Raw genomic sequence first — 140149 nt, forward strand, 5'->3', positions numbered from 1 at the left:
CCCTCAAAGTAGGAATAGAAAATATGCCGTAATCATTATACTAATGAAATTACATTTTAACTCAGGAGCAGAACATACAGAGGCCATTAAGGATTTGTTTGTTCTTTGTTCAGAGGTTAGAAATTTGAACATGCTTGAACAAGTTTCTGTCCTTTAGGCTATATTAAATTTACTCATTTTTCAATTACGCATCTAAAAAGTGTAAGATAAATTTTATACACATATAAACGAAAACGTGTAAGAACCCAGGATTAGGTATTGTCAGTTGCCATATAGAAGCTAGTTCAAAAACAGTGAGGAAAATTAATGTATTTTTTCACCTCTCTTAAACTCAAATAAGACCCTAATTGAGGGTCTGAGTAGGCTACAAAACAGCCTAGAGGACTTAGGAAAATTCTCATTTCCTCTAGTACAATCGGATATTTGAGAGATAAAATGTTTCTTCCTAAGGTTGAACATGCAGTAATTGCTTCCGGTAGAGAGACCATTTTTAATTTGTACCGATTTGCATTACTGAAAGGCAAAGGTAAAAACTTGTCATTTTTCAATATTATGTGGTTAGAGACTACAAGTCTACTGATGGCAGAATTTTTATAAAATATAGATGAGTGAGTTAGTAAGAAATATCTTCCATCAATGATAACATTCTGGGATGCTACAATGGTTTTTTGCCTACTCGGTATTATATCTCTAAGAAAGATATAGGTTGCTTTGAATATAAAATGAAGGTTTACTGAATAGAATCAAAGACACTGAGGACCTCAGCAAACTGGTCTGTCTTCCTCACCTTAGAGTGAAAATAGGCCCAGAAAGACTGACCTGCCCAATGACACAAGTCAAGTTGCCATCTCCTAACACTGTGCCTCCCAAAGTCTGTGTGAAAACGGAAAGAGACTGATGTGTACAGTCTATTATTAATGGCACTTCTGGGACTGACAAAACCAATAGACTCTTCTTTTTCTCCCCGAACCTCTAATACTCATCCCAGAGTGATTAGAACAGAGGTAAACAAGATTATGTCTGAAAATTGGTTTTCTAGGGCGAAGAGAAAGGAAAGAATAATACTTGGTTAAATTATATGTTATGATTGCTAACCACTTGTTATAAAAATCATATCAGTTTGACAAGTGAATGTTAAACCAACTTAATTTTTTTAGGAGAAATAAAAGTTAAAAACTAAAATGAAAAATGTTTTTGAAAAAAGATCAGCCAAATGATGGTGTCTTTTTTGTTATGAACTGGGTTTTTTGTTATCAACTGTGGCTTTAATATAGCCAAGTAATAAACATTTTGCCATTTAACTCCAGATTTCTCAGTAGCATTACTTTAAAGGAAATGTTACAGCTCTTGTATTATTTGATTTGGTATTTAATAACAGTTATAAGTACAATGGCAAACATTGAAAGAGAGAACCCTTAGAAAAGAAAGACAATTTAAAATCAGGTTTTGTTAAAGGGTGTTATAAGTGCAACTTTATCCATAAGCATTCCTTTTAAGGCATTTTCACTGTTGTCCAAATATCTCAACTTGTACATCAAGGTTTATATTATAAAATGGGCTCCGTCTGTATTATTCATTCAAGGCTTAAAGAAAAAAACATATCTCAGGACTAAGAGTAGCAGGAAAAAAAAACACAAAACTTCACTTTTCTCATAAAAAGTAACTTAAAGTACAAAAGTTATTTAGCATACATTATTACTCCTCATTGTAATTCCAGATTTGGTACAATATCTTTTTCACTTCCTGACATAAACTGTTAAGACAGTACAGGCTGTAATAATATTTATTTGTGAGGTGGCTGCAATTCTGTAATACACACAGTGATTTTTAAATAGGCTCTTACCATGCCTTGCATGAAAGGTGCTACATACAAACCTGTTTCGTGAACTCTTTGGTAACCACCAGTTCAAAAACTTGGACCGAACATTTCCACACTGCCAGATCTCAAGCACTTTATTGGAGCTCTGGGCCGAACCTATTACCCTGTATATAAATTCTTTAGTTTCCAAGGGGGATTAGAGCCGTATAATTAAAATCATGTCAGGCGCCAGTCAGGAAAGTGGCCCCAGTTATTGTACTTTCTAGTTGGCTACATGGTTTCGTTTGGCAGAAGTAGTTTATCTAAAGGAAAAGCATGACTTCCTACTAAGTTTGCTTCTGATGCTATCTTTTGGAAATGGTAAAACACTCATGTGGTCATTTAGTCCTTTTTTGAAACGGTATGAGAAAGGTGACGAATGTGATTTGAGAATATGCCTACTTTTTGCAGTCTCAGGTGTTCTTGGTCGTCTTGCTGCATTTTCTGAGTCAGCCCTTTACAGGCGACCCTTAAGCATTTTCTAACTGAAGCAATAATGTGTTGCTTCAGTCAGCAGGGTCTCTGTTTTAGGATATTAGTGTCCTGGAGAGATCAAGCTGTGGTGTCACACACCCTCACTGGACTACCTCCTACTCATTAAATTTCAACTTGAAGCAAATGTCCTGGGATGTGTCCTAGTTGTGCAAATTAGATGCTAGTTAATATAAATCTAAGTTACACACTTACTGTATTTAGCTAAAACATAATTTCTATATTTACTCTCAATTTATCCACCTAAAAATGAATTTACAGTTTTTACATGCAGACGTCTCTAGACTGCCACAGTGCCCATTATCAGTCTGATACTTGAATCTAGGAAATCTTGATGGAGACATGTTTCACAGTCTAGAGAATAGGTTTTAAATATGTCTGTTGTGCAATATTTGTATCTTAGTAAGAATCCTTTGTATTTATATTTACATAGCACCTTTCATCCAAGAATTTAAAAGTGATTTAACTTTACAGCATTATTTGGTGGCAAAACCTAAATTCCATTTCAGTTTCAACTATACATGCCATATTTCTTTTCACTAATGGTCTTTCTGAAAGTAGACTATCTTCTGAAAGTAGAACACAACACTGTTACTGGCCTACCAAAAAGAGAGGGGGAAAAAAGAGAAGGGCATGAGGAAGGAGGGGGAGAGGGAGACACATTTTTCATGGCTACTAGGTTAGTGATGAAACACACAATTCATAAACCACACACTATGGAATTTTTCCAAAAAGATTTTTAGAGCTGGTAGTGAGAGCCTAAGAAGTACATTGTTAAAATTAAAAAGTCAGTATCTTTCTCATTTCAGACCTTTAAGATTATTCATACATTTATGTTAAATAATGAATTTGCATTAACATATATCAATGCAATTTTTGATTGCATAAGAAAATAAAACTGTGATAGAAAATTGGAACTACAAAAAAATTGATGTTTCCCTGGGTTAACTAAATTTACTTTTTTGTGCTTCTTTCAAATGTAAAACAAATGCATACAAATATTTCAGAAGTACTGATAACAGTTACCAACTTTAATGTAGTCTTATAAAGGACAAAACCAAAAATTCTTATTAATAAGTGATAACCTTAATAATAAATGAGTTCCTGGCAAAATGCGGATCGTAGTAAATTATTTACATTATTTTTGCCATAAGAAAACTTCTTAAGCAACAGTCAGCTCTCAAGTTAAAAAAAACGTACATACATAACCCAACACTAAAGAAGGGAAATGAGTTCAAACACAATAGCTTTATCTTGGGAATGTCTTTTTCTAGAAAACCACCTTACTAAAAAAAAGTTTCAGAAAAACACGTTCTAATTACCTTGGATCCATGTGTGAATGAATTACTTAGTGTTCCTTAGCAGGGAATATGGAAATATTAATATCACTGTAAATTGTTTTATAACTCCTATCATGGATTTTTCAGTTATTTCATAAACTGAGTTTCTTTTGCAGTGCATCAAAATAGTCGGCTTAAAAATAAGAGAGTACCAACACATGCAGTCTGCTAACCAAATAAGGCTCTGACATGCCTAAACAATGTTCTCTGTATCTTGATATATAGTACATTCCACAGCATACTACAGCATTTAATTTAGGTTTACACAACTAAATATAAATGGCTAGACTTAGGCTAATACTTAGCAGAAGCATTAAGCAAACATGGATAAATTCATAAACAAATGATGAAAGAAGTATATTCTTGGAGTACTTCTTGAACCCTTAAAACACTTGGTCCTTAGCGAGAGAACATGCTTTATTCAGTAGATTTTAAAAGTACAATGTACATAATAAGTCACAAAAACCTCCTAAAAATTTTGGCAGTTGACTCCAGTAGTACTCCTTGATTCAAGGAAGGAATGAAGGTTTGTATTTCTTTCCTGCTCTAGTCACGAAGGATTGTTAAGTCTCCTTAAAGATTTTAAAAAATGATTCCTATAGTTGGGTGTCTTGTTACTTCAGAAATAAAGGCTTCATACTGAGAAACTGAAGGACACTTTTCTCTCTGTATTTAGTTGGAAAGTAGAAAGAAAGAAAATATAAGAAAAGTTTGAAGATAAGAGATATAACATACAGAGCAACCACTAAAAGAACAGCATGCACTAGGTACTTTTACAGGGAGAAGAGTGACAGAGAGTCAGAGAATTTGTCTAAGCAGCTCTTCGTAAAAAAGACATTTAATTTCTTCTCCTCAATTACCAAGAACACTGCACAGAAGTTACATTCCTACCAGAAAGATTTTAAACTGAAGAAATAATTTCTAAAACATTATTCATTAGTAAAATCAAATTTAAATTGAGGGGAAAAAATATTTTTAAAGATTGTTTTCCTGCACTAAAGGGCTTCCCGGGTAGCTCCAATGGTAAAGAATCTGCCTGCAATGCAGGAGACCCGGGTTTGATCCTATGTTGGGACGATCCCCTGGAGAAGGGCATGGCAACCCACTCCAGTATTCTTGCCTGGAAGATTCCACGGACAGAGGAGCCTGGTGGGCTACAGTCCATGGGGTCGCAAAGAGTCGGACACAACTGAGCGTGCACTGATGGCCAAACACTGAGGAATCATGTAATTTTGATTTACTTACTAATCAGACACACAGAAAATCATGAATTAAGCAAGCAATATTTACATCTGTTAATGCAATGTGCACTTGTTCTTATACTTAATGCAGTTAGTTTGTACAAATGAGATTAATCTCATTTACATTTTAAGCAAGAAACTCACCACTTGGCCCACATGTCATGTAGTGGGGTTATAGAATTAGGAGCTTTGTTGTTCCCTAGACCTGCTTTTTGAATTTCTGTTTTCTTGTACTTTGTCCACATCTGCAGGAGAAAAGCATTTCATGTTATTTAATGAAAAGCTAAACATACAATTCATGAAGATAAGAAACTAAAGAGCTCTCACTGCCTAAGGCAAGGAGAAGGAATCTAATTCTGGAAGTGTTATTAATCTGATAGACATCTCTACTTAAAGACTGATTTACATGTTTTAAAAGCTATAATAATAATGCCCTCTTGATGTCTGATAGGTTTATGATGTTTGTTTACTAAATGGTCACATATAGTTTTAAAGTAAAATATAATCTTGCACGCAGCAGCAGAAACATCCACAATGAAATATTTTATTGTTTACTAAGAAAACCAGGCCTTGAGGCTTACTTTGTAGGAAAATATATCTACTTACACTGTTAGAGTTAAAACTACTTTGGTCAAAGGGGACCCAAAGCCTAACATGAATTTACAATACCACAAAATAATAAGGATATCACTTATAGAAACCTAAGCCAGGAATATGAAAGCTATTCAGTTTCATCTAAAATTAGGGTACTAATACAGGCATACCTCGGAGATAATGGCAGGTTTGGTTCCAGACCACTATAATAAAGTGAATTTTGCAATAAAGTGAGTCACATGAATTTTTAGTTTCCCAATGCATGTAAATAACAATGTACGTATCTTAATTAAAAAAAAACTTTATTGCTAAAAAGAGCTATCCATTATCTGAGCCTGTAGCAAGTCATAATTTTTTTTTTGCAATTGTAACATCAAAGATCACGGATCATCGATCACCGTAACAAATATAACAATAATGAGAAAGTTAGAAATATTCTGAGAACTCCCAAAATGTGACAGAGACATGAAGTGAGCAAATGCTGTTGGAATAATGGCACTGATAGGCTTGTCTGACAGAATTGCCACAAACCTTCAGTTTGTTGGGGAAAAACCCCACAGTATCTGTGAAGTACAAGAAAGCACAATAAAACGAGGTATGCCTGTAATCCTCTGTGAAATTGGAGAATATTTATGGAGATGTCTCAAAAAAAGTACAGTTATTCAACTGAGTCAGAGCTGCTTCACTTTGATCAGAAGATAATTTTTTTTTTAAATTGGGGCATCTTGTAAGATTTCATTTATAGAAGGTATTATGTTGATTTTTTTAAGAGTTTGGGAAATACTAGCTCTACACGATTTCTAAGGCTCTTATCACTACTAAAAATGTGATTTCAAGTGCTATCAAGAAACACTGGTAAAATAGTGTTTTAAGGGAATTTTATGACCTTACACCTGGTGACAGTTTCTGGAGGAAATATCACCTATATTCTCTGACAGTCCCAGACACATGGACGTGGTATGTATCTCTCTGTCTTACATGCACAATGTGTATGTTCTTTTGGAAAACATGCTGTATATGTTACTACAGTCATCTGGGTTAGAAATGCTTCTTTCCTGTAAGTCTAACATTGTAAAATAATCACAGTGTTTACCATATAGTAGCATATGATTTCTCAATGTATTTTAATAATCTTAAACTTTTTAAAAAGTCTTATTATCAGGTTATGAAGAAAGAAAAGGGACACCAAAAACATTTGAAATATTAGGACTAATTGTGAAATAAGTGACAAATGGATTGATGTTTTCATGTAGATAAAATATATTAAATGGTACTAAAAATAAGAAAATTTCTGATTGTTTATTTGATGAGCTGCACTGGAAGCATTTTTTTTTTTTTAATAAAAGGCGAAAGATTTATTCGACCTGAAGTGAAACCAACGCATTGGAAGCATTTTTAGTAAGAGCTGGCTGTGAGAAAAGAAGTATGGCCAAAGATATAAACAGAAGGGGCCTAGGCCTGAAATGACCTTGTGTAAGTACAAGAGAATAGGGTAATTTACAAAGGATACAAATTTCCTTCTTTTCGTTTCCTTTAAAAAAAATTTTTGCCCATGCTGTGTGACTTGCAGGATCTTAATTCTGTGACCAGGGATCGGACACAGGCCCTCAGCAGCGAAACTGCAGAGTCCTAACCGCTGGGCTGCCAGCGAATTCCCAGGTCACATTTCATTAAGCAAAGATTCTTTAGAAACTTTGTTTTCTCTGGCCCAATGAATAACAATTTACTATAACAACACGTGAAAAGAATAATTTCCTCCTTGTTTATCAAGTTACATTTCAAATCATTTTTTCTAGATGCCAGGCTGCATTACTGTCAGTGATATTTAGGCTGAATCAAGAGAGCAAAAACATTTCAGAGATAGAGCTAAGGTATACTTCTCCAGAAGTGAGTGAGTCAGGGTTATGGGTTTCTTGGGGCTTTCTTTTTTGCTGTTTTATTCTGGAAGTTAGAAACTCAATTTTGGCTGATTCTGTTTTAAAATGCTATGACCACAGGAAGATAATTTTAAAGTTTATGACATGAATCAGAGTTAGCAAATATTTTCTCTATCTTTTATGATTATTTTTTAGCTAAGAAGTTACAATTATTCTTAGTTTTAAAATTTGTTCTACTAGAAACATGTCTGTTTGTTTATATGGTTATAAACACTAATTTTACATTTTATTTTAGCACAATGTACTCATTTTAGAAAATTCTGTTTTTTAGGACATATGTAACTTAGCAAGAAATTATAGAATTATTTAAGTAACAATCTTCACCACTCAGTAAACTTGCTACCCTTTTAAAAGAGAAGTAAAAATGCAAATCTCCCACACACTGAGTATGATTTGCTTTATTTCTCTTTGATTCTACATTTAAAAAAACCCTGAAAAAACTACTGTGTTAACTGATTCCAAGTAAAAAAGTCATCCTGAAAGATAGTACTTGAACTCTTCTGTTCATCAAATGAAGAAAAGTGCAGGGAAGAAATAGAATATAAATGCTCCTAATCACTGTATAAGTCACATTTAAATTCAATGGTGTTTTTTTTTAATTACACTAAATTTATGAGTATTAACATTTTAAATCTGAACAATTTTATAAATATGGGCAATAGTTAATATTTGCTATGTAAAGTGTTGACTTTTTAACTATTTCTTTGAAAATAAAACAGCAGGGCAGAAGGCAAAATTAAATGGCAAAAGAAAATGACATCTTTTTAACACATTTTCCTTACTAATACTGTACATGTGCAATATGAATTGCATGTTTTGGGAAAAAAAGGAAAGGACAAGAGGGAGGGAGAGAGGGAAAGGAGAGCAAAAGGGACAATGAGCATTCTTTTTTGGAATCAACAAATATGACTTGGAAATGCCTTCTTAGTAACTATAGCATGCAACCATTTTAACATGCTTCCAGGTATCAAAGTAACAATCTCTTATTGGGTGACAAGAAATGTGAAAGAGGAGCATGTATTGTTAAGGTTCTTGAAGTCATGCAGAAAATGTACAATGTAATTAATAGTTCATGCAGGCTTTGCTGTGGTTACATAATCATATTTATATACATGCCACAATGTAACTTGAACACTATGCCACAACTTAAAAATAAAAATATAAACCTAGTCAAATGATTCTTTTCAACAGCAGCTCTTCAAATCAGATTAGAGAAGCATAGTGTGTATCAAATGACATCAGTATTATATTGTGCAGTTTTGATCATACACAACCATATTCATACCAAACCGTTTGATTATCCTCAGAAACCAACAATGCAGCTTCTGTGTCATCAGGATAGAGGCATGCAGGAGTGGTAAGATTATTACTGTCTACAGAGGATTGTGGATTAATGCTACTGTGGCTCTGATGATCAGAAAACTGCTCATTATCTTTCTGAGCAGTTTTTTCCAAAGAAGCAGAAGCCTGGTCAGTTACTCTGGTGACTGGTCTGGGAGGTAACCCACTTATGTTACTAACTAATTCTGTATTCAGGGATAAAAATGGCTGAGCTGGATGAGCCACAGTAAAGGATTCTATGCTATCTGTAGCTGATTTTCCAAATGCATCATTAGACATATTAACCATGGCAAAAGTCTGATTTAGAAGATGTGACCTTTCAGTTCTTGAGTTTCTGGCCTGGGTATGTGGAGACTGGGGCTTGTCTGTAGCTAAATAATTTTGTGCTTGAGAACCTAGAGCAGATGTCGGACTGTGAAGTGTATGAGAGGACCACTGGTGTAAACAGTACTCACTAGATGGTGCAGTGACGCTGCTATCAGCAGTAGCTGGTGGTGAATCAACTGACATAGGTAGTCTACTGTCCTTGGTCAAAAAGTCATGGATGCTTGTCCTTCGAGTAGTTCCTTCGGCAGTAGAGATAACACTGCTTGCACGAGGTAAAGTGGCATAGGGATTACTATCTTTTGATTGTCGTGACAGAGAAGTTTCTTTTATTAATTTTATCTTTCCTTGAGCGCCTCGTGTAGGCTTTCCTGAAGAACTCATGAAACAGGTATCTTCAGCCTTTTGAGGACCAGGTCTCACAAACTCTTCAGGCTTAGTTGTCCGTCTATCATGGAAGTCTCCTGGAGTTTTTCCACTTACTGACCTGGCCAGACCACAGCTAACTGGTTTGTTTTTTCCCAAAAAGTCAGAAGAGACAGACAAACTTTTCATTACTTCATCTAAAAGATTCTCTTGACTTGAGGGCTTTAGCTGTTAAAAAAAAAAAAAATCAAAGCAGATTAGTGAATACAGCCATATTTTTGCTTTCCTGATATGGTAGATTATAAAAAATTGCTAATGTCTCTAAACACTCCTTAACTTTAAAAAAAAGGCTCTAAAGTTCAACCATAGAAATTTAACTTCTAGTGTCCATCTAAATTAAGGTCACCATAGATAAAACCAACCTGCATTGAGGTAAGCTTGTTGCTTTCTTCCAAAAACTGTTGTAGAGTAACAACTTCACTTCCAGGGGAACCAGTTTTGATTTTGTGATGTGCCCGATTCTCTAGTGTTCTGTGCTGGAGCACCGGACTTGATCTGGTCTGTCTTTTCAAGTACTGGATTGGACTGCTACCACTGCTGGACCACGCCTCATGCTCATGAAGCAGGCTAAATTCTCCACTGCTGTGGCTTTGTGGCCTGCTCTGGATATTAACTGCCCCTGCTTTAGGAGTAAATGGTGTGTTAAAAGTTCAATAATAGACACAAGATTAACACTATGTAAGTACTGATAATTTATTGACTGGATTCTTATGAATAGCCAAAATGACGTTCAAAGCTTTATTCATAAATACTTAGTAAATAAACCATGTTAATCTTTCATCAGTCTAATAACTATCTACCATAGCATGCTTCCTTATTTGTCACGATGACAAATATTGTAAGCTCCACAAGGGCAAACACTTGCCTTCACCACCAGACCCAGAACCTAAACATATACATTTGATGAGTAAATGAATAAACAAAGAAATAATACATTTTTAAAAATTCAGGTTAAAAAACTGTAAAACACCTTATAATTTTTAAAAAAACATTTGTTGATTTAGTCATGAAGTCATGTCTGACTCTTGTGACCCCATGGACTGTAGCCCACCAGGTTCCTCTCTCCATGGGGTTTCCCAGGCAAGAATTCTGAAGTGGGCTGCCATTTCCTTCTCTAGGGGATCTTCCTGACACTTAGATCTGCTGCATTGGCAGGCAGTTTCTTTACCACTGAGCCACTAGGGAAGCCCAAAATATGATTATATGAATTTTAAATTGAGAATGTTAAAACCAAACACTAATAATTCTAATTCTTTGACTTTCTATGAAGTCTGTGTTCCTTATTTGAAGGCTTCTCTGTTCATCCTAAACGAATAACCTTAAAGAGTGTGATAACCTAGAGGGGTGGAAGGTGGAAGGGAGATTCAAGAGGGAGGGAACATATGTCTATCTATGGTTGATTCATGCTGATGTATGGCAGAAACCAACACAACACTGTAAAGCAACTGTCCTCCAATTAACAATAAAAAATAAGTAAAAAATAATCTTAAGAAATTAAAAAAAAATTTAAATAGCAAGCATCTAAGGAAAGTCAAACAGAGACATGATATAATTAACTTAGAAAATTCCAGTAAAAATCAAGTATGTAGTATCTCATTCTTTATTTAATGTCTGAAAAATCTGATTCTCCCTGCTTTCCTCTCTTTTAAAAGAATCAGCTGAGACTGAACAATGATAAAGAATGCAAACTACTAGTTCTGGAAAAAAGCTCCCCACAGTTTATGCTATTCCTTAAGACTGCTTATTCATTTTGATCAATTGCAAACTGTGTAGAAGCATCAAGATGGAAAATGCAACTTTCCATGGTTTCGTAATCACAGAGGGTAAAGTGGGTCATGAAAGATTTTGGCTTAAACTATGTAACATTTTGTAGGAAAAGAATTTTCTTAAAATTTCAAATCAGAAAAGGCTTCTTCACAGTTCAGGTAATATTTTTCTAAAGGATATAAGAACATGATTATAAACATGAAAAAATAATCGCTCAAAATCAGATTTTCAGATCACTGCAACAAATATTAAAATTATAACTGAGACAAAATTATTATATAATACAGAAAAGCAATAGAACAAATGCACTCATTATAATTTAACAATTCTGTTCTGTAGAAAATAACTACTTTAACAAACTGTTATAATTTATTAAATAATTCCAGAATTTGAATAGGCAGTATACCTTTAAGAAAAAAGGTATCAGTTGATACTTCCAGACATTCACATAAAATTTCAGCTTGGAATGCACATTAATAAACTGAGGAAAAAGGTATCTTGAACTAATTTTTTCTATATATGAGATATATGCATCCATTTGGCATTTGTTACACTCATACAAACACAACTGTCTTCTCAAATTAAAAAAATATATTCCTCCTTATTTCGTGGATAAACAAAGCTAAACGTATTTCTAAAACACTTTCTGTGAGTTCAGTGTACACGTATCATGAGAAAATTAAGGCCAACCATTTTCATGACAAAGACAAAATGTAAGAAAATAAGAACTTATAGATACTTTTGAAATAGAAAGATAACAAGCAAAAGATTTTACCTGTGAAGATGAAAAATGGAAACTAAAATAACTGCTCCTGTTTTTACATTTGTACACATTGAAATACATTTGTATTACAATGTGAAAAGCATAAAATATTCCAAGGAACTATGTTCCAAACACAGATGATTTGGATTTCATTTTCCCCCAGAAACTAATCAATTTCCCACTTGGAAATGGATGGAGCATATTAGTAAATTTACCTACAGCATACCTTTGACTTCATGGAGTGAAGCATTATTATTGCTATTGCTAGTGGATGTTCTGCCACTATCAAGGCTGGCTGGTCTCGAAGCTAAATGAAAAAATCAGGAGACAGTGATAAAACTTGCAGCTGAAGACACTGAACTTTACATTCTGATTACAGAATGCTTTGAGGAAGCAATCATGCATACTTTCACAGACTGAGCATGCCCACAGAGAGTTGAGTCTTATAGATTAGCAAGCAAAGGCATTTCCAGACAGTTCAGTTAAACAATTGAGAACAGGACACTTCTGAGACAACAGCTGAGATTCAAACAAAAGAAGATAAAGTGAATAATACATTTGGAAATGGATCTCTAGACGGATACCAGGACTGTTGTAGTTGAACAGAATGATATGTCCCCAAAGGAAAAAAAAAAAAAAGCTAGTGATTAGGTCACAAAAGATCAGACAAGGAACCCTGCACATTGCAGAGATGCCACGAACAGGAGGAATATGAGCACCTGCGGAGTTAATGTCTTGTATTCCTATCCATACAAGGGAAATAACTACACTGTTAACACGGCCCCACCCTGCTTCCTAAAATCCTGCTCACATATGAAATTTCTTTAACGTATTTCTTTACATATTAAATTCATTCCTTTTCCATTTTTTTTTTGTTAATAATTTAGTTTGGTAAGAGACGACTTTCCAGTCAGAAACTAAAAACTGAAATGCTCAACACTGCAGAAAATGTGGTTTCTTAGAGTTTGTCCTTTACCTGAGTTAAGTATTTTTAAAACCAAATATGAAATGTATCTCTAATAACTTTATGCCAAAATAGCAACAAAATTACCTTTATGCATTGTGCAGACATACTTTATATATGACCCTGACTAAAGCAGAGACTATTTAGATGAAGTAATAACCTTATAAAAGGGAAAAGGGAGTATTAGGTTTGAAGAAATGGCAGAAGTAGCTATGAGATGCAGGTTAGAGAAAACATGCTTGCTGGCAATGCCACATTCATGAGGTCAATGCAAGAGTCTTAGCATTCTCATTCTGTATGTAATATGTACTTGCTAAATAAAGTTCATATCTTACCATGAACTCTTGATCCCGTACTAGAATCATCACTAATACCTTGTGGACTTACGTCTTCAAAGGATGTAGTATCTACGTAAAATAGTAGAATGGATATAAAATTTTTTTAACAAAAAAAATTGTAACATTTATGCAGAATATGGAAATTCTTTTTTAATCATGTACAGTACATCTTGATTTAACATATTTCATATACTCAGTCAGAAACTGGAATAAGAGTAAGAAACAGAATAACTCTGATGTGAGTTGACTTGCTTAAGGAAAATACCAGAAGCACTGAAACAACCTCCCTGTGACCTGCAAAGCAAAGCAAGAGCCTGGGTTGTTCTATGTGGTTCTCTGATGTTGTAGTGTTTCTAGGTTTTTTGTTTGTTTTTCTAAAGCTTCTAACATTCTCTCCTTTTCTGTCTTTTACTTGGTTTACTTTTCCATTTCTTGTTAGTTCATTAGCTGTTTATTACGAAAGACCTAGGAAAGATGTAGTTATCTGTATGATGTTTTAAATTTTTGAAATGACTTGAAAATTCTTAGATTAAGTCCGGATTGTTTTGATAGTTACTTCAGGTTGCTGCTGTCAAAAAAAGTAAACATTAAAAAGTCAAATAAAAATTCTTGTTGTCAACAGTTACACCACAGTGCAAATAGCAGACGGCCTATACCTTTATTATTAACCAACTGCTTGGATCTGAAGCCTGTAGAAGAGTTGACAGTTGAAAAGTTGATGGCTGTAGTAGAGAAGGCCATAGCTCCCAATTCTTTTCTCCTTTTACCCGTTGAAATATCATCAGGAACCTCCAAATTCTCAGTACTACCTGTCCACTGTCCTCCTGCTAGGACCATGGACTGCACCAGGTCATTCATGGCTGGGATGCAAATGAAAGCAAATGAATCAGCATGGTTAATGTACTTGCTCTTATTTCTATTTTGTATTGATTATTGTCTATGGATTAATGCTAGGGAAATAAAAAACTAACCACAAGGTCATTTGAATTATGACATGCATTTAGCTGTATGAAATGAGGAGGCCAAAGCTTGATAAACTTCAGTAAATAATTTTATCACCCTCCACCCCCTTTAAAGGTAGGAAAAGGAATTTTACTCTGTACAACTGCCTTTTGAGCAGTGATGTGCAATATAATTAGAAGCCTTCAAAATGTGGTTTTGTGGTGACAAAAATGGAATGAATAAAGGTAAGATGGAGAGCAGTTCTTTATAGCAACACTATTGAAAATGATAAAGAGTCCTTGGTCAGAGCAGGTTACTGAAGAAATTATTCATTTTATGAATCAAATAAGTATACCACTCAATAAAAACCTGAAAGAGAGGATATCCAGTGACAGACATTTAATGTGATTAATTACCCATTCCACTTAAAAAAAATAGAAACCAGAGTATCAGTATATAAAGAATGACAAACATTTTCAAGGATTACAGGCCATTTTATTTATTTATTTAATCCTAGTTCATTAAGAAAATAAATACCTAATGCTAAAGGTTTTGTTGTATTTTCTTTAAGCAAATTTCTTTGGGAAGAAATCTTTATGGCATATAAAATTAAAGTTTTTTTTTCTGCCAACTTTTAGAAAGCACTGGAAATTTATAAGTATATTACATGTATGACTAAACATATGCATGTATATGTATAAATGAACATACATATAATGCAGATTCAGTGCCAGTTTTGAAAAAAAAAAAATTCTTCCAGCTCCATGGGTTACAGGAAGACTGCACTTTGCAAAATAAGAAAATTGGCACAGTCCAGAGAATGGTTAGTGAAAATTAGTAATGGAAGCCAGTGTAGTCATTTGAAAGAAGCTGAACTGTCATAAAGTCTTACACATGGAACGACGGTAGCAGGCCTTCATTTTGTCTTTATCCTTCGGTCTGTTCCTCAAAAAGGGCAGTCTTTTCAGTGCAACCACTTTAATGTCAGAGCATGAGAAAAAACAGAAACAGAAAAATGAAAGAAAAAAGGGAGAAGAACAGATGGGAGTTAAATGTTGAAATTAAGGACAGAAATGAATGTCTGAGTTTCAGCTATGTAAGCTACACTAAAGCTATTATTCTCGTGCTGCTGAGTGATTATGAAATATGAAATATGTACTTTGATACTTTAAAATACTTGGGAAAGCACTGAAGACAATGATGAAAAACATATACTTAGAAAACCTGGACTGACTAAAGTCCTATAAATATAGGAAATGATAAGAACTACTTACTGAAGGAACAATTTTCTAGTTAAGTTGTAAAGATAGATAGACCTATATTACTAGGGCCACTCTTGGTGGACCAGGGAATGTAGGTGATGAAAATGTAGGAGGCTTTTCACTCCTCTGTTTTAACTGTTTTTTGCCATGCCAAGTGGCATGTGGGGTCTTCATCCCCAACCAAGGACCACACCTGTGCCGCCTACAGTGGAAGCACATGGAGTCTGAACCACTGGACCACCAGGAAGTCCCCATTTTCTTTAACTTTTTAAATTATAAGGTTTTATTTTGCAAAAAAAATAATTTAGGAAAATGTAGATCCTGTATTTTGATAAAATACTTCAACAAAAACTAAGGTGTTCCAGGATGTTTACAATAACCTAAAGAAACTTTTAAAACTTTCATTATTTCTTTAAATGTTAAAAAGGAAAATAGGAAACTACTTCTTGGTTTAAACTGAATTCTGATGCATTATTTAGAAGCACCACAGAAATATATATTCTTCTAAGACAAGTCTTTCAAAAGATGGCATGAGCAATTATGTTAATTTCATTTTGCAAAAGGTTGGCTGGAAGAAAAACCAGAAGTATTTTAATAGTAGCTTTTAAGCTCTGATAGCCTAAAAAATAAGGATGCATCCTAAAAAGCAAGAAAAAATGATAGAAAATTATGTTTTTATAACATTTTTAGATATTTTGAAGGGCTTTGGGAGTCAGTTTATTTAAAAAAATCATAGCATGACACAGGGAAGTTATCAATATACGAATGAAAATTAGGATTATAACTACAGTAGCAGTCATTAACATAAAAATTTAAATGTTCACTAGAGTAACATTCTTAAGCTATACTTTAATAAGATTTTAATGGAAAATATTATTATACCTCTTTGGAGCTGCAATTTAAGAGGCAGGGAAAAAACTCACATTGAGATTTAAAAGTGTATTGCATACAGCCTTAATAACTATGCTCTTTCTTACGGTTTGCTCTTATCTTATAAATAATAAAAAGCTCTTTTGACAAACTGACAAGTATCACTCATTAAGGAGAATGCAAAGACATACAGCTTTTTAACTTACTTATTTGATTGCTATTAAGAATAGTCATGACTCATTTAAACTTTTTGTTTCTAGCTCGGAAAACACAGCTGTTTTCAATGATTAAAAAGAAATGAACTGAAAGCAATGTAAAAATGGACACTTAGCTAAAACAAAGCTGAATGGTTGCAGCATGCACGTCTTGTTTAGATACTTTCTTTTTCTGTTTTCAACTGTTTTCCATAGACTGCTTTACTGACAGACACTCTTCCAAAATGAAAAGGATAAAAGGAGTTTTATATTTGCCAGTGGTGGAAAATGATCATTCTTATGGCAATTAGTTTGTAGACATACAATGTTCGCTTCCCAAACTATATGAAATTATGGGAACATTACAATGGTAGGGTTTTCTGCTTATTTTTAAAATTCTAAAACTGAATAACTGCTGGAAAGAAGAGTATTACTTCCTTCTGATTTTTACTCTGGATGTTTCTAGCATAGAGTATGAAGGAATGATAGATTGATAATTTAAAACAAGATGACCTTAAAAAAAACTGTTGTACCTTTCTTGTGTATATTCTCCTACTTGAATTATCTCCCTTTAATTAAAAAAATTATATATACCCATAACCATTTCTCATTAAATCAGATGCCAGATATTTTATATCCAAAGGTAGATAAAATTGAATCATCTGGCACCTTTTTAAGGAAAACTTGATAATCTCTCTAAAATACTTGGAGGTTTCATGTAGGTTTGGCTAACAAGATTAATCTTATGAGAACAGATAGAACTAAACCACTTTCTTATAACACAAACATATTTGTATGTGTGTATGTATGAATATGGTACTCATGTACGTGTATGATTTTTAGTTGCTTACTTGTGGATTCTAGTTCTTAGGGTGCTATAGTTGCATTCTTAAATACAGCCTATAATGAATGTCTAATCTCTTACACTCTAAAACACTGTCTTTTCAGAGATAATTCCCCTGAGGACAAAACCATGTCTATACAGTTTTTTGAGTGTTTTGAGAGCTGCCCATACAGTGTCTATCCCTGGGAGAAATAGTGGCTGCTTTTGCTTGCTATTTACTTCTAAAGAATAATATTGAAATGTATATATTAATACATACAAATGTATACATATATATAGTATCTATCTTGTACATATGTCTTATGTATAAACATACACATATATATATGCTTTTAAATTTAGTGATTCTGGTGAGGGTGTGAGTGGATTCAAAATATCCTGTTTACATATAAGAACATTGCTAGCAGTCAAATTCTCCTTTATCTTCAAAGGGCCTACCACTGGATTCTTTTCTTTCTCTTAAAATACTCTTCCTTAGGCTTTTACTTTGCTCTTAATGTTTAGCTAAGCACACTAGTAATGAAATCAAGAGAGTAGTAATTGCGGAGGTCACGTTATGATATTACACTTCAACATTTGTAATTTAAAAAATTAAATCACAAGTTTATACAAAAACTTGTATCTCCAAATCCGTTTTATTTTAACTGAATCTTTACCAACCAATCCCTCAATAACTTTTATAACCTTCAATTATTTCTAAATCATTGAAAAACATTCTCTTCCAATTCATAGCTATTTTTCTTTGCTTCCTCCCCCTCAATGTAACTTTTTTCCAATTTGATACCATCAAAGTATGATTAAAACCTCATTCTAAAAAGCCTTATTACTCTATTCAGTTACAAATAATTATGAAAATGAAATCTTATAAATATTTCTCAGTTGCTCCTCATAATCACCCTGTGAAGTAAGATGCAAAAGTAAAAGTCTTGCCCACATTAACAGAACTAGCAAGTGGCAGAGGTATTCCGGCTCTCATTTCACTGTTCTTTCTATACTATTTTACCTTCCTGGTCAAATGATGGTATCTTTTTTGTATTTCTCTAAATATACAATAAAGAAAATCACGTGGCTATGCAGTACTGCAGTATGCAATGAATTTTAAAAACATATTAAGTTAAAAAGAAATGCATTCATCAGATATTATCCCAAAGGACTGTGGAAGATATTTAAAAGAAATCTTTAGTAAGGAATCTAAATCAATTCTAGAGATCACAAATGTTTAAAGAGTTTAAGCACTCACTGCTGCTTTTCTTGGTCCCCAAAGTTTGGCCATCTTCTAAAGAGTTTGAACCTACTGAAGAACTATCTTGACTATCTTGATGGGGGAGTTGAAGAAATCCTTCACTGGAGTCTGAGCGGGTTGGTGTTAAAGTTAGTGATTTCTGTCGTTCCCGATTAACATCTTTCTTAGACTTTATCAGTTTTCTCATTTTCAGAGTAATCCAGTTGCCTCTCCTAATAAAGTAATTTTTAAAAGTCTTATCAGTTTAAAATTCAGCATACAAATTCCTCTCAAAATCAGAATGTTTTTTTTCCCGCAAAATAAAAATGAAAAAAAAAAAAACAAACAAACAACCAACTGGATAATAGTACCTTCTAGGTGGAGAAGGGTCATAAAATTTGTATTGATCCATAATTTTCTCTTCTAATTTCTCCTTTTGTCGTCTTAATTCATTTAACTTATCACTATAAAAATAAAGTTACATTTAGGATATCATATTTTGTACAGTTATGCATATTATTTGGATTCTATAACCTAACTTCTCCCCAAAACACAAAGAAATACAGATACCATAGTTGACAACTAAGAATTTAATAGGCAGTAACAACAGAACTGTTTGCAAGTTTTTCATTGTCTTTTAATTTACAACTTACTTAAATAAAAGGATACAGGACTTAGAATCTCAATTTTCAACAGGATTTATTTGTCTGAAGGAAATAATCGTCTATATTACAATATTATCATGACAAAAGAATTTTCTCAACATCTTTCTACAGTTATTAAACAACATTATATGCATAAATGGGCTTCTCTGGTGGCTCAGAGGTTAAAGTGTCTGCCCAGAATCTGGGAGAACCGGGTTTGATCCCTGGGTTGGGAGGATCCCCTGGAGAAGGAAATGGCAACCCACTCCAGTACTCTTGCCTGGAGAATCACATGGAGGGAGGAGCCTGGTAGGGTACAGTCCATGGGGTCGCAAAGAGTTGGACATGACTGAGCGACTTCACTTTCCTTTCACTTTCATATGCATAAATACACTAGCTTCACCACAATTTACTAATAATCAAGGTCTGTCGATTCTTTCACATCTCTCTGTACTTGATCTTAACTACCACTGCTTGTGAATTATTTTTCACTAGGTTATTGCAACAACCTTAAAACTTACTCCTTGTCTCTAATTCTTAGAGCCTCCAATCTATACTCTAATGTCATCAGTGATTTAAACAAACAGCACAAATCTGATCATATTACTGCCCTGCTCAAATTTTTCAGCCAGTTCTCTGTACAGCAAAGAAAAACCTTTGTAAAGTGGCTCCTGAGTGTTTAGCCACTTCTCTGCTACACTTCCTTCCACAATTTTGCTCCAGTATGAGCAATAAATTTTTAGACCATATTTCACAATCATAATACAGTTTCATTACACCTCTTTGTCTCTGCATTTGCTGCTCTCTTGGCCTGTTATGCCTCCTCAGGCAAAATCCTACTGAATCTTTAAGTCTCAGCTCAATCATCTTTAGAAAGTCCAGCCTCTCTTGCAAGCTAAGGTACTTCTGCCCCTCTATTTGCTATATTTCTATGGCTTCCTATAACATACCTTCATTATAAAAATTATTTTTACTTTGTTTTATATTAATAGATCATTAAGAGCTGGATCTATATGTTTTCATTTTAGTATTTCTGGTTATTAGCATACTGCCCAGAGCATAACCATTAAAAAAATACTGAAATAATAATGTTGAAAATTAGGAAAAATTAGCATTGCATTTTCTCTGCCACCGGAGTAATATTTCAGAGTGAAAAATTATTTGGTACCTACATGTACTGTCTTTGTTCAACATGGAAAAGATCCTTGCTTTCCATATTCTGCTCCAATAGTGTTCTGTTCTGTAGCATTAATGTCTGAATTTGATCTAGTAGATGTCGATTTTCTTCTTCTAAATTTCCTTTAAGTTGGCTTAGCAACTGTTTTAAACACAAACATTTATTTTTTAAAATATCAACATTTACATTTGACACAAATCCCCCAAAGCATCTGAAAAATATAAAGTACTTCACAAAGTTTTAAGTCTTCTGCCAGTGAACAATCAGATGGTTGTCCTTTGCTTAGAATTAGTGATTATTTTAGTAATAATGACATTAGTGATTATTTTAGTAATAATGACATCTAAACTACTGGGTTATGTGCTAGACATTTATGTTTTCTTAATTCTCAGAAACACTGGGTTTAACATATAGTAAGCTATCTACTTCCAAAACCACTGCTGTCTTTACAACCATTTTGACTTAGAGTTCAAAGCTAGATACATATCTCTGGCCTTCTGTTTAAATAGCTATAAAATGCTAAACAAATTAGTAATTCTCTAAATCTTAACGATTCCACCCATCTATAAATTGAAGATAACAACTTTCATCCCCCAAGACTGTTGCAAGGATTAAATAATATATGTGAAATAGCTGGTGTCATGCCTGTGACACATAGTAGGTACTTTATATACCTCATTCTTCCTCTAAACATTGTTGACAAGAAACCTCAAAAGTTTGTGTATAATTTTTATGGCTTGAACCAAGGGAGTCAGGTGATACTGTAAATGGGTGGTCATATTACTGATTATTACTGGCAGTTAGGCTGCCAACATAATTGAGCTGCTTCTCTGTAGTCAGCAGAAACCAGAAATATGCCTCAGTTAGGCCAGAGGTTCCAGCAGAAGTCAGAAAGCCCAAAGCAGTGACTGTCAAAATTTAATATCACTTGTAGAATATATTTTTAAAATAAAGATTTTTGGGTTCTAGCATTAGAATTCAGCAAGTTTGGGTTTTTTTTTTAGAGTTCTGTATTTTTTTTTTTAAGCCAACAACAACCCCTTCCCCCCGACCCCCCAAAAAGACAAAACCTGAAAACTCTCAGAAGGTAGAAATAAGCAAATAGTATAATACTATGAATATGCGTAGATAGCCATCTAGATCTAACAACTGTCAATACTGTGCTCTATGTTTTATTTATCTGTATGTTGTTAAATTGAAACATAACACATATGGTATGGTAGATTCACTGCAAAATTGAATGCAGTTTTCCTCCCTGTACCCTCTTGTGCTGTGACTTCTTACTTTTCCTATCAAGAAGTGAAATCTATTAATACTTCTCTTCTTGACCCGGGAATCCCTTTGGCTAAGGGAAGGAAGCAGAAGTGATGGTGTGATAGTTCCAAGCCCAGACCTCAAGAGGCTTATGTGTTTCCTCTCAGGCTCCTGGAATCCTCTTGAAGGATGAGAGACCACATGGCACAGAAAAGTTACACCAGCTGGGGCCACCTTAGACCAGCTAGCTCGCAGGGTGCATGCTGGCTAATTGCAGATACACGAGCAAGCCCTACTAAGGTCTACTGATCTTGGCCCACACATCAACGCAGACCAGCACATCTGCTCAGCTGACCCAGAGACTCAAGAGCAAAAGTAAATGTTTAGTCTCTTACCAATGAGGTTCTATGTTTCTTACACAGCATTACTGTATCAGCAGACAACTCATAAAACATATACAGAAAAAAGAACAAATTTTAAGTGTACATACAGCTCAGTGAATTACCATAAAGTGAACTCATGAGTGAACCAGTACTCAGATCAAGAAACAGCACATCAATTGTATTCCAGAAACATCTGTTGCGTGCTCTTCCAATTACCACACTTCCCATAGAGAAGTCTCCAACACTATGGATTCATTTTTCCATTCCCTTCAAATCACATTATTATATGACTTAATCCCTAGCCAAGGGTGGATTGATTGTTGGGACAATCAGGGCCCTTTCTGATTTCTCTTGAATGGTCTTTGAGACCACCAGTGACATGCAGGATCTTACAAAACAAATTATGGCTACTTGTCTCATTCTCTGGATCTCCCATGTTAAATTTCTGAGTAGTTTGTTCATCTGTGATTTGCCCCATCCAGTGTTTCAGGCTACCTGAGTTAGCCTTTGACAACCCTCCAGTAGCAAAGCTGCTGGTTTCAAGGCATGCCTCTTGACTGAACTCCCAGTTATGGAGAAAGGGGAGGAGGAGACTCAGAATGGGAGAAGTCACTTAATAAACTATAATTCCTACCAAAAGCTAAGTAGTTTTTCTTTAATTCTTCTCAATTTTTTTTATGTCTCTGCTTGAGTTCCAGAGTCCTAAAAGTGGTTGTTTTTGTATTTTTTCCCAATTCTGTTGTTTCCGGGAAAGTGGATTTGTCATGTTCCTTTCTTTGTTCTGGCCATGTTGTGCAGCATGCAGGATCTCAGTCCCTGTCCGTCATGTTCTTCTGTAAGTCTGGACTTCCCTGGTGGCTTAGATGGTAAAGCGTCTGCCTACAATGTGGGAGACCTGGGTTTGATCCCTGGGTTGGGAAGATCCCTGAAGAAGGAAATGGCACCCCACTCCAGTACTCTTGCCTGGAAAATCCCATGGACGGAGGAGCCTGGTAGGCTACACTCCATGGGGTCGCAAAGAGTCGGATACGACTGAGCGACTTCACTTCACTTTCTGTAAGTCTATTACCTCTATTATATTTTATTTAGATTTTATAAATTACAAGCAGAATGAAGGTTCCATAATTTCTGAACTTTGCTGTATAATTAAATATATATGATATCAAACTAATTTTTTTCCTTCCATTAGTTTGTGATTTCAGACAAAAAACTTTTAAGTATTACTTTCTGCTACAGTCTATTCCTTTTTTTTTCAGTCTATTCCTAATTCTATTTAAGGGTTTTGCTTAAGTGCTGATTTTCTAAGTTTCAAGAAATTCAGATGTTAAGCTATACTCAAACTTTAACGATTTAAAGACCAATCATTTAAATGTAAGAATTATAATATTTAAGGCTTTCAGTATTCTTTTTCTATTTCAAAACTTCTATCACATTATCAACTCATCATGGGAAGAAGCACAGAATCATGTTAAGAGCACAACTGTATACATAAGGCAGATGTCACTTCTGTTCTAAACTTTCCAATAGCTCCCCCTGTTTTACTCAGAAAAGTATTTTACAATGGCCTGCAAGGCAATACGGGCTTCCCCTGTGGTGCAGTGGTGGTGAACAATCTGCCTGCCAATGCAGGAAAACAAGAGACGTGGGTATGATCCCTGGGTCAGGAATATCCCTTGGAGTAGGAGATGGCAACCCACCCCAGTATTCTTGCATGGAAAATTTCATGGGCAGAGAAGCCTGGTAGGCTACAGCCCAGGGGGTTGCAAAGAGTTGGACAAAACTGAGAACAACACATACATAAGGCAATATATCTGGCCCAGGAATATCTCCAAGCTCATCTCCTACCACTCTTCTCGTTTGCTCATTCCACTCCAGCCACACTAGCTTCCTTGAGTGTTCCTCAAACACACCAGGATTCCTCTGGTCTAGATTAACTGTGTGGGCTGACTGCCTGGAAGGTTCCTTCCTCAGTGTCCATGTAACAACACACTAATCTCCTTCAAATCTTTGTTCTTTGATGCCTAGTTAAAATTTCAATTTGTATTCCTCATCTACTCTGGCAGTCCTTATCCTCTTTTACCTCTCTCCATTTTTACTTGTACGTAACTTTTATCTTGTAACATACTATATGTGTTGCAGACTAATTTTCAAAGTGGTTACAGCAGTATTTCCAGTCCATGTGCTCTTCCAGAATCCTGCCATTCACCACCAAGAGGCTCAGTCTCTCTTTCCCTTGAACCTGGATGGGACTCTGCCTCAATGACTAGAATGCAGGGGAAATGATGCTTCATGACTTCTGGGGCTTGATCATTAACACAGAGATGCCTTCTGTCTGGTTCTCACCATGGTGTCGGAAAGCCCAAACCAGTCCATGCGGAGAGATCACAAGAAGAGGAGACTGACGCTTTCAGCTGATGGCCAGCATCAACCACCAAACATGCAATTAGCCTTTCAAATCTTTCAGCTGGGGGACCACATTTAAGTGGAGGAGACAAACTGGCCCCACTGTCCCTGTCCAAATGCTGACCCACTAGCTATGAGAGCACTCATATATACCACTGTATTTTATACCACTGTATTTTGGGGTAAACTGTTACACAGCCATATGTAACAAAACACTGAAACACTATATATTTTAACTACGTATTATATTTATTGTCTACTTCCTTCCACCAGAATATTAATTCCACAAAGGAAGAGATTTTTCCCTTTTTGGTTTACTAATACATGCCAAGTGGTCAGTAAACATTTTTTCATTAAACAAGGGTTAATTTGTCCAAGTATCTGAACATATAAGTTTAAACTAATAGTAAAAATTGTTGAAATTAAAGAAGGAAGAAGGAGGCTTTTCTGAATTATTTGTGAATTTAAATCATCCTTGACCAATTTTTTTAGAAATACCTCATTAAACATTAAACATACTGCTATTGTCATTATGATGGTTTACCTTTTTAGGCTAGTCTTAATGCCTAAAGGAAGGAAACGGGAATTAAATTTGTTAAGCTCACCTCACACTGGTTATTTAGCTTGGTGGATGTGATGTCCAATTGTTGGTATTGTTCCTTTAACTTTGAAAATTCCGCTTCTAATCTTGTTTGTTCCAGTTTCGAATTATTTAGAAGACTTTTCAAGTTTTTATGGTCAGTTTGTAAAACTTCAGTCTCTTTTAAAAGCTGATTATATGTATGATTCAACCTATAATTGGAAATCATGATAGAAAGAGATTCTCTTCATAGCTTTCATTGTAATTTACACAATGTGAAACTGCTGTAAATCACATTTAGACATACTTAAAGAATAGAAAAGATTCTCTTGCCAGTGACTAAACTCATCTAGAATCAGTTCCAAGTCTGTAAAAACTAAACTTAAAAAATTTTAAGCATTAATCAGAAAATATTTAGCTTAAAGGACAAAGAAGAAAATAACCAATCCAGTATTAATTAACCTAGAGAATTCAAAGATTCTATAATTCAACATGAAAAATAAAGAAAAATCAGATCAAACGAATAATCAATCCATTTTGAGACATGGTAACCTATCAATCTGTTGCCAGATAACTAAGATATACATACTAAAATCAAAATTCTAGTAATTGAGATTTCTGCAAATTATTCATATTTATGCAGTCCTCAATTACTAATGACAAATTTTGGATTTTTTAAAAAAATCAAACTATAGCCTTATCTATCCTTTCTACTATTACATCTTTAGAACAAGGTCCACTGACCTCTAAGAGAGAGATCAGCATATTCTTTCTGTGAAGGACCACAGGGTAATAAATACCTTAGGCTTTATGGGTTGCATGCTATCTATAGCGTGCTCTTCTTTTTAGTTCCCCATCACATTTTAAGGTGTTAAAAACTGTTTTTTGTTTGGGAGCTATACAAAGCAGGCTGCAGGCTAGATATGGCCTGCTAAGTTAGCTGTAGTTTACCAACCTTGATCTTACGGCATTAAGATCTGGAACTCATACAAGGTAGAGTAAGCCAAACAAACTTTTGCTCAGCAAGATATTTGCTCACAACTATCTAATAATTTATTTCAACTCATTTCCTAAAGGATTTGAGTCCATTTATAATAATTATAAATAACAAAATAATACATTAAAAAAATAAGACTTGGTAAAAAAGTAAAATGGCAACAGCAGAAACATTCAATAAACGTTCCATTAGCAGGCTGAATCCATATATGAATGCATCCCATGTGTAAACAACTGTGTAAACTTCACAGAGACATACAGATAACTACTTAATGCTTTAAGGAGAGGGAGATATAAAAAGAATATACAATGTCCTCAATATCATCCCAAAGGCAGATACTAAAATCAGCTCTTTAAGAGTTTTTTTTACACTGTCCCTCAAAGCTGAGAACATTAACACTGAAATGCAATTCAGAAAACATAATTCCAAAGATGCCAAGATAACCTAGTATATGTAAGAAGCTTTCTTGACTTGGCATTACCTAAGATTAAAACTTAGGTGATTTAGAGAAATGAATAAACTATTGTTCTTTAGATTAAGTCTCCACAAATATCTTTTATTTGTGAAAGAGTTCTTCCAGGTTTTACTTGATGCATTTTCTTTCCTGAGAACACAGGCATGAGTGCACAAAAGCTGGGTAAGAAACCAAAGTACTGAGAGACAGAAAATACTCTACTTAAGACCACTCTTCCCATCCAAGACTGCAGACTGGGTGAACTGCAATCAAATTCATCAAGCTCAATTTCTTCTTATCAATTAGGTTGAGTTCGTTCTCTGGAGACTCATCATTTACGTATACAATTAGATTCTGGAAGGTCTACTCAAGTTCACAAACTGCCCCAGTTTGAATTCCAACAAGAAAAAAGGTTAGGTTCAAGATGGGATTTCCAGAGTAAATGCATTCCCCAATGTTCTACGTGTAATAATAACTGTGTCCTTATACCCTATAACTTGTCACAATTTGGTCTTCCATTGTTTATACTATACAAATACATGCTCCTTGATTTTAGCTTGGTGTTAAGATTATTAAAGTTCAAATCCATCAGTATAGAATTTCTATCTGTAACAACTAAATTGAAAACTACTGAGTATGAAAATGGCTCGAGAAGCTTAGGGATTTTTTTTTAATAAAAGAAACGAAATAGATGTTTAATTCTAAAAATACACTACATTAAATTCATAACAATGATAATACCCATTTGAATTTTGTGTGCTTTTAGCACTTCACTAGGGCAATGTAAATACAGTAAACAAATGTTCAGATTGTTTAAATTTTTCAAAGGCTTCTAAAAATTTTTTGAAAATGTACCCTTATGAAGTAGGCTGATCACCAGTTGACAAGTTTTGATTTTGCCAAATTAAAAATTAACTGCCCCATGGTAACATGAGCCCATTAATATGTAAGACAATTAAAAATAAGACTACAAAACCAGTCAGCTAGAAAATGACAAGGTCACTCACTTGTAGCAACTCTGAAAGACAAGAATTGTGATACCAGGCTAGCAGAAAGAAAGATAAAAAATCAAGTCTCACTACATTCTTCCTCAATAAAGTATACAAATGCAATCAACATACAGAAATTTTGTTATATATTGTGGCTTAAAAACTTAAGTAGTTGAATAAAGCAAGAGAGAAACAATCAGAGAAAGCTCAAGACCCACATTCTTGTCTGAATCACTTACAACTAGCTAAATGATGCTGTTGGGTAATTTACACATTACCCTGGGGTCTTTTTTAAAAATTCTAAGTTATGGGTAGTACTGCAAAGGGGTAATATACCCATTGGATATAATGAACAAATACAAAATTATATATATACATATTTATTACCTATCATTTTCACCACAAAGCTTCTTGAATTCTGCAGCTACAGTCTCATGGTTTTTGTTTTTAAGCAGCATTTTTTCTTGTTCTGCTTTCAATGTTTTTTCCAAATCTTCCAACTGTCCTTTCTGTTTTAGTAACTGATTGTAACTGGAAAAAAAATGTTATGCATTTGGTTTATAATATTTCCTTAGGAAAAAAAATTTAAGAAATAATGGAAATGAGTTTATTTTATAAATCTCACATAAAGCATGTAAGTTTATATACATTTCCTATATAAATTATTTCAGACATGTTTAACATTTGAAATTTATTACATTATTCAATTAAAATTGTTTTCTTAAATTGATTTTAAGGCAACAATACAAGAAAAGATGATAAATTACCGATCTTCAAGGTCTTTATGTTCCACCTCAAGATTTTTGTGGGCAGACTTTAGAGTTCCATGTTTAGCAATGAGAGTCTCATATTCTGAAGCCTGCCGTTCATGTAGAAGTTCCAGCTTTTCATGATCTTTGACCAGAGAATCATAGAGAGATTTCAGATCTTCTCGCTCTTTGATTACAGATTCATTTTCATTTTCTAAGGAAGACTGCTGGATTAAGAGTTGTGCATTCTGGTTCATAAGTGAGGTACTTTGGGAATTAAGCGTGGAATTTTCAACCTACAAGAATGCCAGACATCAGAAAAATAGTTTATTTATAATTCTTTTAAAATAAAAGAATGTTAACTTTAGGAAGCACTTAATAAATCACAGCACATATATTCATATTATACTAAGAAAATTTGGATTTTAGATCCCAAAAAGGCAGGCTACCACTTAATTTTGATTTTTGGTAGGTGTTACATATTTTTTGAGTTGAATTATTTTAAATGAAGGTCATTAGCAACAATTCCATAAGAGTAAAAAATTTTAAATGCCAGTTTATCAGTTTATAGAAGTTGACAGTTGATAGAGCTGAAAAACTACTTGTGAAACTCGACTGGTAATTTTCTCAAGTCTAAATTAAACCAGGGCTTTCCAGGTGGCTCAGTGGTAAAGTATCCACCTGCCAATGTAAGAGATGCAGGAGACATGGGTTCAATCCTTGGGTTCAGAAGATCCCTTGGAAAAGGAAATGGCAACCCACTGCAGTATTCTTGCTTGGTTAAATCCCATGGACAGAGGCGCCTGGTAGGCTATAGTCCATGGGGGTCACAAAAGAGTCACGCACAACTTAACAACTGAACAACTAAATCAAATCAGTATATTCTTTTTCATTTGGAAAGAGTTATAGAAAGAACTTTTAGATTCAGAGGGGGAACAATTCCACTTTTTAAGAGGTTTCAGAGAGTTGTACTTTCCCCCACCTGACTGCTCTATTTGAAAAGACACTGGTAGTATTAGTTGCAAGATGGATCCTTTGAATTAAGGGTAAGTTTAAAGACAAAATTTTCATGCTGTTATTTTCCAATAACCTAACTGATATGTTGCAGTAATACTTTAAAACAAGGGTTTCTACCTGATTAATTATAATTAACTTGTTGAAATGGGTGAAAGGCCATAAAGTCAATGTAAATGAAATTTTTATTTAATGAATAAATTTATTACTTAATTTAGACACTGACATTTTAAAAATGCTGATATCCAAAAATTTGGCATAGTACTATATAAAAATACTTTATCTTCAACTAATTGTTAAATTAAATTCACTCACTAAGAAACAATGTTACTTATGTCTATTCATCCTTATTTTAAAGCATAATTCAAGAGTTTTGTTGCATATCCCCACAATGTTACATTACAACCTGAAGCTTGGCGTTCTGTGTTTGAAGAGTGGTATTCTGCTCCTGTAATGATACTGTCTGCCTCTGAAGTGCAAGAATCTGAGCCTGCAAATTATTGTTTTGTGTTTCAAGTTGTTTCAGTTGAGTTTTCAATGCTTGCTTCTCTGCTTGCAGTGTAGCATTCTGAATACAGAAAATACATATTAAAAATAAAAGCAGCATCAAACATATTTCTGTTTAACAGATACTAGAATGTTATACAAGTGTTCATTACCATGATAATCCAAAAAATCTCAACAACCTTAAAAGAGAAAAAGACAAAACATTTCCCCTGTAACCCAAATTGTAAAAAGATACTTAATCTAGGAAAGAAAGCAATACTAAAACCTTAATACTATTGTGTCTGTGTTCTGCCTGTTTTATGATGTCCAAAGAACAACATATTCCATTATAAGTATATTTATTAACACAGAAAACTAGAATGGGATTGTCGGTTCTGTGATTTTTATGCTACTCAAAAGTGCCCAGAGCAAACAGGGCTGTGTCTAGCCAAGAGACAGTGAACCTTTTTCTAACTCCCCAGAGGCAAATACCCATACACACATACACAAATATGTAGTGGTCCCTGGGGTAGCAGCAAAATTAAGTGTTTTACAAACATAATTATTTAGAAGAGAGGTAGGAACAATCTTAACCATCTGTTTAAAAAATTTAGTACATAATAGACCTAACAGATGTTACATATATTTCTCCAGTGTTTTATTTTCATGGTAGAACACACTTACTACAACTATTTTAGCTATATGACTTCTGGAATGAATCCAAATAAAACATACTATTTTCAATTTTCCTAATATATAGGATCATATTTCAATTTTATAATTAAATGGTTGAATTAACATGCAAATCATTATATTTAAAATGTGATGTTTGTTATAAATATTTTATTTTCAGGATTATTTCTAAATAAAAACTCATTTAAAAATTAGCATCAAAAAGTATAAACAAAGAATCCTCTGGAAAATCAAAATATAACTTTAATATACAAGGCCAGAATTTATATATAATTGCAACATGCAAAAAAGATTACAACTGATTTACAACAGATCATCTTTCTCATTATTTTATATTATTGGACAATGACAACATTCACTTTATAGGCTTTCAAGTCATATATACTACATGTCATACATAAAAGTTAAATCATGATTTAATTGATATTATACTATGAAATCAAAGGTGAGAAAGAAAAATGCTTTAAAATGAATGTTGACATTGTACTTCTCTTTTGTTCATCTGATCACAAAGGGTAAAAAAAGTTTACACTAGAAAAATAATATGGAATCTGTTCAGTCGTTAAGTTGCTCAGTGGTGTTCAACTCTTTGCGACCCCATGAATCACAGCACGCCAGGCCTCCCTGTCCATCACCAACTCCCGGAGTTCACTCAAACTCATGTCCATCGAGTCGGTGATGCCATCCAGCCATCTCATCCTCTGTCGTCTCCTTCTTCTCCTGCCCCCAATCCCTCCCAGCATCAGGGTCTTTTTCCAATGAGTCAACTCTTCGCATGAGGTGGCCAAAGTACTGGAGTTTCAGCTTTAGCATCAGTCCTTCCAAAGAACACCCAGGACTGATTTCCTTCAGAATGGACTGGTTGGATCTCCTTGCAGTCCAAGGGACTCTCAAGAGTCTTTTCCAACACGACAGTTCAAAAGCATCAATTCTTCGGCACTCAGCTTTCTTCACAGTCCAACTCTCACATCCATACATGACCACTGGAAAAACCATAGCCTTGACTAGACGGAACTTTGTTGGCAAAGTAATGTCTCTGCTTTTCAATATGCTATCTAGGTTGGTCATAACTTTTCTTCCAAGGAGTAAGCGTCTTTTAATTTCATGGCTGCAGTTACCATCTGCAGTGATTTTGGAGCCCCCCAAAATAAAGTCTGATACTGTTTCCACTGTTTCCCCATCTATTTCCCATGAAGTGATGGGACCAGATGCCATGATCTTTCTTTTCTGAATGTTGAGCTTTAAGCCAACTTTTTCACTCTCCTCTTTCACTTTCATCAAGAGGCTTTTTAGTTCCCCTTCACTTTCTGCCGTAAGGGTGGTGTCATCTGCATATATGAGGTTATTGATATTTCTCCTGGAAATCTTGATTCCAGCTTTTGCTTCTTCCAGCCCAGCGTTTCTCATGATGTACTCTGCATAGAAGTTAAATAAGCAGGGTGACAAGATACAGCAGGGTGACGTACTCCTTTTTCTATTTGGAACCAGTCTGTTGTTCCATGCCCAGTTTTAACTGTTGCTTCCTGACCTGCATACAGATTTCTCAAGAGGCAGGTCAGGTGGTCTGGTATTCCCATCTCTTGAAGAACTTGCCTCAGATTCTTGTGATCCACACAGTCAAAGGCTTTGGCATAGTCAATAAAGCAGAAACAGATGTTTTTCTGGAACTCTCTTTTTCCATGATCCAGCAGATGCTGGCAATTTGATCTCTGGTTCCTCTGCCTTTTCTAAAACCAGCTTGAACATCAGGAAGTTCATGGTTTACGTACTGCTAAAGCCTGGCTTGGAGAATTTTGAGCATTACTTTACTAGTATGTGATATGAGTGCAATTGTGCAGTAGTTTGAGCATTCTTTGGCATTGCCTTTCTTTGGGATTGGAATGAAAACTGACCTTTTCCAGTCCTGTGGCCACTGCTGAGTTTTCCAAATTGCTGGCGTATTGAGTGTAGCACTTTCTTATATACCATTCTGATATAACAAAAAGGTGCACCATTTTCCACTTATATATGTGAGATATATAAGTATATTCACTTATACTGTTATAGTTCAGCTCTTCAGAAACCAAAATGTAAAAGCTCTAACGAGTCTGGGTATCCTTAATAAGAAAAACTCCTACAGTCTATAATGTACAGTCTATAATAGAAGAGATAACTGAGAGTAGATAGGGTATATAAGAACAAGAAAAGGCTTACAATGGAAAAGGATGCAGTTAACAAACATACGTACTAGCAAATCAGCAAAAATTATCAGTCTAATATAGGGTAGCCATCTTTACAAACCCATTATCTAAATGAGTACAATATGTCAACCAGGTAATTTCTCTCCAGTGGAAGTTTATAGATGAAGTAAGTGGGAAAAGAGATTCATCTTATAGAATATAACACACCAAGTTTTCTGAAATGTAATTTTTAATCTAAGTGATTGATATATAAATATATATGACTGAATAATGAAACATGAATTTTCATATGTAGCTGATAAATACATAAAAAGGATATAAAATAGCTCACTAATAATTTAAAACACACAAATTAAAATATTTTCTATCACTTAAATAGAAATTACAAGGTTGGTAATACCCAATGTCAATCTGGAATAACAGATACTCTATTAGTGGAACTGAAAATTCACTTTTTTGAAAAGCTTTTACAACAGTATCAATTAAAATTAACTACACACACAGAAATATCTCTCTATATATGCTCTTTGACCTGTCAGTTCTACTGTCAGCAATTTACTACCCTAGGAACTTCCCTGGCAGTCCACTGTTTAAGACTCTGCCAGCCCAATGTAGGGGGTGCAGGTTCGATTCCTGGTTGGGGAACAAAGACCTCACATGCTGTGGATCCAAAAAAGTTAGGGCTTTCAAGGTGGTGGTAGTGGTAAAGAACCCGCCTGCCAATGCAAGAGATATATTAAGAGACTCGGGTTTGATCCCTTGGTCCGGAAAATCCTCTGAAAGAGGGAATGGCAAGACCCTCCAGTTTAGAGAAGGCAATGGCGACCCATTCCAGTACTCTTGCCTGGAAAGTCCCATGGATGGAGCAGCCTGGTAGGCTGCAGTCCATGGGGTCGCTGAGGGTTGGACACAACTGAGCCACTTCACTTTCACTTTTCACTTTCATAAAGCACTGGAGAAGGAAATGGCAACCCACTCCAGTGTTCTTGCCTGGAGAATCCCAGGGACGGGGGAGCCTGATGGGCTGCCGTCTATGGGGTCGCACAGAGTTGGACACGACTGAAGCGACTTAGCAGCAGCAGCCAGTATTCTTGCCTGGAGAATCCAACAGACAGAGGTGCCTGGAGGGCTGTTGTCCATAGGGTCGCAGAACATGTTAGGGCTTCCCAGGTGGCGCTAGTGGTAAGGAACCTGCCCGCCAATGTAGGAGGCTTAAGAGATGCGAATTCAATCCCTGGATCAGCAAGGGATTCCCCTGGAGGAGGAAATGACAACCCACTCCAGTATTTGGCTGGATTCGGTCCATAGGGTTGCAAAGAGTTGGACACAATAGAAGAGAATCAGGATGCAGAAACGTTATAACATGGATTTTCACGGAAGCAAAATCTGAAAAATAACTTAAATGTCCACTGATATGGAATTTATTTAAATAAATTATGGTAATATATACACAATGGAACAGTATCTGTTCATTAAATAAAATTATATAGCTCCATATATGCTAAAATAGATCTAAGATAAAATAATTGAAAAATGGAAATAAGGTCTCAAAAATGTAAATCTGTAAAAGAAATAAAACTTCTATAAACAGATAACTCACAAACATTTTTCTGGAAATATAAAACAGTTATCAGTGATTATTTTTGGATGAAAAAGTAGAAATCAGTAGTGTAAGAGATTAACTTCTGTCTTCCTGGCTTAGTTTTCAATAAACAAATTAGAAAACAATAAAACCAAAGTTGGCTTAAAGCTCAACATTCAGAAAACTAAAATCATGGCATCCGTCCCATCACTTCATGGCCAATAGATGGGGAAACAGTGGCTGACTTTATTTATTTTTCCAAAATCACTGCAGATGGTGACTATAGCCATGAAATTAAAAGACGCTTACTCCTTGGAAGGAAAGTTATGACCAACCTAGACAGCATATTAAAAAGCAGAGACATTACTTTGTCCACAAAGATCCATCTCATCAAGGCTACGGTTTTTCCAGTAGTCATGTATGGATGTGAGAGTTGGACTATAAAGAAAGCTGAGCGCAGAAGAATTGATGTTGTTGAACTGTGGTGTTGGAGAAGACTCTTGAGAATCCCTTGGACTGGAAGGAGATCCAACCAGTCCATCCTAAAGGAGACGAGTCCTGAGTGTTCATTGGTAGGACTGATGTTAAAGCTGAAACTTCGATACGTCAGCCACCTGATGCGAACAGCTGACTCATTGGAAAAGACCCTGATGCTGGGAAACATTGAAGGCAGGAGGAGGAGATGACAGAGGATGAGATGGTTGGATGGCATCACTGATTCCATGGAGATGAGTTTGAGTAAACTCTGGGAGTTGGTGTTGGACAGGGAGGCCTGGCTTGCTGTGGTCCACGGGGTCGTGAAGAGCAACTGAACTGAACTGAACTGGACCACAACTCTTTTACTTGTTAGCACATTAAGTTTCTTTAGGCTCACTCATCTTTGAAGAATAAATGGTTGCTGAATTATTTTCTACAGTAAATATTTAATAAATAAATAGTGCATACTTAGTGCATATTTGGTGCATATTTATTAAGAATCTGCTATATACCAAGCACTGTTTTACACAGAGAGGGCACAGTGATGTAAAAGAAAGACAAGCTACCTGTGTTCAGGGAGCTTTTTATAGTCAAATAGTAAATCAGTGAATACTAAGAATTAATTGGTAAAAAGTTCCATGAAGAAACTAAGCAAGGCAGTGGTGTGAGAGTAAATGGTTTTAGGTTGGGGACGACTGCTTCAGTGGAGAAGGGGTCAGGGAAAACCCCCTATAGATGACATGTGATGTGAGACCTGAATGTTGACAGAAGCCTGTCACGTGTTCCAGCTAGGGCAAGCAAACAGAAAGGCCCTGAAAGAGGAATAAACAGAAAACGCCAATATGACTAGAATTAATTTGCTTATTAAGTGCTGGTCACTGTTCTGTTTTCCACATATTAACAGATACTAATATTATCCTCAGATTAATAAACAAGGTAGGCAGAAGACTTAATATGGTATAAGGCTAGAGATACAGGCAGGGAAATGTCAAATAGGATCTTATGGATATAGTAAAAAGTATGAAGTGAAAGTTAAAGTGTTAATTCATTTGTGTCTGACTTCGCGATCCCATGGACTGTATGTAGCCCACCAGGCTCCTCTGTCCTTGGAGTTGGTAGTCATTCCCTTTCCCAGGGGATCTTCCCGACCCAGGGATTGAATCTGGGTCTCCAGCACTGCAGACCTATTCTTTACCTCTGAGTCACCAGGGCTTTCATTATTAATAAAATGGGAAAACACTGAAGATTTTAAGCAGGAAAATGACATGACCTGGATTATGTTTTAAAAATAACTCTAGGGTTTCCTTGGTGGTCCAGTGGTTAAGAATCCACCTTGCTGTAATGTAGGGGACACTGATTTGGTCCCTGGTTTGGGAAGCTCCCACATGCCACGGGGCAACTAAGCCCAAGAGCTGCAACTACTAAGCCCACGTGCAGCAACTACTGAAGCCTGCAAGCCCTAGAGCCCATGCTCCACAACAAGAGATGCCACTGCAGTGAGAAGCCCACACACCGCATCTAGAGAGCAGCTCCCACTCTCTGCAACTAGAGAAGCCCATGAGCAGCAACAAAGATCCAGTGCAGCCAAAAATAAATAAATAAAAAACATCACAAATTATTTTAAAAAAACATTATTTTAAAACATTATTTTAAAAAATTATTTTAAAAAAACATTGAGAATGGGTCAGTTTGGGCAAAAAGTGAAAGGGGCAGGCCAGTTAGGATGATACTCTTTTTTAACAGGCCAGATGAGGGGTAAGGGTAACTTAGACTAGAGTGTTAGCACCAGAGAGAGAGAAATAGATGAGTTTGCATTCTATTTACATGACAAGCGTTAACAAAGCTTGCTGATGGGCTTACATGACGATGATGAAGAAAAAAATATTTAATTGTTCTTAATACTATATTTAATACTATAAAACAAACTGATCAAGAAAGTATAAAATGAACAAAACTACAAAACCAGATTAGATAAACTTTGTTATATACTTAGTGATCCTTTACTTCTAAAAAACTTTATTCCTTCTAAAATACTTACATTTCTTTCAACTTCAATTAATCTGTCTTTAACTTTCAGAAGCTCTCTAGTTGTTTCTTGACTTTCTCGCTCCCACTTGTTGTCTTCACCAGCAGCTGGAGGAGAGCTCTGAACCATTCTTTCCTCATCCTGTCTCTGTTTGAGAGCCTCATAATTCTTTTTCACCTAAAATATTATTTTAAAATATCTTTTAAAATTGAAGTATAGTTGATTTATAATATTGTTTTCATTTATTTAAAAAGGGAGAAAACATACCACCAAGGTTATATTTATTATAATTAAACTCCACAATGGTCTGGTGAATGTGAGAGACAGTTTATTTAAAAATATAATAATATATACAATTACCATTATTATCATGATCACAATTTATGCATTGTAAAGTGCAAATGTTTTCCTCTAGAAATATTAATATACCCTGCTTAAGTGTCATGTTGCTATTATTTTGTAATTTCAGATCCTGTTGCTTATGATGAAAATATCACTGAAGAATAGATGAATACAGACTCGTTGCTAAGTACTAATAATTGTTTTTAGAGCTATTTATAATTGGTTTAGAGATTTCAGAGATCTCCATGTCAAGAACAAAAACTTGACACATGTATTAATTCCCGTTAAAAAGAATAACTGAAGCTGAGGAAGTATCTATCTATGTATGGTCTTTTTAAAAGGATTCTGTTGCCTAGAATGACCTGTTAATAAATAAATGATTTCTTTATACAGATACTGATGCACATAAAATTACTATTATTCATTTTATAAAGAGTGAGCAATCCAAGGATATTATCTTATCCAGGGTTCTGGTATGATTATAACCAAATCCTACTTTAACAGAGCAAAGTCAAAACTAACAAATTGGTCATCATCCAAAATTAATGATTAACTAAACTGCTCTCTTCAATTTAAATTATTGTTATACTGAATTACTAGTTTTTCCTAGGAAATGATTATCATAAATTTCTAACTTAAACCCAAACTTTCTATTAAGACAAGGATACAGATGTTTAAAATAATTCAATGTCTAATGCAACCTCAAGAAAGCTTTATGGCTCAAACTTTGCTGCTACTTACTGAGTTAGACAATAATGATGTGAGATTATAGAAAATAAGATGCCAAGATAAGAGTGTCACTTAAATTTTGGCAAATGATCAAACAGATATTCTGAGATCCTGATTGTCCACTTAAAAAAAAAATACTTCTGACACCCTAATAATATAGATGGATAACATAATTTCCAGTCTATTTTACATTAATTTCTCACAGGCTCTTTTTTCAAGGCTTGTAACAGTTATGGACATATGTCATTATTAAGAAGGGGACATGAGAATAAAACTCAGAGCCTCTCATTTTCAGTCCACTGTTCTGTAAGTTTTCAAAAATGGTCCTTTACCTTAAATATCATTAATCAGAATCGTTAATTTATGTTCATATTGAAAATGACATTTTCCATCAGGGTTTTTCAGAGACAGTGTATAGGTGGGTGTTGCCTTATCTAATTTATTAATTTAAATAAATTAAATGCCTTTTAATTGGGATGTACAGACCATTCACATTTAATGTGATGACTGACATGGTTTGGTTTAAAATTGCTATCTTGCTATTTATTTTCCATTTGTCCAACCTGTAGTTTGTTCTTTTTTCTTTTTCTGCCTTTATTTGGCTTTTTTGATTCTATGTAATCTCCTTTGCTGCCATTTAGTTATACTTCTTTGTCATACTATTTTAGTGGTTACTTTATACTTATTACTCATATTTAGCTTTCACAGTCTATGTTAACTATGAAAAAACTAGAACAGTATAATTAATCAATCATATATTAAAAACTAGAACAGTTCAATAATAATAATCTGGAAATCTTCCACTTCCAAATGGCTGAAAGTGGAAGACAATCTCTAACTTTTAGACTTGAAACACATCATATACCAACCCATACTCAAACCCATTTATTTCCTGGCTTAGTAGCTTCATGAAATTGACTTTATTAGCAATACAGTGATACTGCATAAAGGGCAAAAATTCAGAAAAAGAAAGATGATTAATGAAATGTGGTAACAAGTTTTACTTTATATTTTTTTGGACAACACTTTATGCTGACTAAACAAAGTTCTAAAATTCCTTCTGTAACAAAAAACGTTCTGTGTTAATGTCTGAGACAAACACCAGCAATGATGGTATGGGCAAATGAGGAACCAATCCTTTTCCTCTCCTGTATAAGAAATTAATCTTTGGGTAACTTTCTCTGGAAACCTGATAAAACTACAATGTTACATGCTACCAGTCAAGAAAAATGACTTCTGATTGGTAAATTGTATTTGTACTACAAGAACTATAAATACCTAATAAGAAGCTACATCTTTGGACTTCTCTGAGTATAGGAACTCTTAAATCGTGAGACTGTGAAGATCTTAAATCCATGCGTTTGGAGATGTTGCAAGGGATGATGACTGGTATTAAGCATGATGTCCCAAGCCAGAGAAGCTTTCACACCCAATGTGAATCTTGTCTTCTTGCATCTGAACTATCATCTAGTGAGAAGACAACTCTCAGACAAATATGTGAAGAGGGACACCAGATTGTGCCCTACTATTAGCTTACACTTCCTATAGTGCTCTGAATTGAACAGTTCTAAATGTGGCCTATAATAAGCTTGTCAGCCTGAATGTTTGGTTGACTGTAAAACCACTCCAGGTATGACTACAGAGCTAATAAAAGGGAGTAAAAGGCAGATCATGATTCTACCATTCTACCAAACACTAACCCTATAGAATGGTCAAGTCCCTTCAATTTCGATTCATTCACATAGGGAAAACAGACAGCAGCCCCTACCTCACATGTTTCACTGAATAATTCCAAATAACACAATTAAAAAATTCAGAAAAGACCTCAAATTTTTTAGATCAAGGGCTCTCTTATACCACACATACTGCTTCCCTCTACTTGCTATCCTCACACCCATATTTTTTTTTAATCAAACTTTTACCTGGATTCTCAATAGGAAAAGAGTGACAGTGAAGTGTCAAAATCACATTGAGAGCTTTTCCCAATGTAATAAATCTGCCTCTTCCCAATTCCACTCTCACAATTCTAATATGTGTCTTCATACATATTGAGGGACATTCATACACAAAATAAGATTGAATAAGTTATAGCATATAGACAAAATAGTTTGTTATAAACTACATAACAAAGATCTGTTTAAGAATAATCTCAAGTTTAAGAAAAAGAAATAGACAAAACAGTAATAAAATTTCATGGTTCATTTTCTACTTTATATTTTCTTTCTTTTTTTTTTTTTAGTGAATTTATTGCTTAAGAGAATGGTACAGAATGGATGTTTACAGCTATAGTATCTTCACAGACCAAGGTAAAAAGGCAAAGAAAATATTCAACAGATGCATAATTTTTATATCAGATCTTGCTTTACACTTTGTGGGTTTGAGTCTACCTATTTTATATTATCAATTATAATAAGTAACAATTGGAAAAAATCAAGTTAAAATGTAAATGGAGTCCATGAAAAAGTCTTGGATAAAAGAAAAAATACAACTGAAATATAAATTAATAAATTATATGAAAACAATAGAATTGATAGGATTCTAAAAAATGAACAGAGGGGTGTTTATACCTCTATGTTTTTGTTATTAAAAATCAAAGATTAAAATTAGTGAGTTAAATTCTCAGCTCAGAAAACCAAAAATAGAACAGCAAAGTACATTGAAAGAGTGTAAAAGAAAGGAAATAATTAATTTTTATTTTTATTTTTTTGGAAGAAAATCCTTTATAGCACCACCACCCAAATTTAACAATTGTTACCATTCAGTTGTATTTCCTTCCATATTTTTTACTGTGCATTTATATGCATATTTTATTTTTTAATTTTTTTTCCCTTTATTTTACTTTACAATACTGTATTGGTTTTGCCATACATTGACATGAATCTGCCACGCGTGTACATGAGTTCCCAATCCTGAACCCCCCTCCTACCTCCCACCCCATATCATCTCTCTGGATCATCCCTGTGCACCATCCCCAAGCATCCTGTATCCTGTTCCATTTCACACCAGTCAGAATGGCTGCGATCCAAAATTCTACAAGCAATAAATGCTGGAGAGGGTGTGGAGAAAAGGGAACCCTCTTACACTGTTGGTGGGAATGCAAACTAGTACAGCCACTATGGAGAACAGTGTGGAGATTCCTTAAAAAATTGCAAATAGAATTGCCTTATGACCCAGCAATCCCACTGCTGGGCATACACACCGAGGAAACCAGAATTGAAAGAGATACATGTACCCCAGTGTTCATCGCAGCACTGTTTATAATAGCCAGGACATGGAAGCAACCTAGATGTCCACCAGCAGATGAATGGATAAGAAAGCTGTGGTACATATACACAATGGAGTATTACTCAGCCATTCAAAATACATTTGAATCAGTTCTAATGAGATGGATGAAACTGGAGCCGATTATACAGAGTGAAGTAAGCCAGAAAGAAAAACACCAATACAGTATACTAACACATATATATGGAATTTAGAAAGATGGTAAGGATAACCCTGTATGCGAGACAGCAAAAGAGACACAGATGTATAGAATGGACTTTTGTACTCTGAGGAAGAGGGAGAGGGTGGGATGATTTGGGAGAATGGCATTGAAACATGTATACTATCATGTAAAAAACGAATCGCCAGTCTAGGTTCGATACAGGATACTTTACATTTTCTGTCCAGGTATCTGATAGGGAATTCCCTGGCGGTCCAGTGGTTAGGACTCAGTGCTAACTACTGGGTCCTAGGTTCAATCCCTGGTCAGTGAACTAAGATCCCACAAGCTGAGCAGTGCGAAAAAGAGAAAAAGTTGACAATCAAAATTCTTCCCAAGAAAATCACTTACTGTTTTTAGTTCTTGGCGCAACTGCTGGTTGTAATTTGTGGACTCTTCTAGTCGAGCTTCTAAAGCAGCAATTTTTTCTTCTTTTATTTCAAGAGACTTCTTTAGAGTGGATTCTAATTTTGATTCCAAAAGTTTGTATCTATTATCCAAATATAAAAAGAACATAGTTCATTACTGGAGGTCAGAAAATTATTTTTAAAGATAATTTATGATTAGATACCTTACATAAATAAGCCTTATAAAATAGTCTTCTTTAAAAAAGAAACAAATTATTTTGTTCTTCCTGTCTACTCTCCCTTTTTAACTATTCCTGGAAATGAGAAAAAAACAAAAAAGCCCCGAGTATACAGCTCCAGATTACAGTCTAGGTTGTTAAAAGCAAAAATTAATGCTACAAAAAGGCATCTGGAAGATCCTAGTCTCAAAATATATCTTTTAGTTTCATAAGAATAGAATCTACAAGAAGATTAAGTGGATGGATTAAGCACATTATTAAGCATTTGTCTATGATATTAATATATAATATATTTACACAAGTACATATGAATAGTTAAAACTTAAAGCACTCTGAAGACTACCTTCAGGGCATGGAGAACTTGCAGAATATTAAAAATAAAGAGGGGGGACAACATAGTAAAGAGCCAAGATACTGGTAATAGAAGAGGAAGGGGCAGATAGGTTTCAGTGTTAATATTTTAGTTATCTTTCTGATTGATGGGTTCATGAATATTTGTATTATTAAGATTTTTTTCTTTATAAAAAGGATGCCCATAAACATTCCTGAGAGGGAACCACAGACTAGGAATTACAGATTAATCTATTTCTTACACCTGAGAACCTCCATGACTAAAGCAAATAAAAACCTGAAGTACGTATATGAGAAATTCTATCATACTCTGCCTCTTATTGTAATTAATTTGTGTGCATATATTTTCTGCTCAATTAGATTTTAAGTTCATTGACAACAGAGGAAAAAAATCTCACTTTGATATTGGCTTGAGTCAACAAACAATTTTAAAGCATGTAATGTGTATGACTCTGGATGTACTAAATTTGTGATGCCTGAGTTCTGACTGTCCAGGTAGAGATGTTCAGTAAGCAGGGAATAATATGCATGTCAGCTGAGATGATGGATAGAATGCTCATGGAACGGATAAGAGGCCTAAGAACCTAACTCTAGGAAACTATATTTAGAGAGAACGCACAGGACAAAGAACTGTTACAAAGAGAAAGACAAAAGTGATCACAGGGCACTCTACCACTAAATTCACTTTACTATATTTATACATTCAATTCCACAATTAGACTATATATTCCACAATGGTAAGAATAAATTCTTGCTAATAAATACAATCTGTATTAATTTTTCCCACAAACATTTATTATAAAATATAAATACTAGAACAGTAATGATGGTTAGGCAACAAAATACAAATTATATAATTACAAAAATTCTACTGAAATAAAATCTAGTGTATAACAATATTCTTAACAATACACACTTCTATCCCAGCTGGAATCATGTGGCCAACTGGATGCTAAACAGCAGACTACTTGAAAATCTAATTAACTGATAGACTGTATTTACCATGGGAGAATAGAAATTCTCTTCAAGCCTGCACTGAATATTTTCAAATTAAAGTATATATAAGTTAATTTTTTATTCTGTTTGTTAAGCCCTAGTTTTCTACATTATTTTTCTGCCTTAATTGCTCTGCAGTCTCAAAATTAATTCTTGAGCAAAATAAATGATGTCCACTGTTCTTCAGATAGACTTAATACTCACCGGTCATCAGTACTTTGCTCATCATGTAAGAGTCGCTCTTTATTTAACCCTATCTTCTCAAGCTCATGAGTTAATTTTTCAAGATCATTATTCATTTGTTGAGTCTTCAATTTTTCACTCACCAAATCCTTATTTTAAAAGTAATGCAAAACTCACATTAGTGTTGTGAACATAAACATCAAAGAAATTCAGCCAAGATTTCATCCAGGAATACACATAATTTAAACCAGGAAAGACAGAAAGGCTGTTGCTGAACTTTTTATCAATTAAAAAATAGTCAAGCAAAAAAATTATAACCCAGTTCAAAGAGCAATGTTTTCCTTCTTCTATTTTGCTAACACCTTTTAACTTTTTAATGTTAAAAACTAAAAGGAGAAACTTATACTTGTGATTACACACCTTAGGTTTGAAAAGTGTGGGGGAAACAACATATATCCATTAACTTTTCATAGTGAACTAGAACTCTAGTGCGTATTTCTTTCATGAATATATGCTGGATACAACATATATTCTCCCATCACAAGCACCCCTCTCCCAGTGGGAGGCCTGACATTGATCTCAATAACTAGGGGGAATTCTTAGAGATCTGGGGACCAGGAACCTATTGTTTATGTGTGTGAGATTGTAGAACAACAGAACGGAAAAAGAAAAAGGATAATAATGATCCCTTTTCAACATCTCTTTAGCAGAAAGGCAGATTTCCCAGTGCAAGCATCTGCCAGAATGCAAATTTTTTTTTAAATTGAACTTAAAAGGTTATCATATATAGTAGAGCATACGGATAGCAAATAAACATTATTTGCTCTCTTCTGAGCTACACCAACCATTTATTGCCAATCTACTCCTATAAATTTTAGAATCCTTCATGATACACCGATCCAACCAACTACCAATTGTTCGGTGTTGAACAGATTTGCATTCTCTTGCTTATATTCTCTCAGTCAAAATCCAAGGGACTTTGAAATTTGAAAGATCTAGATGTGAATCCAGAAATCCAAACCTACCATTTTGTTCTTAAATAAGTTACTTAATGTCTCTGAACCCCAGTTTTCTAACCTAATGGAGGTAACAGAAATAAAGGATTGGTTGTAAAAATTATCCAGTATTTGGCACATAGCCAGTATTCAATAACTAGTAATTATCACATTCAGTAAGTTTTGATCATATATTTTAATACTACTTTGAAACAAAAGTGCAAAATTATAAGAAATAAGTCAGATACTAAATGGATAACTTATTAGTATAATTTCTTAAAAAATACAAATTGCATTCACTTCTTAATTTAACACAAGTTGGAAACTTGGAAAATTTTTAATTCTAAATTTCTACTTTGAACCATAAATAGATTATACAAATTACCATAATAAAGCTTAAAGAAGTTCTAAGTTAAAAAGATTTAAAAATTTGTGTGAAATTTAAGTAATTAACTTACCTCTCGTAATGTAACCAAAGTTTTTATATCAATAGTTGCTCTTTTCACAAGCTCTTTATTTTCTTTCTCTAATTCTTTCAGACGAATGCAGGATTCTTTATAAATACCAATCTCTTTGAAAAGGGTTTTGTTTTCTTTTTCCAAATTTCCAATTTTCACATTATTTTCTTCTAATGTGGTATCTTTTATTTCTGCTTGTTGCCGGAGTCTCTTATTTTCCTTCTCCAGTTGTTTTTTATCCTTTTCCAGTTGAGAAGTCTCTTGCTCTAATGATTTATTTTCTTTTTCCAGCTGTTCTAGTCTTTTGCTAGATATTTTTAACTCTTCTAGATTTTTCTGCAATGTTTGATTTTCCATCTCTAAGTCCTGTAGTTCACTTTCCAATTGTTGGATTTTTTTATTGCTGTTTTCAAGAGCTTTCTGTAGCCTTTGATTTTCTGTATCTAAACCCTGATAACTAACTTCTAAGCGTTCTGTTTTCTTGAAAGATGCTTTCATGAGCTCTAAACCTTTCTTAAGTTGTTCTTTTTCACTTTCCAGTTCTTTATTCTCTAGCTGTAGCTGAGCCATCTTCATGCTTGCACACTTCAAAGATTCCACACTCCTTCGAAGTTCTAAGTTCTCCTCATCAAGCTGGGAATTCTCTTTTTCCAGGGATTCTAACTGAAAAGTGAGGTTTTTAAAGCTATCCAATGTTTTTTTAAACTTCCTATTTTCTCTTTCTAACTCTGAATTTTCTTGTTCTAAGGCCTCAATTTTTTCACAAGTAATTTTTAAATTGGTTATCTTTTTCTGTAACAGTTCATTTTCTTTTTCAAGATGATGCAACTCATTTTCAAGTTCTTCTGCTCTTTCTCCTTTTTCTTTATAATGTTCCAATTCTTTTCTGATTTGCCTTTTCTCAAATTCAATCTTGCTTAGCTTGCTACTTGTTTCTTTGATAGATTCATGGAGAATTTTGTTTTCTTTTTCAATGTCTTTCACCCTTGCTTCAGCACTTATCTGGGAGCGCTGCCTTAAGGAGGACACGGTTTGATTCAGATGTTCATTTTCCTGTTCTAATATTTTAATCTAATTTAGTAAGAAAAAAAAAAAAGGAGAAAATTTAAAACTTAATGGAACATGAACTAAATATTTAAAAATTACATAGTTTTCTTCCTCCAAAAACTAGCAGGGAAATCAGATCATAAAAAGGTGCTAAAATTGTCTATTTTAATTTTAATTCTGACAAATATTTACTGAGAGATCACCATGTACATGTACTGCCAGGTCTTTAAATTTCATATCTTTAGGGAGTCCAAAATGTACAGGAACGGTTAAGAGAGATGAATATTAACCAAAATGATCTTCAGATTATATAGTGGTGATATGTTTCAAATTCATATATGAGTCTAGATGAAATGTATACACATATCTTCTTAAACATACATGCTTTTACATTCATTCAAGAAATTTCACAATGCATATATACAGGAAGACCTCAGTAAATACAGTATTTGCTCTATTATATGCGTAGATATGTATATCTATGTGTGTGTGTATGTATTTGTGTATATTCATTTCCTAAAAGAATTCTAATTTGGAAACATCAAAATAACCATATTCCTGGTACATTTAAAAATGAAAACATCCAATTTATAGTATGGTCTACTATAATGGTAATGGTTCTTAAAATACAGTGTGTTAACAATCAATTCCGAGAAACTTGTAAAAATAGAGATTCATGCTTAGCTCTAGAATTTTTGTTCCATCGCTCTATGGAAATGCATATTTTTACAGGTGTCCTAAGGACTAACCCTGGTGGTTCAGATGGTAAAGAGTCTCCCCTGCAATGCAGGAGACATGGTTCAATCCCTGGGTTGGGAAGATCCCCTGGAGAAGTAGACGGCAACCCACTCCAGTATTCTTGCCTGGAAAATCCCATGGACAGAGGAACCTGGCAGCCTACAGACCACAGGGTCACAAAGAGTTGGACATAACTGAGCAACTAACACTTTCAACTTTGAGGACTATAGCTCGATAATACAAATAATTTTACTTCTAAAAACTAGAAATTTTAAAACAGCCAGTTATTTAATCTATTTGATTGTCAGTTTCTTCAAGCATAACATGTAAATGACCAATAAAACTTGAGAGCAAGTATGAAAATATACAGAACAGTTGCTGCCACCACTTCAGTGGGATCAGAGTAGAGCTGCACTTCATCCCAATTTCATTCAGGGCCTTCAATATCTGCAGTCTCATTCCACTGACACTTGGAAAGCAATTCAGGCACAGGTACCACGAAATTTTCTATCAGACAACTATTAAGCACACTGACAATTTAAAAAATTCTAAGTTTTCTCTTCAACTTTTCAAAAATGCATGGGATAGAAAATGAGGTAAAACTATAGTTACTTTAAAACCTAAAAAGTTCTAAAATATTTCATTTAATGTTATTACAAAAATTTTACTGGCACAAACTTTAAAATAACTGTTGTTAATAAGTTTTAAGATCTGTTGCTTAATAAAAAAATTTATGAACCTGTCTCTCTGAATTTTCTCGAAGGGTTTCGATAGTTTTTTCAAGCTGAGCTTTTTCCTTCATTAGATCCTTGCTTAAATTCTGACAATTTTGAAGACTTTGCTTTTCTTGAATAATCTCATTTTCAAGGATTTCAACCTGGTGAAAATGAAATCACAAAACAATATATCATTAGTATTTCAAAATAGTGGAACCATGTAAAAACAAAAGCTAATCACTGAATAAAGGGTAGAAGACAGTTTTAGAATAGTGAAGTTTAAGAATTTCATAGAAAAATTCAAGTAGTATTTCAAGGAAATTTTAGCAGCTATCTAAAATACAGACATGATTATCTTTCTTGTCCTCTGCATCTTTGAAGGCAAATTTCCACTTCTAAACACAAACACAAATACAACTGCATACATGCACACATGCCACAGGAAGAATACACAAAACATACTGAAAAAAAACTCTCTTGACTTGAATGGATTTGTAAAATGGAAATTTAATTAGTCAAGGAATTTAGTGCACAAGAAGGAAAAGATGAGAAAATGAGACAGGAAGGAATTTGGATTAAAAAGAGAAAAAAGGGAGACTAGTAGAGAAAAAAAGATTTGAGCAAAACTCTAGCAAAGTATGAGGTTAACGAGCATGAAAAAGCAAATTCAACTTCAAAATATGCTATACTAGTGATTTCCCCATTATTATGTAACATATTCAAACCAGATAACCAAAAGAAAAAAAGATTTAGACATATAAAATATTCCACTTCACATTTAAATATTACCTAAATCCTTGTAACAACAGTAAGAAACTCTAAGAAATGATATTAATATCTCAAAAGCATAAAGTCACAAATCTTATTCAATAATTCACATTAAGTTTACACAATCAGGAACCTTTAAGCTATTAACAACTAATCTGGTTCTCACATTATATACTGAAATATATGGACAGCATTTATTTAATTAAACTCATTTGCTATATTAATGGAATTCAAATGAAACATTCAGTTTACAAAAGACATACGAAGAATTAATCAAAAATTGCTGGAATCACTAATTTACTAATTAGACTTTAAAGTTAATTTCAAAATAAAAATTCCAGATTTATAGTGGTGGCAAAAATAAAACCATTCCAAGTTCTAAATGGCCACTTCTGTTTTAACACTAATTTATTGTGAAATGCTTATTTGGTCAATGAATTAAAGATGATGCAAAGAATATTTTAAAAGAGAAAAAATCTTTCAAGAAAATCAAAGTGTCTATCTGCATTATCTAAGGCAGTGATTCTCATGGCATGGTTCCACAATAGCAGGATGAGTCTCACCTAGGAACTTCTTGGAAATGAGAATTCTTATCCCACCCAAGCCCTACCACATTAGAAACTCTGGGCATGGGGCTCAGCAATCCGTATCTCAACAAGTGCTGAAGGTTACTGTGATGAATACCTACCTATTCAAAGCTATTGGTCTAAAAACTAGGCAGATTTTCATAATCAAATCTAGAAACAGAGAATCCAAAGGAAAAACTAGACATAGCTGACACATGTAGAAGAATATTTATTACAGTATATTTTCCAGTGACCAAGAACTGGAAACAAAAGTGAAAGCACATTTTGAAGGGTATACATGATGGAGGGTATTCATGATAAAAATATCATGTACATCTTTATAATACGATTTCTATTTATGTATACTGTGTGTATGTGTTTGTGTAGGTAGAAAGCTATGCACAAATAAATTACTTGGTCTAACTGTCCCACAACAGGAAAATAGAGTATCTCAGAGATATTGCAAGTTTGGATCAAGACCACTGCAATAAAGTAAGTATCACAATTAAACGAGTCAAATGACTATTCTAAAAGCTATGTTTACCCCACACTGTAGTCTATTAAGTGTGCCATACCATTACGTCTAAAACAACCAATGTACATATCTTCCTTAAAAAATACTTCACTGCTAAAAAAAGTTAACCATCACCCGAGCTTTCAGCAAGTTTTAATCTTCTTGCTGGGGGAGTGTCTTGCCTAGATGCTGATGGCTGCTGACTGATCAGGGTAGTGGCTGCTGAAGGTTGGGATGGCTATGTAATTTCTTAAAGTAAAACAATAAAGTCTGCTCTGTCAGTTGACTCTTCCTTTCATGAACAATTTCTCTGTTGTATGCAAGGCTACAAAAACTTGTTTTTTCAAAATTGGAGTCACTTCTCTTAAACACAGCCACTGTTTTGTCAACTTTATGTAATATTTAAGTCCTCTGTTGATATTTCAACCAACTTCACAACATCTTCAACAGTAGACTCCGTCTCAAGAAACTTACTTTACTCATGCACAAGAAGTAACTCCTAATCCATTATAGCTGTATCATGAGATTGCAACAAATCAATCACATTTTCAGGCTCCATTTCTAGTTCTGGTTCTCTTGCTAATTTCTCCACATCTGCAATTACTTCCTCCACTGAAGCCTCTAAGTCATCCATGAGGGGTAGAATCAACTTCTTCCAAACCCCTGTTACCATTGTTATTTTTACCTCTTCCCATGAATCACGAATGTTTTTAATGGCATCTAGACCGGTAAGTTCTTTCCAGAAGGTTTTCAATTGACTTTGCCCAGACCCATCAGAGGAATCACTTTTGATGGCAGCTATAGCCTTACAAAATAAAGAGTAAGACTTCAAAGTCAATTTACTCTTTAATCTATGGGCCACAGAATGGATATTGTGTTAGTAAGCATGGAACAACATGAATCTCAATCCTAAGTCTCTAACAGAGCTCCTGGGGATCAGGTGCACTGTCAATGAGCAGACATATTTTGAAAGAAATTTTTGTTTGAGCAGTAGACCTCACAAGTGGGCCTAGAATAGTCAATAAACCATACTGTAAACAGATACGTTGTCATCCAGGCTTTGTTGTTCCATCAAGAGAGTATAGGGAAAGTAAGTACAGAGAGAACACATTAAGCAGAATTCTTAAGGGCCCTACGATTTTTGATACTGTAAATGACCACTGACTTCAACTCACCAGCTTCATTAGCCTCTAACAAGAAAGTCAGCCTGTCCTTTAAAGAAAAAAAATATATATTTATTTGGCTGTGCCAGGTCTTAGTTGTGGCATGCAGGATCTTTAGTTGTGGCATGTGGGATCCAGTTCCCTGACCAGGGATCAAGCCTAGGCCCCCTTCACTGGGAGTGTGGAGTCTTAGCCACTGGGACTGCCAGGGAAGAAACCTGTCCTTTGAAGCTTTGAACCTAGGCATTAATTAAACTCTTCCAGCTTTGAAAGTCCTAGATGGAATCTTGTTCCAATAGAAAGTCGTTTGTCTACACTAAAAATCTAGTTTAGTGTAGTCACCGTAATTAATTATATCTTCTGGAAAACTAAATACAGCTTCTACCTTAGTACGTGTTGTACTTTTATGTTATGGAAACATCTCTCCTTCAACCTCACAAACCAACCTCTAAAAGGTTAAGAGTTTTCTTCTGAGGCTTCCTCACCTCTCTCAGCCTTCACAGAACTGAAGAGAGGGCCTTGCTCTAGATTAGGCTTTGGCTTAAAGGAATGCTGTGGCTGGCATGTCTTCTATCCAGACCACTAAGACTTTCTCCATATCAGCAACAATGCTCTTTCATTTTCCTATCATTCAAAGTTCACTGAAAGTACTTTTAATTCAAGAACTTCTTTGCATGCACATCTTGGCTGACTGGTGTAGGAGGCCTACCTTTCAGTCTATCTCAGCTTAACACTCCTTCCTCACTATTTTTAATCATTTCTAGCTTGTGACTCGATTGTGAGAGTGAGAGATGTGCAACTACTCCTTTCACTTGAACACATACAGGCCACTCTAGGGTTATTAGTTGCCTAATTTCAATATTGTTGTGTCTCGGAATAGGGAGGTACAAGGAGAGGGAGAGAGATGGGGAAATCACCAGTCAGTGGAGAAGCTGGAACACCACATCACTTGATTAAGTTCACTGTCTTATATGGGTGCAGTCTATGCCACCCCAACACAATTAAAATACTAACATCAAAGATCACTGACAGAGATCACCATAACAAATACAATAACAATGAAAGAGTTTGAAAAATTGTGAGAATCACCAAAATGCGACACAGACACATGAAGTAAGCAAACGCTATTAGAAAAATAGTGCTGAGAGACTTGTTTGAAGCAGGGTTGCCTCAAACTTTCAAGTTGTAAACAACAACAACAGCAATTATCTGTGACGTGCAATAAAGTACTATGCAATAAAATAAGGTAAGCTTGTTATTTCTTTTCAAAGTCTACTTAAATTCAGGTTTCATAATCCCTGAACTGTGGCCTCTAAATACCACTGTCGACTAAAAGAAAGAAGGGCTTTTTAGAGAAATGGCTGTGTCCAGGTCTGAAGCAGGAAATGTTTCAGAGGATAGTCACAGCAGAGAGCAAGAAAGCTCTCCAGGAATGCTCAGGTCATGTCATAAGGATTCAGGTAGCAGCTTAAAAGAGTTGGGAGGGTAAGAAAAATGCAGTGTATTAAAATACGTGAAATATTTTTAAATCTGTGAGTTTATCATGACACCACAACAAACTCAATAATTATCTCAGGAGGATATGAGAGAACCAATTTATTACTAGGAAACCAGTAAATAAAGGACAAGAATCAAACATTCATCCCACTTTACCCACCCTAAGAGTTGTTCCTCAGAGTAACTAACAGTGGTTTATTTTTTAACCCAGCATTTTTTTAAAAAAAGAAATTTTCCTTACAGAAACACTCTAGCTACCAAATTAAGAATGGATGATATACTATCAGGATTTTGTACCCTCTGATTAATAAAGGGATCTAAACCAATGATTTTCTATGACTACAAACATCACTTTCTTCAACAGAAAAACTACTAGGAAAGAAGAGTAAATCTATAGACTAAAAAAGACTTAAGGGACACATCAACTGATTGAACATACCAATCTTATTTGGATTTATATTTTAAAAATATTTGAATATACTTATATTCAAAAATAGAAAAAAAATTTTTAAAATCATAATAGATTTGAGAAACTGAAATGCTGATCAAAAGCTATAATTTTTTAAGTGTGATATCATAACTGTTCTTTTTAAAAATTCCTTACTTTTTAGAAATTTATAACTGAGATATTTATTGGTAAGACATTACCATGTCTAGGACTTACTTCAAAATTATCTGGTGGTTGCACAGACAGTATCAAGGGTAGAAGTAAGATTAGTTGTAAGATAATAACTGTTGAACTTGAATGAGTCTAAGAGTACATTCACTTCATATTTATATAAGTTTGAAATCTATATAATAAGTTAAAATAATATTGAGGTATAATAAAAGTTGGAAAATAAATGTTCTATCTAAACACTATTTACTTTTACATATACCTTTTTTACATTATATTAAACATTAATTTTTATACCTTCTTACTTAATCTTTGATTTTCTTTTTCAATTTTCAGGATTTTGGAGGTGGTGCCTTCAGCAGAATCCATAGTACTCCGAAGCTCTTCTACAGTTTTTGTCAAACTCTGATTTTCCATCTCCAACTTCAACAATCTACTTGATGTCAATTCATTCACCTCATGGCCCAAGGATTTTTGTGGTGCTGTAATATTGAAAAATATGACACTGGTAAAACTATGCTTACTCTTCACTATTTAAAATACTTAGTGTAAATACACTAAATCATCTGATCCTTAACTTTAATAAAGTTATACAAGATAGACACAATAAAAAAACAGAGATAAATACAGGTAAATCTTTAAATTCTAATGCATTCAGAAGTGGGGGCTTTCCTGGTGGCTCAGTGGTAAAGAACCTGCCTGCAATGCAGGAGACACAGGAGATGAAGGTTCGATCCCTGGGTCGGGAAGACACCCTGGAGAAGGAAATGGCAACCCACTCCAGTATTTTTGCCTGGAGAATCCCATGAACAGAGGAGCCTGGCTACAGTCCATAGGGTTGCAAAGAGTCAGACACAACTGAAGCGACTTAGCACACACACGTGCACGTATCCACAAGCATTCTAGTGGGAAAAAAAGTACAAAATTTAGACTGAAGTCACTAGACTTTTAGTCCTAATTCCGTGAGAAAGCAACTTTAACCTCAATGAATCTTAGCTTACTTGGACAAAATATAGTTACTATCCTGTGTATCTAACAGAGTTACTGTGTGACTCAAATAACAAGTTTAAAGCATATTCTATGCCACATCTTCAAAGATTAAAAAAGGGAAAACAGTTTGAAGGGGGAAAAAAAATCCCAATCTGATTCTGAGAAAGGCAAGACAGTACTATACACAGGTCACTTCAAAAAAAAGTCTTTCTCTAAATGCAGAATCTAGTTAATTAAGTATAAAGAGCAACAACCAGTCCATTTTGCCAATGGAAATCATCTTTCTAAGCAGCTTTTGGAATTATATTTTTTAAAATAAGAAAACTCAGTTTAAAACATCTGGAAATGTTTTCCAGTAAGCCAAAAATAATTATTTTCTAATAACTGTATAACAGACTCATTAAATATTTTGAAGATATAAAAATATTAGGATTCACAAATGAAATATGACACTTAGAATTTATTTTGAAATCCTAGATTTCAGGAAAGGAAATGAACAGAAATACAGGAGGGCATTTCTAGGTCTGTCTACTTTGTATATGTTTGAAATCCTCCATCATGAAAATCAAACACACACACACACACACACACAAACCATGTATCCCCACAAGTCATACATTCTTTTTTTGTAAAAATCAGGTAGAGTAAAATATCTCCTAAGATTAAGAAAGCCTCAATTCTTATTTCAAGTTTTTGTTCTAGTCAGCACACTGTTAATCTTCTATTAAAAGCTGGTATCATAGATAGTCAATGACTTCATAAATTTTATTAGTTGTCCATGTCTTAAGTAAAACTGATTTCAATTAAACAAGATCAGGCTACAAAACATGATATGCCTTAACAAAACTTTCAATACTAGGTGCTTCAAAGAAACTTCAAGCCATCCTACAAAGAATAAAAAGGATGCATACAACACATTTTTAACATGGGAGAATGTCTATGTTATATTTTGGATGAAAAAAGGAACCCTGACTGTACATACACACTGATGATAATATATAAAATAAATGTATGTATAGAAAAATTCTAGAAGCAAATTTTGTGAAACGTAAAAGGCAAGAAATTATTAGTGACTTTGATTTCCTTCTTTACATTTTTCACGTTCAACAAATTTTCTAGAAAGTTCCTTGTACAGTTAAAAAGACTACACTATACTAATATTCTGTTCTATGACTGCAGCAAAACAAGTGATATAATAATAATAATAATAAAACACTCAAATGCTATTTACAAGGTGTTCTAAAGAGTTTCATTAACAAATTCAACTCTCACAACAGCCCCACCAGATAGTCCTTACTATTACTGTCCCCACCTAACAGCTGAGAAAACTCCCAACAGTGTAATTTTAACTACTTGAATAGTTAAGTTCAGTCACTCAGTCGTGTCTGACTCTTTGCAACCCCGTGAACTGAACCACGTCAAGCCTCCCTGTCCATCACCAACTCCTGGAGTCCACCCAAACCCATGTCCATTGAGTCGGTAATGCCATCCAGCCATCTCATCCTCTGTCGTCCCCTTCTCCTCCTGCCCTCAATCTTTCCCAACATCAGGATCTTTTCAAATGAGTCAGCTCTTTGCATCAGATGGCCAAGTATTGGAGTTTCAGCTTCAGCATCAGTCCTACCAATTAACACCTAGGACTGATCTCCGTTAGGATGGACTGGTTGGATCTCCTTGCAGTCCAAGGGACTCTCAAGAGTATTCTCCAACACCACAGTTCAAAAGCATCAATTCTTCAGCGCTCAGCTTTCTTCACAGTCCAACTCTCACATCCGCACATGACCACTGGAAAAACCACAGCCTTGACTAGACAGACCTTTGAGGACAAAATAATGTCTCTGCTTTTTAATATGCTGTCTAGGTTGGTCATAACTTTCCTTCCAAGGAGTAAGCATCTTTTAATTTCATGGCTGCAATCACCATCTACAGTGATTTTGGAGCCCAGAAAAATAGTCAGCCACTGTTTCCCCATCTATTTGTCATGAAGTGATGGGACCAGATGCCATGATCTTCGTTTTCTGAATGTTGAGCTTTAAGCCAACTTTTTCACTCTCCTCTTTCACTTTCATCATGAGGCACTTTAGTTTTTCTTCACTTTCTGCCAAAAGGGTGGTATCATCTGCATATCTGAGGTTATTGATTTTCTCCTGGCAATTTTGATTCCAGCTTGTACTTCCTTCAACCCAGAGTTTCTTATGATGTACTCTGTATATAAGTTAAATAAGCAGGATGACAATATAAAGCCTTGACGTACTTTTTTTAATTTTATTTTTATTTTTACTTTATTTTACAATACTGTATTGGTTTTGCCATACACTGACATGAATCCGCCACGGGTGTACATGAGTTCCCAATTCTGAACCCCCCTCCCACCTCCCACCTCATATCATCTCTCTGGATCATCCCCGTGCACCAGCCCCAAGCATCCTGTATCGAACATAGACTGGCGATTCATTTCTTACATGATAGTATACATGTTTCAATGCCATTCCCCCAAATCATCCCACCCTCTCCCTCTCCCTCACAGTCCAAAAGACTGTTCTTTACATCTGTGTCTCTTTTGCTGTCTCGCATACAGGGTTATCCTTACCATCTTTCTAAATTCCATATATATGCATTAGTATACTGTATTGGTGTTTTTCTTTCTGGCTTACTTCACTCTGTATAATCGGCTCCAGTTTCATCCATCTCATTAGAACTGATTCAAATATATTCTTTTTAATGGCTGAGTAATACTCCACTGTGTATATGTACCACAGCTTTCTTATCCATTCATCTGCTGATGGACATCTAGGTTGTTTCCATGTCCTGGCTATTATAAACAGTGCTGCGATGAACACTGGGGTACATGTGTCTCTTTCAATTCTTTTTCCTATTTGGAACCAATCTGTTGTTCCATGTCCAGTTCTAATTGTTGCTTCCTGACGTGCATACAGGTTTCTCAAGAGGCAGGTTAGGTGGTCTGTTATTCCCATCTCTTGAAGAACTTGCCTCAGATTCTTGTGATCCACACAGTCAAAGACTTTGGCATAGTCAATAAAGAAGAAATAGATGTTTTTCTAGAACTCTCTTGCTTTTCCCATGATCCAGCGGATGTTGGCAATTTGATCTCTGGTTCCTCTGCCTTTTCTAAAACCAGCTACAACATCTGGAAGTTCACAGTTCACATACTGCTGAAGCCTGGCTTGGACAATTTTGAGCGTTACTTTACTAGCGTGTGAGATGAGTGCAATTGTGCGGTAGTTTGAGCAATCTTTGGCATTGCCTTTCTTTGGGGTTGGAATGAAAACGGACCTTTTCCAGTCTTGTGGCCACTGCTGAGTTTTCCAAATTTGCTGGCATATTGAGTGCAGTAGAAAACATTTAAATCTGAATTGTTTTCTTTGTAACTCAATTCACATGGAATACAATTAAAAAGTTCCACAAATGTTTTATGTAACACCTCTTGGCAAGTTCATTGGCTGAGTATCATGACTTACTATGAAGTCAATTTACATGAGGTCCCAGACTTGGAATTAGGTTCCCAAGTGTAAAATTAGGAAAAGCCTAATAGTATAAATATGACAATTCATCTGCAGAAATTACCATTTTTTAGCACCAGGCTATAAGCTCTCAGAGCCTGATACAATAAAACAGGTATAATAATGTAAATACTGGTTTACTGAGAAATTGGGGAACCAGTCTAATTGAAACAAATGTGACTGGGGTATAATTTCAATAAAGTATATCAATATTAGCAAACTCAAAGTTTTAACACAAAAGGCCACATTGTATGTATGTGTCTAGCTTTAATAAAGAGGACAAGTTAATGTGGAGGCAGAGACATAGAGCCAAAAGTTAAATATTTATCTGAGGTCTTTTATTACCTCCCAAGTATAAGTGGGCTTGAACAACTGGTAGGTATAATCCTAAAATGGCAATGACACATGGATGAAAGTAACTGTAAAGATCCTTAAATTGCTTTATTCTGGTTACATATTCACCAAAGAATATTCCCATTACATTCTGATGTCCTATTTAGGTTTGCCTACAGTCAAAGAACAGGTTGACCAGTAAATATGACTTTTCTGTTCTATTTAGTAGATGATTATATCTCTCAAAATACATTAATAAACCGATACCCCCATTTCTTGGGATATTAACATGAAATAGTGCCTAAACAATGGATCAAATCTGTTACTGCACTCAAAGTTGAGCTGTAAGAGACACAGAGATAAGGATCGAACCCAGAATTGTGGAAATTAATATATTCTTCTGTGAAATCCTATCTAGGGAGATATCTGGTCTTTTGAGACATTTCTGGTCAAGGAAAATAAAGAACAGTAAGAAAATATCCAGAAATGTAAGCATATATACAATGTCATTTATTCATTTATCCATTTAAATAAAACAGTATCAGAAATACCTTCAGAAAGTTCACTAGTTCTAGATATTTGTTCCAGTTCCCAGCCAAGATGTAATGATTCGTCCATACTTTGCTTCTGTGCCATTTCCAAAGTCATATTTTCTTCCATTAATTCTTCAATCTTTTTTCTATCCATATCACGTTCCTTTTTTATTGGCAGAGTAGGGAGAGAAAAGAAAGCTAAGAAACAGTACAATTTCAAGCTAATATTGTATTACTTTATAAATTTCAATTATCAGAAACTATATAAGTTAAATTTTGAGTTCCTTAAAATTTTCACAATTTGAAGCTCTTTATAATAATCAATTATATTTATTACTGCTGGTCCTTAAACTGATCAGTTGTCTGACCTCCTTTTAAAGTGATTTTTGGGGACACTGAAAACACTTCTTCACAGTCATTATATTGTTCTAGTCACATAACAAATGACTTCTGATCCAATGCTAAATTTTAGCAATAGTTGTATTTCTATAGTCTAAAAAATGTTTACACAATAGCTTATTAGGGTTTTCTCAAAAGAAGTAGAAAAATTAATAAATAATACCCCTTTGTAAGAAAGGCAGAAATTTCTTCTACTCCTGAACTTACATAAAATCAGGAGCATCTAATTTATTTAGTTCTCACTTTTCTGTTAAGACCTTAAGAACACTAGCCATCCTTATCACTATAGGGAAATCAGATGAATCTTAGAATTTTTACTTAGAAGCTATGTAATGGATCTACCTTATACACTTACCATTTCCATATCATGCAGTTTAGCCTTCAGTTGTAAATTCTCTTTTTCTAATTCATGCAATTTATCAGAACGAGCTCGAGTTCCTTCTAATTGGTCTTCCAACATGGTTTTTGTTTCCAATAAAACTTGATTGTCTTCTTTTAATTCCTATAAAAATTTCAAGGAGGCTTTATTGGTCACAAATGTTAATATGATAATTTTTAAAGTTCTGAAACATATTCTTTGTTAAAAAATAAGACATTAAGCTACCTTTATCAACAGGTCTATGCAAGATTAAAGGTACTGAGGAACAAATATAGTTGGTTTCATTTTATTTCCCAGAATTTAAATTATTATGTAAACAGGGGAGGGAGATGGGAGGAAGTTTCAAAAGGGAGTGGATATATGTGTACCTATGGCTGATTCATGTTGAGGTTTGACAGAAAACAGCAAAATTCTGTAAAGCAATTATCCTTCAATAAAAAATAAATTAATTAAAAAATTATGTAAACAAATACTCAGCACCTATATTAGGATGAGTCTACTATAATTTTACATGAAATTGTCAGGGTATATTTAAATTCTTAAGTCACAAGGATAAGGAACTCAGTATAAGTAGTCTAGATTTTTAAGATGCAAATCTACATAGAATTGGGGCTTAATTTATTTAATAAAATATATTTAAGTTTCTCTCTACTTGAAAGTGAAGAGTTTGGGGTTTTGAGTAAAATACCAAGACTACAATCAATATTCAAGTAAATCATAAATGAAGGCTTTATCAAAAAATACTTTACATAAACATCTTAAAATTACTATGTATGTTTTGAAGACATGTTCACAAATCTATATTGCTAAGTTATATGCCTGCCGTTTATAAGCTGGTCAAGCAAAAGTATACTAAAACAATGGCACACATGAGGACCCCTGAATAGTCCCACACACGCACCCATTTAAAAAAGTATAAAAGAATTAACAAGCAGCTTATCCTTGCACTCTATTGGGTCTATTTTCTGGTAACATTCAGGCTAAGTTTTAACTTTCTCTTACAATGTTTTCACTTGATATTGCAAACTCCTTCTTTGTTATCCCCATACTGAAACTGATGAAAATCTCCTCTATTTACAGACAAAGAAGAAATCATTGAGAAAGGAAAAAAGAATGCAAGAAGCAAGATTTCCAAATTATTGCTATCAAACTCAACTTTATGTAACACAGAATTGCAACCATTAAATAAGAAAAACTGGTTTTCTTCTAACTTGTTCATATAAAGAGACAAATGGCATTGGGGAGGTGAAGGAAGAGAGAGAAGGAGAAGAGGAAGACAGATACTGATTTTGCTTTCACTGATCCTAATTTAGTATTCTGAGTTGAGCAGCAATCAGAAGCATTCACTTCTAGGCATGAGTTCAAAATTAGGAGAGGCATATATACTTTATTTTAACTTCAAAGTCTTCCCTACCTGTAATGCTAATTAAACAAAGGAATGAAATAAAACCTCCAATGAATAGCGTCCAAAAATTCCTTTTTACAAGTCTAAACAATATGCTGATCTATCATAAAATAAGCACCTGATGGTATTGAGCAAACATGAGTTTGCTCAATGAGTTTGCTCAATGTTTTCAAGAGTTCTTTACATTTATTAAAATGCATTTTAAATGCATTTTGAAAAATCGTAACTTTTAAAGAAAAAATTGTGAATTGTTTAAATTATGCAACATACCTCAACTCTTGCCTTATAAAATTCAATATCATGTAGTCTCTCTTTATATCTGCTGACTTCACTTTCAAGCTTATCAACTCTGACGGCCTTCTCCCGAAGTGCATCTAATTCATCTCGATACATTCTTGCAGAACGAGCATCCGAAAGCAAATTCATGTTCTAAATATAAACACATACTAATATTTAAAATATTATTCTCTATTTTCAAATTGATAATGCTTCGGTTGTGCAATCCGATGAATTTACAAAAAAAACCCAATTACTTCTGTACTTTAAAAGTATGACTTTTTGTGGGACGAGGAAGCCGAGTGGTTAAGGAGACAGACTGCTAAAAGTGTGAATTTTCTGGTATAAATATTATACCTTAAGTTTTTTTTTAATGTGATATATAAAGTCTTTTTTTTAAAACCAAGATTAAGAAGTATTTTTAAAGTATACACTTCTATACAAATATAAAAACACATGCATACATACAAGTTTTTATATATAATGTTCACTACTAAGATTGTAAAAAATATTCAGGACATTTTAAAATAAGTAAATCTCTTAACATAACTGTCTGCAATGAATTTAAGGTTAAAAGCTAACTTCAAAATACAAGATAGTAAAAATACAGAGGAGGCAAACTGCTACAAAAGTTGATCATTAGTTACTTTAGAGAAATGTTTCCATCCAGATATGTTACCAAAATCCTGCTGAGTTTTTAAATACTTCCACATGAATGATTACTTGCATATAATTAGTATATATCTCTACATCATTTGAAATAAATATTAAAATTCAAACTTTAAAACGTCCTCCTGCAATCCTTTGAATAACAATAATTGAAGCATGATCCAGAGACATCTGTGGGTCTCTGAAAGCCTTCTGGGGAGTTCATCAGGTCAAAACTATTTTCATAATGATACTAAGACAGTACTTGCTGTTTTCACTCTCATTCTCTCATAAGGGTACAGTGGAACTTTCCAGAGGCTACATAGATGGCACATTATTAACTTAACAGACTGAATGCAGAAACAGATATGAGAATCTAGTAGTCTTCAATTAAGGAAGGCATTAAATAAAGAGATTTGCAAAAATATAAAAGATTACTATTCTTCTAATTTTTCTGTTGTTTTGGAAAATAATGGTTATTTAGTTACCATATAATTTTTATGTTAACATGGAATGGGCTGAGTATTATTTTCAAATGAATTAATAAATATTTTTCAATTACTAGTTTAAATTTCAAATATAGTTAATTCCAGTAAAGGGAATTCACATTAAATAATCCTCATTAATTTTTAAGAGTAAAGAAGGGTCTTGAGACAAAAAAAGATTGAGAATCACTGTTTTAGATGGAACACAAAAAACCCTGCTACCAAGCAGTGGAACAGCAGTCACAGCATGTCTAAAACTGAAGGTTATGATCCCTAGATTCATTCACCTAGAAAGGTCACAGGTTTATGATCCCACAACTGAAGCAACCCTGGAATTTAAAATGGCAGCTTGGGGGAAGTAAGGACAAGAAAGAATTTTCCAGCCTTATCCCAATCTTTATCATTTACGGCTTAAAGAAGACCTCTTGCACTACCTTCAAATGAAAACAAAACATTACAGAGTAATTAAAAGAAGCAAATTCTTAAATAGTTTTAGTTCATGATGAAAAAACACACAGCTTCATAAAAAATAAAGACATTTTAAAAAGTACAGGATCTACATGGTAGAAAAAGAGAAAAATTAAAATGCATTCTATTCTATGGAAGTTAACATAAAGCACCATAAGAGAGCAGAGACTTAGGGAAATACACATAAGCAGCACAGTTTAGCAGTAGAGGTATTCCAGCTGTCAAGTCCACAGACGCCAATACATAAAAAAGGAAAACCTGGAACTGTCCTAGTCCTAAGAGGTTCCCTGAAAGCTCAGCAAGGTTTGACTAGCACACTGATAGAGAAAAAAGAAAACTCCGAAGTTCTTTCCAGTTTTGATTTCTAGTTTTTGCTCTGGCGTTTCTGAAGACAGAAACACTGAAAAAGTCATTATATTTCAGTAAACCTCAGTAAGCAGTAAGGCAAATGCTGTAAATTATAAGGAGAAAACTCAATTTCCAATTGATATTATATAATGAAAGTTCCAGGTACTAACCTCTTGCTGCAGCCTTTTTAGCTCTATTTCCATTTGCTCTAGTTCTTGTTTACAGTCCAACAATTGTTCAGTCTTTTCCTCCCTTAAATGCAAAAAATATTTATTAAATAAAAAACTTTGTGCGTTGAAAACTATGATCATCTCAACTAATACAAAATACTATCATTATTAAATATCTAACTTAACATAATATTGGTCATGACCTCAAGCTGGGGAAAAAGACAAAGAAATTGGCATTAGGAATTTATATGGTTGGATGTCATCAGACTCACCCTTAAAGTTCTCCAAATGCTAACAACCTCAATGAGTAATGTCCTCATAGTTCATAATGTAGCTTTTTTTTCTTCATCTCTTCTGTCATTTCCTGATTCCCATCTCCTTACTCTCTCTCCCTCTCTGTATAGTCACAGACAAATTAGCTGGAAGAGTTCTTAAGCAAGGCAATACTAGCTGGGTCTGAGACTTTAAGGGTCTCCAAACTATTTTCAATATTTACAATGACCTAAAGAAAATAATACAGTGCCACACAGATATGTAAAATCTTTGACTCTCTCTTAGTTTCTACCCTGAAGTCTGGACACTTTTGTATTTCTCCTAATACACTTTTTTCTTTTTACACTGTGTTCTAACTCCCATTTTCTATCTCTCCTTTAGAGTCAAGCTCCTCAAAATAAGTCTCCACTCATTGTCTCTGTCAACCTTCTGTTCTTAAATAATAAAAAATAAATGTTCATTATGTAGAACAATCTGCTTTTGACATCTCGTATGTGCTTATATTTAAGTTTTTTCACCAGAGAAAATTTTTATTGAAGTATAGCTGATACACAATGTTATATAAGCTACAGGTTACTGTGCTTCACAATTTTTAAAAGTTATACGTCATAAAATATTAGCTATATTCCCTGCATTGTACAATATATCCTTGTAGCTTATTTTATACATAAGTTTGTACCTTCAATCCTCTGCTACTATATTGCCCCTCCCCACTCCCTCTTCCCACCAGTAATCACCTGCTTCCTGTATCTAAAAATCTGTTTTTCTTGTTACATTCACTAGTTTTATTTTTTTGATTCCACATATAATTGGCATCATACAGCATTTGTCTTTGTCTGATTTATTTTACTTAGGATAATACCCTCCAAGTCCATCAATGTTGTTTTATTTATTTGGCTGTGTTGAGTCTTAGATGCTGCACAAGAGATCTTCATTCCATCACGCAGGCTCTCTAGTTGCGGCCTGAGGGCCCTGGAGTGCAGGGGCTAAATAGCTGCAGTGCACAGGCTTAGCTGCTCTATGGCATGTGGGACCTTAGTTCCCCGACCAGGGATCAAACCTGTGTCCCCTAGATTTCAAGGTAGATTCTTAACACCTGGACCACCAGGGAAGTCCCATGTTTTTAAAATAGCAAACTTTATCCTTTTTATGACTGAGTAGCATACCATTTTCTCTCTCTATATATATATATTTTTTTCCTATACATCTTCTTAATCTAATCATCTGTTGGTGGACACTTAGGTTGCTTCCATATCACGGCAAGTATAAATAATGCTACTATGAACACTGTGGTACATGCATCTTTCTGAACACCACATTAACAAACTGATTAATAAAAACCATATGATCATCTCAGTAGGTGCAGAAAAAGCTTTTCACAAAACTCAATACTCATTTATGATAAAAAAAAAAACCTCTGCAGAAAGTGGGCACAGAGAATAATAAACTGTATATCCAACAAAACCAGAACTAACATCAGACTCAACAGTGAAAAGCTGAACACATTTCCATTAAGATCAGAAACAAAAAACAATGCCCACTCTTGCCACTTTTATTCAACATAGTCCCAGCCACAGCAATTAGACAAGGAAAATAAAAGGAATCCAAATTTAAAGGAGGAATAAAACTGTCACTATCTGCAGATGACATACTACAGATGAAACTGAGCAAGACTCTGTCAGGTCATTCCAGGTACAAATCTTTTTTGTCCCCCATTTCTTGTTTGTAGGAAATAGGCTTCATTCAGCCTTCTGATTCCCTGAGATCTAAGGGCAGATTCAAACAGCTGATACTCACAGAAGGAAGGGAATGCAGAAACAGAGGAGGAGCAGCTGAGAAACAACAGTCCAGCAATAAAGCAGGGTTCTGGTTCTTCCTCAAGGAATAGATCTAACAATATCTTTGAGCTTTTCTGCAGAACTAAGGCCTCCACTCAGGTGGAGAATGGTGCTCAGAGAATGGTTAAAATTTTAACCATTTTAAAATGGTTAGTTTTAAATGTACAGTTCAGAAGCACTAATTAACTTTACAATGTTAAATTATCACCACTACATATTCCCAAAACTTTTTCATCACCCTATTCAGAAATTCTATACTCATTAAGCAATAACTCTGCACTTTATTTTCTCTCTCAATTTGCCCATAAAAGATATTTCATTTAAGTGGAATTATTCAAATTTATCCTTTTATCTGGCTTATCTCACTTAGCAAGCTGAGCTGGCTCATCTTATGGCTCATTCCATGGCTCATCCATGTTGCAGCAGCATATCAAAATTTCATTTTTTATGGCGGAATAATAATCCACTCATCTCACACGCTAGTAAAGTAATGCTCAATATTCTCCAAGCCAGGCTTCAGCAATACGTGAACTGTGAAATTCCAGACATTCAAGCTGGTTTTAGAAAAGGCAGAGGAACCAGAGATCAAATTGCCAACATCCGCTGGATCACGGAAAAAGCAAGAGAGTTCCAGAAAAACATCTATTTCTGCTTTATTGACTATGCCAAAGCCTTTGACTGTGTGGATCACAATAAACTGTGGAAAATTCTGAAAGAGATGGGAATACCAGACCACCTAACCTGCCTCTTGAGAAACCTGTATGCAGGTCAGGAAGCAACAGTTAGAACTGGACATGGAACAACAGACTGGTTCCAAATAGGAAAAGGAGTACGTCAAGGCTGTATATTGTCACCCTGCTTATTTAACTTATATGCAGAGTACATCATGAGAAACGCTGGACCAGAAGAAGCACAAGCTGGAATCAAGATTGCCAGAAGAAATATCAATAACCTCAGATATGCAGATGATACCACCCTTACGGCAGAAAGTGAAGAGGAACTAAAGAGCCTCCTGATGAAAGTGAAAGAGGAGAGTGAAAAAGTTGGCTTAAAGCTCAATATTCAGAAAACGAAGATCATGACATCTGGTCCCATCACTTCATGGCAAACAGATGAGGAAACAGTGGAAACAGTGTCAGACTTTATTTTGGGGGCTCCAAAATCACTGCAGATGGTGATTGCAGCCATGAAATTAAAAGATGGAGGGGGGTTCATGTTTGGGAATGCACGTACACCCGTGGTGGATTCATGTCAATGTATGGCAAAACCAATACAGTACTGTAAAGTAAAATAAAGTAAAAATAAAAATTTAATAAAAAAAAAACAGACATGAAAGGAAAAAAAAAAAAAAGATGCTTACTCCTTGGAAGGAAAGTTACGACCAACCTAGACAGCATATTCAAAAGCAGAGGCATTACTTTGCCAACAAAGGTCCGTCTAGTCAAGGCTATGGTTTTTCCAGTAGTCATGTATGGATGTGAGAGTTGGACTGTGAAGAAAGCTGAACGCCGAAGAATTGATGCTTTTGAACTGTGGTGTTGGAGAAGACTCTTGAGAGTCCCTTGGACTGCAAGGAGATCCAACCAGTCCATCCTAAAGGAGATCAGTCCTGGGTGTTCATTGGAAAGACTGATGCTAAAGCTGAAACTCCAGTACTTTGGCCACCTCATGTGAAGAGTTGACTCACTGGAAAAAACTGATGCTGGGAGGGATTGGGGGCAGGAGGAGAAGGGGATGACAGAGGATGAGATGGCTGGATGGCATCACCAACTTAATGGACAGGAGTTTGAGTAAACTCTGGGAGCTGGTGATGGACAGGGAGGCCTGGCATGTTGCGATTCATGGGGTCGCAAAGAGTCGGACATGACTGAGCGACTGAACTGAACTGAATAATACACTGTGTGCCCACGAGCACATTTTGTTTATCTGTCCATCTGTTCATGGCCACTGGGTTGTTTCTAGTCTTTAGCTATTGGGAATAATGCTTCAGTGAACAATGGCATGCCAGTATATGTTTGAGTTCCTGTTTTCAATTTTAGTGGGATATGCATAGGTGTGGAATTGCTAGATCATATAAAAATACTATGTTTAACTTTTTGAGGAATATTCTAATGCTTTTAATACACTTATTTTTTTCTGGATGTTTACATATTTAACATTTTTAAAAATACAAATAGAGCAACCACTTCTGTGCAAAATTCTTCCCCACCAGGAGTATATTAACACATACTCATCTAAACTCGGAGAAGGCGATGGCACCCCACTCCAGTACTCTTGCCTCGAAAATCCCATCGATGGAGGAGCCTGGTGGGCTGCAGTCCATGGGGTCGCTAAGAGTCGGACACGACTGAGTGACTTCACTTTCACTTTTCACTTTCATGCATTGGAAAAGGAAATGGCAACCCACTCCAGTGCTCTTGCCTGAAGAATCCCAGGGGCGGGGGAGCCTGGTGGGCTGCCATCTATGGGGTCGCATAGAGTCGGGTACGACTGAAGCGACTTAGCAGCAGCAGCATCTAGACTAGTTTCTTCATCATTATTTTGTTTTTTACATTTAGCTCTTTAATCCATCTGAAATTCACTTTGGAGTATGTGAAGTATGACTTTACTGGAATTTCCAAAAGTGTTATCCAGGAGGATCTACACTTACTAATAAAATAATCCCTTTTTGCACCCATTTGACCATTCTATCTACAGTGATGAGGCTTCCATTCACATCTTCCCACTGACACTATTTATCACAGTCAGTCAGTCACCTATTGCCAAATCCAACACATTATTTTCAGGTCTTTGAGAAACTTAATGCAGTTCATGCCACTCTTCGTAAAATGCTTCTCCTTTGGTTTCCATGACTCTATACTCTTAGGATTTTCTAGTTCTCAATATATTAATTCTCTGATTCTTTTGCTGATTTCATGTTTTGTGCCTATCTTTTGGCTAACAATTATCAAGTTATCATTATCTGTGCCACACACTTGTGCTATGCATTTTACACTCTGCCAAGCACTTAATCCTCACAAGAGCTCTAAAGAAGTAGTAGCTCATGACTGCAGCTTACATTTGTTGAGCACTTATGTAATACACACTGTTTACTTACATATTTACCTCATACAACAACCCTACAGTAAGCACTAATATTATTCCTATTTAACAGTCTAGGAAACTGAATAGTCTTAAGAGTTTCAGTACTTGGCCACAGTCACTCAGTTAGGAAGTGTTGAAAGCCAGGATTCACATTTTAGAATGCCTCTAAAGCTCATGCACTTAATCATTTGCTCTACCCGTTATTTTGTATATGAAGAAACAGTAATGTGGGTAATAAACGGGTAATAAATGACATCTACCTTCGACCACTTAAACACCTTTCTAGTATTTGTATTCTAAAAGAATACATCCTTCATATTCTTCATGCTCATGGGCAGTCTGATCCATTCCAAAGGTTTCAATTATGACTTACATGCTGCTGCATATAGTACTCTGCATGAGTATACTAATGATCTGAAATCTCTACTCTGCATCATGGGCCAGATAGTCAATTATCCAACTGATCATCTCCACAGAAATATTTCAAAGGCACCTCAAACTAAATATGTCAAAACTAAACTTGTCTTTTACCTTAATAGTATTCCTCTCTCTTATGTTCCCTGTCTGAATGAATGGCATCACCATCTAGACAGACACTACTTATAGGAAACTAGGAATTATACTGAAGACACTACTTTCTTCCTTAACACCTCCTCTTTAACCTCATCATTAAAACCCTGGATCAGGCCCAAACCACTTCTTGCCTGGACTGTCCTTCAATCTGTCTTTACAATGACACCAGAATTTATTTTTCCAATTTGAATACTCACTAAAGGTCAGCTACTAGGTTGATATCTCTTTATTAAAACAGAAATCTGTTTTTAAACTGCTCTCCTATACAAAAAATCTTCAGTTGGCCCCCACTGTTTAATATTCAAATTTCTCAGCACTGCACACATGCCATTCTACTTACCCACTCCATCATTTCAACTTCATTTCCCCATGTCCCTCTTCATATTCTATTGCTGCTGTTTCTTCTGCTTCTACCCATCTGAGCCTCTTCAACTTACTTAATGCCTAACATCAGGTGAAATGTTACTATCTCTATGAACTTTTCCTGACACCACTCCCTTTTTTTCCCCAAGTCAAAAGTGAATAAAATTCACTTACTCTCAACTGTAGGGTATAGAGATTTGTAATATTCCTCCAGTTTTCATGTAATTTCATGACGGACAGGGAGGCCTGGCATGTTGTGGTCCATGGGGTCGCAAAGAGTCGGACACGACTGAGTGACTGAACTGAACTGATTAAAAGTTTATCTCAAAATTCAACTTAAAAATGGGCAAAGGAATTGAATACACATTTCTCCAAAGAAGATATACAAATGGCCAATAAGCACATGAAAAGAGACTCAACATTATTAGTCATGATGGAAATGCAAACCAAATCTACGGTTGTAATAAAAGGGTATATAATAACAGGTATTGCTGAGGATGCAGAGACACTAGAGGCCTCATACTTTGCTGGTGGTGATGTAAAATGGTACAGCCAAATAGTTTAACAGTTCCTCGAAAGGTTAAACACAGAGCTACTATATGACCAAGAATTTCCACAACTCAGTAAATACCTAAGAGAAATGAAAATATATGTCTATACAAAAATACACACATGAATGTTCATAGGAGCATTATTTAAATAGCAAAAAAGTAGAACACAATCCAAACGTCCATCAACTCATAAATGAGTAATCAAAATGTAGAATGTCCATAAAAGAGAGTATTATTCGACCATCAAAAAGAATGAAGTACTGCTATATGGTACAACATAGATAAATCTTGACAACATTATGCTAAGTGAAAGAAGCCAGAAATAAAAGGACACATAATGTATGATTCCATTTATATATATGAAATGTCTAGAATAGACAAATCTATAGAAATAGGAAGTATATTAGTGGTTTTGAGGAGGCAGAGGCCAAAGGTGATGCAGTGACTGTTGATGGGTATGCAGTTTCTTTCTGGGGTAATGAAAATGTCTTAATATTAGATGGCATGGGATGATTGCACAACTCTAAGAATAAACTAAAAATCATTGAATCGCACACTTTAAAAGGTTCAATTTTCTGATATATGAATTATATTTTAATAAAGCTGTTTTTTTTTCTAAAAAAAAATATTTTGCATGAGAGAAAAACTCTTTGGAAACATGCGATCCATGGAGACAAAGAGAATTATTAGAGGAAGCATTTGATAATGTTAAGTACTGCATAAAAGTGAAATTTATAAGGAATTACTTCTTCTTCCATCCAAATTACACTTTTACTCTGTATGTCAATAAATCAAAAGCAATTATATTATGATGTACCACCCACAAGTATGCTATCAATCTGCATGTTCTTATTACAATTATTTATCTCCATTAGGTATAAGGCAACCTAAAGTATTTTTATCTACCATGATTCCACACTTCTATCACTTTAGTAAAGATCTATCCCAAGAAAAACACTTAAAACAGATGTTAACAGAAGAAACCCATGAAGGAACACATTTTCAAAGGACAACAAAAGATATAGATGGTATTTGATGTAATGCTAGTTACTGAGAAAACTTGCTATATCTGGCATATTTATTTATTCATTAAAAATATTCATTTATATTTTCCAGTCAACATGAGACCAAATTTTACTAATCTCTTTAAGTTGTCTGGAATTTTAACAACACTATGCTCAAGTAAATTTTATTTTAAAATCAAATTTTAATATAGTGCAAAATGTTAAATGAATTCACAGCCATCACTGCAGTTCTAATTGCATGCTTTATCTAAAGACTGAAGAAGATTGTGCTAAATTATATGGAACAAACTAGTGTTCACTGTTTAGGCTATCCATTAACTGCCAGTCAAACTAATAACAGCAATCTCTTCCCTAATTTTCACGGTGCAGCTGTTTATAGAATATCTTGGGCGTATTCACTTCAACAGATACATAATACCGCAGACATTCACAATGAAAGCTGTATTTTCTTGTTTTCAAATTTTCCTATGGACTGTATATTTTTTCTACCTTGCACATTCAGCCACTTTCTTAAAACTAACTGCTTTAAACAATCAATAAACTTAATTGTTATATGGTGGTTTTAAATTCAAAATCTACACCCCAAAGCCTAAATTTCAAGAAAACAAAACCCTCCCAAAAAAGGGGAAAAAAAAGGAAAGAAAAAGCCTATAACACACAATTCCTTTGTTTTTTAAAGTGCAATATAAGAAAATCTCCAGCAGAGACTGGTTGTGTCTTTACAAGTTATTCACCAATGTGACATTTATACTGATTTTCCTGTAATGATTTTTGAAAGTTAAATAAATATTAATTTTATCAGCACTAACCAATCTGAATATTTACCATTTTTAAGTACGTGACTCAGGCATTTCAATTACTCCATGCAGAAGATACACAAAATTATTTTTCTGTAATACTGTACACCAAAAATTCATTTTATAACATTAATTTTTAAAAAGCCAAACTTAACAATCTGTATCAGTGGTTGTCAGTATTTTGGATTTCATGGAATGAAAAAATAAAAAAATTAAGCAGACCTTAATTTGCCAAGGAAAAACATTATTTTATAAAAGAAAGGACATCCTAACACTAGAAGAATAGGAAGTACATAGATACAGGATAAAGGGCATCCTTTAAGTTGATAAGATTTAGCATTAAGAAAACTTTGATAGTGTCTTCATTTTGACAAATACTACTGAAAACTGTGACACAGCCTACCAACTGGGAACCGCACAATTTCATAAGCCTAAAAACAATGCATTTAGGTCACCTTTGCAACCATATAAATTCAACAAGCCTTGAAAAGTAGCAACTTACAATTCCTGCCTAAGCCTTCTTATCTTGGCTTTAGCATCTGCCAGCTCCACTGACAGATGTTGTCGACTTTCTGTTCGCTTCATGCCTGGAGAACCACAAGGTGACTGTGCAGATGAAGAGGCGTGGGGTAGAAAATGAAGACCATCCCGCTCTTCAGAGAGTTCCACAATAGTCTAAGGAAATAGAAATCACAGAAGCATTTTTAGTATTTTACATATCAGAGAACCAAATACACAACACTAGTCACTAATTCTAAGTATTATACTACAATATCAGAAAGAATCCATTGGTCAAAAATGTCTTATTAATTATCTTTATCATTAATGGTGAACTTTTTGTTTTTTGATTATGCCACACAGCATGTGGGATCTTAGTTCCCCAACCAGGGATCAAACCCACACCCCTTGCATGGTGACTTAAAGACAGCACCACCAGGTAAGTCCCTTAACTTTGACATATTTAGCTGTCATTTTTCAAAAAGTTTCATTCAACAGTACCTGGTTGAGTTATTTAGTAGATAACACAAGACAAAGACAATACTTTTTTCCCTTCCCAGTGTTTTAAGAAAAATTAATAAATTGTGGTAAAATATGTAGAACAAATAGCAACTGTTGGAAAAGCATAGAAGATTTGCTGACACAGTAAAGAATTAACTCAAAATTATTATGTCTGTAACTGTTCTGTCCAACACAGTAACCAGTAGCACAAGAGGCTAATTTCAACTTTTAAAAATCAAAAATACAGTTCCTTAGCCTTCTTTACTAGAACATTACTCCTATATCACCATTCCTATGCCTGAACCTCCAATCACTCAACTCTCGCCCTCTGCCCAGTCAAACAGATTATTCTTGGCTACTCTAGAGTTCCGATTTGCCCTGAAACTGCAATTAGGCTGTTAAATGTCACTCTTACTTTCTAATTTAACACTACTATGTCATTCTTTGACTATGGTTCGTTCACTCTTCGGGGAAAAAACAAAAGGAAACAAATATATATAGAACTCCTAGCTAGAGAATCCTCCAACAAGATCCCATCCAATACTATAATTGGCAATAGAGGCTTTACATCTATTTTAGATATAAGGAAACTGAGGCACATATAGATTAAATAACTTAAAAGTCACACAGGAATATAACACAAATTCAAATTCAAGTCTGACTTACAATGCTATGTCATTTTCCTTACCTACTGTCAATTTTTCTATTCCTGTTCCAAGGTGATAACTCTAAAAACACTAAACAAATAAAATACAGCCCTACTACAGAAGTTGTCATCCACTTTCAATTAAGCTCTTTCCAATGTCCATCAATTCTTTCACTGAAAATCTTGATGGTTTCCTGGCAAAATTTTCCCATAAAGGCAGATGTAAATATATTCCCTTTTCTCTACACAAGCCCCCAACTACCAACTGCTATCATGACTTCCAACAAATGAACTCTCCTTCAATTTGTCAAAGAAACAGAACCACCTGCAATAAATTCCTTCATTTTTATGCATCTCTTATTCCCAACACATATTCCTTACTTCTGTAACATTTTCAGTTTCTCTCTTCCTATTGCTTTTTTCTCCTTGTTCTTCAAAGACATACAAGTTTCTACTATCTAGGGAGGGAAAAAAAATCACATTTTCCCCTTTATTATCCTTCTACTTCTCTTTCAATGTTGCGTTTTGAAGGATGGTTTGCTCACTGACACTACTTCACCTGGTCTATCTACTTAGTATGTCCAGCCCAACTCCACTGTCTCTGTGGATAGTGTTACTAATTTCCACAGCACCCCAAGCTCAAACTTCACAGAGTCAGCTTTTATTTGCCTATTTTCTTACTGTCTCAATTAATATTGCCTCTTACTGTCGCTTTAATATTGCCTTATAACATCTCTTGTCTTTAACAAAAGTACCTGCATACATGTGTGTGTGTCTGTGCTCAGTCATGTCTGATTCTTTGTGACTCTTTGGACTGTAGCTCGCTAGGCTCCTCTGTTCATGGGATTTTTCAGGCAAGAATACTGGAGTGGGTTGCCATTTCCTCCTCCAGGGGATCTTTCTGACCCAGCGACTGAACTTGCGTCTCCTATGTCTCCGGCATCTGCAGGCAAATTCTTTACCTGTGAACCATCAGTATCTGCATATAGTAATTACTAAATATCTGTTTCATACACAAACTAGAACTTAATTACACGCCACCTTATTTTTCATTTACAATGTGCTTTTCTAAAATAAATCAGATACAACCTTCCTTATACTTCCTTTGTATCCCTGATGTTATCCAGCATAGTAGTGAATACAAAAAGCTGTTCAGAAATATTTAACTGAATTATTCACAAAACAGAAAACTCAAGAAAAGTACTGAAGATACATATTATATTTGAAATTAGCAGGTGGTAAAATTAAAGTATAACAACAATTTCCAGTTGTAAACAAACAGAGCACAAAAGATCTATGGATGCAAAATATTTTTTAAAAAGAAAGAAACCATGGGGAGGGAGGTGGGAGAGGGGTTCAGGATGGGGAACACATGTAAACCCATGACTGATTCATATCAATGTATGGCAAAAACCACTACAATATTGTAGAGTAATTACCCTCCAACTAAAATAAATAAAGTAATAAAATAAAAAGAAAGAAACCTAGTATTAAGAATTAAGAGAATACCCAGAGGTACTTTCCATTTTGCCTTTTCTCTAATAGTGGTAGTTTCTCGAGCTCAAGAACTCCAAACATTTTCAAAAAGTCTGATAGGAAATGTTATTAAGGCATACTTTTAATTTCTGAAAAGCTTTCTCTGATCCTTCCAATCTTAGGTATTCCACTATCAGTTGCAAGTAGTATCTTTCTTCTTTAAATTCATATAGTACAACATTTCGGAGAAGGAAATGGCAACCCACTCTAGAATTCTTGCCTGGAGAATTCAATGGACAGAGAAGCCTGGCGGGACACAGTCCATGGGGTCACAAAGAGTCGGACATGACTGAGCGACCAATTCACACACATGGTACAACATTTAGATACGTCTCTTTTTTTGGTACTTGTCACTTAACAACTTTAATTACAGTTAACTCACTTGTTAAAATAATTTCCCTATTAGACTGTAACCATCTTTGGTTCTTCTTTGGAAGTCTGTTGCTCTCTCGTACTCTAGTAAAAGTTCTTACAAAAAGCAGGTATTTATCAATATATGGTGAAGAATGAACATATGATACAACAAGGCTAAAAATTTCAGGTGATGATAATTACAGAAATCATCATTAAGGAAAAGTATCAGCAGAGATTTAGGCAAAGGTATTATAAAGGTTAGGATCACAAGTGTTGGAGTTAGAATGGGCAAGTCATCTAACCTCTCTGAACTTTAGAATCTTCATCCTTAAAATGGAATTCTTGTGCAGATGTACTAAGATTAAGTACACAATAAATCTATAATACAAAGCTTGGCCTAAACAGTGACAATAAATATTTAGTTTTTAGTAAAAGGAGAAGATCCTGCTGGAGTTTAGTAAAAGAAGATCCTGGCCTGGGGAGATCCTGCTGGAGAACATGCTACCCACTCCAGTACTCTTGGGTTTCCCTGGCAGCTCAGATGGTAAAGAATCCGTTTGCAGTGCAGGAGACCCAGGTTCAAACCCTGGGTTGGGAAGATCCCCTGGAGAAGGGTACAGCTACCCACTCCAGGATTCTGGTCTGGAGAATTCCATGGACAGAGGAGCCTGGCAGGCTACAGTCCACAGGGTTACAAAGAGTCTGACATGACTCAGCCACTTTCACTTTCAAAAGGAGATGACTGAAGAGATCCTTGTTTCACAGCATTAAGAAAAAAAAAGACGTATAATTAAAAACAACGTGACCAAATTATACTTTCTAGATCAAAGGGAAACAATGATGACAGAAGAGCAATAAAAACAGAGAAAAGGGCTCTCTGTTCTAACAAGGGGGAGCACCCCTCGTGGATAGCCTGTGGCTGCCCAATGCTGGCCATGCCAACAAATGGAGGATTTGAGTGCTAGGATACCCACTTGAACTCCCAGTGTGAGTACTACCGCCTACTGAAACTGTTTTTACTAAAACAGTAAAAAGATTACTAACATAAAAAAGAAGATACAGCATATGGTTCAAAACTGACTGAAAATAAAGTGATCTGAGTATCTCAGGGTAGGTTTCATATATACTAGGGATGTTTTGAAACTCATTCGTTTCTTCCTTTGGTCTCACTGTCTTAAATTTTTAAAAAATTCAGCTGTTGCTTTAAAAAACATTTCTTTATTTCCTATATATTCTTCTCTTTTAAAGCCATAAGAAAAGCTAAAAATTCCCTTCAGAAATGAATATATTTTATAGAGCAACGAGAAAGCTTTTTATTCCAAAAACATCTCTAGAAATTTCTCCTATATAGTCTTTCATTAGTCCCAAGACTAATCAAATTCTCCATAAATAAACTCAAATCTGTCTCTCTCATGTAAATTGAACGACTGATCAAAGTTTTACAGTCTCCAGAATGACAGAGTATTTTGGTCTGCTATTAAGAAAATATTACTCACCACCACATGCACTAATGTCTAGACTTCTCTAAAAATTATAAACTGCTCTCAAAGAATCCAACCAAAAAGTCTGGTGCAATTTTACTCCTTTTAAAAGCAAAGTGCTTTCTTAAAAGAGCTTATAATAATTCTTTTTTAAAAATCACACCTCATTAAACTGCTACAAAAATCTGAGACCTTTTGCGGCACATTTTATTCAGAACACCTGTTATTCTCCTTTGATTAACACATTTTTTACAGTCTCAAAATGTGGCAATGAAACTACAAAATTAACCTTAATCAAATTCTTAAACTTTGAAAAAGCAATGGTTTTTCCACTTACATCAACGATATTTTTAGTGTTATACTTTTGCCAGAACTCTGGTTTCGTACTTGTTGCCAGAACTATAGGGATGAGTTTTTAAAAAAACACAGAACAAAGTCAGAGTAATTTAAAAGGAAGGGGAAAAGAAAATCCAATTGCAATATGTTTAGTAGCACTTTGGGGCTCTTATGCATCCTTTCTGGTTCCTATGTTACACAAAAGACATATAGTACCTTATTACCTGTCCCTAAGAAACAGACTATCAATTCTCAAAAATCTCTGAAGTTTTTTGGAAAGGAAACTTTCATAATATACTAAAAGAAATTTACAAACCTCTGAATGTTCATCTCTCTCATCTATAAGCCTTTTTAGATGCAATACCATGTTTTTCAAGAGTGGTTCTATTTCCTCCTGAGACATATCAGTCACTTCCATCCATTGTAGATCAAACACATTTTCCTGATTATGGGTTACCTTCAGAAAGCAACCAAAATAAACAACTTTTAAATGGCTAATACTTAAAAATAGATTTTAGTACAGTAAGTTAAATATTATATATCCCATATAATAAAAATATGAAAAGTAAATATGTCTAAAAGCATTTGAAATTAACGAATGCTGAAAAAGCTTCTACTAAAAATTATTTTCACTAAATATAATCTTTAAATGAATTTATTTTTATCTTCTAACTAAAAAATAAGATTTAATTCAAGGCATTCCTAAGGAAAGGTGATACCATTATTTCTGACAACTGCTTTAATAGAATCAATTGATCATTTCCTTAGATAAGACTAAATAAATTGTAACTGAAATCAAAAGCAAAAGTTTTTTCTAATCCTATACTATATATATTATTGCACTTTTATTCTTAAAAAGCAAAGTTTTTACAGATTCTGAGGTGACACTATCACAGCACCTTAGGAGAAAAAGACTCCTAATAAAGATGTTTAAAAGAATGGAGAAGTTATATAAGTGAGATACTTATTTCTTGTTTTCCATTTCTCACTGTGATTCTGATATTTTGCTTTAACTTTCACAATAAACAGAAAAATAACACTTTCAAGAATGGTGGCAAATTCAGTAACGTGTGGCACTCAACATTTATTCAAAATAAAATACAAATCACAAAGCTAATGGAAACATATATGTAAAGGGAAAGTACCAACAAAACTGTATCTTGCTGTGTACTAATATGCTTACTGTTGACAATACTACTGACAAGAAAGCAGAGTTCCATGAACATTAACTAACAGAAAAGAAAACATATGGAACACAAGGTGATTTAAATAGAGATTATTTAAATATAACTCTTCCCCCTTCCGTTTCCTTAGTTCTCTCTAATCAACATGTAAAATTTAACACACTGTAGTTCTAAAAACTAATAAGTACATAAGATTAAAAGCCCAAGACTAGACAGATGCAGAAATAGCAGCTTAAAAAAAGAAATCTTAACAAATATTAACTTCAATTATTTGACATTGCACATTAGGTCCTATATTTAGGTTTTACATGGATGATACAATCACTAATGTATTTATAATTCAAGCAATATCCTCAATAGAAATTCTGCTGTGCCCATTCATTAAAACAAAATCACTGGAGTGATATAATACATTACCTTAGCTCACTTTAATTTGAATTACAGGCAGTGATCCACTTTATGCTGTTTCCATTCACTATATCATGCATGCTATGCTGTCTAACAAAGAAATATACATTCCTCAGATAGCACTTTCTGCCTATATCCCTATGGATAAAGTCAACAGTACATCTGTAGTCAGCACTGTGCCATTATAGATGATTCACTTAAGAAGCTATGTCTAAAGAAAAGAGGATGACCTAAAAGCAGAGTGCTTAAGTTGACTTGTATTTATTCTTGCTTAAGTTATGACTTTAAGTATTTGACTATATTTGACTTTTATTTATTCTTGCTTAAGTTATGACTTTAAGTATTTGGGGAGATATACAAATATAATGTATGATGAACTTCATAAAAAACACATGAACATTTTATACAGATTATTACCTCTTGAATATGTGCGGCAACTGCTGCTTTCGTATCAAAATCTAAACCTTGAATTCTTTCAATAAATTCTTCTTTTTTCTGACACTAAGGGAAATGAATAGAACAATCACTCATACTTTATAGGGAATAGTTGCTAATATGTTGTAAATAAGTAAAAACTCATTAGGCTAAAAATCTTGGCTACAATGAGGGTTTAAACAGCACAATAAGGGTTTTGTTTTGCATTTAAATGATCTCTCTAATATACTTACCTAAGATTAAAATTTAGAAATATTTATTTAAAAAGTAAGGTACTGAAAATCCATATTACTTGTATGCTGAAAAGTTCTAAAGCAGGTAATCATTACACAACTCATGTGAGGTCAGTAAAATATTATTATGCTAACTTTACAAACAGAGAAGTAAAGAATCAAGAACTTGTTTCAGGGAGGATAAGTTACTTGCCAAAAAACACAGTGAGTCAGTGGCAGAATTCGGAATATAGCCAAAATGCTCAGTCAGTCTTTGGCTGTCATCAAACAACACAGCCTTTCTTCTTGGAAAAAAAAATTCTAAGCAATTTTTACTTCAAACTTACAATTCATTCTCACATCTTTATCCTATCAATCTCAATAAAAGAAATCTCTTTTTGTGGCCCAGTTCAACACATATAAGATAATACAATAAATATTTGATTTGTTTCTAATAAAAAGTTACCAGGGGCAAAATTTAAGAATGTATATACAAGTACACATGTAGCAAGTAGAATAAAGGCAGCAATTCTTCATTGTGTACATTAAAAAAAACGATATAAACTAAAAGTGTTACAATGCAAACCTTATCTTTTCCTTTCCAATCAGTACTGAATAAGAGCTTAACATGCATCTTATTGTTTTACTCTATCTTCCCCCTACATCTCTTATACTGCAATCCAACTGTTTGTGTAACTGTATTTTTACAGCTACCAAATGAGAAGTGCATACAAAATAGACAGCACAGCCTTGTCTAGCTTAGTTGCATCTTTTGGGCCAATTACTGAACTCCTAGTGAAGGCACTAAACTCAAAAAAGAAAAATTGGGTCTTCCGTCAATAAGAAACTTAGTAAGGTTCTGATTTTACTCTACATATTACATTATAATATTCTATTTCTACTGCCACACAATTTAACTTCATTAAGCACATTTCTATCAGTGCAGAAAGTTCCTCATCCTATAAAAACAAAATTATTAGGATAATACAAAAATATTTAAAATTAAATTACAAGAAATGTAAAGTTTTCAGTTGTAACGAGGAAGTCAGAGTTTTGGGGAACATGTGATAAAAATTACCAGGTTTAAAAACAAGATTTTTGGTCTACTAATATCTGACAGGCATAGTGAGAATAATTAAGAACGACTTTCAGATAGTACCTTTGTAGCATCTATAAAATAACTTTTTAGGTATGGTAACCCCAATTTTTAAATTGTATGCTTCCAAAGTATTGCCCGATAAACAGTTTGAGCCAATGAGCATACATTAAGTGGCAGGGTTATAATAACTATGACTCAATGAAGAGTCATAATTCAACTGCCATACCTCTGGCTGATTTAAATTAAACATATACTACAGTTCCCTTTTCTAAGTCCTAGAGCCACTTTTTATATTTATACTATGTTTAAAAGCTCACCCTTTGACACGATCTCAACATAAATCAATGAGAATTCTTCCCTTACTCTTAAAATACCTACAATTTGTACTAAATCTCACCTCTATTCAAACTTTAGAAGTTTTAAGAAGGCTAGACTTTCTTAAAGAATAAACAGGCTAGACTTTCTTAAAGAATACAGGATGAAGTTGATAGGTTCTTGAAGGCTAGAAAACAGAGAGTACCACGATGGAAAAGAGAATGAGAAGACACTAATTTTGAAATTGAAAAATCAGAATATCAGTGTTGTCCTACACAGTACTCAAGAGCTACCTATGGCTGAGTATTGAAATGTAACTAGTGCAAATGAGCAATTGAGACTGCAATTTTATTTAATTGTAATTATCAATAATCTCAGATATGCAGATGACACCACCCTTAGGGCAGAAAGCGAAGAGGAACTAAAAAGCCTCTTGATGAAAGTGAAAGAGGAGAGTGAAAAAGTTGGCTTAAATTCAGCCTTCAGAAAACGAAGATCATGGCATCTGGTCCCATCACTTCATGGGAAGTAGATGGGGAAACAGTGGAAACAGTGTCAGACTTTGTTTTTTGGGGCTCCAAAATCACTGCAGATGGTGACTGCAGCCATGAAATTAAAAGACGCTTACTCCTTGGAAGAAAAGTTATGAGCAACCTAGATAGCATATTCAAAAGCAGAGACATTACTTTGCTGACTAAGGTCCGTCCAGTAAAAGCTATGGTTTTTCTAGTAGTCATGTATGGATGTGAAAGGTGGACTGTGAAGAAGGCTGAGCACCGAAGAATTGATGCTTTTGAACTGTGGTGTTGGAGAAGACTCTTGAGAGTCCCTTGGACGGCAAGGAGATCCAACCAGTCCATTCTGAAGGAGATCAGCCCTGGGATTTCTTTGGAAGGACTGTTGCTAAAGCTGAAACTCCAATACTTTGGCCACCTCATGCAAAGAGTTGACTCATTGGAAAAGACTCTGATGCTGGGAGGGATTGGGGGCAGGAGGAGAAGGGGATGACAGAGGATGAGGTGGCTGGTTGGCATCACTGACTCGATGGACGTGAGTCTGAGTGAACTCCGGGAGTTGGTGATGGACAGGGAGGCCTGGCGTGCTGCGATTCATGGGGTTGCAAAGAGTCGGACACGACTGAGCGACTGAACTAAACTGAATTTAAGCTTTAACAGCAACTTGTGACTAGTGGCTATTCCACTGACAGTCCAGCTCTAGAGCATAAAAAGTCTGGTGTTAAAAACAGAACTACAAATAGTTTTACTTCCAATTATAAAGATAGGCATGAAGACTAAATAAGCATTAGCAAACTTTTCCCACTTAAAATTAAGCTCTTTTATCTTTATATTCAGTTCTTAAAGTGTTATGGGCACTGAAAGGTTTCTAATTCTATTACAGTAACTAACTTCTAAGCCAGCAGATGATTGAGACTTCATAACTTCTGCCTTTTTATCATCATTCCTCTTCCCTTCAATAACACATACACATACACGCATAAGTCATAAGGATGTTTTGGGAGAGGTTTTCAGGGTACCTTTAGGGAACTTGTAAAGCCTGGGGTCTTTAAAAGCATCTGTATTTTAAAAAAAGATAATTAATTTTAATTAAATTAAAAGAATTAAGTTAACAAACATAATTTATGCTATCAGATATGATTATCTGATAACATAAATAAAATTTGAAATAAAATAACACAAAGTGTTTTTCTTCAGAATCTCCTTAGGTTATACAGCTATGTTAAAATTTCTAACATGGACTCTGAACAGCAAAGGCCCATCCTTTAAGTCTTTCAGAAACTAGAGCCTCAAAAAATTACAAAAACTTATTAAAATAAAATATGAAGTATTTTAACTTACCTGAACTGCACAACCCAGTAAAAGCAAAAGCAACTTTTTAACTTCTTCTGTGCCTTGTTCTGAAATAAAAATAATTACTAGGTACAACATTTTACTTTAGTTCAACTTTGTGATAGTGGTAGAATTAACTCTAGAGATGGTATTCACAACTTGACCATGGAATTAAGTTTCTAATTACAGTGGTAACAGCAGAAGAAATGTGCAAGTATCTCAATTTTGAAAGGCTGCAGTACAGATAAAATAGCTTTCAAAGCTCCATGTGATAACAGATGCTAACTATAAATCCACTACTTCTCCATAAATCATTATATTATAACAGGATACCAAATTAAGAACTGCTGCTATAGAGACATGCCAGAGTCAGTCAAAATGGTCCCGAATAAGTCTGGCTTCTTTTAGGCCTATTGGTGTTTTTTTTCTAAAACATTTATCTTATATGATTCATCTACCTATAAAATTTAAATGGCTTTTCCACTATGTAGAGTCATAAGAATCAAAACCTTAAATGTCAGTTACAATAAGGCTGGTAAAATAAAGGTATATAACAAGCAGGATAAAAGTAATGGTCTGTAACAGAGCTGGAAAGTATATTCACTGTCCAACAGTATTCAATCCAAATTTTCTTAAAACACTGGTTACTCCAGAATTTCACCATCAAGCCAATCTGTCTACCAATAAGTCCAAACTTTCTTTTCAAATTCCTCCTACTCTCCATGAAACCTTCTTAGCTATACTGACACCCTCCCCAAATATACATACCTACACATGCCACTGCCATAACTTCTGTTACTCCCTCTGCCTGTCTTTTTTCGCTACCCCTCTTTCCTCTAATGAACTACTTAGTAATCTAATCACAATAATATGCACAGCTCTTACATCTCTGTGTAGTCTTCCTTGACCCAAATACCAGTGGTCTCCAACCCTCACTAATTTGCCAACTTTAAGAATAATCAATAGCTCCATATTCTATAAGTCTTAACATTTTTACATCTATTTTGCATTAATTACTACATGATCCAGTAATCTGTTTATCACCCACCAAAACATAAGATCCTCCAGAACATAAACCATTTTCTTTATATTCCTGGTCCCTCTAACTTGGTTTAAGTAAATCCTAAATATATGTGGAACTGAAAACAATTCCATAATACATACAACACTTTTTCATTTTTATTTGTATATTTAAACATTCCAGAATGTCTCAAAAGAGCACCTAACCTCCTAATTCACCTCCATGTAATTGGTAGTTTCCTCAACAAAACCAGCTGCTTGGATTTAGTTTTTATTTTGGTTTTATCTTTGTTTTGACTGAAGGTGGGAATTGGAGAAGATATACTTGATTTGGGTTACATGAAGCCTGTAAGAATTAAGTCCTTTGTTGAAACTGTTAGGTAGCTGTTAATTTTCCCAATTGTTCAAAAATTAAAACCCTGAATATGTCACAAATAAAATCTGGCAAAGGGCAGAAACTTTGAAGAAAATAATTTAAATGATCTAAGAAACTATTTCTCATTTTCTTCCACTCAAAAGTAGTTTAATATAAACTAGAAAATGTGTGTGCATGCTCAGTCATGTCCAGCTCTTTGTGGCCCCATGGACTATAGCCTGCCAGGCTCCTCTGTCCATGGGATTCTCCAGGCAAGAATATTAGAGTGGGCTACCTTTCCTTCTCCAGGGCATCTTTCCCACCCAGTGATCAAACACTCATCTCTTACATTTCCAGCATTGACAGACATGTTCTTTACCACCAGCGCCACCTGGGAAGCCCAAAGCAAACACCCGAACAGAGTGAACAGAATCCTAGAAGTCACTTCAAAATCACTTCTTTTCAAAGCTTATATTTTTCTAAGCTTTTAACTACTGTACTTATCTTCCATACTTATCCTTAAGGCACTAAAAATCATCACAGAAAAGTATCAATTTGGTAGGGTCAGAAAAACACTGGACTTAGTAGTGCTTGTCTGATTTCACTACAACTTACAAATATTCTGTTCATTTTCTCTATACAGAATGGATTATCACCTCCAATTCTCCCTACAGACTGATGAAAAACGTAGCGTGTTAGTGGAAATAAGCAAGATCTTAGTTAGCATTACAACATTACACAAAGATGGTATTACATTTATTATCAAATTATGCTAATTTTAATACTTACCAGAAAAGGGATTTTTGCCAATGATTAAGACATTTGGCAATGACATCATGATCAACTGCTGCAAAGTCTCCTATAAAAAGATACACAAAGGTTGCCGTATGAGTACAGCTGACAGGGTTATTACTCAACAAGCTATAACTTACTATTTGCACATCTCTTGGGCATGCTATACCTACAATGCTGCTGCTACTAAGTCGTTTCAGTCGTGTCCGACTCTGTGTGACCCCATAGACGGCAGCCCTCCAGGCTCCCCCGTCCCTGGGATTCTCCAGGCAAGAACACGGGAGTGGGTTGCCATTTCCTTCTCCGAGGTATGAAAGTGGAAAGTGAAAGTGAAGTCGCTCAGTCGTGTCCGACTCTTCGCAACCCGATGGACTGCAGCCTACCAGGCTCCTCTGTCCATGGGATTTTCCAGGCAAGGGTACTAGAGTGGGTGGCCATTGCCTTCTCTGATACCTACACTGGTATACTGCAATTAAAAAGCTTACAAAATGTGAAAAAAAGGTAACTAAAGTCTTAAATCTTTTTTAACAATAAGTTAATGACTTAAATAACTATAATTATAATATTAGATGTCCATAAAACAATAATGTCCAAGTTGAACTGAATTTTAGGTATTAGATAATTAAACAAGCGTCTTCAATAAAAATTCAAGTATGTGTACTTTTTGTTGTTTTGTTTTTTACTACTTCTAAGAGAACTAAAAAAATCAACTGATAGTAAAATTAAGAAAGCTAGTTAGTTCATTAAAAATCCTATCTTACGATCATTTTCATAAAAGTGGATGATTCTTCCTCACTGAATCATTATTTATCTCCTATCAAAAACAGATGTTTCACTCCCTTTGATTTCTGTCAAACTTTTTGTGACAAGAATATATACAAATTTTGATGGTAGAGAATGATTCAGAAAGAACTGAATGCTTCCGAATTACTCATTTTATTTATATACCCAAGATGCATCTTTTGTTCTTTGAGCAAATGAAAGAACACACCACATCTATCATTACAACCACCAACAATGACCATTAAAGGGTCTGGGAAGAAAGAGACTACAGATTGATCACTGTAATGTGGTAATACCGAATCTCTGCAATATTAAATACTAATAAGTGCTTAACTATTGGGCTTTCACTACACATTCAGACATACTAGCTGCTGAGGAATAATTTTGTTATTTCTTTCTGAATCATTCTTTACTTTAATACTATGACAAAGAAGCAAATAACCATGAAAACCTAATTTGTATTGCTTTTAAAAAACTGTGATTTTCACTATAAGTGTTTTCCTATAGTCAGAGAACAGCATGATACCGAAGGCTAGTTAGAATTGATCTTTTATCTATAATTTGTTACAGATATATACTAATTTTCTCAGTATTATATTCACTAGTTCTTAAAAAAACTAACACCAAAAATATGCACACATTTAAAGAAAAGTACATATTTAGCATATGCTGAACACAATAAAGAATACAGATAAAATATTATGTAAATATTGTTAAGAATATTAAAAATAAGTGTCAAAAACTGCTACAATCACTTACTCCAACAGATGATACTGAGTTTGGGAGTATTTAATAAGTGAATTTTCAAGTTAAAAGCAAGTTATCTCAAGATAAAATACGCTATAGCCAAGTATATAACAGCTAAATGGACTTAAATAAATGTCAAATTAATTGTAACTTTTAGCTTCCTTGTTCTTATTTTTTTCTTATTTTTTATGATTTTCTTGAGTATATAGTTCTAGAATCCTTTTTGTTCTTTGAGAGAGAGAAATAAAAGCCTGCAAAACACTGAGAGAAAAGTAATTATTAACCTATAACTACATACCCAACAAAACTATCTTTTAAGAGCAAGGATGAAAGAAATGCATTTTTAGACAAACACAGATAAACATTACTATCAACAAGCCTTTTCCACACAAACAACTAAAGGATGTACTTCAGGAAGAAAGTAGTATCAGCGCAGATCGGAGATACAACAGAAAACATGTAGCGGAAAAAAAGGAAACTATGTGACTTGATCAAATTGATTTATGTAACAGTATGCTCAATATTTAATTAATGGGGTTTAAAAAGAACTAAAATACAAGATAAGAAGAGCTTAAAAACAGTAGCAGGGAATGGCTGAAATAAGCCAAATTGGAAGTGGTCAAACGGGAGATGGCAAGAGTGAATGTCCACATTCTAGGAATCAGCGAACTAAGATGGACTGGAATGGGTGAACTTAACTCAGATGACCATTATATCTACTACTGTGGGCAAGAATCCCTTAGAAGAAATGGATTAGCCATTATAGTCAACAAAAGAGTCAGAAATGCAGTACTTGGATGCAATCTCAAAAACGACAGAATGATCTCTGTTCGTTTCCAAGGCAAACCATATCACGGTGATCCAAGTGTATCCCTCAACCAGTAACGCTGAGGAAGCTGAAGTTCAACGGTTTTATGAAGACCTCCAAGACCTTCTAGAACTAACACTCAAAAAAGATGACCTTTTCATTATAGGGGACTGGAATGCAAAAGTAGGAAGTCAAGAAACAGGCAAATTTAGTCTTGAACTACAGAATGAAGTAGGGAAGAGCCTAATAGAGTTCTGCCAAGAGAACGCACTGGTCATAGCAAAGACCCCCTTCCAACAACACAAGAGAAGACTCTACACATGGATATCACCAAATGGTCCACACTGACTGACTATATTCTTTGCAGCCAAATATGGAGAAGCTCTATACAGTCAGCAAAAACAAAACCGGGAGCTGACTGTGGCTCAGATCACGAACTTCTTATTGTCAAATTCAGACTTAAATTGAAGAAAGTGGGGAAAACCACTAGACCATTCAGGTATGACCTAAATCAAATCCCTTATGATTATACAGTGGAAGTGAGAAATAGATTTAAGGGACTAGATCTAATAGACAGAATGCCTGATGAACTGATGAAGGTTCATGACGTTGTACAGGAGACAGGAATCAAGACCAACCCCAAGAAAAAGAAATTCAAAAAAGCAGAATGGCTGTCTGAGGAGGCCTTACAAATAGCTGTGAAAAGAAGAGAAGCAAAAAGCAAAGGAGAAAAGGAAAGATATACCCATTTGTATGTAGAGTTCCAAAGAATAGCAAGAAGAGATAACAAAGCCTACATCAGCGATCAATGCAAAGAAATAGAGGAAAACAACAGAATGGGAAAGACTAGAGATCTCTTCAAGAAAACTAGAGATACCAAGGGAACATTTCATGCAAAGATGGGCTCGATAAAGGACAGAAATGGTATGGACCTAACAGAAGCAGAAGATATTAAGAAGAGGTGGCAAGGATACATAGAAGAACTGTACAAAAAAGATCTTCACGACCAAGATAGTCACGATGGTGTGATCACTCACCTAGAGCCAGACATCCTGGAATGTGAAGTCAAGTGGGCCTTAGGAAGCATCACTACAAACAAAGCTAGAGGAGGTGATGGAATTCCAGTGGAGCTATTTCAACTCCTGAAAGATGATGCTGTGAAAGTGCTGCACTCAATATGCCAGCAAATGTGGAAAACTCAGCAGTGGCCACAGGACTGGAAAAGGTCCGTTTTCATTCCAGTCCCAAAGAAAGGCAATGCCAAAGAATGCTCAAACTACCGCACAATTGCACTCATCTCACACGTTAGTAAAGTAATGCTCAAAATTGTCCAAGCTAGGCTTAGCAATACGTGAACCGTGAACTTCCAGATGTTCAAGCTGGTTTTAGAAAAGGCAGAGGAACCAGAGATCAAATTGCCAACATCTGCTGGATCATGGAAAAAGCAAGAGAGTTCCAGAAAAACATCTGTTTCTGCTTTATTGACTATGCCAAAGCCTTTGACTGTGTGGATCACAATAAACTGTGGAACATTCTGAACGAGATGGGAATACCAGACCACTTGACCTGCCTCTTGAGAAACCTGTATGCAGGTCAGGAAGAAACAGTTAGAACTGGACATGGAACAACAGACTGGTTCCAAATAGGAAAAGGAGTACATCAAGGCTGTATACTGTCACCCTGCTTATTTAACTTATATGCAGAGTATATCATGAGAAACGCTGAGCTGGAGGAAGCACAAGCTGGAACCAAGATTGCCAGGAGAAATATCAATAACCTAAGATATGCAGATGACACCACCCTTATGGCAGAAAGTGAAGAGAGCTAAAGAGCCTCTTGATGAAAGTGAAAGACGACAGTGAAAAAGTTGGCTTAGAGCTCAACATTTGGAAAACTAAGATGATAACATCCGGTCCCATCACTTCATGGCAAATACATGGGGAAACAGTGGAAACAGTGGCTGACTTTATTTTTCTGGGCTCCAAAATCACTGCAGATGGTGACTGCAGCCATGAAGTTAAAAGACGCTTACTCCTTGGAAGGGAAGTTATGACCAACCTAGACAGCATATTAAAAAGCAGAGACATTACTTTGTCAACAATGGTCCATCTAGTCAAGGCTATGGTTTTTCCAGTGGTCATGTATGGATGTGAGAGTTGGACTATAAAGAAAGCTGAGCACCGAGGAATTGATGCTTTTGGACTGTGGTGTTGGAGAAGACTCTTGAGAGTCTCTTGGACTGCAAGGAGATCCAACCAGTCCATCCTAAAGGAGATCAGTCCTGGGTGTTCATTGGAAGGACTGTTGCTAAAGCTGAAACTCCAATACTTTGGCTACCAGAGGCGAAGAGCTGACTCATTGCAAAAGACCCTGATGCTGGGAAAGACTGAAGGCAGGAGGAGAAGGGAATGACAGAGGATGAGATGGTTGGATGGCATCAGTGACTCAATAGACATGGGTTTTGTGGACTCAGGGCATTGGTGATGGACATGGAGGCCTGGCATGCTGTGGTTCATGGAGTCACAAAGAGTCGGACACGACTGAGCGACTAAACTGAACCGAACTGAACTTCGGTCATAATACTATTGCATAAAAAGAGTAAGCTGCTGATTACTCTTGGCCCTTGCTATGAAAAGAATAAAAGGTACAATTTCAAGAGCAGTTTCCAGAAAAAACCAACGTAGGGTGAAAAATTTTAAACCAGTAGATAGAAAGACATGTAGAAACAATTATAAATGGTATAATTTCTCCAAAATAATAAAACAATGCGAAACTGATTTGCACCTAAAGTGTTTCACTATACAAATTATCAGGAAATTTAAAAAATCATAAAACAATAATTATTTGTACATTTAATAATTATGAAGTACATGTTTATATCTTTCACACTCCATAAGAAACAAACTGTGTTATGACTACTCTACCCGCAACAAATAGACCAATACCTGGCATATAATAAGCCTTTAGTATATATTAGGTGACTAATACTAAACTACACAAAAATGTGATTATGAAAGCAGTTATTAAAATATTAGATTAAAAAAAGAACTACTTACCTGGTAATAAAATTTTATCTGTCTCACCAAAATGGACAGATTATGAATTCGAAGTGAAGCATCATTGTTGACTTTTTTATTTACTCTCTGACTCTCTGATTTAGGATTACTGTAAGAAATAAGAAAAGGAATACTTTAAAAATTATATTGAAATATACCTATCAATTTATAGATGACTAAAAATAATCATATAATACATTTTTTCTATAAACAAACTGTGTATTCATCTTCATTGATAGATGATCCAAAAGGACACATGATTATTTTGACATGTATTCTGTAGTTTTAATTAATATAAATGTATCTGCTATTTCACAGACAGTGGTAAAATATAAGTCAGATGTTGCACTTCATTCTCATTTTGTCTCATTTTTTCTGAAATGAGTAACTTATTTTCTTTGAATATATATACTTCCACCACCCAAAATAAATCTATTTAAATCAATAATGTAAATTTGGACTAATAATCAATAAATGTTGTTTCTTCTCAGTGGCAAACGAGGACTATACTTGAGCAGGCAATGTCCCAGAGAAATTAAAGAGTGAAGTGATGACACAAGATATCACTTTCATCTTGGATAAACTCTGCAGATTTAATAAAAGCAAAGGAATGAATGATTGTGAAGTAGCAGAAGCTATAAAAGAATAAAAGATAGGACATGGTTAAGAAAGAAATTCAATGACACCAAAAGCAAAGGCAATGAAAGCAAAAATAAACAGGTGTGACTACATCATCCTAAAAAGCTTCTGGACAGCAAAGGATGCAGTAAAAGATGATAAGGTAAATAACTGAATGGGAGAAAATATGTACAAATCATTTATTTAACGGGGTTAATGTTCAAAGTATACAAAGTACTCATACACCTCACTAGTGAAAATGATTTTAAAATAGCCAGAGGAACTGAAGAGGCATTAAAAAAAAAAAACCAAACACCATACAGATGGTCAATGGGTATATGAAAAGGTGTTCAACATCACAAGAATCAGGAAAATGCAAATCAGAACTACAAACAAGTACTACCTCATACCTGTTGGAATCACAGTTATTAAAAGACAAGGGATAAGGGTAGGTGAGGATGAGGAGAAAATGACCCCTTGTGCACTGCTGTTGAGAATACATTGGTGCTACTGTGAAAGTTTCTCAATAACTTAAAAACAGAACTACCATATGATCCAGCAATCCCATTTCTGGGTATAAAAACCAAAGGAATAAAAACAAGATCTCAAAGAGATAATGGTGCTCCTATACTCACTGCAGCATTATTTACAATAGCCAAGATATAGAAACAACCCAAATGTCCTACAACTGATAAGTGGATTAAAAACATATGAAATACACACACAGACACACACAGACACATACAGATAAGAGGGACTTCCCAGGTGGTACTAGTGATAAAGAGCCTGCCTGCCAATGCAGGAGACTTAAGAGACACAGGTTCAATCCATGGGTCAGGAAGATCCCCTGGAGGAGGACATGGCATCCCACTCCAGTATTCTTGCCAGGGGAATCCCAAGGACAGAGGAGCCTGGTGGGCTATGGTCCACGTGGTCACAAAGAGTTGGACAAGACTGAGGTGACTTAGCATGCACACAGACAGAATATTCTTCAGACATGAGAAAGAAGGAAATCTTGCCATTTGTGAAAATATAGATGAAATCTGAAGGGGTCATGCTAAGTGAAATAACCTAGAAAGAGATGGAAAAATACTGTATGTTCTTTACACGTGAAACATAAAAAAAAACTCAAACTCACACAGAGTGAAATAAGTCAGAAAGAGAAACACAAATCCACATATATATGGAATTTAGAAAGACAGTAACAATGATCCTACATGCAGGGCAGCAAAAGAGACACAGATGTAAAGAACAGACTTTTGGACTCTGTGGGAGAAGGCGAGGGTGGGATGATTTGAAAGAATAACACTGGAACGTGTATATTACCATATGTAAAATAGATGACCAGTGCCAAGTTCGATGCATGAAACAGGGCACCCAAAGCCAGTGCTCTGGGACAATCTGGAGGGACAGGGTGGGGAGGGAGGTTCGGGCAGGGCTCGGGATCGGGGGACACATGTATACCCGTGGCTGACTCATGTCGATGTATGGCAAAAACCTTCACAATAAAGTAATTATCCTCCAATTAAATAAAATAATTTTTAAAAGAATGTCAAATTCATAGAAATAGTAGAAAAACACTTGCCAGCATCTGGGGATGGGAGAGTTGCATGGAAAGAGGGAGAGGTTGGTAAAAAGGTTAAAATTTTAGCTATAAGATAAATAAGGCCTGAAGATATAATGAAAAACATGGTAACCACTATATTAAATAATTGAAATTTGCTAAGAGTGTGGAACTTAAATGTTCTGACACACAGTTAAAAATGTGAGGTGACGGATGTACTACTTAATTAGATGGTGGGAATTCATTCACATGTACATATACATAAAGCCACCACTACGTACACTTTAAATAATTACAATTTTGTCAACTGTATGTCAATAAAGGTGAAGAAAATAAAAATTTTTAATTAAAGTTTTTTTTTTTTTAAAGAATAGGAAATTTACGTAAATGCCAGAACATCAGCAAAGATCTAGTTCCTCATTAGGACAAGGAGGTCAAGCTAGAAAAAGACATTGCCAGGTGAAATGTCCCTATGCAAGGGCTGAGTGTGTAATATCATAAAGCAGGAATCTAAGAAGTTGCTGGGACAGAGTACTAACCCATGGTTACAGACTCTAAGTGCAGGTCCCTCCACACGAGAATGCAGAGAAGACTGACACTTACCCAATAGAGAATAGGAACTGAACGGAAACTTCTCATTCCTTAATCCCTCCCTTTTTTACACAGTCTATTGTACCTGATGCCTTCAGTTCCTTCCCTAGACAGCACTCTATGGTGCTTTATTTCAGCAATTATTTTGTGGGTTACATTTATCAGTATTTACCATATCAGAAAATGAAACAGAAAATTTCACAGTTGTTTACTTATTGACTCATTAAAAAAAATAAATAAACCCATTATATGCTTATAAACACCAAACCAAAAAAATTTTTATTGAGAGGACTGGCACTGTTTTACTATTTTTAAATATCTCTTTGATATCTACCTTAATGTTAAAAAAAGGGGAGGGCTGATGTTCATCTTTGCTTCTGCATTCCATCTACTGTTTGTGTTATTTTGGTTCATGTATATGAAGAAATAAGAGGCTTCCCCAGTGGCTCAGTGGTAAAGAATTCACCTGTCAAAGCAGGAGACATGGGTTCGATCCATGGTATGGGAAGATCCCACATGCTGCAGAGCAACTAAGCCCATGTGCCACAACTACTGAGCTTGCACTCTAAAGCCCTGGAATTGCAACTGCTGAGCGCATGTGCTGCGACCACGGCAGCCCATGTGCCTGGAGCCCATGCTCTGCAACAAAAGAAACCAAGACAGTAAGAAGCCCACACACCACGCTCACTGCAACTAGAGAAAAGTCCATGCAGCACCAAAGACCCAGCACAGCCAAAAATAAATCAATAAAAAATTATATATATATATCAAAAAAGAAATCGGCCTCACACAGACGTTTAGTTAAAAGTAGACAGAGCCTAGGGACTCTCTGAAAGGACCCTCAAACTATACTGTGAGAACTGCTGCTTTACTTCAACTATTCTCTTGCCAGCACTCTCAACACTAACCCTGTTTTTTTATCACATTCACACTGTCAATCCCTGATACTGGATCAGCTCAACTGTGTACACTGAGATTGCCCATAGTACTAGATGAGAAAATAATACAATTAAAACTCAGCTAAAACATCATATAGGTAGAAACAGCATCAAATTTGCCCTTTGCCATAAAGAATTAGAAACTGGACAAAACATACAAAATAACTAATTTCAGACTTTGAACAGCAAATAATACAAGACTATAATCTCTAGCAAAGCTCTAATGAAACAGTAAGTACTTTCCAGAATGAGACATAAGGAAGGGTAGCCCATGTCTCACTGAACTTAGGGAGACAAAGTTTGGACTTTAAGGGAATTAAAAAACTGAAACTTTCAGAAAAGAAAACCAGAGACAAGGAAGCTATACAAACAAAGAGCTCCCAAAATATGCCCTTAAGATTTTGACTAAATACTAAGTTGTACATATGCTCCCTAAAACTCCAGGAGGCTGAGCAGAGGACAAGTACAGAAAAGCTGGAAACTAGATAACACCCAAAGCTCACAGAGTGCAGAGAGAAATTTAAGTTCTGACCAGTCAGAATAAATACCTAGGGCATCAGTAGAGTCCTCAGGAGAATCATGTCTTGGCAACTAAACTAGCAGTTGAGTAAAAGCTATTCCAGAAGGTCCTTAGAAAGCTTTGCAAACAAGCATTGAAAGGCTCAAGCTGGGAATTCTCTGGCAGTCCAGTGGTTAGGAATCTGCACTTCCACTACAAGGGACAAAGGACTGAACCCTGGTCAGGGAACTCAGATCCCGCATGCCATGTGGTGGGGCAAGAAAAAAAGGAGAGAAAAGAAAGGATCAAGCTGATTGCAAGTAACTTGAAAACCTGCCAAAACAAACTTCATCACTGCTTAAAGAACAAGATCTAGACCCCACCATGTAATAATCACAATATCCAACATAAAGTAAAAAATTACTAGACATGCAAAGAAGCAAAACAAATAAATAAATGTGATTTGTGAACAGGAAAGAAAATGGAAACAGTTAACAGAAACAGACCCAGAAATTAAGAGACAATGGACGCAGCAAACAAGTATTTCAAAAGAGCTACCATGAATATACTAAAGAACTTTTAAAAAATAAACATTATATGAAAGAAAAGTTAACTACTTTTATTTTTTTTTAAATTTTATTATTTGTTCTAACCCCTTGTTTTGGCTATCTCAGGAATTCCTGTTATCTATATACTGCATGTTCAATGCTTTATAATGTATCCCTCTCTTTTACATCTTTTTCCTTTAAAAAAGAAAAATATCCTAGTCTTATATTTTATTTTGATTTGCAAAATTTTCCCTTATCTCATCTTTTGAGACATTACTTTTGCGTGTGTGTGTGCTCTTTATTTTTTATTTTTTTTTACTTTACAATACTGTATTGGTTTTGCCATACATTGACATGAATCTGCCACGGTTTTCATGAGTTCCCAATCCTGAACCCCCCTCCCACCACCCTCCCCATAGCATCTCTCTGGGTCATCCCAGTGCACCAGCCACAAGCATCCTGTCTCCTGTATCGAACCTAGACTGGCGATTCGTTTCTTACATGATAGTATACATGTTTCAATGCCATTCTCCCAAATCATCCCACCCTCTCCCTCTCCCTCAGAGTCCAAAAGTCTGTTCTACACATCTGTGTCTCTTTTGCTGTCTTGCATACAAGGTTATCATTACCACCTTTCTAAATTCCATATATATGTTGTAAGTATACTGTATTGGTGTTTTTCTTTCTGGCTTACTTCACTCTGTATAATCGGCTCCAGTTTCATCCACCTCATTAGAACTGATTCAGATGTATTCTTTTCAATGGCTGAGTAATACTCCATTGTGTATATGTACCACTGCTTTCTTATCCATTCATCTGCTGATGGATATCTAGGTTGCTTCCACGTCCTGGCTATTATAAACAGTGCTGTGATGAACATTGGGGTACACGTGTGTCTTTCAATTCTGGTTTCCTTGGTGTGTATGGCCAGCAGTGGGATTGCTGGGTCATAAGGCAGTTCTATTTCCAGTTTTTTAAGGAATCTCCACACTGTTCTCCATAGTGACTGTACTATTTTGCATTCCCAACAACAGGGTAAGAGGGTTCCCTTTTCTCCACACCCTCTCCAGCATTTATTGCTTGTAGAATTTTGGATCGCAGCCATTCTGACCGGTGTGAAGTGGTACCTCATTGTGGTTTTGATTTGCATTTCTCTGATAATGAGTGATGTTGAGCATCTTTTCAAGTGTTTGTTAGCCATCCGTATGTCTGCTTTGGAGAAATGTCTGTTTAGTTCTTTGGCCCATATTTTTAAAAACCCAAATGGAACTTCTAAGGCTAAAAAATATAATATCTGAAATGAGAAATTTATTTGTGTAATAGAAGATAAGAAACTATTACAAAAGATCAGTGAATTTGAAGACACACACACACAAATTCAAAAAACACAGGGAAAAAAAAAAACACCTGAAATGAACAAAGGAGACTAAAGGAGCTAAGGGGCAACAGATTAACAAAAAAGTTGCATGGACAATACAGTTTTTTTCCTAAACCACCTGAGAATAAACTGATGGTCTGATACCCAAGAATCCACACACATTTTAGTATTTATCTTGTACAAACACATGTAACTATCAAAATTGGGAAATTAACAATCATGTAATTACTATCATCCAATCTTTAGAATTATTAAAATTTGTTCCAATTACGAATGGGTTTATAGGAAAAGGGTCTAGCTCAAAACCACACTTTGCATTCAGTATTCTGAATTACAATCCCTAGTCTCTTTCAGTTGGAACAGTTTCTATCTTTCCTTGAAATTCATGACCTATGTACTTTAAAAAATTATAGGCCAGTTATAGGCCAATTTTTTATAGAATGTCCTTCAATTGGGTTTGTCTGATTAAATTGTATACTGCTCATAATTAAGTTCAGGTTACACATCTTTGACAGGAGAAATGCAGAAGAGATGCTCTGATCTTCTCAGTGCATGCTAAGAGGAGGTACATGATTTCACTTTATCCCATTACTGATAATATTCACTTTTATCACTTGATTAAACTGGTATCTGCCAGTTTTCTCCATGGTAGTCACTATTTTCCTTTTGAAATTATTTTGTGAAGACATACTTTGAAACTATGTCAATAATCTGATTTACATCTATCTTTAATTTATGTATGTTTACATCAGTATACTCTTATGATTCCTCATAATTATCAGTGATCATAATCTATTAATATATAACTTCTTTTATAACTATCTAGATTGTCTTTTCATTTTGTTGACTGTTTCCTTAATCGCACATAAATCATTGATATGATCCACTTTTAATTTTTACTATAAAATCAGTTTAATTTTCTTTAGGAAGGGCTTTTATTAGCTACATTCATAAATTCCTTCCAGTTTTTGCTGTTAATATGAATGTAATTTTTAAAAATATATTTGCTAGTAGATTACTGATATGTAAATACAGTAAATTTTTGTGTATTTCTCTTATCTTTAGAAATCCTGTTTGTTGGTGCTCTTACAGGTTCTCTAGAATGTAATTTATAGTTTTTGCATATTGAAAATCAGTGATCCCAACACCAATTACTAAAGAGCTTATTGTTTTCCACTGATCTCTATGATTATGCTAGATTTCTATCTAAGTGTGCATGTAAGTGTGGCTATACTTTTGGCATCTATTCTGTTTCTTTAACCCATCTGTCTATTCCTGTGTCATTAAAACCCTTTAAATATTACTATGGCTTTATTGCCATCTTGATTCTATTAGAGCAAGTTCTTCTCCTTTGTTTTTGTTTTGTATATTGTCCTGCTTAGTCACACTTGCTGCTCTTTTCTATGAGTTTTAGGATATTTATTAAGATTCTATGAAAAAGTTTGTTGAGATTTATTGGGATTTTATTAATAAACTAATTTGATACATTCACATTAGTAAATTTTTTAAATTTATGCACAATGGTATTTACATATTTAAGTCGGCTTTTTTCCCTTGGGTTTTTGTTGGTGAAATGGGTTTGTTTTCTATCACACTGTCTTCTTGGTCACTGCTAGTGTGTAATAGGAAAACTGTAGTTTTTGTATATTACACTTCTGCTTAACCACCTTTTAAAATTTAGTTTATTCAGTTCATTTCTTGGATTTTCTAGCTGAAAAATGTAAGTAAATGACAATTTATCTCCTTTCCAATTGTACATCTCATTTCTGTTTTTTACTTACTGTATTAACAAATAATAATGGAGATAAGAGCTATCCTTATTTTGTTCTCAAATTTCATGAGACTGCTTTTAATGTTTTGCCATAAATACCTAATGTTCACTGTCATTTTCTGATCAACACCCTCCTTCAAATTAAGTTCCCTCCTAATCCTATTTAATATCTTAATTGGTGAATTTCTCAAATATCGACTTCCATGTGATTCTTCTCATTTAATGTGTTAATGTAGTGAATATTACATTGTTACATCTTTAACACTGAATTGTCCTCACGATCCTAGACTATTACTCCATCAGCCCCACCCCATAGTGTAACTACTGTTCCCATGTTTGGTACATCATTCTATTATAGGTCTTCCAGTACTAATTGCCTTTATGCCTTTTACTTTCTCACCAGAATGTAAGTTCCCTGACAGCAGGGACCTTATCTTATTATTCTCTACAATCAGCATATATCCTAAGCAAATGTTTGAATAGGTAAGAACAATAAATGATCTGAGACCAAGCAAAGAGTTTTTTTTTAATATAATTTTATTTATTTTAATTGGAGGCTAATTACTTTACAATATTGTATTGGTGGGGTTCAGGATGGGGAACACATGCATACCCGTGGTAGATTCATGTTGATGTATAGCAAGCAAAGAGTTTTAAAAATTGTTGCTTACTATTAAGAGTTACGAGATGACATTCTCCAAGCTACAGTCATTTGGCAGACTTGAGTAGACACTCCCTACTAAGGTTTGTGTCCCAAATATCAGTTGAATAACACAGTTCTAAACCACAATTTGAGACATACAGAACAAGCAAGAATAATAGAAAAGTAAGTTAAATTTCACTTGTGACTGACTTATTCTTAAAGCAAATAATGAACAATGAATAGCCCAAAGCAAAAGGATGTATAAGTGGAAAAGTAGGTCTCTTAGATGAATGTACCAACCAGAACTAGTTATCCACAAAAACAAGGAGACTATATCACAGAAGTCAGATTACGTGCCATGGCAGACAAAAGATAAACAGCAGTAAGGTCAAGTCATGGTTAAAAATTCAGACAGCTGAAGGGAAAATCCTGTTTTACGTAACTAACTTGGTATACTTTTTGTCAGTAAGTTACATACTACACATACATACTGTAGCTATATTCAGTTCAGTTCAGTCGCTCAGTCATGTCTGACTCTTTGCAACCCCATGAATCGCAGCACGTCAGGCCTCCCTGTCCATCACCAACTCCCAGAGTTCACTCAGACTCACGTCCATCAAGTCAGTGATGCCATCCAGCCATCTCATCCTCGGTCGTCCCCTTCTCCTCCTGCCCCCAATCCCTCCCAGCAGCAGAGTCTTTTCCAATGAGTCAACTCTTCACATGAGGTAGCCAAAGTACTGGAGTTTCAGCTTTAGCATCATTCCTTCCAAAGAAATCCCAGGGCTGATCTCCTTCAGAATGGACTGGTTGGATCTCCTTGCAGTCCAAGGGACTCTCAAGAGTCTTCTCCAACACCACAGTTCAAAAGCATCAATTCTTCGGCTCTCAGCCTTCTTCACAGTCCAACTCTCACATCCATACATGACCACAGGAAAAACCATAGCCTTGACTAGACGGACCTTAGTCAGCACAGTAATGTCTCTGCTTTTGAATATGCTATCTAGGTTGCTCATAACTTTTCTTCCAAGGAGTAAGTGTCTTTTAATTTCATGGCTGCAATCACCATCTGCAGTGATTTTGGAGCCTAAAAAAATAAAGTCTGACACTGTTTCCACTGTTTTCCCATCTATTTCCCATGGAGTGATGGGACCGGATGCCATGATCTTCGTTTTCTGAATGTTGAGCTTTAAGCCAACTTTTTCACTCTCCTCTTTCCCTTTCATCAAGAGGCTTTTTAGTTCCTCTTCACTTTCTGCCATAACGGTGGTGTCATCTGCATATCTGAGGTTACTGATATTTCTCCCGGCAATCTACTTAATGTATAAGAGCTTAGTTTAATCAAGCTATCACTGTGGAGAAAAGTACATTTGTAATTGAGAAAAGACTGTAGGAATAACTCAGTAAAAATGTTAGGTATACTACAGGTACATAAATTTCATTTGTAATCACAGACATTCAGTAAGTATCTTTTCTCTCTAGTCCTCTTCCATGTTTTATTTCTATTTTCCTTATTCTGTATTTGAATTCTCTTAAATTACCTCTCATCTATAACTATCTCCTAAATGGTAACATTTAGACCCCAAAAATACTTTAGAGATTATCTAGTTTCACTATAAATCAGAAAATTGAAGTCCAAAGTAGTAATTTTCCTAGGCTGTCACGGATTCTTCCCTTTACTCTCTTTCAATCTTTTCTCTTACTCAAGAAAACAAAGACAATACCAACAGAAAATGGTTTTGGCAATGTCATCTATAAAATCCATGTGTACAATAAATCATTGCTTTTTTGTTTGAGCATATTCCTGATTGTTTTCATAGTGATTAATTAAACTAAAGAAGATTCATTTCCTTCGCCTCTCCAGTTCATTACAGTACTATTTTCTTTAAAAATCTAGGTATTTAATTCAGATGAAAAATATTTAAGAAATTCTATTTTAGTAGTACTACTGAAGAGGTATGTAAACCCAAAATCCCACAAATATACAGTACAAGCCCACTGTTACATGAATATACATAATTCAGATTATACTTTGGAATAGATGCATAATATTCCAATAAACACATGTGATTTCATTCCCACTTTAACTAATTTTATAATGTAAATATTATCTTTGCCTTCACAGAGTTGTTACCAAGTTTCTCTGTGTTCTTAAAGTGCTTTTAAACTTAAGTCTTACAAGTTTCTGTTAATATTTTATGTCCAACATTACTCATATGATATTTCAAAATTTATTAAATTGCCAGAAAGGCCTATAGTCTCCTTTGCATAAAGCTCTTCTCCAAGAATTAGCAAGTTTTAAGAATTTAGAATATTAGTTTGCTCAAATTCTTTTGAGAAATTTTTGCAGAAAAAAATATTTACGTTCTGTATCGTTTCTTCAGCCTCTGAGAAAGACTGTGTATAACAATTAAAACAATTCTGAATAGAAAGAGCAGGAACTGTCCAGTTTTTATACACTAAGTATAGCAGATGAAATTATTTTAGAAATCTAGGAAAATAGGAAATATGCAATTAAGAGATGTTAGAGAAAGTATTTTGAAAAATTTACAGAAAGTACTTCAACACCTAAAATTAACCTCACTTTCAACAGGGGTCTTAAAAGACAGGGGAATGAAAGTTTTCTAGTGGCTTTATGTTTATAGATATTTGCTATGATTAACAGGGATTTGAGGGGGTTTCCAGATAATTAGTAGATCCTACAAGATACTAGACAGAGTAGATCTAGTAGACTCATGAGCGATTTCAAAGGAATAGTGCAGTTCTTTGGTAAGAACTGGCTGATACCTAGGTATTCAAGACCTCAATTTCAGTTTCTAATCTACACTGTACCTCTGGGAAGTTATTTTAATAATCAATCAGAACTGGAAAGTTCCTACTGCTTTAGAATCATTGGATATTGCATCACAGTCTACCCATAAAGTTCTGAACTGGAGACGGCGGTAACTGCTAAGCACTCTAGGCATGGAGTGAAAGCAATAAACTTTCAATTACAAGGCTTGGGTTTCCCATTTGATTCATGCTTAATTTGAGTTAGGGTCATACTGACATATGTTAGGACCCTGAAATCAGGCCTTTTGACCCCAAGAACGTCATCTCTTTATGTGAGAGACTTCTCTCAGGTGAAACTGCCCGAAAAGTCTTAATCTCAATTCCCATGAAACGCTATTAAACATTTAAGGATGGATCTACTGAAAATAATGCAATTTAAGAAAATTAGTAACTTTAGGAAAAGAAGTATTTTTTTTTAAACGAAGAAAAATATAATAAGGATATGCTACCTGGCTCTGAAGAAAACATTACATATGAATATTGATTACTGAACTTGCAGTAAATTAGAAGGATAGTGTAAGAAAATAAACAGATGGGACATAAAAAAAGCTAAAATCGCACCTACCATTATCAGGAAGTTAGTAGATACTGTCTGAAAGGGATAAATCAAGAAATACTAGGGTAAAAAAAATAAAAAGAAATACTAGGATACGTATATTCTCACTACATTCTAGGCTAAGTGACAGAGGAAACTACTTTTTAAAAAAGTTAAAAGTTTTACTCTGGGGAACAGAAATTAAATGTGGCTAAGTTAGGGCAGAGATTATAGTTTTTCACTGTGAACCTTTTGGTATTAACTAATTCTTTTAACCAAATGGCAATCCACTCCAGTATTCTTGCCTGGAGAATCCCATGGACGGAGAAGCCTAGTAGGTTACACAGTACACGGGGTCGCAACAAGTCAGACACGACTGAGCGACTTCACCACCTTACCTCACCTTAACCATGTAGAAAACTCTTTTAAAGAGGGAAACGATACAAAAAATGCTGTTTCATGAAGCTTTTTTATTTACTTTTAGGAAAAATATCAGGTCATAGATGTGGCACTCAATGCTAGCGATTCAGAGTCACGAGATGTGTGATACTATGCATAAACATAAGAAAATAAAACAATATAAAACATTTCTTCTGTAAAAAGTATGCATTCTATGAAAGACAGAAAGGACTCCACTCCCACTGTATATTTTAAGGTTTATTTCTTTACAGGATACAGGGGTCACAGTGTAGCAATTTAAACATACTTACTATAAGTCCAGAAATCTCTAAAAAGAAACTGTAGTCTATTCAGTATTCTAAAATTCTGTTTTTCCTTCATGTTTAACACTTTAAACGCTAAACAAAGATTAATTCAGAAAGAGTCATAATTAATGAAGTTTTGTTTAAGTTTTTGAAGGCACACCTTAAAAAAAAAAGACTATCTTTGAAAAAACCTTTTTCTAAAACAAAAGATGAGCTATTGAATGATACACACATAATATGTGAGGAAGTACCTTTCTAATCATACACAGCTATCTCTAAGTCAACGTAATTTCAAACTGTCCGTTTCCTCTTATAAGATGAAAATTGAGAGAGGCAAATAGCCTAGCAATATAAGTATAGCTCAAATCTGTCCAGCCACAAGTTAAATGCAACATGGCAGTAAAAGACTGCCTCAAGCAATTTCACATTTATAAATGACCTACTTATGACAAGATACATTAATTTCAATAAACAGGCTATAGTATTATCTGTCACTGCATACAGTAATTTTTAAATTAAGAGTAAAAGAGGAAGGAAAAGTTAGCAATTCTGCAACTAATATTCTAAGATTTGGTCCTTATGTAACGAGGATTATATCTTTATTTATTCATTGACTATTATCTATGAAAAAGAGAAATCTGATAGTTTTAATGGCTTTATGCTCTTCTACCCAGACTGCAAACCTGTTATGTATCCTCTTGGACCATCTGTTTAGTGTTGGTGCCTAACAACTACATGTGCTCATGTTTTTGACAATGCCATTCTAATTTAAAGCTAGTTGTACACAGGGCTTTTTTTAATTTTGAGATATATCACATAAAACATAAATGAATAGTATTTACATGTCATCTTGAAACATTCTGAAATAACTAATTTGCATATTTAATTTCAAATGCACATACACCAGAACGATAGCTTTATGAAATATTAACTGGAAAAATATCATCACATTTAGGGTTATCCAAGTAGTAAGGTATCAGGGAACTAAGTGGTTTTAAAAAAGAAAGTATCCCTTCACCTTAGCATCTCCCCCTTCTCACAAACTCCATCATAATGCATGATGGCCAATAATAAAATATAGTATTAATATAATCTTTTATAAATCTATAAAACATTTTCACATTTTAACTAATTTGATCTTCACAATGATTAAACAGTCATTCTTGGAGAGGTATGTGACACACAATTACCACACTGAGATTATGGACACAGCCCCAACCATCTTCATGTATTAAAACACTTTCATAACTTAAGATAGAGAATGTTAAGATTCAAAAGTTGAAGAAACATCTGATATTTTCTAGTCAGCCCAAGACTGAGCTAGCAGTACAGCACAATCTTCCCTTAACAAACAGAATTAATGCTCTGATTTAAAAATCGCAAATGGACCCAAAGAGAATAAAACTACAATACACTTAACTCCGGTTTTATCTGAATTGGATAAAATGACTAAAGATACACCCCTTACTTGTTAGAATGAGACAACATGAGCTCTTCAAATATTAGGTTAGCAGTTTTCTAACTTTTCGGTCTGAAGATGTCTTTTCCACTCCTAAAAATTATTGATAACTCTAAGGAGCTCTTATTTATGTGTTATATCTATCTATATTTTACTATATTAGATATTAAAATTAGGAAGTAAAAATAATTTGTTAGTCTATCTAAGAATAACAAACTCACTGTATATTAACATAAAGAGCATTTTTATGACAAGTATTCTTTTCAAAACCAATAAAAAAAATTTTAGTAGGGAGTGACATTCTTTCATAACTTTGTAAATTTCAAGTCTCTTTAATGTTTGGCTTAGTAGAAGACATCTGAATTGTTAAATCCACTTCTACATTCAATGTGTTGTGATACATTATTCTGCTCTAAGTATATGAAAAAAGTTGACCTTACACAAACATGCAATCAGAAAAAAGAAGAGTACTTTAATAGTCCTTTCAGATAATTACTGATATTCTTCTCTGATACTATCGAAATTCAGTGAAATGCTACTTTTTTAAAAGGCTGGATACAATCTGGAATTCGAGCCCTTATCAATGAACTCGTCTTGCTGTTATAACATTAAAATCTACTGGTTTATCTGACACGTTGAATGGATCTTTTACAAATGCATGATTTCTTACCAAGCACCGGTCATTTTGAAAATACTGTTTTCACTGAGTTACACAGATCTTCCCAACATTGCACATTTTATCATTTAATATTTTAAAATTACATTATTATCACCTCCAGTCTCACCAGAAAAGTCTTCAAATGTTGAGAATCTACCAAGTTCATGATTTCTGTAATTCAGTCTTATCACCGACAACACACAGTATCAGATATCTTCCTTGAAGTGATAGGCTCACTTTATTCATTTTTGAGAAAGTGTTTGCAGAGAACTCAAGCTTGAATAACTATAGTTTGCCCATCAGTCATTCTCTCAAGTAAAAACAGCGTTCCACAAAACAGAGACTTGCTCTGCCTTGCAACTCAAAAACTCATGAGTATTTTTTCTTGAAAGAATCACCATACCCCACTATACAACAAAAGTGTTTCAGGCATACTTCCCATTTCGTCCTTCAGAATGTAAAAAAGACACACACTCAAGAGTCAAGACTAACCAAGGTAAATTTTACTTTATCAAGACATTTTAAAGTAAAGCTGGATTTCTTCTTAACTGCAAATACATAGTGTGAAGAATATAAGTACATATATAAGTATATAGTGTGGAAAGTATAATGACCACCAGCACAGTCTGGTGCTACTCCACCATTTATGCTAAGATGTGAGCAGTTTTACCCACTCTTGCTCTTCTACCATTACTGCTTTTGCAACTCGGGTAAGAAAGGCAAATGCTATCTCAATATTATTATGAAGATAATTCTGACCTGAGAGACAACCAGACAGACTCCCAGCTATCTGCTGGTCTCACTTTGAGACCACTGTGTTAGGCTAATCAACTCCTGTTCTTGACTATGGAACTCTGAGGACTTAGTATTATGCTAATCAGTGCCTCCATAAAGTAACAGAATCTTCATGTACTCAGTGATCAACCACATGGCGAGTCACTGAAACAGAAATTGTTTATATAGTACCAACGAGCATCACCGACCAGTGGTGGAACTTTCATCCATTGCCCTTAAGCCTTCAGAAAGGGTCACAGGAGTCTGTCTAAATCAGTCTTCTAGGGCAGTATATGCTCCAGATCCAGTTACCCTAGAGACTCAAGAAACCTCAAACTGAGTTGATGTGCAGTTAGGTACTTTCCTTGATCAGTGACCAACTTATTAACTAGTATGGCTTTCACTCCCACACTATCAATTCTCTAAAGATACTTAACCTGAAGTCCATAAATCCTCCTAGGGTAAATTAAATAGTTCATTTGATTAATTATCAATGACATGTATCATTGTCATTTCTGAGAAGTAATAAAGCCCTCTAAATTACGAAAAACTTTAAAAAGTATTTTCTAAAGTACAATCTCTTCTAATTAATGAACTAAAATGCACAGTCAGAGAAACTTATCTCAAGTAAGAAGTTTTAAACTTTGATAAGAAAATGCCTTTTCATCATCAGTTTCTCTAATATTAAACAAAAATAGTTCCCATAACTCTAGGGATAACTCTAAGAATATGAATTCTATTAAGAGCAGAATTCTATTAAATGATACTGGTTTAATATACGCCCTTTTCAGTATCCCATAAAAGTGATCCAAAAGAATCACAAGCTAACTTCATTATAAGTCCACCAACTAAAGGCAAAACAATAGATGCTTATTAAAAAAGCAATGATAAGGACAGACTGAAATGAAAGAAAAAATACAGTAAAAAGAAGTAAAACAGAAGGGAAAAAAATAGCCACACATATAACAAGCATTGTACTGAAAAATATGTGATCAATTGAAAACCAAGTAAGAAGAAAAGCGCAAATAGGGAGGTAAGAAATTATTAATAGGCAAGATGGTCTACAAACAGGAGGAGGAAACTGTTCCAGGGGCCTCCAATTTCATAAATATGGATCACTAGTTTTTAATAGAGGAACATATGACTTAGGATTTCAGAATATTTTAAAAGTGCCTAGGAACAGCAAAGTTGATGGATAATGGGATGTTCAGAGGAAAAACATGCAATATTCACTAAATACGGAATTTAATTTCTCTATAAAAATAAGAATTTCATTTTAAAAATAGAATTAAGAACAAAAACCTCTGGAGAACTATGCAAAGAAGGCCAGAGTAAATAACTGTGTAATAGCCTATGTCTTCAGAATAATGTGCAATATACGAATATTCTCAGATAACAGAAAAATTTGAAGACAGCACTATCTAAACTCTGAAACACTGTTTTAACGTCTATTAGCACAGACAAAACTTTAAAATCCTTACAATTACCAGACGTATGCCATAAAGATAGCTAAATTCTAAACAGTTAAACTGCAAAAGGAGAGTTTCTTGGTCAAGAAAGGTGCACAGCACAACCGAAAAAAAACAAAAACAAAACCCACAAGCAACCTAATTTTCAGGGGATTGTTAAATCCCCTAGATAAGCTATATTCTTTAAATGTAGACTTTAATGCATTCTAAAAGCCCAAAATAATTGTAATAACACATCCTAAAACTATTCTGCAAAATAAATTCATAAACAAAATATGCACTAAATGATAGTCACGAGAATTTGAACAAGAGCACAGACACATAGCAATTGAAATATTTCTCATACAAAATTAGGCCTCATTGTCAAAACACACTGCCATCTCACAGATTTAAATGTTAAAATTAAGTATTCAAACTTCACATCATTTTTCTTATAAGCACATAATTTTAAATATAGTCTGTCTGCTCAACTTATATCTTCACATCATCTTTCATTCTTCCTTTTCACACACTGTAACTAGAATTCCATTAATTCTTTTGCAGTAATTCTTGAATTTGCTCCTTCTGTAGTCATACACCTCACCCTGATCAAGGACCTCAACACCAAAAGCATAAATGACATCACTACTACCCATCTATCTTCCTTACCTATTCCTCAAACACTAGTATTAATAGAACACTGAGTTCAGTTCAGTTCAGTTCAGTTCAGTCACTCAGTCATGTCCGACTTTTTGCGACCCCATGAATCACAGCCCGCCAGCCTCCCTGTCCTTCACCATCTCCCGGAGTTCACTCAAACTCATATCCATCGAGTCAGTGACGCCATCCAGCCATCTCATCCTCTGTTGTCCCCTTCTCCTCCTGCTCCCAATCCCTCCCAGCATCAAAGTCTTTTCCAATGAGTCAACTGTTTGCATGAGGTGGCCAAAGTATTGGAGTTTCAGCTTTAGCATCATTCCTTCCAAAGAAATCCCAGGGCTGATCTTTAGAATGGACTGGTTGGATCTCCCTGTAGTCCAAGGGACTCTCAAGAGTCTTCTCCAACACCACAGTTCAAAAGCATCAATTCTTCGGCGCTCAGCCTTCTTCACAGTCCAACTCTCACATCCATACATGACCACTAGAAAAACCACAGCCTTAACTAAAAGGGCCTTTGTTGGCAATGTAATGTCTCTTCTTTTGAATATGCTATCTAGGTTGGTCATAACTTTTCTTCCAAGGAGTTTAAGCGTCTTTTAATTTCATGGCTGCAATCACCATCTGCAGTGATTTTGGAGCCCAAAAAGATAAAGTCTGACACTGTTTCCCCATCTATTTCCCATGAAGTAATGGGACCAGATGCCATGATATTCGTTTTCTGAATGTTGAGCTTTAAGCCAACTTTTCCACTCTCCACTTTCATCAAGAGACTTTTTAGTTCCTCTTCACTTTCTGCCATAAGGGTGGTGTCATCTGCATATCTGAGGTTATTGATACTTCTCCCGGCAATCTTGATTTCAGCTTGTGCTTCTTCCAGCCCAGCGTTTCTCAAGATGTACTCTGCATATAAGTTAAATAAGCAGGGTGACAATATACAGCCCTGACGTACTCCTTTTCCTATTTGAAACCTGTCTGTTGTTCCATGTCCAGTTCTAAATTCCATTAATTCACTGGTGTAATTCTCAGTACTTGTAATACTATAAATAGTATGTGCTCAATAAACTGAATAAACAAATCAATTCCTTCCTCAATCTGTGCTGCCAATTAATGCCAAAGTGATTTTCCTAAAATATTACTTTTAATCCCCTAATGAGGAATTTTAAATGGCTCTCCAATGCCTATATATGCAGTCTAATTCATAACTAGTGAATTTTCAGGTTTTCTATAATCTGGCCTACTATGGGTCCCCAAATTGGATTTTCTGCTAAGGCTAGTCCCCTCACCATCTTCCAATTAATAAATATACATAATATACTTTTCCCTCAAGCTGCTCCCCTACTTTAAAACACCCTCCTCTCATCTATGGCTATCAAGTCCAATCATTCTACAAGATCTGAATCAAATCTAGCTTCCTCCCTATTTAGGTTTCCCTGACTATCCATAACTCAAGAAGCTAAACCAAACTTCTAACTTCTGTATATAAACAGTAGCTTCCCTACTCTTTTAGGTTTGTTCCTAATCGAAACCTGCTAACATACACACACTCTCTCTCATTGAAAAGAAACATAAAACTCATGAAAACTAAAGAAAGGAAGAGAAAAGCTACTAACAAGAGATTTGTTTTCAAATACATGCTTGGAATCATTGATCATTCATCTAGGTATACATTCAATACTTAACACAAATACTTAACTTTAAAATAATAAAATGATATATTGCAAGATTTTGAATCATCACATATACATTTACAGAGGTAGAAATCCAGTTTAATTCATTTGCAAAGATTTTAAACAAAGAGTTGGAGAAAATGAAATTAGCATTCAATTATAAGTAAACAACACTCCATTTTCACTGAACATTCAAATCAACTAGGATTTTACTGTGATTTACCCTTTCATAACCAGTCTCAGCGAAAATGGACTGGAATAGTGATGAACGTTCATTGGACTTCTGTGATCATTTTACAGTATATGCAAATACTGAATCATTATGCTGCATACCTGAAACTAATATAATGTTAATCAATTATACCTAAAAAAATACATTCTCAAAAATAATGCAAAATAAAATTTTGCTTAATCTTACAAAAAAATAAGAAGGATTGGAGTATTGCCTCCAGTGGTCTTTCTTCACTTCTTATCCACTGCTAAGTTGCTTCAGTTGTGTCTGACTCTGCGACTGCAGAGATGGCAGCCCACCAGGCTCCCCCATCCCTGGGATTCTCCAGGCAAGAACACTGAAGTGGGTTGCCATTTCCTTCTCCAATGCATGAAAGTGAAAAGTGAAAGTGAAGTCGCTCAGTCGTGTCCGACTCCTAGCGACCCTATGGACTGCAGCCTACCAGGTCTTATCCACTACCACTTTGTAATAAATAATCCAGGTCTTATTCAAGGACTAGAACTCAACACCTAAAACTTAAGCCATCATCCTTGGTCCCTTACCAAGCTAGGGAAAGGCAACAGTCGTGTTGTCAATGGTAACGTGAAGTTCAAATATTTTTCTGGTTATCATTAGGAAAGTAAGTCACATTAAGAATACATCATTTAAAAAAACTTCCCCAAAAACTTTAGCTATTTCACAAAGTTTGATTTTTAATACAAGGGTTATGCTAATAAAATTTCCAGTTACTGGTCTTCTTTCCCTACTATTGAAATTTTCTTAAATTATAACATCGTTAAAATGAGCTATTTATTATCCAGCTTTCTTTTTTAATTCAAAATACTTTTGCCTACCTCTAATGGTGATCAAGAGACCACAGCTTCATAAAGCATAAGGAAATAAGTTCCTTCTCAACTTTAGTTACCTTCACTCTATTTTATTGTATTCACCCATTACTATGGTATAAGTTTGGCTCTAAATGACCACCCAGAATTGAAACCTCCAAAAGCTCAAATTCCAAAAGTCCCCCCTGACCTCAACATCACACACTACTCTGTCTCACTTCTTCACTCCTTCTAAACCAACTTTTCATTACTACAAACTCTAGTCTATCAACCTCCCCTAATGACACTTCCCTCCCTCCTCACTTTAATGCTCACATTCTATTCATTTCACCTCTCATCTGAAAATGTTCCCACTCCACATATCTGAATCAATCCCTAATTTTGAATAAACTCCACAGATCTTCTGGGTCAGTTTCTGAGTGCTAAGCATCACCGAACTCAACCATGCTGACTGGCTTGCTAAAATGTGTGGTTTCCAAATCTCAAATAAGCCATCAACCCTGCAAGACAATACTTGTATTCATTTTTAACTGACTCCCTTTGTGATTTCCTCCCAGCAGCCTTGTCAAATTTTCCACTTTCCTCTAACTTCCAGCCTTTAAATGTTGCTGCTTCCTAGGATATGTCATTGGCCCTTTTGTTTATTTTTTGAAATCCATGTCCTTAATTTCTATTACAAACTTAAAAGCTAATTCCCGTATTTCTCTCTCTATTCTAAGCCTTTCTCCTGAGCACAAACCCATGTATATCCACCTGCCCACAAGATATTTCTCACTGTTCACCGGACATTCCAAAATAAAATTATTTTCCACACTTCTCGCCCCCCTTAACTTATCATAATGCCTTACTTACAAAAGGCACTACCACTATCATCCATTCTTTTTTTTTTAATATCTATTTATATAGCTGCATCAGGTCTTATTAAGGCATATAGACTTAGTTGCCTGTGACATCTTGGATCCCTGGGTCAAACCCACATGTGACATCTTGGATCCCTGGGTCAAACCCACATTCCCTGCACTGCAAGACGAATCAGTAATACAGAATCACCAGGGAAGCCCCTCTACCAACCATTCTCCACCCAAGCAAAAAGCTTGATAATCATCTTAAACACATCCCTTTCTCATTCTCCATACCAAAATGGTAGCCGACTCCCATCACGTCAGCATTCTCTCTTCCATATCATTTCTACATCAACGTGGTTTCTATCTCTGTTCTGGTCTCAGACTCAGTCCTTCTAATGCAAATGCTATCTGCTTAATTATTCCAATGTTCTTTAGTTTATATTAATGCTTTTCAAGATGGGAATAAAGTAGTGAGTGACAAATTTTAAAGAAACAAATTATCAAGAATCTCTGAGGATCTGTCCATAGACATCCTAAGAGTCTTAGGCGCCTGTTTGAAAAAAAGTCACTTCAGAAACTAATTTAAAATCTATGATTTAAAAAAACCAACATTCAATAGGGAATTACTACTGCAAAAGAAATGTTTTACTATTACTAATTGAAAAAGAATTTTAAAAACTGACATGAAACCAAGAAAGTTAAAATTTCTAAAGATTCCCAAGAATACCTGTGGACCCGGTTAAACAAACACTAGTTATGATGGCTAATTATATATGTTAACTTGGCTGGAACACACAGTGCCCAGATAGTTGGTCAAATATTATTCTGCATGTTTTGTGAAGGTGTTTTCTGGACAAGATTAACAATGTTAAATCAACCGATTTTAAGTAGAGCAGATTATCCTCCATAATTGGGATGGGCATTGTCCAACCATTTGAAGACCTTAATGGAACAAACAGAATTTTCTGCTAGAAAATTGCCTTTGAACTCAGCGCATTTCTTCCCTGAGTTCACGCAGGCCCATTCCATTAAATTTCAGACTAAGCCTCCACAATCTCCTGAGCCAATTCTTTAAAATAAATCTATTAATACATCTCTCTCTCTCCCCACACACATGTACACACATACACATACAGACACACTGACACAGATACAATCTTGTCAGTTTCGTTTCTCTGGAGAGGACCTGAACAAATATTCATCTCTCCAGGAAAACACTCGATCTTCTCAATGCGGTTTCTTAAGGACAGCTTGCCACTCTCCACCTCTTCAATTCATTTCCCATGTGCAAGAAGCATACAATCTCTGCTCTGGCCACATAAAATATCCTACAGCTCCCCAATTCCACCATTTTTATTCACATTTTCATGTTTCTTTTCATGTTATTTTCTTTACTTAAAACGTCCTCCCTCCTATTGCCACTATTTGTGACTTCTATTCACTTGACTGCTCCTATTCAATGTAAATGATTACCTCTCTGTGCCAACACTGTACCAAGAACATAATTCCACCACATAGCACGTATGTCACGCTGCAATTTGTTTACATGTCGTCTCCGTTACTAGTGGGCAAAAGACTGTATCTTACTCAGCATCACATCCCAAACACCTATCAGACAGTTTGTGTACAGATTTTGCTATTAAATGAATGAAGTGATCTCTGAATGAACCATCCCTTTTATCCTTCTCATTATGTTTATAGATCCTGGCAAAAGAGGTCTCTGTCCAGAGTGGCACTCTGGCCCTCCTCAGGACATGCCCCTCACCACTGGGCAAGAAGTCCATGAAAACAAGAGGACAAACCCCTACCACTTCTTGATGACACTCCACTTCTCTGGAACTGTGGAATTTCTTATTAAAATACCTCTAACCCAATTTCAGCACCTGCACAGGCCTCTTTTCCCGTAAGTTCTGAGGATGTGTTCAATGCTACAGATGTGTACATCCTTGGGCCAAGCAGTAGCTGTTTGGAAGAGGGAGTACAAGAGCCTGGACCTCAGGTACATGCAGGATGTCCACAGGCATGCACAGAAGATCGCTTTGTGGTGCCAGAGTCAGGGATGGTGATAGGAGGCTGGGATTCACCTCTTCAGATACAAAACTGTGAATTTATGAATTCTAAGTTCCACAAATTATTAATTTGAATTTTTACTGTTAAGCTGGGGACAAAAAATCTCAGTATGTTGAACATCAATAAGAAAGTTACTAGAACGCAAACTGAAGGCTTTATATATTCTAATACCATACAAAACCACCAACTATGACTTGTTCTTACCACCTCACATAAAACATAAGGGGAAAACTCCAATAAAGGTAATTAAAATAAATAAGGGGACAGAGGGAAAACAAAAGCAAGGAGAAATGGAAGACAAACTAAAGGGCTTCCCTGGTGACTCAGTGGTAAGAATCAGTGTAGCATGACCACTGAGCCTGTGCTTGAGAGCACAGGAAGCGCGACCACTGAAGCTGGCACACCCTAGGGTCTGTGAAGTCCATGCACCACAACTACAGACTAGCCCCCACTCTCCACAACTCAAGAAAAACCAGTGCAGCAATGAAGACCTAGCAAACCAAAAACAAATATTTTTTTTTTTTAATTTAGGGAAAAAAGGGAGACAAACTAAAAAGTAAAACAAAATTGTACAACACTAAAACTAGAGAGTGTCCTCAAAATTTTGACAATTAATAAAATTACAAAACGTGCATTCATTCCTTTGACTTTTACTGAAAACTTAGATGTACCAATCTATGCTACATGCTGACGATACATGCCACGCACTATGCTAAGTGCTGGTGACTCGTAACACTGAATCTCTAGCCTCCAAATGCTAACTGTCTAGCAATAACAACAATTTAACAATTTAGTAAAGGTAGCTAAGGAATAACACAGGAGAGGACAATTAACTCTGCAAAGGGGCTTCTCAGCATGTTAAAGGATGAGTAGGAATTTGCTGGCACAAAAAAAAAGGTGGGGGGAGGAAGGGAAGTCCAGAAGACAGTTATTATTATAATAGAAATAAAAGATTTCAACAGCTAACACTTACTTAGCACTCGCTATATGCTAAGCATTGTGCACAAACCATCCTATTTGATTCTTATAATAACACTGTGATTCTCTTTTTATCCTGTTTATAAATGAGAAAACTCAGAAGTGAGATAACACCAATAGAGATCATACAAAACCAAGCTGTGAAAGATCATGACTTGTTTGAGGAAACATGAACAGGCAAGTATGGTGATGTGAAACCAAGTCCACCTGATGCAAAGCCCAAATTCATTCCACTTTACCACACAGCCTACTATTCATTCACTCAAGGTAAGTGTAGCAAGAACCTACTGTGTATCAAGCACTGTGTTAGGAACAAAGATATAAAAGATATAGTCTTTGGTACCAAGACACTCACAGGTTAGTCAGTAGAGTCTAGCATACCAAAAACTGCTATTACCAAGGTATATATAGGGTCCTACGGAAGCACAAGGAGTGCTAAGCCTCAGATGGCCCAGGGAATGGCTGCAAAGCTAAAGAAAACACTAGTAAGGAGGTGGAGAGTGTTCTAAGGAAGGGAAATGTGTACAGAAAGGCACAGAGACATGTGAGAACACAACTTGTCTTTGGGAACTCTAAATTCGCTCAATCCTCGGGCATGCACTTGAGAACTGGTACTATGCAAAGATAAAAACAGAGAATCGGGCCGTAGCCAGATCTCAAAGTAGTCTAGACATTCCATAACGTGTTTACTCTGAAGGCAGAAGAAGGCTGCTGAGCCATCTTACAGATAGGAGTGACATGATAAAATCTGCATATTGAAAAATTTCCCATGATTACAGATGAGGAGACAACTTGAAGTGGGGCAAGCTAAAGGTAAGAAAACCAGTCAGGGGCTACTGCATTAACCCGAGTCAAGGACACATCTGAGAAATACTTGGGAGGTAAATCAAAAACCAGGTAGAAAGAGAGCAACTCTGACTATATCATGAGTGCGTTCTTAAAGAAGTCAAAACAAAAAAAAAACCTGAACAAAAACTGTATGAGAGACCATACCAAAATTCAGAGTCAATGCCATACTTGGTAAGAAAACATGTATTTTATTAGACATTTGACAGTTACTTAGTCATGAAGTTAGCACAGTGTATTTTTGAATCTTAAGCACTAATAGAATAAAGGAAGATTTCTCAGTCAACTTCCTCTATTTAATGCCTTCTTTAGGTATACTTTATGAAGCTGCTTCTTCGGAAATACTTAAGCAGAAGTTGGATGACCATGTGTCACATAAGAATGATTTTCATGGTAGATGATTTTTTAAATCCCTTCAAATTCAAGATTTCTAAAAGAAGAAATGCCATAAACAAGTATATCACAATTACTACATAATTCAAGTACTGTAGGGGTCTATCGAATGGGGTTGAATCACAGAATTTCCAAATATGGTTTTGATATTATTAACAACTTTTCAGTACTTAAAACCCTAACATAACCATATTTTCAACTGCTTAGAGTAGTATGACTAAAATTATGAAATCAACTACATGTCACAAATACCTTAAAAATTCACAGCAAGTAATATCCTAAATTGGTTGCAAAACTGTATGACATCTCAAACAGGAAAATGATTATTTCCACTTCACTGTCACCAAAGCCCTATGTCTGATAACTAACACTGAAGAGAAAAGATCTCATCTGGTTGAAGTAGGAAAATGCCCTGCAGCATGCAGAAGAGCTGGCCATCATTACAGACCTCTAAATAGCTTCCTCTTCCCATTAGTTAGGGGGCTGATGCCTTGTCACAGGCTCTTACAGAGATTCTTTGATTCAAGGAGCTACTCAATGAAATTCAGGATTCATCTCTGAATAAAGTGAATCCCAAACCAGTGAACAGACTCTGAAATGATAAGCAGAGTCATAAACTAGAATGAAGAGGTCCACTGTTTACTTTCAAATTCTGGGTCAAAAATGGCAAATCCAGAAGTCACTAAATTAATGAATATTCTTACTCTTTAGATGAAAAAAAAACAATTCTACCATAAGGATCCTATAATAAAATTCTGTCACATCTGAAAGCGGGAATACAAGACAGGTTTTAAGTATATAAACAGATTTTCACATCTGGCCAAGATGAAATTAAAGGAACCAAATTTACCCTCCTGCCTGAAACAACTGGGTGGGGGGGCGGCGGGGAAGGACACAAAACATACGAAGCATTTTTCAAAACAATGGACACCAGGCAACAAAGAACAGTAGATCCTTCATAGATGGGAAACATACAAAATAAATCCTACCATTGTACCAGTTTATTGCCTTGAAAGAGTTTCTAGGCCGCAGAACAGGAATGGGGAACGGAGGCAGAGCACAGTGGTCTCCCTGAATCCAGGACACAGAACTTAGCCTGGGGACAGCAAGGTGACCTTCATATACACAGCAGAGCACCTAAGAGAGAGCTGCTCAGAAAGATCCAGAGATCTGCACAGGTTATCCCTCAAGTCTTTAGCTGAGTACTTATCAGTACATATGTGTGAAGAAACCATCCACGGGCAGTGAAAGAACCACTAAGAAGGATTAGAAGGAACACCACCCAGAGCGCATAGAAGGCCAGGAACAGGTCCCTGTTCCCACTGCCAGAGTACTCAAAAGGGTTTTGCCTCAACAGTGCAACAGAGCAAAGTGGTACTGCCTAACACAACTTAAAAGCAAGATCTGAAAAGACCACTGTTTCCAAGTAACTTAACTGCATTCCAAAACAAAGCTCAAAAATATTTTTAATGAGATGCAAAAAAATCCTGCACCCAACAAAGTAAAATTTCAAATGTCTGGCATCTAATAAAAAAATTACCAGGTATGCAAAAAGCAAGGAAGCACAATCCATAGTGAGAAAAAAAATCAATCAAAACCAACCAAGAAACAGCACAGACAATATTAGAAGACATGAACATTAAGCCAATTATTACTGTACTCTCTATGTTCAAGAAGCTACAGAAAAGACAAAACATGACATCTATAGACATGGAAGATATAAAAAAAGATTGAATTTTTAGAGATGGAACTACAGTATCTAAAATGAAAAACACACTGGATGGGACTAACAGCAGATTAAACATTACAGAAAAAAAGGATTAATGAATTAGCAAGATAACCCAAAGTGAAACAGAGAAAAAGACTGAAAAGAAAACCGAATGGTATATCAACAAACATCAAGGAGCCTGATTTACATGTAACTGGACTTCCAAGAGGAGGAAAGGGGACAAAGAAAAGACATATATACATATATACTTAAGAAATAATGGCCAGATTTTTTCCAAATTTGATAAAAACTATAAAACCACAGATCCAAGAAGTTCAATGAACTCCAAGCACAAGAAATATCACACACACAAAATAATCCATATGCTGCACTTACAAACGGTTCTCACCCACAAGTTCTATAACCAAACTTAATCTAGAAATTATTTTTAGGTTAACTTACTAGGTACAATTTCAACTGACAATTTAATATAATAAATCAAAAGTTAATTTGAGCAAAGTGCTTAGTAGAAATCTTAATGATTTCAAAATTAGCAAAATATAGCTTTTAAAACAATGTGTATTTTGTTGCCCTATTAGGTAAATAATTAGGTAATAAATTACAATAAATTTGTGTTGATCTCATAAGACACTTTTTAAAAAACTAAAACATATGTCTTTCTTTTTTTCTTAATTTTCTTTTCCTTTAATTTATACAGGTCATTCAGAACAGAATTAGGACACTGAAAAAACTTTTAAAGAAACTAAAAGGTGGAATTAAAAACAGAAGCAGATTTGAGGTTTGGAATGGAGCTAGTCTTCCCAAAAAAACAACCTGGCAACCACTATTTTGGAACACCATTACTTCAAAATATACACACACATATATATTTTAAGTATAAAACTATACCCAAAGTGGAAACAAGCTAAAGTGTCTGTTTTTAGCACCTCGGCTAACTATTCTGGCTTCAAAAAATATCCACTAAATATTTCTTGGAAAAAGAATCATTCAAATAAAAACCATTAAAGGAGAAAACTGATGTATTTTCCTATATTTATGAACACACCTTTTTTTAGGGTTCAACATACAAACTCAAAATCTTCTGTCTAAAAACAAATGAGAAAAGAGACACAGGGGAACAAGTTCTGAGTATCTACTGTAATGGCTACCCTTCCTGTCATTTGTGTTCCCTAAAATAGAAGTTGGTTTAATTATTCTACCATTTTGCTTGGAAAATAGAGGGATATTTCAAAGATTAAAGATACTTCCATGGGAAAGCTGCCCAAAATATATTTATTATCCCTGGAAATAATTATGTCCACATCATTCCCTTTTCCTTTCTTAAGAAAAAAAAAAAACATTCAGATAACATATTTCTTTGGGTGCCTATACAAAAAAAAAAACACTTTTGGAAACATGTAGTAGTGTAATACTTTGCTGTACGATCAACACATATATGAAAAACAACACAAAGTCTCTGAGCATACAGACTACAAGACTCTGAGTACACAGACTGAAGTTACAAGTGGAACAGTCATTTATGGATTTCACTATACCTTCTTTTAAGTAGAAAAATCTAAAGAGAAAACTAATACCAAAGATATACAGAATTGATCATTTTTATGTTAGGGTATTAGTCTATTAACAGTAGACTTATTCTCTGGTAACATTTACGAATAATGCACTAAATTCCCCACATATCTAACACAAAGAATATCTTAAAATAGAAAGTTTCAAACTACTCTTGTAATCAGGTAGTATTCAAGAGAAATAAGGCTAATACACATAATTTTGAGCACAGCTGTAATATTCACTACACTGATGTGCTGAGAATGCACCTAGTGCTACAATATCTATGATAAAGAGTTTTTATTTCATTGACCCAGCTACCAATGTGATTTCGATATTCAACTGCCACCTCAAAAACACTTTTCTACTTAATTTAAAGCCAACATTATAAATATAAAAAACAAAGATTTGCCTACTAAATCATTAGCTAATTGTCATCAAGATTTCAATCACCTGCATTTCAAAACAAGCTCTAAGAACACCTTAAAATGATTCCCCAAATATTAATCAAATAATTCACACAATCAATCATCTAATCAGACTTTAGTTATTATATGCATTTAAATTACTTCCTACAGCAAGTCTTCACCAATCAGAACTGCTATTTGAAATTCTTTTCTCTGAAATCTGTTACTTCACCAGTTTCAAAATTTGAGCCATTTATTTTTAGACACAAAGGTTAATAAGAAACATTCTGTACCAAATGCACATAACTTTACAGTAAACGCTCCCCCCCCAGGCCCCCACCTCAGGAAACTATTCTAATTCTCCTCCTCATTTTACCAAATTATCAAAAAGGACACAATGTGGTTTGGATTTCAGCACTGAAGACAGTAAGTGACAATACATGATTTGCAGAATGAAAAATTAAAGTTTCACAATTTTAACAGGTATAATTACTGGCTTGTGATAAATGGGGTGGGCATGTAAGATTATCACCTTTCAAGGTGCAGTTCTTAAACCACCTGAATTTTTCTGATCAAAGATCTTAAAACATAGTCTCTAAGTTCACAGTGTGCAATTAAAAAAAAAAAGCTGCCTAGAAAGAAAAAACAGAGCACTTACATTTGAAGCATGACTTGGTTCAAGAATACCCCATCCACCAAAGCCACATACTCATCCAGGTTGGTCCCATTTCCTGCAGCCAGAGGTCCAAACGTTTTAACCTAGAACAGAAGGATCATTACGACACGAACGCCCACCTCCATCTCTGCAGCCTCAAATAATGCAGCAAAATATGCAACAAATAACACCCCACTTACCCAAGTGACCAAGGGGCTGTTCATGAACTGCTCCAGAAGGGGAGTAAAAACCTCGTTCTCCATTTTACAGAGAATGTACTTGAAAAAAAAAAAAGGAACTACCACAAAAAAACGCCTAGAGTATTGGTCACTAAACGCTGAAGAAGTAAGTAGAAATCAATGAAAGTCCACTTTGGCACGGGAAGAAAATCCCATCGTGGAGGGGAAAAAAACTCTCCCTCCTCAAAAAACACCCCAGAGGGAAACGAATCGAAATCCCGAAAAGTGGCTTCGACAGCAGCCACGAGCGGCAGCCTGCGCTGGAAATGTCTGTACCGGGCGAGGAGGGGCAGAGAAAAGGCATCTGGAGGAGGAGGAAGGGAGAAGGGGCTGGAGCAGCAAGACAAAAAGCCCGTCAAGGTTGCCCAGCTCCTGGAGAAGCCAGACCAGCGAGGCTGCCCCCAACGAATTAATCCCACCGTGGGCTAAATGAAATCCCACGTTAGATACTACGTTAAGGGTTCCGAGCGGCCGCCAGGCTAGACCTCAGTGTTCCGCTCAACACGTTCCACCCACCAGTGGGCATGGAACAGATTTGACCCACGGAGCTTTCCCTGCCTGCAGCCCCTCACCAACGACAGGCAGCACTCGCTCCTTCCCCCCGAGCACACACCATCTCTCAGCCGCCTTCGAGCCTCGCCGCCTGCCCCCTTCCCCTCCCGGGGGGTGGGGGCTTGAATGAGTGTCCCTAACCCCCCAGCTTCCCGAGCCCCGCCAGCCTTTTCAGTGCGCCTCTGGGAAGCCCTGGCACAAAATCACCGCCGCGCTCCAGCCTCCTCCTCCGCCCTCTCTAGAGGAGCCGGAGTAACGGCCTCAGAACCGCAGTGCCGCATCACACCCCGCTCCTTGCCGCTCAACTAGCGCCTCCAGCCAGCCGTCAAAGGGAGCGTGCAGCTCCCTCCGCGGCCATATCCTTCCGCCGACTCCCCGCCCCTCCCGCGCCGCAAGCCTCTGGATTGTGGGAGAAGAAAACCGCTGCATGAGCGCGCTCCCGAGTACGCGCGACCCCGGGCCGGCCCCGCCGCCGCCCAGATCCTAGCGACGGGCGCGGCGTGGACGCGCGCTCGCTGCAGCTGCTGCGGTGGCCGGCTCCTCGCTCGCGCCCAGGATGGTTGCCAGGGCCCGGGGGGCGGGGATGGGGAAGGGAGAGGAAGGGGTCGGTCTGCTCGCTTGCTCATGCCTAATTATGGTTTATTTCCTCCCCGAGTGCTTTCTTTGATGTGTGAAGGAAAGAGAACGAAATCCCTCTCTTCTAAACATGAGGGATGCAGACGGCCTTTTTCGGACAGTTTGATCTGTTGAGCGTGCTTTCGCCAGCAAAACGGAGTAGGAAAACTCACTGCAGTAAATAGCAAAGAAGGGACTTGAGCCGCAAACTTGTTTGTTTTAGGGGTTTTTTCCTCTTTTTGCTTCTTTAAAAAATCCAGTCCATGAAAGCATGCATGCTCTTCAAAGTTGCACGTGAATGTAGTAGGGTTTTAAATAACCAAAGCTGCCTTTCAACATGTTGGTATTTTCTAACTGGAGCAAACGTGATTCAGACATTGTTGTTTGACTATTTGGTGATTGAAAAAAATCCAAACAAAAATCAAGAGCTACTAAGAGGAAACATTTGGAAGCCAGCCAAGTTGGGTGACAAATAAACAGATTACATATTTGTCATAAATCTTAATGCTGTGCACGACTGGAACCATCAAAGTAATTTTAACAGTTCCCCCACAAAATCAAATGTTATTCCTCTTCATTCTGAAGGAAAATAAGGCTTTTCCCTGGGACAAAATAGCATGCAAAACCATTTTTTTTTAAGAAAATAAATATTATAGTTCTTCAGTGTGTGTTTACATTTACATAAATATCTACTTTGAGTACTTACATGATATTTTTAATTAGCAGTAAAAATGTGTTTGTCATAACACTGAATTAAGAACAGCACAATTTCTTATTTAGGTTGTTGAGAGCCTGGGTTCTAGAATCTTCTAAGTAAGTAAGTGAAGTCGCTCAGTCGTGTCCGACTCTTTGCGACCCCAGGGACTGTAGCCTACCAGGCTCCTCTGTCCATGGGATTTTCCAGGCAATAGTACTGGAGTGGATTGCCATTTCCTTCTCCAATGGATCTTCCCGACCCAGGGATCGAACCCGGGTCTCCCGCATTGTAGACAGACGCTTTACCATCTGAGCCCTAGAATCTTATGCTGAATGCAAATCCAGGCTCTAATACTTAACAACTGTGTAAGCCTAGGCAAGTCTCTGAACCTCTCTGCACTTTACTTTCTTCACGTGTTAAACAGGGTTAACTTAATAGAGTTAAATAGCAACCTAGAGTAAGGGCTTTATACATATTATTGGTGTTGTTTTCATTATTATTCCTCTCAAATTAAGAATCTTGAGGGAAAAAACTTGAAATGTAACCTGTCTTACTTCAGTTGCAGGAGAAAGAATCTTGCTTTGGAGAGCAGATAAATGCACCTCCCAAATTATCTTAATTAAAATTAGGATGCATTCATGTGGCACTTTGCTAAGTGATATACAGAGTAGAATCTTGCATTGCTCTGGCCTGTACACAAGTCCTTGGTCGTCCTGGTTGTTAGCAGTCTTTCCCCTTTGCTCTTGATGACTCTTTCTTAATCACAATCCCTTATTTGGAAACAGACCAAGAGTGAACAGGCACCAAGTAGGAAGAATTGCCATATGCCTAACTTGTCCACTTTTCTTTGTAATCTCTCAGAAGCCTGGCTAAAAACAACATGGAAGTGTTCATGCCTGTACTGTGGTTTGTGTTAAGACAGACCAACCTGCTTCATTCATAAAGGAAAACACGGTGAAGTTTAACACCAGTGTGAGTTAAGGGCATTTTGGATGGTGATGACTGAAGGTTAGCCCAGGACTTGAAAGTTAAGATAGAATTATTTATCCTCTTTACATTTAGTAGCTAGCCCTCATAGAAATCTGGATTCCCCTTTAGAACCAGATGGCCCCAGATGCTTCCTGGTCTATCTTTAGGGTTAACACACACACACACACACACACACACAAGCACGCAACAAAGAAACATGAGGAGTTAATTGTAAAAGCAGGAAGCTTTAGACCAGACGGAGGTCTGGAGTAACTTATTTGAAAACCTACCGATTCACAATTCTCTAGTTTAACAGCAGTCTTAGAAATGCTTTATAATATCTCAAGAGTACAATCAGGAAACTTCTCTGTCTGGCAAAAGAGGATTGCACATTATATACAACTTAATGGTCTTTGAATTGCAACATCCTGTAAGAATAAATCCCAAAGTTCTCCCTATCCTCCTTTCACTTAGGAAGAGATTTCTCAAGATTTCTTCAAGGTATTTTTTTTGTGTGTTTTGTAATTATGTGTCCTGAATTCATTCCTTCTTAGAACATTAAATCCCCAGGAAAGGACTTTGGAAAAATCATATCCATCTGGCTAGGGTCTAAAGCTCCACCCTCTTGTAAGCAGAAATTAAATGATTGGAATGGACCAGGATCAATTTAGAAATCACTAGAGAAAGATTCTTTCGGTCTATTATAATTGAGGCTTCCCCTGCAGGTTACACGTACATAACACGACCTATGTACTAAAAGCACCCATTTTTACCTCCACCTTGATTTACACTACAGGAAGTGATAAACTCACTCAGAACCAGGCTCCTTGGTGACAAATATTTGCAAAGCTAATCACATCCATAAGCTAGTATAATAACTGTCATAAATACAGTAGCAGAATGGCATTGTTATTTAAAATAGCTGAAAATGAAAATAACCCAAATGCCCATTGGCTGATAATTGAATAAATTAAATGTGGTATATCTATAAAATGGAGTATTATTTGGCAATAAAAAGCAATGAAGTACTAACACATGCTAAGTATGGATGAACTTTGACAACATTATGCTAAGCTAAAGAAGTCCATCACAAAGGCCTGTCACATATTGTATGATACCATTTATATGAAATGTCCAGAAGAAACAAGTCTATAGAGACAGAAAGCAGATTAGTGTCTGTCTAGGTCTGGGGAGGTTGGGAGGAAATGGGATTCATGATTTAGGGGTGTGGGTTTCAAGAAAATACTCAATGACTGTTGTGATGGATACAAAATACTGTGAATATACAATAATCACTGAATTGGACACCTAAAATGGCTGAATTGTCAATTAGTTCTTAAAAAAAGAAATAGCATCATTGCTTCATGAATATTTAAAAACAAAATGCCAGGTCATCAAGAAATCCAATCTCTCAAAGATTTTTCAAAAGGGTCTCTAAGTCCCCTTGATGTAAAGAATAAGATTTTAAATTCATCTTAGAATATAGAATATATATGTTTTAATTATCAAACATAGTTTTAAGAGAAACATAATATGATGACAAAGAGAAGGTATATTACCTAATTTCTTTGAGCATCTGTTCCCTCAGCTATAAAATTGGATAGTGGTTTCATTCCCTGCTGCTGCTAAAGTCGCTTCAGTCGTGTCCGACTCCGTGCGACCCCATAGATGGCAGCCCACCAGGCTCCCCCGTCCCTGGGATCCTCCAGGCAAGAACACTGGAGTGGGTTGCCATTTCCCTCTCCAATGCATGAAAGTGAAAAGTCAAAGTGAAGTCGCTCAGTCGTGTCCGACTTGTAGCAACCCCATGTACTGCAGCCTATCAGGCTCCTCCGTCCATGGGATTTTCCAGGCAAGAGTACTGGAGTGGGTTGCCAGTGCCTTCTCCGGGTTTCATTCCCTAAGGACATCTAATTAGTATACTTGTAGTTCTGTTCTATATCTCAAATGGGCAGAAGAAAGTAAAGTTGGAAGAGATGACAGGGCAGAGAAAGGAATCCTCTTCTTAGCCTGGTCATCAGTAAACTGAAAGTCACTCAGTCACGTTCAACTCTTTGCAACCCCATGAACTATACACTCTGTGGAATTCTCCAGGCCAGAATACTGGAGTGGGTAGCTTTTCCCTTCTCCAGGGGATGTTCCCAACCCAGGAACTGAGCTGGGGACTCCAGCATTGCAGGCAATTTCTTTACCAACTGAACTATCAGGGAAGAGTGAATGTCACTCAGTGGTGTCCAACGCTTTGTGACCCCATGGACTATACAGTCCATGGATTCTCCAGGCCAGAATACTGGAATGGGTAGCCTTTCCCTTCTCCAAGTGATCTTCCCAACCCAGGTATCGAACCCAGATCTCCCACATTGCAGACAGATTCTTTACCAGCTGAGCCGCAAGGGAAGCCCTGTCTACAATGATTCCTCTCAAATGCCCTAATGCTGTATTCTGAACAAGGTGAACCATCACAAATTCATCATTACATTCCATGCTTGTTGTTGTTCAGTCATGTCTGACTCTGCAACCTCATGGACTGCGGCTCGCCAGGCTTCCCTGTCCTTCACCATCTCCCAGAGATAACTTGAATTCATGTCCATCGAGTCGGTGATGCCATCCAACCATCTCACCATCTGTTGTCCCCTTCTCCTGCCTTCAATCTTTCCCAGCATCAGGGTCTTTTCCAATGAGTCAGCTCCTCGTATCAGGTGGCCAAAGTATTGGAGCTTCAGCATCAGTCTTTCCAATGAATATTCAGGATTGATTTCCTTTAGGATTGACTGGTTTGATCTCCTTGCAGTCCAAGGGACTCTCAACAGTCTTCTCCAACACCATAGTTGGAAAGCATCAGTTCTTCGGTGCTCAGCCTTCTTTATGGTCAAACTCTCAAGTCCATACATGACTACTGGAAAAACCATAGCTTTGACTATATGGGCCTTTGTTGGCAAAGTAATGTCTCTACTTTTTGATACGCCATTTATGTTTGTCATCGCTTTTCTTCCAAGGTGCAAGCATCTTTTAATTTCATGTTACCATCCCCTGAAATGCTCATTCCTAAGTTCTAACAAAGTGAACTCCCAACCTTCAGGATTCCAGGGTCACTTTCTCTGAAGCATTCCTCTTCCACGGGATAAGTGGTGCCTGCAGATGATCTAATCTCCATTTGTTTCTGTAATATACTCTGAATGGCGTGTATTTGCTGACATGTTCTTCTGGATAGATAGGGAAATCCTGAAGAATGACCTCATTTTATTAATCTTTGTATCCCTGGCCTTTAGGACTGTGCCTTCCTCTTATGGGAACTCTTGGTCAGTGAGTCAGAGTCTTCCTTCAACCATGGTGACCAGTTTAAATTCCTGACAATTGTCAAGAGCTCACAGATGAGCAACTTCCAAGAACTATTCTAGTTAACTAATGACCTAGAGGAAGCATTAGCTGAAGATAACACTTGCCAGTGAACGTGAAGAACTGAAAAGATACTGAGATTATAAAACACATGGCTTTCAAGACAGATTTTGCCAAAGTCCATAATTTTTTTCCCTCAAGGAAAAGCATAGAGGGATACATAAATATCATGCAATCTTTCATTTCTTAGCATATGATGATATGTCTTCAATACCCAAATTGTTTTCCATTTGTTATCATTTAATGAAATCTTGTAGAAAGGTGTTATTATTGTTTAAGCTTTATTGAACAGAAATGGATATTTTATTAAAGAAATATGTCATTGCAATTGACCTAAAATATTGTGTCATGCTTTTAATATAACAATATATTCAGAGGCTCTTTAGAAGTATGAGGGTGTTTGACCTGTCCTCACAGGTCCCAGACAACTATGTTTTGAGTTTTTACTTTGAAGAGTTTTCCTATCTTCTCTCCTGCCTCTTCATTTTTGTTGCTGAGACTCTATCAAGAGTCCCCATTTAAACCTGCAGCTACTAATTTTCTATCTGCAGGAAATTCACAGATTGTGAAAACAGTCTGAAAGAAGTAATAATTTTTGAGTGAGAACCTGATGGGCTCTCCTATGAGTAAAGTCTATAAATTTGTGATGTGCCTAAAAGTAATGTGTAATGTTTTGGCTGTGGTCTGACATGAAATAATCTTCTAAATTAATGGTCACTTGTCAGGTATTTCCAGGGTATGGTTGTCATAGCATGTGTTCAGTTCCTTGTATTTGTATGATTTCCTCCCCCTCCTTTAATTCCTTAAATCTGTGCAATAGGTGGTGATGACTCATTCCTACTTAAGATGCTACTGATGGAAAGACAGCAAACAAATAGAAGCTTGATAAACAGAGGAGAAAATAAAAACATGTATGGAAAAGGGAAAATTTTATAAAAATGGACTTATAAAAGGTGGAAAAAAATCACTCTCCTATTCTGATGGTGAATCTTTATGATCTTAGAGGCAAACATTAGCAATACTTAGTTAAGAAAGAACTTATCTGTGTCAGAGCAAATGATGGAGCATTAATAAAACAGACAAAACTTCCATGTGGCAGGAAGTACCCTCACAGTGTAGCAAGACCACAGAAATACAATTGATAAATTATATACCATGACACAAAAGCTTAAGACCTTCTGATAGAAGAAACACAAACTGGCTATTCTTGGGTATAATAATACCATTTTAGGGAGTCATTGAATTTGTCACACAGCATTCCCTTTGGGGTAAATCAGCAAGTCAATTCCACATAAGGTACGAGTAGTGCTCTGAGGCTGCTGAAAATAAATGAGGGCTAAAACAAATACTTCTAATCATAGAAAAAAATGTAGGTCTGCTTTCATATAAAAATATGAATTACAAATGATGAACGCTGCAAATGAGGAAATATGAAAGCGTTTTATTTCCTTCTGTCAAATGACAGTAGGAAGATGCGTTAAAAATGCATATGCAAATATAAGAGACTATGTATTTGACGTTCTGCTGCTTAAAGTTAAAATTCATGCAAAACTTTAAAAAATTTTAATGACTATTTTTATTTTCTAATTTTCAATTGAGATATGCCAGTTGAATATTTTCTTAAAATAGTAGCTTCAGAAGAATTCTCAGAGTTAATTTTATTCCATGAATTTTGTAAAGATCTTGGTTCCCAAACCAAAAAAGCAGTATGAAATATTCAGTTACGTGAAACTAAACATATTCCATATTTTTTAAATTATCAATAATACATTTCATTGTCCTATAGGGAAAAATCAACAACACAAAAAAATGAAACAAAAAAAAATCAAGCCTATAATTCTACCACTCAGAAGTTAATACATTTCTGCATATAATTCATATTATTTTAAAAAACTGTACCACTCTCAAAACACCACTAGGAAATATAACTATGATCAAAATTTGAACATGTATCTCAGTTTAAATTATTCAATAAATGGAACTCAAATAAAATTTTAATAATGATGTTCATCATATGTTAAGTGTATAGAACTACCAGGTTACCAATTTTTAAAACATCAACCCCCAAATTTCTGTAATTATATCTAAAACTTGGCTAATAAATATTGTAAAAGAATAAAAATGAATTCTCTGGGTTTAAAGCAAAACTGGGATTGAGTTCTATATTGGTCAGTGTATTCTCACTTTCTTTATTAATCAACATTGATTGAGCTACTGTGTGTGTAAGATAGCATATGGACTATAAGATTCAGAGAAGTATCCAAATGAGGCCAAAATAAATAAAATGACAAATATATCATTCAATCAACTATTTCAAAGGTCAGGAAAGTTTTCTGTAAAAGGTCAGATAGTAGATATTCTAGGCTTTGTGGGCCATAAAGTCTCTGTTGCAAGTACCCCCTCTGCCATGGCTGCACAAAGCACTTATAGACTACGCAAAAGAAACAGGTGTTGCTGCACTGTAGTAAAACTTTATTTGCGGAAAATAAAGGTTTGGTTTTGTCAGGCCATAGTTTGTTCCCTGTAAACTAGCAGTCACTTTATTTATATTGTATGCAAAGAAAACAAAAAACAGGGTTGAATTTTTTCCAGTCAAGTCATTAACTTTCTGAATAATCAACTCTATTGCATATATATTCTGGAAGTGTGGAAGAGTTTGTCTACAAGTTGCTTGGAAACAGAATTCCATTATTCCAGTGCATCGGATATAGCTCAAACAGCTTTCTCTCTCTCATCATGTTACCATTGGAAACCAATCCCCTGGATATAAAATTATTTGGGGGGCATTCTCTTGAGTCTCAGCAGGAAAGAGGGGTTACCTTTGAAGTGGTTAAAAGGGGAATTTACTGAAGGGATGGCTTAGAGAGCTGTGGAGAGTTAAGTGAACCACCATGATGGAGAAGCACCGAGGGAAGAGCAATACCAGGAGGGCTTCTACCCCTCTGCCAAAGGGTTCGGGGAGGATGAAATTGTTCTTCTGGAACCCCGGAAGACTGTCATCTTGGAAGAGGAACCACTGGACAGGAACTGTGCCCACAGAGAACAGAGCTACTGAAATCATCAGGCTGCAGAAGAAGAAATGGGAAAGAATATCCCAACCTCTGTCTTTCTCACTTATGTTGCTGGCCAATGATCCCTACTGCTGAACCCCATGAGAAGCAGAGAGCAAGAGAACTCAGGTGATGTGACTCTCTGGCACAGAGCTGCATGTGGAAAATGTGGATAACACCTGGAATCATGTCTTTAGATTCTTTGATAGCCATCAGTTCAGTTCAGTTCAGTTCAGTCGCTCAGTCATATCCGACTCTTTGCGACCCCATGAATCGCAGCATGCCAGGCCTCCCTGTCCATCACCATCTCCCAGAGTTCACTCAGACTCACGTCCATCGAGTCAGTGATGCCATCCAGCCATCTCATCCTCTGTCGTCCCCTTCTCCTCCTGCCCCCAATCCCTCCCAGCAGCAGAGTCTTTTCCAATGAGTCAACTCTTCACATGAGGTGGCCAAAGTACTGGAGTTTCAGCTTTAGCATCATTCCTTCCAAAGAAATCCCAGGGTTGATCTCCTTCAGAATGGACTGGTTGGATCTCCTTGCAGTCCAAGGGACTCTCAAGAGTCTTCTCCAACACCACAGTTCAAAAGCATCAATTCTTCGGCGCTCAGCCTTCTTCACAGTCCAACTCTCACATCCATACATGACCACAGGAAAAACCATAGCCTTGACTAGCCATACAAGTTGGCAATTCTTATCAAATGAATCTTTGGTGCCATGCCATGATGAAACATGAGGGAGTGAATAAATATGTTAAGATGTTAAGAATAAAGTGCCATAAAATGCGTGGCATGTCATTTGACATATAAGATATGTTAATGCAAAGTATAAACCAAATCTCTTTTTTTAGACTAACAAATATATAGTATCAGTATCCTGCAATGTCTTGCACATAGTATGTACTTTATATTAGTTGAATGAATAAATTTGTTAAGATAATTAATTTTTCATAACTTTCATTTAAAGAACTTGACTTTTAGGTAGCAGGAAATGGAATTTATTAGGAGATGTTATTTTAAAAGAAAATAGCAAGATTAATGTGACAATGGGGCACTGGCACTGGTGTTGTCTCTTATCTGCGTCCTTCACTCACACTAAAAAGCAGAAGTACTATACACAAACCAACTTGCACTAAAACCTATTCATTCAACATCTAGAATGAATCCTCATTTGAAATCATTTAGTCATCGTTCTGTTTAATAAAAGCAAAATGGATAACAAATCAGAGTTATACCCTTTACTTATATCTGCCAAAGTTTAATTAGCATCTTCCAAATTCTTTGTGAAATCAACATGGTAATGACTGAAATAATGTTAGTAGATAATACCAACTAGAGCTCCTATAGTTAATACATTAATCCTATGAAGACTTTGACTCTAAATTAGGAAGAAATTATTTGTATGTAACTGTTACTTGTTCTGTAGAAATTTACTAATGTAAGTGTGAAAAATTAAATTTTCTAGTCCTGAATTGAGCATATTTTGATCCCAGAAGGCTTTAGATTTCATGCCCCTTCTTTTTAGTTTGAGACATGGTAATAGTATATCAATTACATTACAGCTACGAACAGTTTTTGAGTTTTGGTAGTTCTGAATTAGTTACCCATCTGTCTGCATCTCCTTCATTTTATCTTTTGTTTACCATGGCCACATCTTATTCATACTTACATTTTTTTAAACTAAGGTCATAAGAACAATGGCCATATTTTTCCTGTAGCTTGATGTGAAAACACTTTGCTCTTACTCATTTTGCAAGAGCATATCAAATTACATAGAATTGGCAAAAATCAACATGATTTTGTGAAGAGCAAATCCTGCCAAACTAATTTCTTTTCTTCTTTTTTTTTTTTTAACCAACTGCAGGACCTGGCAGATGGTATAGCAATGACCACCTCTACAAAACATCATCTGTGTCTACTTACCAGTATATATATCATTTGTTTTTTAACATACTCTGGTGCTCAAGTCTGAGGTAGAACCACGAAAGGAATGCTTGCTCTCCCTTCATTGCACTCCTGAATGCTGATCTCAGCATCAAAGCGTCAATGAGACTGAAATCAGTGCCTGAGTGTGCCAAGTACACACAGACTGTAGATCACCCTTGTCTCCTGAGAAGCAAAAAAGTAGAATTCCACCTGGTCTAGAAATCAAGTAACCTGGTTCTTCCAGGATTTCTTCAAACTATAACACAATATCGCTCTACTTCTGCACTAAAGGACCCGCACCTGGACAAATACCACAAACAAAATAACAAAACAAAAAACCTGGCCACTAAGAAGCTGTGGAGAAATTAAAATTCACCAAAAAAACTCTATATATTTCAAAAATAATCTTTTAGTAACATCAAGTGCTTCCTAAACTCATGGAAAGCACCACCCACATGCCTCAGCTGTAATGTCAGTCTAAAATTTTGTCCAACAGGTTTTGTCCACTATGAGAGCTTTCTGTTCAGTTCTTTTTCTTTTGTGTATTCAGTGAACATGCATTGTGAGTAATTATTATGAGCCAGGCACTGAGGATACAGAGGTGAATAAGATGTTTCCTTATGATACATGAACCCTCACAGACCTTACAGTCAGCTAGGAAATACAGACAAACTGATTATTCTTAAACAGTGTAATGTGTGATGGGTAGTACTTGAGGAAGAAACAAGGTTCAGTTTTAGTGGAAAGCAAAGAAAGGCTGCACAGAGAGATGACCTTTTATCCAGGCCTCGAATAAAAAGTAGATGTTCAGTGGGAAGGGAAAGTCCAGGGCATCTCAGGTAGAAGGAAAACAGAAGTAACATATCAAAGTACAGAAGAGCACAGTGTCTTCGGGCGTCATGAATAGCTTTCTGTGGAGAAAGAACGTAGTTTCCCAGGGGTGGAGACGAGTGGGAAATGAAAGTTGAGGTCATACTATGAAGAAACCAAATTATCATACTCAAGAGCTAGTCTTAGTCAAATAAACCTTAAAATAAAACCAAACAAACAAGTGAATGGTATCAGATTTCTCTTTTAAAAAGAAAATTCTAGTAGTACAGTAGTGAGGGGATTGGAAAGAGGTGAGGCTGCAGGCAGAGGAACCAGACAGGAATTCCTCCTACTAAAGTTTTATAGATTCAATACACACTGCTTTCGTTTGTTGCAAATTTAACACTGACTTTCTTGAACTTTGTTGACAGACAAGAGGTTATAAATACTACCACCCATCAAGCAGCTTGTTCTTGTTGCCCTCTATTGGCAGAAAGGAAAAGTAATTACTGCTTGGGGCATTATTTCAGATTCATTTGCTGGTGGAATTTAGATTTCCCTGAAATAATGTTTGTTCTGTTTGGTGATATAAAAACACATGCCATTCCAGGGTATATATCTGAAGAAAATAAAAACACTAACTCAAAAAATGCACGTACTCCAGTGTTTATAGCAGCGATATTTACAATAGCCAAGATTATGAAAGCAACCTAAGTGTCCATCAACAGTTGAATGGATAAACAGGATGGGATACAACACACACACACACACACACACACACACACACACACACATAGGCACACACATGACGGAATACCACTCAACCATAAAAAATGAAAAATTTCCATTTGCAACAACATGAATGGATGTGGAGAGCATTATGCTTAGTGAAATAAGATAGAGGAGGACAAATACTGTAAGTTTTCACTTCTATGTCGAATCTAAAAAATAAAACAAACTAGCAAATATAACAAAAAAGTAACAGACTCATAGATACAATGAACAAACTAGTGGTTACCATGGGAAGAGGGAAGGGAGGAGGAGCAAGATATGGACGGGGATTAAGAGAGACAAATTATGCATAAAATAAATAAGCTAAAAGGATATATTATACAGCAAGAGAATATAGCCAATATTTTATAATAACTGTAAATGTATAATCTTTAAAAATTGTGAATCACTGTTTGTACACTTCAAATTCATATGTTATAAACTAACTATACCACAATAAAAAAAATGCCAGCATTAATACAAATATATATGTATGCTATCATGGAGGTTTTGAATCATCCTCCATACACTATTAAACAACAACTACAAACAAGATTTCTCCTTCTTTGAAATTCAAGTTAATCATAAATTTCATTGCAACCAAGTGCCAGTTAAATGTGCTAAGAATAAAGGATACAAAAAAGAATCTCAAGATGTTCATAACATGATAATAGAAATAAAATTAAGATACCACTAATGTAGTGATCTAAATGTATAGTAAGAATATGTATTATACAAAATGCTCTATGATAAATACAGGTAATTTATATCTGTGTCCTGAACACTATTATAATTATACATCTTAATATATTCAGCATTAATCACACTAAGACAAACTATAACTTATATAAATTGACCTGTAACGGTATGTCTTACAGGTGTCTATAATCAGATATTATAGATAAATACAAAAAGGATAAAAATGAAAAAATAAAAATAAAAAAAAGAAATTGGAAAAATTCCACCCATAATCCCATCAACTTAGATGCTTTCAAATTGTCATACAGATATGCACACACACACACAATCACACACCTGTGGGATCAAACAATAGACAATGTATAGTACTCTTTTTTTTCCCACATAACAATACACCAAGACTATATTTACACATCAATAAAAACTTTTTAGAATATAATTTGAATCAGAAAAAAAATTAAAGTTTTTTTCCTATTTTCAGATATTACTGACTTATATGTAAGTTTAAGGTATACAACGTGATGCTTTGCTGCACATGTAAATAACAAAATGATTTACAGTAAGGTTAGATAATACCTCTGTTCCTTCACTATGCTGTACATTAAATCCCTAGAACTTATTTATCTTATAGCCAGAAGTCTATATCCTTTGATCAAAAATCTCTTCATTTCCCCCCAGCCACCAGCCCCTGGCAACCACCAATTCTATTCTCTATTTCCAAGAGATTTTTAAATTCCACATATAAGTGAGAACACATGATATATCTCTTTTTGTTTGACTTTTTTCATTTAGCATAATTTTCCCAATGTCCATTCATGTTGTCATAAAAGACAAGATTTCTGGTTTTTTTATGGCTTGATAATATTTCAGTGTGCATGTGTTTGTGTGTATCACACTTTTTAAAATTAATCTGTTGTTGATGGACACTTAGGTTGTTTCCACGAACTTAAAAAATTTGAATGATGCAGTAACATGGAAGTGCAGATATTTCTTTTTAAGATCCTGATTTCATTTCCTCTGGATATATACCCAGAAGAGGGATTGCTAGATCATATGGCAGTTTTATTTTTAATTTTCTAGGGAACCTCCATACTGTTTTCCATAGTGGCTATACCAATTTACATCCCACTAAGAGTGCAAAAGGAGTCCCTTTTTTTTTAATAGCCCCATTAACACTTGTTATAACTTGTCTTTTTAAGAATAGCCATTCAAAGAGTTTTAAGGTGATTTATCATTGTGATTTTGATTTGCATTTCCCTGATAATTAGTGGTGTTGAGCACTCTTTCACATACCTGTTAACCCTTTGTATGTCTTCCTTGGAAAGTTTCCTTTTCAGTCCTCTGTCAATATTTTAATCAGATTGATCTAATGTTGAGTTGTATGAGTTCTTTATATATTTTAGATATTAACTTCTTATCAGATATATGATTTTCAAATGTTTTCTCCCATTTCAGAGGTTGCCTTTTCATTTTGCTGTGTAAAAAGTTTTGTAGTTTGATGTAATCTCACTTGTTTATTGGAGTAGGAAATGGCAACCCACTCCAGTATTCTTGCCTGGAAAATTCCATGGACAGAGGAGCCCGGTAGGCTACAGTCCATGGGGTTGCAAAGAGTCGGACATGACTGAGTGGCTTTCACTTGTTTATTTTTTCTTTTGTTTTTAGTGCGTGTATGTGTGCCAAGTCACTTCAGTCGTGTCTGACTCTTTGAGACTCTATGGACCATAGCCCACCAGGCTCCTCTGTCCATGGGATTCTCCAAGCAAGAATACTGGAGTGGGTTGCTATTTACTCCTCCAGGGAATCTTCCCAACCCAGAAACTGAACCTGCATGTCCTATGTCTCCTGCATTGGCGGGCGTGTTCTTTACCATTAGTGCCACCTGAGAAGCCCTTTTGCTTTTAGCATCATGTTCAAAAAATCATTGCCAAACCAAAGTCAAGGAGATTTTCCCCTATGTTTTCTTCTTGTAGTTTTATAGTTTGGGGCTTAAAATTTAAATTTTAAGCAATTTCAAGTTGATTTTTGTGAGTATTATAAGACAGAGGTTTAATTTCATTTTTCTTGTGAATATCCAGTTTCCCCAGTACTATTTATTGAAGAGATTATCTTTTCCTCATTGAGATTTCTTAACTCTTTTGCATGTGTGAGTTTACTTCTGGGCTCTCCGTTGTTTTTTTTCCCCCCATTGGCCTATGTGGCTGTTTTTAATGCCAGTACCATACTGTTTCGGTTACTATAGCTTTGTAATAAAGTTTGAAATTCGGTATTGTGATGCCTCCAGCATTGTTCTTTTTTCTTGAGATTGCTTTGGCTATTTGGGGTCTTTTGTGCTTCCTTATGAATTTTAAGATTATTTTTTCTATTTCTGTGGGAAATAGGAATTTTCATAGGGATTGCATTGAATCTTTATATCACATGAGGTAGTCTGGACATTTTAGCAATATTAACTTTTCTAGTCCATGAACACAGACTATCTTTCTATTTATTTGTATCCTCTTAAATTTCTTTCATTGATGTCTTATAGTTTTCAGTGCACAGATCTTTCACTTTTTTGTTTAAATCTCTTAAATATTTTATTGTTTTGATGCCATTGTTTTCTTAATTTCTGTTTCAGATGGTGTTTTTTAGTGTATAAGACAGCTAAATTTTATGTTTATTTTGTATCCTATGACTTTACTGAATTTGTTTATTAGTTGTAAATGGTTTTTGGTGGAGTCTTTAGGGTTTTCAAACAGCCTTTCCCTTCTTCAGGGATCTTCCTTAGGAAGATCTAACCCAGGGATCGAACCCAGGTCTCCCACATTGCAGCAAGATTCTTTACCAGTTGAGCCACAAGGGAAGCCCAAGACTACTGGAGTAAGTAGCCTATCCCTACGCGAGCAGAGCTTCCCAACCCAGGAATCGAATCGGGGCCTCCTGCATTGCAGGCAATTCTTTACCAACTGAGCTATCAGGGAAACCCTTTCAAACAGAGACGATTTTATTTCTTCCTTTGTGATTCCAGTGCTTTTTGTTTTTCTTGCCTAACTGCTCTGACTAAAATTTCTAGTACTCTGCTGAATAAAAGTGATGAGAGTGGGGCACTCTTATCTTCCAGAAAAGCTTTCAACCTTTCACCATTTAATATGGTGTTCAGTTCAGTTCAGTTCAGTTCAGTCGCTCAGTCGTGTCCGACTCTTTGCAACGCCATGTATCGCAGCGCGCCAGGCCTCCCTGTCCATCACCAACCCCCGGAGTTCACTCAGACTCACTTCCATTGAGTCAGTGATGCCATCCAACCATCTCATCCTTTGTCGTCCCCTTCTCCTCCTGCCCCCAATCCCTCCCAGCAGCAGAGTCTTTTCCAATGAGGCAACTCTTTGCATGAGGTGGCCAAAGTACTGGAGTTTCAGCTTCAGCATCATTCCTTCCAAAGAAATCCCAGGGCTGATCTCCTTCAGAATGGACTGGTTGGATCTCCTTGCAGTGCAAGGGACTCTCAAGAGTCTTCTCCAACACCACAGTTTAAAAGCATCAATTCTTCGGTGCTCAGCTTTCTTCACAGTCCAACTCTCACATCCATACATGACTACTGGAAAAACCATAGCCTTGACTAAACAGACCTTTGTTGACAAAGTAATGTCTCTGCTTTTCAATATGCTGTTTAGGTTGGTCATAATAGTTGCAGTCTGTCTTACAATGCCATTATTATATCAAGGGTGTTCCCACCACACCTAATTTGTTGACAGTTTTGTCACTAAAGGATGTTGAATTTTGTGGAATGCATTTTCTATATTTATTGAGATGACTTTTAAAATATTTTATTCTATTAAATGACAAATCATACTTATTGATTTGCATAATGTTAAACCATCTTCATGTCCCAGGAATAAATCCCACTCGATGATGGTACATGTGATTCATTTTTTTATTGTGGTAAAATATAAATAACATAAAACTTACCTGGTGGTTCAGAAGGTAAAGAATCTGCCTGCAATGCAGAAGACCCAGGTTCAATCCCTGGGTCAGGAAGGTCCCCTGGAGAAGGAAATGGCAACCCATTCCAGTATTCTTGCCGTGAGAATTCCATGGACAGAGGAGCCTGGATAATAACAAACGAACTTAAGTACTATATTACAAATGAATGACATAATCTTACTGAAAGAGGAAAGATAAAAACTAACCTAGGGAACTTTGAACAACAGTATTTGGCCTATACAGTTGACTCTTGAACAACACAAATCTGAACTTCACTGGTCCACTTGTATGGGGATTTTTTTCAGTAAATACATCACCAATTTTTTTTGAGATCTGCGACAAACTGAAAACTGCACAGATGAATGGCATAGCATAGAACTATCCAAAACATCAATCAAAAGTTATGCCAGTAATGCATAAAATATATAGATATACATATCATATACAAACTATGTGTTAGCTGTTTGAATTATTGGTAAGGCTTTGTGGAATCTAAGGGCAGCCGTATCTCAGAAAGAGCATGGGATAATACAATGGTTAGCAACCAGGAACCCAGGAAATGCCTTCTAGTATCTTGTCCTGTTTCTCTGTTTAATTTTCATTGTTTTGCCTAGCAACTGTCTCTGCTACTCAGTTCACATGTCAGGTTAACCTGTATCCCAGCTTCAAAGTTTTAAAATTTCCTTCACTTGAAATAGTAGCTCAGTCTGAATAAGAATATTATGGTACCAATTTCAAATTCCTAGTAGAAAGAATCTGATGATCTCAGTTTAAGTCAGACCTCTACCCATGGTTTCATCATCTGTGACCAAGGAATGAAGTCATATAAACAGAAATAGGGTTGTCTGGGGCCCATAGTGTGGAGAATGAGTTAAGCTAGGTCATTGTAAGATAAGCCAGTACCCAAAAGAACTTAATATAATTGCTGAGTGGAAACCAAAAAGAGCCATGTATAATGCAATCTCATTTCAGTAAAATAGGACAAAAGTATCTATATACAAATACATGTTTATTGCTAATACTTATATTAGAAAAGCCAAGAAAGACATCAGTGAGTAGGAAAAATATTTTTTGTTTATTCACTTTTAAAATTAATTTTTATTGGAGTACAGTTGCTTTAAATTCTTGTGTTAGTTTCTACTGTACAACAAAATGAGTCAGCTATATATGAAAAATACTTTTTAATTTTTAAATATTCATTGATATAATTTCAGACTTACAAGAGTTGTAAAAATAGTATAAAGAATTTTTGTATGCCCTTAACTCAATTTCCCCAAATTTTAAATGTAACATAACCCTCATTAAAATGATCAAAATCAAGAAAATACTACCAATAAATACTACTAATTAATCTATTGGCCATATTCAAATTCTGCCAACTGATCCACTAAATGTCATGCTTTTCCTGGACCAGGATGGAACAATCCAGGATTACACAATGTATTTAGTTTTTTGTTTCTTTAATCTTTAATCTGGGACAGTTTCTCAATCTTCCTTTGTCTTTTGAGACCTTGATACTTTTTCTCTTCGCCGTGAATAAGTATCTTCTGGGGAGATGCTTTGACTTTATGTAAAAAATCCCATTTTTCCATTCTTTGTTCTAACAATTTTAGATCCATTAATGATTCTTGCCTTAAACAATTCTTAAGCTATACTCTTGGGCAAATGGTGCTTTCCTATTTCTGTCACTTCTTCAACATCTAGTACTTGAAATTCTACTGTTCCAAAGAGCTTTCCCTATCCCACTGATTATTTGATTATTTGATTGATTTGATTTTTTATCATATGGTCTCATGGACATTGATTTTATTATTGGATTATAATATGCTACTCTCGTTTATTCTGTTGCTTAAGTTATCCCAAATTTGGCTACTGGAAACCCTTCACATTGTTTGTAATGTTCTTTCAATATCATTTTTTTTTTTTTTTTTTGGCTGCACCTTGGAGCATGTGGGATCTTAGTTCCCCGACCAGAGACTGAACACATGCCCCCTGCACTGGGAGCACAAGGCCTTAACCACAGAATGATCAGGGAAGTCCCACTCTCATCATTTTTTGATCACTTATTTTGGGCACTGCAAAATGTTCCAGGCTCTTCGTGTTCTCTCTGTGTTCGAACCTTGGAGTTACCCATCTCTCTAAGGAGCTTTATCTTTTTTTTTTTTTTAAATTATATTTACAGAACAAAATCTGGGTACTGAGTGAGGTTGTTGCTACTAGGGTGTCATTCTTATAGGCCCTCTTGTCAGAGAGCTGGGGAATATATGTATATATACATAAATTAATATCTATCTATATGTATATATACATATGCACACACCTCTGTTTCTATATTTCTGTTTATCCAAACCCAACAGTTCATATTGATACTTTTCCCCCAGTTTTACTGAGGTGTAACTGACTCCCTTGGACTGCAAGGAGATCCAACCAGTCCATTCTGAAGGAGATCAGCCCTGGGATTTCTTTGGAGGGAATGATGCTAAAGCTGAAACTCCAGTACTTTGCCCACCTCTTGTGAAGAGCTGACTCATTGGAAAAGACTCTGATGCTGGGAGGGATTGGGGGCAGGAGGAGAAGGGGATGACGGAGGATGAGATGGCTGGATGGCATCACTAATTCGATGGACGTGAGTCTGAGTGAACTCTGGGAGTTGGTGATGAACAGGGAGGCCTGGCATGCTGCGATTCATGGGGTCGCAAAGAGTTGGGCATGACTGAGCGACTGAACTGAACTGAACTGACCTGACAAACAAAGCTGTGTATATTTAAAGTGTACAACATGAATTGATGTATGTTTACACTGTGAAATGATTACCACAATTATACCAGTTAACACATACATTACCTCTTTTGTGTATGTATCATGAGAATGCTTACTCACTTAGCAAATTTCAGGTATGCAATACAATATTATTAATTATAGTCACTGTGCTGTACAATAAATCCCCAGAACTTCTGCAAGTAAAGCAAAACTGTTCTTATTATGCTCTTCATTTTGTCTGTTCTCAGATTTTTTTGCCTCAAAATGTGCTGGAACTTCTGCCCTGGACTCACGGACTCCTACAAGGGTACCCTTATCTGTAGGTGATTGCCAAAGTTGATGTTTTGTGGTAGAATGATGGTAGAAAACCCCTTTTCTACCATCTTGTCCTGGTGCTTTTATTCCATTCCAACTTCATAGAGGTCATTCTAGCCTTTCTCCTTTTCTTATATGTTATTCCTTCTTT

At 35.5% G+C, this 140149-nt stretch overlaps 1 protein-coding gene across 1 annotated transcript; it reads right to left on the minus strand.

Annotated features, from left to right (window-relative positions):
• Nucleotides 1–5105: 5105 nt before the first annotated feature.
• CCDC88A (coiled-coil domain containing 88A) lies at nucleotides 5106–119502 on the minus strand. The gene is made up of 32 exons (XM_052648821.1): nucleotides 119440–119502; nucleotides 119243–119343; nucleotides 89426–89534; nucleotides 84029–84098; nucleotides 81874–81932; nucleotides 78374–78457; nucleotides 76681–76821; nucleotides 71515–71687; nucleotides 62509–62590; nucleotides 60384–60542; nucleotides 58685–58831; nucleotides 57949–58093; nucleotides 52851–53035; nucleotides 47453–47590; nucleotides 44929–45999; nucleotides 43497–43624; nucleotides 41711–41849; nucleotides 36820–36984; nucleotides 29770–29931; nucleotides 28368–28645; nucleotides 27988–28131; nucleotides 25186–25372; nucleotides 20536–20681; nucleotides 19091–19183; nucleotides 18738–18952; nucleotides 15220–15303; nucleotides 14042–14245; nucleotides 13383–13454; nucleotides 12310–12390; nucleotides 9916–10175; nucleotides 9259–9721; nucleotides 5106–5176 (listed from the first exon to the last, which is right to left on the minus strand). The coding sequence occupies exons 1-32, from the start codon at nucleotides 119500–119502 to the stop codon at nucleotides 5112–5114; spliced, it is 5613 nt and encodes a 1870-aa protein (XP_052504781.1). The 3' UTR covers nucleotides 5106–5111.
• Between the last annotated feature and the right edge of the window lie 20647 nt (nucleotides 119503–140149).

The sequence above is a fragment of the Budorcas taxicolor genome, chromosome 11, assembly GCF_023091745.1.
Source record: "Budorcas taxicolor isolate Tak-1 chromosome 11, Takin1.1, whole genome shotgun sequence".
Taxonomy (NCBI): Eukaryota; Metazoa; Chordata; class Mammalia; order Artiodactyla; family Bovidae; genus Budorcas; species Budorcas taxicolor.

Coding starts and splice junctions, on each gene's coding strand:
- CCDC88A (XM_052648821.1), bottom strand. CDS start 119,502: ATGGAGAACGAGGTTTTTACTCCCCTTCTGGAGCAGTTCATGAACAGC. Junction 41,850..43,496: donor GAGCAAAGTACTGATGACCG/GTGAGTATTAAG, acceptor TTTGGATAATAG/ATACAAACTTTTGGAATCAA. Junction 19,184..20,535: donor GTTGAACAAAGACAGTACAT/GTAGGTACCAAA, acceptor TTATTTTTATAG/TGATAAGTTAAATGAATTAA.